The sequence below is a fragment of the Podarcis bocagei genome, assembly GCF_964188305.1.
Source record: "Podarcis bocagei genome assembly, chromosome: 15".
In the NCBI taxonomy this organism is placed as follows: domain Eukaryota; kingdom Metazoa; phylum Chordata; class Lepidosauria; order Squamata; family Lacertidae; genus Podarcis; species Podarcis bocagei.
In genome coordinates this window covers 33,817,335-33,950,156 of record NC_138141.1, presented here as the reverse complement: position 1 = coordinate 33,950,156, position 132,822 = coordinate 33,817,335, and the positions used below count along the sequence as shown (strand labels likewise).

Below are 132,822 nucleotides of genomic sequence, written 5' to 3'. Positions count from 1 at the left end.
ACTACGATTCGTGTGCACACAGCCTTAGTTCAACCCCCAAATTTCCTTTTCTATAAAAAGAGAAAACAAATAAGAGTGGCTGGTGGGGTTCACAGTTGTTGTTGTTGTTTAGTCGTCTTAGTTGTGTTCGACTCTCCGTGACCCCATGAACCAGAGCATGCGTTGGAAACTCTCATTTTCTCCTCAAAGCTTCTCCTTTTTTTATGTCCATGGAGTTTTCTTGGCAAAATACTGGAGTGGTTTGCCAGTTCCTTCTCCAGGCGGATCACATTTAGTCTAAACTCTCGGCTATGACCTGTCCATCTTGGGTGGCTCTGCACGGCATAGCTCATAGCTTCTCTGAGTTATTCAAGCCCCTTCGCCATGACAAGGCAGTGATCCATGGGGGACGGGTTCACAGTAGCTGTGAGCTAAACCTGCTTTATTGTGTCGGGGTGCAAACAGGAGTCATGTCAAAGAAGAAAGTCATTGAGAAAGAAGAAACTCTGAGGTTTAAAATCATCATCATCATCATCATCATCTTTCCCACTCGTCAAACTCCCAACCACCACTACTAAGAAGTGGAAATTACCACCCGAAATGGGGCAGCAATAACAGAGCATTCTCAGCAACCATGGACTTGTCTGTTGGGAAACGAGAGCAGAAAACTGGGGAAGGATGGAATGGCATGTTAGAGGAGGGTATGGCTGGCAAGAACTCTTCCATTAGGGTGTGAGGATACACTGCAATGTTTTGTTGGTGATCCCTCTTGTAAGAACTTAAAGGCCAAGTACATCCAGTGCTGGATTTACGTATAAGCTAAACAAGCTATAGCTTAGGGCCCCACTCTCTCTCCCCCCCCCCCAATTCACTATTAATATACTTCTTCTTAATTGTATTTCAGTTCAACAATTACTTTGATAAAATACATATTTTGTTGTATGCAAATGGCTTTAGATACCTTTTAGGACCACAAATTACCATATAGCATATATTCAACACAAAAAAACAGCGACAATTTGTTGCTGACAAAGGACAGCTGGACATATAAAGGGCCCCATGACCTTCAGTAGCTTAGGGCCTCATCAAACCTAGATCCAGCCCTGGGTACATCAGAATGTTCTCAATCGAGCTATTTAAGCTTTGCACCTAGCCATTGCGCCCAGAATCCGTGACACACATCTAAAGATACACAGTTTGAGTTTTTGCAGGAAACTGGCAAGATCTCCGTTTCCAGCTTAAGCCATCTCCGTGTGATTTACAGCCAAGGCATTTCTGTAGGTGTGGCTAATCTTCTTTTGGCATGGCTAGACTAGAATGCCGTGGCTGAGTGCCACGCAAATAAGGCTTGGACCTGGGTTAACGGTGGGTCAATGAGACAGTGGGAAGAATTTGATTTGGGGAAGACTTTCCCAGACATGAAAACAGACAGCTTCTGTGGTTGATGTCTTCAGTTTCCTGTTAGAGTCCCACAGCTGTACAGTGGTACCTCGGGTTAAGAACTTAATTCGTTCTGGAGGTCCGTTCTTAACCTGAAACTGTTCATAACCTGAGGTACCACTTTAGCTAATGGGGCTTCCCGCTGCCACTGCCATGTGGCCGCACGATTTCTGTTCTCATCCTGAAGCAAAGTTCTTAACCCGAGGTACTATTTTTGGGTTAGCGGAGTCTGTAACCTGAAGCGTCTGTAACCTGAAGCGTCTGTAACCCGAGGTACCACTGTAGTCTTCACTCTTTTTAAAAATAAAAAATAGAAGTTTTATTGAAGTTTTCCAAGTAATACAATGAAGTCCATGCAACGCACACAATACTATAAAACTAAAACTTTGCAAAGAAAAGGAAGAAATCTGCAAATCTGTACCATACAATGGACGATTGTTATCAGCCCTCACATTAATATGATATTAGTAGATGCAATCTTAGGTAAAAGAGCGGAACTTGTCCCTGACAACCAGTTATGCTCCCTATAGTTTGGGTGGGGCTAGGGTTAGCCTACCCCACCCCATCGACTACACAAGACCTTTGGCTTTCAGGAAACTGTTGGATAAATCTTAAAAATTGGCCTCCCAGCTGAAACAGTCGCTTTTGATGCAAAGCTTCCGGCAAGCTCTGATTTCTAAATCATCAGCATAAATCACCAGTCCTCAAATTATTTTCTCTTGAATTGTGCCAGAATTGGTTTTGCAAGAGCTATTTCTGGTTTCACCCGGTTCCAGTACTGTTTACGGGCCAAGAGTCGTAATCTCAGCAAGATGGACCACTGGCAAGATATCAGATTGGCCAGATTTGTTGTCCTCACCATATCCTTTGCAGAGTAGCTAGTTAAACGGGTTGTGTCTTGACCTTGATAAATACTTCCCTTTATCATGTCTTGGCTCAAGGTATTTAGGGCTAGATATTGTTACACACTACCCCAAATCTGAGCGGTGAGAGATGCCAGGGGTCCCTAGAGTTTACACGTGGTTCAGTTTCCTTGGAAAGAGGCACAGCAGAGACTGCCGTGTCTTGGGATATATGCTTTATTTACACATATATACAACCTGAGCCTATGATGGAGGAGCTCACAGCATCAACACCCCAGAAGGCCCTGCTTCTCCACTGGTTGCAGCCTTGGATTCTAGCAGAAATCAAGCACATCTCTCTCCCAGCTTCTGCCTACTGCCTCTGAAGAGAGTTCAGAAACTTCAGCTAGTGCAGAATTCAGCAGCCAGGTTGCTCACCAGGGCAAGACGGTTTGAGCATATTACACCAAACCTGGTCCGACCACTGGCTATCAATCAGTTTCTGGGCCCAATTCAAAGTGCTGGTTTTGACCTATAAAGCCTTAAATAGCTCAGGTCCACAATACCTCAAGGAACGCCTCTTTCCATATGAACCTACCCTGAGCATCCTCTGAGGCCTTCTTCCTTCTGTGCTTCCTCCATGAGAGCTCCGGTTGACGGCAACACAAGAACAGGCCTTTTTTGCAGTGGCTCTCCGTTTGTGGAATGCTCTTCCCAGGGAGGTTTGGCTGGCGCCTTCATTATACACCTTTCCTCTTTAACCAGGCCTTTGGCTGATTGGCATCCAATACTCTTTTTAAATGTTTTGGGGGTAAGGTTATTGAGTGGTTTTTTTAAAAAAATTATGATGATGTATTTTGTGTTTTTATATTGTGATTTTATGTTGTAATCGCCCTGAGCCCTGGAGGTATAGGTTGTTGTTGTTGTTTAGTTGTTTAGTCGTGTCCAACTCTTTGTGACCCCATGGACCAGAGCATGCCAGGCGCTCCTGTCTTCCACTGCCTCCCGCAGTTTGGTCAAACTCATGCTGGTAGCTCCGAGAACACTGTCCAACCATCTTGTCCTCTGTCGTCCCCTTCTCCTTGTGCCCTCAATCTTTCCCAACATCAGGGTCTTCTCCAGGGAGTCTTCTCTTCTTATGAGGTGGCCAAAGTATATGAAATAATAATAATAATACAGTGGACACTCGGGTTGTGAACGTGATCAGTGCGGGAGGCACGTTCTCAACCTGCAGCATTCGCAACCCGCCACCCACACGTCTGCGCATGTGCGGGTTGCAATTCGGTGCTTCTGTGCATGCGCAAAGCGTGATTTAGCGCTTCTGCGCAAGTGCCGAAACCCGGAGGTAACTCGTTCCGGTACTTCCTGGTTCGGCGCAGTGCGCAACCCGAAATCGCACAACCTGAAGCATCTGTAACCCGAGGTATGACTGTAATAATAATAATAATGCCCACCCATTTGCCCTCTGGCACAGGGCAACTTCTTTTGCTACACTAATGATGGTACTTAGGTGGTAACTCTGGCCATTATCACACAGAGAAACTTGCCTAACTAGTTCAACAATTGAATCCTCCATCAGACATTTCTGGGTCCAGAACCCCAGCAATTAGAAGGGACTCAGACATCATGTAGACTGACACCCTGGCCAAGCTCACAACGATATCTTCTGCACCAGGGACAAGGACATCATCCCTGGTGGTCTTCCTCCATCCCTGATATGTAAAGTCTGCCCAGTCCTTTGTATAAGAACCACACAACCGTTGTCTCCTGTCGAGCTTCTGGAATGCTGAAGAGAGGAAATGATTAAATAGTTCATCTCTTGAAATTAACCAGCTGCGATGTACATACTGGAAATGCCTCCCTCTCAAATCCCATTAAATTGCCCATCCGGAGGGGTTTTTGTATTCAATAATGATCTTCTGCTGGAATATCGCTGTCATCTTCATCACGGACCATTTAATTTCTTTAGATGATTTGACAAGTAGTCCCTGACCTTTAGGTGACAGTGGCTCTGGGGCATTTGACCTTTCAGGAAAGAGCTAGTTGGTATGTTCATAATGAGGTCATGCGTCCCATAGGTTCTGACTGTACTTCCAGTAGCCTGGGCACCCACAAACACCCCTCTGCCTCCTCAGTCCAGAAGAGAAGGTATTTGGCACCCTCTGTTGATCTCTTTGGTCGCTAGTGCAAGCATACAGTCCAAACGTCCTTACAGAATAAAATAGAGTAGAATCACAGAGTTGGAAGGGACCCTGTGGATCATCTAGTCCAACCCCCTGAAATGCAGGAATATGCAGCTGTCTCTTACGGGGATCGAACCTGCAACCTTGGCATTATCAGCACCGCGCTCCAACCAACTGAGCTGTCCAGCTGATACCAGGGGCAGTTTGGGCCTGTTCATGCACATGTTCATTTCAACTCTGGCTCCGGCCTGGTGGAACGCTCTGCCTCATGAGACCAGGGCCCTGCAGGATCTGATTTCTTTCCGCAGGGCCTGTAAGACAGAGTTGTTCCGCCTGGCTTTTGGCTTGGAATTAACTTTATCCCCTCCCCCTCTTTCTTTTTTTCCTTTTTCCTTTTTCCTTCTGTGGTGGAACTCCTACTTGGGGACTTCCCTGGCTTTTTTTCTGGCCCATGTAGGACCAGGCTGGATAGTTAGCCTTGGTGAAGACTTGATGTTTTCATCCCCAAAAAAGTTTTTGTGTTTCTGCTGAAATGAGGCTGCATTTTAATGTTGTATTTTAATCTTCTTTTTTACATTGTATTTCAAGCAATTGTTTTATATCTGGTGTTAGCCGCCCTGAGCCTGGTCTTGGCTGGGGAGGACGGGGTATAAATAAATTATTATTATTATTATTATTATTATTATTATTATTATTATTATTATTATTATTATCTCTTTGCTGGAATAGCACAATTTCGCCTAATGAAAGTTCCTGGCAATGTGTTTTAGGAATGTCCCTCCTGTAAACTGACGGAGATGCACCCTTTTGCAGTGCCGTCCTCCAACACACCCTATGGAACCACAGTGAGACTTCCTGCCAAGTAGATGTTCACAGGATTGCACCGCACAGTGCGTAAGGACTGGGTGCTTTCAGAATGGGCTTCTCCCTGATGAACCTGCCCAAATGCTGAGATCAATATCAGGGGTTCTGGCTGGTGTTCCTCGGTCGTGGCAGAGCAGGGCAGGTGGGAGTCAGGGACAAGCACTCCCCATGGCTCCATGTCTCTTCCAAAGGAGGTACATACCTGGTCTACCCAAAGGCAGTCCATAGCTGGTCTCCTAGCCTTGATGTCTATGCTCTGGGTACCAGTTGCTGGAAACCTCAGGAGGTCAGAGTGCTCTTGCTCTTGTTGCTTGAGTTTTGCTTGCAGGTTTCCCACAGAATGAGTGACCTCTGTTAACCACAGAAGCAAAGAGATGGGTCTTTTCGCTCTTCCCGCTTCACCTGGCTGGATGCCGCTTCATCTAGGATGAAGAAAAACAGAAAATATGGTACCTCAGGTTAAGAACTTAATTCGTTCTGGAGGTCTGTTCTTAACCTGAAACTGTTCTTAACCTGAAGCACCACTTTAGCTAATGGGGCCTCCTGCTGCCGCTGCACCGCCAGAACATGATTTCTGTTCTCATCCTAAAGCAAAGTTCTTAACCCGAGGTACTATTTCTGGGTTAGCGGAGTCTGTAACCTAAGAGTCTGTAACCTGAAGCGTCTGTAACCTGAGGTACCACTGTACATGAGTTTTGGCTGATGCTGGAGACAGGGAGGCTGGTCTTGCTCAGTGCCGGACCCAATGTCAGGCTGCTGCGGGAACTCTCACGGCCGGTTGCCCAGGAACGTACAAAGACAAGGAATGTTCATACCATCCGCTTTTTATTCAGTATTTACAGAGAGAGGCTATAGAACCCAGCCTCTTGGGTAATGGTGTTGTCTCGAGAGAATCTCCACTCCTGTCTCTCCCATTTCCTCATTCGTCATCTTCGCCACCTCCTCTACATGTGCTGATAAGTGCCCTCTGCCTTTGAGCTCTTTGTTCTCCTACTTTCAAGGCTTGCCAGGTTCTGGGAGAGGGGGATCTGGAATGCTTTCTAAAGACATTGTGTCCATCAGCTGTCATCTTCCCCTCCACTGCCTCCTCTTCCTCTTCCTCCTCTCCCATTATTTCCCAACTTTCCCCTTCATCTGCTTCTGAGCAACACCTGTTGTAATTCTGAACTGTCTTCCTCTTCTCTGGAAGGGTCAGGTTTGGGAGGCGGTCTCCACCATTTGTCTTCTGCGCAGTCCCTGACACCCAAGAGCTGTGCGCCTGGGGCTTCCCTGGAACACAATGGAACACAAAATCTATCAGAATGGTGATGATTCGAGCCCCTTCCATCCTATGCTCAAGTTGTAAATATGTGTCAGTGAAACCATCGATCCTAAGGGCACCACAGTCTCCACCAACCTTCATTCTCAGGAAACCAAAGCCCTGATAAGCACAGGCCCTCTTAGAATCTCTTGTTGTTCAGGATGCAAAAATAGGAGCATTATTATTAGTTTGGGTGTTTTTAAAGAAGTAAATGTTTTAACCCAAAGAGCATGCTTGCTCTCAATTTTTAAATCAGTAGGGACAGGTTATTGCAAAGGAAGTGAATGTAGAAGATCGCAAGAAGGGGAGAATCTTTAACCTTTTTTTGTTTTAGCAACACAGGAGGGATCAGCGCAGATCAGTTGATGTGTGATTGGGGATGTTTCAGGTATGCAAGTGTCCCTGTTTTCCCCTGTAAAATGTTGGGGGGATGTGCAGGAACACAGAGCGCCAGCTCTCAGAGACCGGAGCTGTGAGGTGCCCCTAAATGGATGTGTCCCACAGAGAGCCCAGATCCGAAGCTTTTAAAGGTATGTGCATTATTGATTTTGCAAAATGGGAACTTCGTGTTCTGCTGTGAACGCTCTTTACTTATTCATCCAGGTGCCAGTGTCCATCTTGCAACAGCGCCCCCAAGGGGCCCACCATGGGAACACTTCACTTGTAATGTATTTATTAATGACCTTGAACAAAGAGGTGCATGTATGTGGGGTGGAAAAGAGTGTGGTGCCAAGAAATTATAGATGGCATAGAATTTGTTCACCATAATGGAAATTACATAGGAAAGAGCTTTCAGAGAGAGTGAGGATGCTGACATCAGGGCCTCTGCTAAGTAATCTATGATGTTGATTCATCTGATTACTGAACCCCCGGGGCTGGTTCACACATTCGCGTTCCCAATCAGTATCCTCTTCCAGTAGTCCGGTTGCCTCCTGCTTTGATTACTGCAATGCATCCTTTGTGAGACTGCCCTTGAAGACTGTTTAGAATCTTCAGCTAGTGCAGAAAGTCTGCCTGCAGGGACTTTATTTAAGCCTATCTTAGATCCAAACTAGACATAGAATCACAGAACTGCAGAGCTGAAAGGGACCCCAGGCTCATTTAGTCGTCGTCCCCTCCCCGCAATGCTTTATGTTAATTGCATCATTGCAATCACTAGGTCTAGTTTTAAATTTTGGAAGAGCAGCTGTAAGTCCCTTCTGCCAACCTAGCAGTTCGAAAGCACGTCAAAGTGCAAGTAGATAAATAGGTACCGCTCTGGCGGGAAGGTAAACGGCGTTTCCGTGCGCTGCTCTGCTTCACCAGAAGCGGCTTAGTCATGCTGGCCACATGACCCGGAAGCTGTACATCGGCTCCCTCGGCCAATAAATCGAGATGAGCAACCCCAGAGCCGGTCACAACTGGACCTAATGGTCAGGGGTCCCTTTACCTTTGCCTTTTAGCTGTAAGTCCGTCTGGGACTGAGAACATGCAGGATGCCAGATTTAACAGTTTCCCTCTAAATGAGTTTCTCTCCATGTGACCCCAGTGTAATAAATGAAGTTATTAGTCCTGGTAGCTACAGGGGACAGGCTGCAGCTCAGGGGAAGAGCAACTGTTTTGCATGCAGAAGATGCCAGATTCAATTCCCAGCATCTCCAGATAGGACTGAGAAATATTCCGTGCCTGAAACCCTGGAGAGCCGCAGCTAGTCAGTGTGGACAACCTTGGGCCAGGTGGACCAATGGTCTGACTCTGTATAAGGCAGCTTCTTGTGTTCCGGTATTTGGGAGGAAAGGGGTGAACCCCACTTAACCAATGGCGCCCTGGTGAAATTCCAGCCTTTGGGGAAATAGCTCACTGGTGTTTTTTCCTCCCCCCCCCCTTTCCTTCTTCAATTTGAAAATTGTTGGATTGGAGAGTGGCTGCTCCCTGGTTTACCGACACTGCCGTGTAATTGTCGAAAATGTTTTGAAATACGTCTCTCAAGAAGAGACGTTTAGTGCCGTAATTAATAGTTTGTCTCTTGGAATCGCCCGGAGAAAAGTAACTAATGCATTTGACAGCAAACATGAATAAGCTTGTAAAAATTTAGGGGGAATTACTGAGCCTGTGCAAACTTGATCAGCACGAGACGAACCTCAGGGAGGGAAGGGCTGCCCACGGAGTCCCAGGAAAAGGTCTTTTCTCCAGCTGGCTTTTCCGACCCTAATCATCCAAGAGGCCTTTGAGAAGCAGAATTGGGGGGTACCCCCCCAATGTGTCTGTAGGGTAGCCTGCGCCACGCAGGTGGGGCCTGCCGCTTCTGAATTGGTGTGTAGGAATGAGTGCATTTTTATTTTTTTTAAAGCACCCCTCTCCCTCCTGTGTTAATGCTATCCTTCCAGGGGCTTTTGCTTCGTTGCTTTTGATGAAATTCTTTGCTTTCAATGCAGTGACAGATCTAGAGGCGGTCGTAGCTCAGTGGCAGAAGGTCTTCTTTGGAAGCAGAAGGTCTCAAGTCCAACTCCCAACATCTCCAGGTGAGGCTGGGAGAGCCCCTCACCTGGGCTTCACAGAATTGGAAGGGACCCCAAGGGTCATCCAGTCCAACCCCCTGCAATGCTCCAGACAGGGAATGTCTCCCGGATATACCATTTGGGATTGAACCTGAGGCCTTCTGCATGCAAGAAGCTCTACCACTGAGCTATGGCCCTTTCCCCCTTCACACTGCAGGGAAGACTGTGAGCCTACAGTCCACATGCTAAGCGTGGATGGACTTCAAGGTGTCTCTTGCTATCTCATTTGATGGCTCTTTATCTTGAAACCTGACTTGGACTGGACAGCCCTTTGGGTTGCCAGACCTCCAGGGCTGACCTGAAGGCTCTAGGATTGCCTGGCTCACCTCAGAATTTCCACCTTGACAAAACTGCCTTAAAAAAATTAAGAGGGCTGTGCATACAGCTTGCAGCCTTCAGCCCAGCAGGAGCTAGCTGTATATTATTGCATAGAACTGCTCTCTCCTCTCCTCTCCCAATTAACCTCCATCTCCAGGTCTTAGTGATGGGAGAGCAGAAGAAGAATCTCCAGGGACCGCCCCTGGGTCTCAGGTTTGGGCCCTGAAATCTCAGAGGCTGGGATGCTCCTGACCTGGCAACCCAACTTCAGAAAGAAGTTCTCCTTTGACACTTCAAATAAAGAGCTGCCCTCTGTAATGTAGGACACATGGCCAACATACTGGAATGTAGACTGTTACACCAATTGCCAGGGCCCAGAATACTTCACTATGCAAACATCCCTTTCACAAAATATGACTTTTTGTGACTTTGAAGTGGAAGCTGCTCTGGGATCCAAACTTGGCTGAAAAGCGAGTTATTAAGCATAGCAAATCAGCCAATAAATAAAATCCACCTTGAGCAATAAGCTGTTGTTCGGTGGCTGTGGAAGACCAACCAGTCCCAGGATGGTTGCAAAATCCTGCCAAGCTGTGATCATTTTTTCCATCGGGCAAATGCCAACGACGTCTCTGTAATTATGCACCAGCAATTAAGCGGAGGCTTACACAAAACACAAGGTGTGAATAGTGAAAGATGAGATCTCCCCCTCCAGTTAACTCTTCTCAGAAGCTATAACCAATTCTCTTTGCTTGCCTTTGATATTTAATTAAGATTGCCCGAGATGCAATCCTGATGCAGAGTCCCAGGCGGGGTGAAAGTGCTCTTGTGTTGCTCTTCCATGGATGGGGTAACACCAAGCATAGCTCTCTTGGTATGCACTGAGGGGAACGCCATTATCACCAAAGACAGCCATCAGGGCTGGAGTTGATGCAGGTCAGTGCGAAAGATGCAGGGCTCTGTTGACAGTGAAGTTAACTCTGTTCAAGGCAATGGAATTCAACACAGCAACACTTCCCTTCAGGTCTTGCCCCTATGGGGCAGTTGCCAGGAAAGAAGGTCACTGCTGTCCACGCTTTCTAAGGCTCCTCCTCTTCCAGATGTTTCCCCAGCAGTCTCAAACTGCATCTGCACACCGCTGGTCTCTCCTCTGCCCTCCTCGTTATTCTCTGGGGACTGGGGGGAGAGGAGCTTGTCTCAGCAGGAGAGGGAGATTCCCTGGGTTCTTCAGCAGCCTTTGGACCCTCCCCTCTGCTTCAGCCTCGGAGTCTGTCCCCGCTCATCCTGCTCACTAAGCCCTGCTGCCCCTTCAGCATCCAGCCCCTCTTCCCAATCTTCTCCCTCTGATCTCTCCTCAGTGTCCCACCACCAATCCCCTGGCTCTGAAACTTCCTCCTCTGGGGGTTCCCCTGCCGGTGCCTCCCACCATTCCTCTTCGTCCAGCCAGTGCCTGAGAAGCATAGACGTGGTTTGGTTCCATGGATCTCTCAAGGGACCGTGGTAGTTAAGATGCAACCTCCACACTCACCCACCTTACCTGATAACTCTGAATATCAATAGTTGGAATATGGGTAGGACTTCCTGTCCTGCTCATGGGCTTCCTGAAAATATCAGGCTAGCCATTGAGAACAGGATGCTTGGCTGTCTAGACCCTTGGTCTGATCCTGCAGGATTCTCCTTAAGTTGGGAGCTGCCCATTAGATTTTGCAAGCACCAACACCTGAACTTTCAGATTCTGATTCAGGGAGGAGAGCAGTCTTTTGCTATCGAAAGCGGACTCTAAAAAAGAGGAGACAAACCCAACTTTTTAAAAATAAATAAACAAAAGTGTAACTTACAAACTACTTCTGGGGGAAAGCCACGAAATAAAACAAAACAAATGTGATGTCCCGTGATGAAAGAAGGTAACCAAACGTTTTGAGTGAAGTCTTCACTCAGAGGGGAAGTCTCTGGGAACAAGAGACCACCTGTGGTTCTGAGGACTCCTGAGGCAGGAATAAGAACAGAAGAAGAGTTTGCTGGATCAGGCCAATGGCCCACCTAGTCCAGCATCCTCGTCTCACAGTGACCAGTCAGATGCCTTGGGAAACCTTGCAAGCAGGACCCAAGTGCAAGACCATTCTCTCCTCCTTTGGTTTCCAAAAACTGGGATTCAGATGCACTGCTGCCTCCAGCTGTGGAGACAGAGCAAAGTCATCAATAGACCTGCATGCATGCATTCTTCATATATGTTTGTGTTTGAGTGTGAGAGTGTGATAATGAATTAACTCCGGATTAGTGCTTGGTAGCCTATTGAGAAACCACCCTAGACAAAATGTACCGTTCATATCCATCGTATCTCCAAGGCTGCAGAGTTATTGGCCCCCTGCCTTCCCCCACGCTCCCACTAACCCTGCAGACATAAATGCCACCTTATCTCATGGCATAGTCTGCAGTGACGCCAGAGAACCTGAAAAAACCTGTCTGGCTCCCGTCGGAGACAGAGAAGTTGGAGCTCATTTGGCCTTGAGTTACCTGCCTGCTAGCGAATGGGCGTTGAGGGAAGTGAGGCTTTAATCATTTTTAAGCACCAGGCAGATCAGCCAACTACCAAACCACAACTCTGGAAAACCTGTTTGCTTCTTGTCAAGTTCCTCATCTCCACCCCCTCGCTGTATTCCCTTCCCGGCCCTCCTCCTTTTCATACGGCCTTCCCCTCGCCCCCTCCCCTTGGCCCCCGGCCCAGCCTTCACATCCTATCGTTGCACCCTGCAAACTGGCACTAGGAAGAGGAGACGCTGCTTTATTCCAAATCAAAGCATCGATCTAGTTCAAGGTTGTCTATGCTGAATGCCAACAGAACTCCAGGCATCCGGGCAGGAGCCGCGACTGAGCTGCAGTTGCCAGAGTGGTTTAATAATCAATCCCTCTCTGCAAGGAACTCTGGGAATTGTAGCTCTCTGAGGGGAACAGGGGTCTCCTCACACAACTCTCAGGACCCATAGCAAACCACAGCTCCCAGAATTCTTTGCAGGAAGGCATGGCTGCTTAAAGTGGTATCACAGTGCTTTCAGTGTACGGTGTGAATGAGGCCCTAGTCCAGGGTTTCGCAAATAAATAAATAAAAGTTTACTGGGTTTCCCAAACTTTGGTCTCCAGCTGTTTTTGGACTACAACTACCATCATCCCTAGCAGGAGTGCCAACTTGGCCCCACAACTGTGGGTGCCCTGGCACCAAAATGTGTGAGTGCCTGGACCCTTCATGGGGAATTTTGTGGGTACTCAGGCACCCAGGTCCCCAGGGAGTGGGCACCTATGACCCCTAGCTAGCAGGACCAGTGGTCAGGGATGATGGGAACTGAAATCCAAAAGCAGCTGGACTCCAGCTGTTTTTAGACTACAACTCCCATCATCCCTAGCTAGCAGGATCAATGGTCAGGGATGGTGGGAATTGCCGTTCCAAAACTGCTGCAGACCCAAGTTTGGGAAACCTTGCCTTGTGAGAAGCAGGATGTTGGAGTGGACGGGCCATTGGCTTGATCCGGCAGGGTTCGTCCGACCCCCTTACGGATTGCATTCATTATCGATTTACGCCCGCTGTCTGCCAACATCTCCACCAACTCCCCTCTGAGCATTGGACCAAAACGTCGCTGAGAATGATTTGCGCTTATCCAAACATCCACTCATCAAAGGGTTTTACAAGGCTCTGCTTGGGCAGCTGCCCTGTTTTTCCATGCGGGTAACGCCTGGAAAAGACTCTGCAGGAACGGCACAATTCTTGAATAGCTCCCCTTGTTCTTCCCAAGCCTCCGGAGCGTCACGGCAAGTTGAAAGTGATGGCAGCATCATAAAATATGTACAGCAGCAACTGTAAAACCAACGATGGTGTAACCTTGTTGAGAGGGCCTGCCTTTTCCAGGTTCTTGTGTGCACATGTGCCTGAAAGGATTTTTCTGCCGTGCTCAGGAGAATAGTACATTTTTCTTTCTTTGTTTGCATGTTTTAAAAAGTTGGAATCTAATCTGGCAGCCGACTAAATCAGAAATCCTGCACCTACAGCATCCTTGGCAAATGGCCACTCAAGACTCTTCCTCCAGCAAAAGCAGAGTCCAACACTACCTGAGGCAGCCTCTTCTGCTATCGCACATCTCTTCCCATTGTGAAGTTCCTCCTGAGGCTTCGCTGAAATCTTCTCCCATGCAAATTCCACCCACTGGCTCTAGTCTTGGAGCCTTCTGAAGCCACAGAGAGCAATTCTGCTCCATTGTCTGGGTGACATCCCTTCAGTTATTTCAAGGCCATTTTTGCACCTCGCCTTAATTTAAGCAAAACGGATGAATCCTCAGGGTTGCCAGGCCAACAGCATCCCAGCTCCAGAGTCTTCAGGGCCCAAATTGAAGACATGGGGCGGCCCCTGGAGATTTCATGGAAGCAGGACCTGGAGACGGAGGTTAATTGGGAGAGCGGGTGAAGGAGGGCAGACTCCCACCCAGAGTTTCTCGGCTATAATTTGCAGCCAGCTCCTGGGAGGCTGAAGCTTGCAAGCTGCATGCACAGTCTTCTTAATATTTTTATATTCTCATTATTGTTGTTGTTGTTACTTCAGGTCAGACTTGGAGGTCTGGCAACCCTACACTTCTGGCCTAGCTGCACTGTCATATCTACCAAGTGCCCCGGGGGAAAACAAGACATCGGGTGCGAGATTGCAGCAGCCATTTTCTGTGCCGCAATCTCAAACTGTGCTCTCAGTCTTGTGCAAAAACCTGTGTTTTGGGGGGCACAGCACAAGATCTTGCTCCAAAAAATAGCTTTTTTTCAGGGCAAAGGCAAGATGTGGGTCTTGTGACTCGCCCGGGAGCAAATCCCAGAGAGAATTCGGGGGGGGGGGGGAGGCATGACTGTTTAAAGTAAGGTTGCCATATTTCAAAAAGTGACAATCAGGACACAAAGTTTTGCTTTTACCTGCAAAATCTCTCTCCCATTTTTTACTTATTTTTTTAGGGAAATCACCTCAAAAACAAAACTTCTGATATGGGCTGCCATATGCCTGGGTTTTCCTGGACATTCTGACCTCTTTCTGAAACTTTTGCCCGGATGTCATTTTCAACGGCCAAATCCTGGCACTGTCAGCAAAAATCCAGACACGTGGCAACCCTAGTTTAATGTGGAACCATGGTGCTTTAAATAGAGATCTTAAAACTCAAACACCATGGCCAGCCTATCAGGTGCAAGCAATTGAGCAACACTAGCTTGAAGAGTTCCCCTGCTCCAAAGAATGAACCGCTGCCTCCCCCTGGTGGTGGAAGACTGAATTGCACCAAGGGATCGAATGGCATCAGCTTTCGCCATGGAGTTACCGTATTTTTCGCACTATAGGACACACTTTTTCCCCTCCAAAAATGAAGGGGAAATGTGTGTGCGTCCTATGGTGCGAATGCAGGCTTTTGCTGAAGCCTGGAGAGCGAGAGGGGTCCGTGCGCACCGACCCCTCTCACTCTCCAGGCTTCAGGAAGCTATCCCAAGTCTTGCAAGCCCGGCGGGATGTCCCGCGGGCTCGCAAGGCTTGCGGGCAGCAGCCTGCACCCAAAAGCTGGGGACAGCGGGGAGGTGCAGAGCCGCCACCCCGCTATTCCCCGACCTGATCTGGAGGCTGGCGGGGGGAGAAGCAAGCCTGCTTCTCCCCCCCCAGCCCCACAAGCTCGGGGGATAGGGGGATGGCGAAGCGCCGCCATCCCGCTATTCCCCGACCTGATCTGGAGGTTGTGGGGATGGTGGGGGGGAGAAGCAGGCTTGCTTCTCCCACCCCCAGCCTCCAGATCAGGTCGTGGAATAGCGGGATGGCGGAGCGCTGCCATCCCGCTATTCCCCGACCTGATCTGGAGGTTGTGGGGATGGTGGGGGGGGGGAGAAGCAGGCTTGCTTCTCCCACCCCCAGCCTCCAGATCAGGTCGGGGAATAGCGGGATGGCGGCGCTTCGCCATCCCCCTATCCCCCGAGCTTTTGGGGCTGGGGGGGGGAGAAGCAGGCTTGCTTCTCCCCCCGCCAGCCTCCAGATCAGGTCGTGGAATAGCGGGATGGCAGAGCGCTGCCATCCCGCGATTCCCCGACCTGATCTGGAGGTTGTGGGGCTGGTGGGGGGGAGAAGCAGGCTTGCTTCTCCCACCCCCAGCCTCCAGATCAGGTCGTGGAATAGCGGGATGGCAGAGCGCTGCCATCCCGCGATTCCCCGACCTGATCTGGAGGTTGTGGGGATGGTGGGGGGGGGGAGAAGCAGGCTTGCTTCCTATTCTCAGCATCCTATTCTCACAGCGCCCGCAGGAAACTCTTGAGCAGGATCCAAGAGCATCTCTCCCTTCCTGTAGTTTCCAGCGACTGGTACTCAAAGTGTTGCCGCCTCCAACTGTGGAGGCAGCCATCATGGCTAGCAGCCATCAAAAGCCTTCTCCTCCTCCATGACTTTGTCTAATCCCCTTTTGAAGTCATCTAGGTTGGTGGCCTCCTGTGGGAGCAAGTTCCACGGTTTAGCTGTGTGCTACGGAGCAAATGAAATTAGGAGCAACAGCTCTTCCAGCTGGCTTCCATGCGAGATGCTTCCCTCTCCCTCCCGCCCTGCCGCCAGTGCCCCCACCCACCCACCCCAAAAAAAGTTCCTTGAAACCCAGGTCCTAGTCAAGGAAACAGGAGCCACGTCAAGTATTTTGGCACTCGCTGAGCAACACACCTATATTACCAGCTAATTATCTGATCAATCATTAGAGCTGTCAGATCTGTCTGAGATAAGAATGGCTGCCTGCCAAGGTACTGAATCCAGGACGACTGTTTGATGTTATCGTGCTACAATTAGGCTACAAGCACAGCTTCGTGATGGAGGCCAAGAGAAAGACGTTTAACGAAACGGGGGGGGGGGCTTCCTGGGCCCAGAAGCAGCCAGGATTGGTCAGATCAGCAGGAATCAAACACTCCACCTCTTTACCAAGGACAGTTCCTATTCTTATACACCACCCCAGTCTCTTAGTGGGGAGAGATCTCAGGGGTTCCAAGCGCTTAGCCAGGTTTGTTTTCCTTGGAATGATGATCAGCAGAGACTGTGGTGTCTTTAGTACGTATGGTTTGATTTACGCATATATGGAGCCTGAGCATAAGATGAAGGGGCTCACAGCATCAGCACCCCAACAGACCTTGCTTCTCCATTAGTCACAGCTTTGGATCCAGCACAGAGCAGGCAGGTCTCTGTGTCTCCAGCTCCCAGCCTGTTTCTAGCTCACTCTCTTACAAACACACTATCATAGGGTGCCAACTCCTAGGGGCCCCAGGTCACTTTGGGGGCCCCAATTTTATTTTTTGAGGGGACTGGGCTCCCCCCCCCAAATGGATGGGTGTTGCTACCTTCCTTTCTTTTCCACATTTGGACTTCATTTCCCAGCGGGCCCTGTAAAGGAACTTGAAAAATGGTTGCTGGGATTGGACAAAAACCTCTGGCATCATTTCTTACCACCCTTGCAATTGGAACTATAAGGGGTATGTGAGACCCCCGGGTATACAGTGGTACCTCGGGTTAGACACTTCAGGTTACAGATGCTTCAGGTTACAGACTCCACTAACCCAGAAATAGTACCTCGGGTTAAGAAATTTACTTCAGGATGAGAACAGAAATTGTGTGGTGGCAGTGGGAGGCCCCATTAGCTAAATTAGTACCTCAGGTAAAGAACAGTTTCACGTTACGAACAGACCTCCAGAACGAATTAAGTTCTTAATCCGAGATACCACTCTACATAAATTCAATAAACAACAACAACATGTGTGCACAGGGATATCATCAGAGTGGGCAGAAGAAATCCCGGCACCAAAATGTTCCAAACCAAAAGAGGAAATTGAGATTTGCATTCTCTGGCTACTTCTGCAACGTGTGTGTGTGTGTATGTTGGTTGCAAAGTCCATTGGCCACACGTGCTTTCAACAGCAAGAGAAGCTCCAATTGTCAGTCCCAGCTGCAAGCGCCTCTCAACTAAATCCCTCCCAAACTAGCAACTGCAACTACAGAAGGTGCACTGTAATTGGAGTGGGAGAAGGGGAGGGACATTGTCTAGAGCAGTGTTTCCCAACCTTTTTTGGGCAAAGGCACACTTGTTTGATGAAAAAAATCTCGCGGCACACCACCATTACAGCCCCGTGACGTCAGCGCTCAGCGTCACGCCGGGAGGGACGCACGAAAGTGAAAGTTTTCAATTTTTTCCCCTCCCCCTTGCCGGGGAACCTCCAAGCTTTGGGGGTGGGGGGGGAGGAGGCAGCAAAGCGAGGGACTGAGGGACGGCGGCAGCTGAGGCGGCGGCGGCTGTTGTGGTGGTGGCGGCGATAGCGGGCGGAGGAGGGGGCGGCGGCGGGGCCGAGGTGGCCGGCGGCGGCGGGGGAGGCGGCGGCGGGTGGAGCAGGAGGGCGGCTGAGGCCGGTGAGGGAGTAGGGTTGCCCGGGGCTTGAGGAGCCGTCGCCGGGAGTTGCTGCAGCTGTTGTTGCTGCTGCTGCCCGGACATGCCGGCCTCCTCCTCGTCCGCTGTCTCGCGCTCCTCCCTTTTGCACGTGCTGCCCCGCCGCCGCCCCATTGGCTGGGTCCTGTCAGCTGATCCTGTGTTATTTCCTGTGTGTGTGTGTGAGGGGAGAATGGAGAGAGAAACCTCGGCACCACCACCGCGGAGCCGCCCCCGGCTCGACGCGGATCCTCGCCGCCGCCGCCTCTCGCCGCCCGCCTCGCCCGCCTCCCTCCCACGGCACACCAGCCAACCTCTCACGGCACACTAGTGTGCCGCGGAACACCGGTTGGGAAACACTGGTCTAGAGCTTTGTCATTTACAGTGGTACCTTGGCTCTCGAACGTAATCCATTCCAGAAGTCCGTTCCGAAACGTTCGAAAACCAAGGCACGGCTTCTGATTGGCACAAGTGCCCTGGAAACAATAGCCGACAGCAGCATCAGTCATTCGGCTTCTCAAAAACATTTGAAAACTGGAACACTTACTTCCAGGTTTTCGCCGTTCGGGAGCCAATTTGTTCATCAACTAAGCCGTTTGAGAACCAAGGTTCCACTGTACTTTCAAGTTTCTTTTCTGCCATCCCTTCTCCCTCCCATATCACTATCCTTTTCTGCCCCCACCCCCAATATTTTCTTCAGGTTGGTGCCTCTGCTCAGTATTGTTTTCGCACCTAATTGCTACAGGTGAGAGGGATGGAGGAAAGACCCAACCATTAGTGTCTCCAGTTTCTAACCTCCAGTGAAGGAGAGCCCACCACTTTCCGTGAGAGTCCCTTCCACTGTCAAACAGCTGTTGCGGCCATATAGTTCTTCCCAAAGTTTAGTCCGAATCTCCTCTCTTGCCATTTGGGCCCAACACACTGGAGCAATAGAAAACAAACTTGCTCCATCTTCCACATGACAATGCTTTAAGACAATTGAAGGTAGCCATTTGCACCGCTCCTCTGTTCAGAGCAGAGGGGAGGGAATTGGACAAATTCATGAAGGGCATCACCAGCTATTAGTCACAATGGCTTTCTTCTGCTTCCAGTTTCAGAGAACTTTAACCAGCAGTTGCAGAGAATCACAAGTCGGAAGAGTTGCACTCAGATCCTCTGGAGGGCTGTTTTTAATGATGAATACAAACTACATACCCCACAAGTGTCCCAGAAAACATGGGACATCCTGTTTTTTCTCATGAGAGAATGGCGGCCATTTTGGACACCATGATCTCACTTATTTCGGGGCCTCGATCTTGTGCGGGGCACCAAAATAGATGTTTTGAGGTGCCGTCCTTGAAAAAATGCTTTTTTGAGGGAGAATTGCACGAGATCATAGAGTCCAGAATGGCTGTCATGATTTTGCTCAAGAAACATGGGGCAATGGCGTCTCAGATTATGTCCCGGATTTTGCCGTTGATGTCTTGGAGGGTTTGAAACTGCAAATCTTGATAGGCCTATATTCTTCTATCCAAACTTTTTCTGTAACTGCTATACTATATAATATTTTTTTTAAGTGTCTTTATTTCCATCAGTTAAATGATGGAGCATGCAGAGACCAAGGGTGGGTGGGTGTGCATTGGGATAGATTTAAACCTGTGCATTATATTTATTTATTGTTCCTCACAGACACACACCATTAGAAGTTAGATAAGAGAGAAAAAGAGAAGATTATCTGAGCCCTTGAGGGCTTATATTGGGGTGTATGAAAAAGAAGAAAGCTAAAGAAACTGTTATTTTCCCGCTGAATAAAAATGCCAGGTGTAACATTTCACTAATTACGGCACTGGTTTTTTACAGCAGGGATCTTAAAAGCTTTTTTTTTATTTTTCCAGAAAGAGAAGAGGGGGGAAATCAAAGGGGAAAGATTGACAAAAACACAGAGGAGAAGGTATAAAACAAGATTTATATCTACATAATTTCCTGTAATTGCTGATAGAAGATGTTAATATTCCTTTTGATGCTCTGTACTTAACGCCTGGGGTCTTTGGCGTAACTGCCAGGAATGGCAAGGAGTCAATGGGGATTAAATCAGAGGTTCCTTGGCACAGTAGCCAAAAACACACACCAAAAAAACTTTAAAAACTTTAGGAATTGGTTGGGGGAGGAGTAAGAGGTGTTTAACTCAAAGTCAGATTATGTCGTCATGCCCTACTTCCTCCCATCACCAGAAAAACTACAGAAGCATATTGAGTAAGACAAGAATCACATTCTGAATAAGAACATAAGAAGAATTGCTGGATCAAGCCAATGGCCCATATAGTCCTGTATCCTGTTCTTACAGTGACCAGTCCGGTGCCTCTAGGAAACCTGAGCTTTTCCCCAAAGTTTCCACATTGCATCCCCACTTCTGTCTTGGAGCGCTACCTTCACATATCCAACACGCTGCAGCCTGGCCTGATCCAACAAGCCGCTACGGGTTGCGCTCTTTTCATGTTGTGAATGGGCCTCCGGAACAGATCCCGTTCACAACCAGAGGTACCACTGTACTGCTACACACTGCCCCAGTCTCCAAGGGAAGACCCCAGGGGTTCCAGGCACTTACCCAGGGTTTAGTTTCCTTGGGATGAAGGTCTGTGGAGACTGTGGTATATGAAGGATATATGGCTTCATTTACACAAATCTACAACCTGAGCATAGGATGGAGGGGCTCACAGCATCAACACCCCAACAGATCTTGCTTCTCCACTAGTCACAGTTTTGGATCCAGCACAGAGCAAGCAGGTCTCTGTGTCTCCAGCTCCCAGGCTGCTTCCAGCTCAGCTTGCTAGCACACCACAGGCCATTGCTCTTCTTTCTAGCAGCTAGGTGTGAGGGTGGAGGAGAGGCCCGCCCATGAGCACAGAGGGCACCCTCACTTTGTTGCAACCTGGCTCGTTCTTTTGGGGTGCTGATGAGGACACTTAAGTGGCCAGCTCAGGTCGTCGCTGTGCAAAGAAAGTCCTCTGACCTGTTCAGCAACCTCCTCCTTTCTTAGATTCTAGCCCTCACTGGGTACCAGACCCTAAGAGTTAGAAGCAACTCAGGGCAGCATCCAGACTGACCCACAACGATATTATAGCAGCATGAAATCACAGCACGAAGCAAACAAGCCCTCCGGGGAGCAGGGCTGTGCTGATGACTAAGCGGCGAACGCCTTCCACACAAATTGACAGCCATACAATAAAACCCAACCACAATGAACACGCTATATGCTTAGAATGATTAAGTATAAATTACGCACCGAAGCTTCCAAAATGAATCAGTGGAGAGAGAGAGATGGAGACCTGCATGTGGTTAGAGATGGGGAAGAAATTCAGCTCACTTTGCTTTCAATGGTGAACTCCTGCACTTTCAACAACAACAACAACAACAACAACAACCATTTATTATTTATACCCCGCCCATCTGGCTGGGTTTCCCCAGCCACTCTGGGCGGCTCCCAATCGAATATTAAAAACACAATACAGCATTAAACAATAGAATTGAAACAGAGCCCACCTTTGAAATCCAGACTTTCTTGAATTTTGCAATGCAGTTCTACAGCTGAGTAATGTGCACACTAATGATATAAGGTGAGCACAGCGATATTGGTGAAAACAACATGCTAAATGCCATTATATCAAGGGAAACTGCCTTGCAAAAATTGCTTTGCGTCTGGCAAAATTGCATCTAAACGTATGTATTCACACCAAAATGATGAAGGAAGACTTTAAGAAAATAATAATACAACTGCATCTTATGCGGTGGTTCGGTTCCAAGAGCTCCACATATACTCAAAAATGTGTATACTCAAACCCTTGGAACTGCCCTCCCAACAAGCAACCTGGGACTTCTGGAGCATGGAGAGAGCTTTGCTTCCCAAGTATGGCAGAGAGCTTAAAAGCTCTTTTTTGGAAGGTTTATCCATTCCCCTCACAGAGCTACAATTCCAGAGAGGTTCAACAAACAATCCCTCTTTCCCATCGAACTCTGGCAATTGTAGCTCTGCTTGGGAGATATAGGGGTATCTTAAGAATTCTCAGCACCCTTAAGAAATGTATTCCTGTTGCGTTTTATGATTTTCCTGATACTGTAAGTGAGCCGGAACTGGTCTGTGACCATAATAACAAAATTCAATTCAATTCAAACACCCCAGGATTCTTTGGGGGAAGCAGTTAAAAATGTTTAAAGGGGCACAGCGCTGCTTAAAATGTATGGTTCAGATGTGGTCCAGATCTTTTCCAGGCATTTTTCGGTGACATGGTGTTTCTATGGTGAAACTTTCACCGACTTGCAGTGACACACAAATATTTAAAGTGTGCCATTATATGAAAGACCTTTCCATTCTTTCTATTCCCGAGTCAAATATTCCATGCTAAAACATTCGCACCCACAACACGAGGAGGGTGGCAAGGCAAAATGTTCAGGCTTTTAACTCCTTTCATAATTAAGGGCCATTTTAAATCCCCAGTGTTTTTAGTAATGGCTTATTTTAGGCGTGTTGTGCCAATGAATGATTGTGGGGATATATTATTCACCGAGCCCATGTCTAGTAAGAAATATTTTGACGGGTTAATGACTTTTGGTGGGGAGACATTTGCGCTTTTATTAACTTTGGATACGATACCCCAAGGATACAAAGCGGCCAATTTTGTAGTTAAAAGTGTTTGGGTTTCTTTTCTTAATGACAATTTAATTGAAGTCACAATGCATTAAATACAATTGTGTTCATCCAGGTGCAGAAAGGAAGCAGGGGGGTCTAGTTAGATGAACAGATACGTGCAACCAGAGCCAGTGGCAGATTTGTGGCCTGTGGCCTGCAGAGTCATATATATCTCCAAATATATGGTAGAACTAAATGTATAAGAATGTGTCACTGATTAACATGGGCTATAAGTTGTTGTTGTTGTTAGGTTTACTTCTGTATCAACATATTCCTTCTCTCCATGGCCTTGGTGCTAGCAGTTGTGGACCCTGACTTCATTGTACTAAGCCAGGCATAGGCAAACTCGGCCCTCCAGATGTTTTGGGACTACAGCTCCCATCATCCCTGACCACTGGTCCTGTTAGCTAGGGATGATGGGAGATGTAGTCCCAAAACATCTGGAGGGCTGAGTTTGCCTATGCCTGTACTAAGCATTGGTCGGGGCATATTCCTGCCCCCTTGTGACTCAACACTAGTCTCCTACTCCTGTGAAATCTGGTGGATAAGTTTGAATCCTTTTTAGTGAATACTTACCTGGGACCCTTTCCTATGTCTTCTAGTTGGGCAAAAGGGAAGTGCAAAAAAAACCACCCAACTTCTCATACCAAGTGGTCCGCAATAGTACTTCTTTCAGATTTCTTTTTCTTTTAAGATTCGAAGTTACATTTTAACACTCAACAGTTATCATCCTTACTCTACAATACTGACAACTTCCTGCTCAACCATCCTCAATGTTTTTATGATCACGATTACATACAATTGCATCTTCAAAGCCCATCATACCCAACTTCATCCTCATTAACGGGTTTCTTGAGATGTGCTGCTATTTTTTCTTGAACTTCAAACCCCGCTGTGGACTTCACTTATCGGAAATTATTTCTTAAATAGATTCGAAAAAGTTTCCAGTCCTCCTCAAAAGTTTCTAAATTTGTGTCTCTTATCAGCAGCATCAGTTTTGCCATCTCTACATATTCCGTTACTTTCACTGCCCCATTCTTGCTTTGAGAGTATTATTTCCTCCTTCCGCTTCTGTGCATAAATATTCCTTGCCATTGTGGTTCCACACATACAGTTAAAGCTTTCTTTGGAATTTAACTGTCCAATATCCCCAGCAGCAAGACTTATGGCTTCTTGGGGGGAAAGGGCTGCAACAGTACTTTGACACAGAACCTGCGGGCCAAAATTTGCTGCCCCCCCCAGTCCCCAGCTCTCATGCTGCCTCCCAAAGCGAGCACTGGGCTTTGGGAAGGAACCACGAGTCTTTGGCAGGGTCCTAGAGCCCTCCCATCTCCTTCCCAAAGCTGGGAAAGAGAAAACTAGGCTTTGGGGTGGAGGATGTAGGACTCTCATGTCAGAGCCCTCATGCCTCCTTCCCAAAGCCCAGCACCTCTCCTACCTGGGTTTGAGAAGGCAGCAGGGGGGCAGGGCATCAAATGTTGCCAAGGGCTGCCAAAATGGCCTTGAGGGCCATGTGTTGGACTACGCTGCCCCAGATCCCCAGAAACCTGTTGCTAAGACACCTCTTATACTGAATAACCCATAGTCAAGATGATTTGGAAGGTGTCTATCAGGGCTGGGTGATATCTGGTTTTCAACTTTGTGATACATCATCAGCTAAACATCGCAATATACTGATATATCACAGTGTCTGAATTAAGGATGGAGCTATGTAGAGGCATTGGCTGGCTTCACGGTTTTTCCCGCATTGTGATTTTTGCATAGCACACACACACATTGTGTTGTTTAGTTGTTTAGTCGTGTCCAAGTCTTCGTGACCCCGTGGACCAGAGCATGCCAGGCACTCCTGTCTTCCACTGCCTCCCGCATTTTGGTTAAAACACACACATTATGATTTGCAATATATTGCCATGTCAAAAATTATGAAACCATTATCATGATATGGACTTGAAACTGGCTTTGGATGATATATCGCTCAGCCCCAACACAAACCATGATTCGCGATATACTGCCAAATCAAAAACTACTACACTGATATCATGAAATGGACTTCAAACCGGTTTTGGTTGTTATATTGATATATCGACCAGCCCTAGTGTCTATATGAACATGCGTCCCTGAATCGCTGCCTCTTCAAATTACTAACAGTGTTATATATAGGTTTGTGTTTCATGCTATTGCTTGAGTGATAATAATTGCTTAATATGTGAAAAACTTGAGAAAACATTTCCTTTCCTTTTACAGTCGTTTTTAATTGTCATTTTCAAGAACCACCATGAAAAACGTATGAGAAGAGTGTCACTTTGCAGAAGATTAACTACAGAAACACCAGAAGCCACTCCTGATTTAGGTTCCCTGCTTAATACCAGAGTGTGAAATAATTGTTTCTTTCCTCTGTCCTTTAGGCAGTAGCTGCAGTTAAAGGAGCAAAGTCAATGTAATTAGAAGGCGTTGCCGTTTGGATTGAGTTGGAGCCTGCCTGGGTGGGGAGAAAGCAGCCCTGTTAAATCCAGGCACATCCATTGTTCCTGGAGATTACATCTAATGCTTCCTGTTACCACCCATCTTGAAGAAATTAGCAGGTGGGCAAGTTCGGTATTGTAGGATGAGCGGCTGCGGTGCACTTTGCCTGCTTCTCCAAGTGTGCGACACATGCCGAAAAATGGTTGCTTGCAGGAATGTGTTGTAAAGGAAGACATACCTATTGTTTCAGCAACTGATACAAATTTGGACAAAAAATATTGAATCACACCAAAGGCAATTTGTGGGTTTCTGCTTGAGGGCAAGAAGGTGGATTTTGATAAGACTGTCACAATTTCTCCCAGGAGAGGGCAGTTCTCAAGCCAGGACCTTGTAGGCAAGTGGTCTGCAAGTATGTGAATTGCCTGTTCTGAACAGGGTTGCATTCAATCTGAAGGAATTAAGTAACCGGGAGGGGTTCCTGGGACTATCTTTGTCATATGAGGCCCAAGTGACCCCCTCTGTGGCTCAGAGTGCCCAGTACCAACTTTGGTTGGTACAAAAATTACACCCTTTCCTGGATAGGATTAGCTTAGCTAGTGTGCTTTTTTTCTTCAGTTATTTTTATACCTTTCATAAAGCTGACATTGCATGGAAATCCCAATGGAAAACTGTAGAGAATCTCTCTCCAGAGAGGTGGGCAGCTGGAATCTGAGAAGCCGAGGGAGCCAGCATACAGCTTCCGGGTCATGTGGCCAGCATGACTAAGCCACTTCTGGTGAACCAGAGCAGCGTACGGAAACGCTGTTTACCTTCCCGCTTTATCCCTTCCCTATTTATCTACTTGCACTTTGGCACGCTTTCGAACTGCTAGGTTGGCAGGAGAAGGGACCGAGCAATGGGAGCTCACCCCGTCGTGGGGATTCGAACCGCCGACCTTCTGATCGGCAAGTCCTAGGCTCTGTGGTTTAACCCACAGCGCCACCAGCGTCCCTTTTTGCTCTCTTATATCAATGCTATCATCCCTCCCACCCCCAATCACTCAACCCCTTACAGAGAGGTTCCATAAGAAGGCCAGTCTGGTGCAATGGTTAGGGTGTCAGGCTAGGACCTGAGAGACAAGGGTTCAAATCCCCACTTGGCCATAAAGCTCACTGGGAACAACTGTCATGGACTGGCTGGATGCAGAGGAGAGGTGGGAGGCGCCAGCTGGGGAACCCCAAAGGGAACCCCAGGGGAAGAAAGCTCAGAGCCAGGGGCATGGGATGATGATGAGCGGTCAGAAGGAGAAGATGGAGAAGACTGGGAGGAGGAGGTGTCTGAAGCTGAAGAGGCAACAGGGTTTAGTGAGCAGGAAGAGTCTGTGGCAGAGAGCAGTCCAGACTCAGAGGCAGCAGTAGAGAGGGGCCAAGAGGCAGAGGAGAGGCAGGCTGCTGAGGAAGCCAGCTCCCCTTCCCTCTGGTCTCCCAGAACAAGCAGAGAAGTGAAAAGAGCAGAGGAGAGATTGGTTGCAAGCAGATGGCAGTCTCTGGTTGCTGGGGGGGGGGGGCTGAAGAGAAGTTAGGCAACTCTGGGAAGGCAGGAACTTTCAGTCCCCACAACTGCTTCATTAGAGCAAGACCTACTGAGAAGAATTGCTGTGATCACTAGGCCTGTGCTGTTTTGGTTTCTTTGAATAAGGAGTTAACTTCAACAAACACTGTTTGTTTATTACTGATCTACACCTGACTCTGACTCCTGACAGCGACCCTGGGCCACTCACTGTTTCTCAGCCTAACCTACCCCACAAGGTTTTTGTGCAGATTAAATGAGGAGGGGGGAGAGCAGCATATGACATCTTGAGCTTTTTGGGGAAGAAAGGTGGGGTAGAAATGCAAGGCAATAAAATAAATAAGACAACTAGACGTTGTGAACTAAATGTCTTTCAAATATTTACTCTCCGCAATTCCAGAATACAAATGTTGTGATGTATTTGCACACTTTGCTTTGAGTAATTAACAACTGTTGTACTCCGGGTCTGTATTTGTTTTTCTCATACTTACCTAAAACAAAAAAATACATTTGCAAAAAGAGAAGCAAGCAGAAGGTACCAGCAGTGCATAACAGAGAAAGCTGTGGTTCCTGGTGCAAGAATTGCAACCGAACGCCAAACACAACCCATTTGGGCTTATGAAAAGCTGAGGGGCTGTGGAGTCTGCTGTAGTTCAAGTGGGCTTGTTAGTGCCATCTAGTGGTTTCCGGTTTTTGGTTTCTGACAGCACAAAGCTGAAAATTCCCAAAGTTCAGGGAGCTTCAATGGTATCTGCCGGGGTCTGTGCTTTTCTTTCCTTGGAAAAATGTCCATTGGCATGAGAGCCAGGCCTTCTAGAGCAGGGGTCAGCAAGCTTTTTCAGCTGTGGGCCGGTCCACCGTCCCTCAGACCATGTGGTGGGCCAGACTATATTTTGGAAAAAAAATATGAACGAATTCCTATGCCCCACAAATAACCCAGAGATGCATTTTAAATAAAAGCACACATTTTGCTCATGTAAAAACACCAAACAAATGAAATACCATGAAAATCCCTGAAACGAGAAGTAAGCGACTAGAAATATTATCTTATAAAATTAAACTAAATAACAAAAATCAAAAAGTTTAAGGGAAAAAATGAGAAAAACTTAGAACTGAACAAAGCCTTAAAGGGATGCCGGCTACAAACCTTGTTTCACTGAACTATTCAGTTTCCTCAGCAGGAAATAGAGAAATCATAAACCTTAAATGACCATTCTACTCATGTATAAACATGCTGATTCACAGACCATCCGCAGGCCAGATTGAGAAGGCGATTGGGCCGCATCCGTCCCCCAGGCCTTAGTTTGCCTACTCCTGTTCTAGACTCCCAGGTGGAAAGAGACAGAAGAAGAGTTTGGATTTGATATCCCGCCTTTCACTCCCCTTCAGGAGTCTCAAAGCGGCTCACAATCTCCTTTCCCTTCCTCCCCCACAACAAACACTCTGTGAGGTGAGTGGGGCTGAGGGACTTCAAAGAAGTGTGACTGGCCCAAGGTCACCCAGCAGCTGCATGTGGAGGAGCAGAGACGCGAACCCGGTTCCCCAGATTACGAGACTACCGCTCTTAACCACTACACCACACTGGCTATCTTGATGATCATTGCTATCTTGATGATCAGAGCAGTGAGGAGCATAAAAGGGCAGTTTGGGCCAACTCACACACACCCGTGCAAAAAAGTGAACGACACCATTAGAGTCAGAGCATCTCAAACCTCTTAACAGCAACGCTGGATGTGGCCATGACTCTGCTGGAGAAGGAACGGCATTAAGAACCTCCCTGCTTTTCCTCCAAGCTTCTGGGATCACAACCAGTTCTCCACAAGCCCTGCGAAGCTTGCGGCTGCCATGATGTGCTTTGCTTTTCAAAACAATTACAGGCCGAGGAAAGCAAATGAGATCAGAGCGGTGTTGTCAAAAGGCATCGAGGCAGAGGACATCTCCAAGGGGACTGAGCTTGACAGTGACTTTTTCTTCCCTCCCTTATCATCGGCTTCTGAGACATTAGCGCTCTCCCTGTTCCCATTGCCCTGGCTGAGGATGAATCAAGTGTTGTCAGTGTCAGATCTCTTTGTTGAAAAAGGGAATTAAAAGGGAGGGAAGAGGGCAAGATTGGAGGGGTTGCAGGAGAATGGGGGAACACTGGTTTGGAAAACCATTTTTGGCTCCAAGATCTGCCAGGCTAAGTTCTCCTTATTCGTGGAAATATCTTCTTCCCATCTACTGAATGTCACAAGTGTCAACCATGTCTTTTTTTCTGTCTTCTTTTGGCAATGTTCTCCCCTATCCCTTGATAGGTCCTGTAATACCCCCAGATAGACCAGATTCAACATGGAACATGTGGGGAACTCTACCTGGGAAGTGGTGTTAATCTCATACAATGGGTCCATTGCCAACTATACTGATGTCCAATTCAGTCAACTCAGGTTTTCATGGCACTCACTAGACTGGGAGGGGGGAAACCTCCCGACTGCAGGCCCATCTTGTCCCCCAAGTTTGGCCCACGAGGCCATTTCCCCCAAGCCATGACTCTCTGTCAATCAGCTGACACCATTGTGATGTCAGCTGATGGGTGGGGCTGAATCACTTGTCAAATTTGGCACACGGGGCGAATCCTGCTAAGGGTTAGATGATCCTTGGGTTCCTTTCCAATACTACAGTTCCATGCCTTCCAACGTTTCTCCAGTAAAAATAGGGACACCCTATTCCATAATAATAATAATAATAATAATAATAATAATAATAATAATAATAATAATTCTAGTATTTATACCCTGCCCATTTGATTGAGCTGCCTGAGCCACTCTGGGCGGCTAGCAACATATATAAAAACATAATAAAACATTAAACATTTTAAAACTTCCCTATATTCCTCTTTTGTCCAACCAGTCCATGACAAGGGGGAATGTTCTGGGTTCAACCTCCAGTATCTGCAAGCTGGGCTTGGAACGCTCCTTGACTGCAACCCTGGAGAGCAACTGCAATACTAAGCTTGATGGACAATGTCCGGGATCAGTATTTATTTACTACGGTATTTCATAAAATTCATATGCCTTAATAGAGCAAGTCCTAAAATTTCAATACCTAGGAGTAATTTTTCAATACAATTTGGGGTGGAAAGCACAAATTCAACACCTCCTTAACAAGGCCAAAACTCTGTCATATGCGCTCCTCCGATTTTTCTTTTCGGATGGAGCTTTGCATGTTCCCTCGGCCCTAAAGGTGTTCAAGGCAAAAGTGGTACCCGTGCTTGCTTATGCTGCCCCGCTCTGGGCTGTGATGACAGACCTTGCTCCTCTTGAGACTCTGCAAAACCAATTCCTACGTCGGCTCCTAATGCTCCCCCTGTGCGTAAGCAACGCAGCCATGCGACTAGAATTGAAGATCGCATCCTTAGAATCTTGCCTGTGGAAGCAAGTCTTCAATTATTGGTTATCATTGTGGCATAGATTACCAGACCATTACCTTGTCCAATGCTTATGGCGAGATGAATTCTCCAGCCTTTGGACTAGTAGAATTCATGCCAAACTCCTGAGCTATGGAATCTCTCCCTTAGATTCCCTAAAACTAGATCAAATCACTGCTCAAAGACTGATCCGCCAAAGACTGGATGACATCGATTTACAGCGAAATTATATGCTGGGGGAAGGTGTTTGTTCGCCCCAGAACATTGGTATCACTTTAACTTACCGCGTTCCATCATACCTCTCCTCCCTTTCGACTGTTGCCCATAGGCTGGCCTTCACCAAAGCGAGGTTTAACGTTTTTCCCTCCAATGTCCTGAGACATAGATTCTCAAAGGGCCAAGCCTCCGCCATGTGCGAATGTGATAAGGAGACGCCAGAGTCGCTTCAGCACATTATGTTCACTTGCCCCTTATTCAAGGTGCCACGGGCAAATTTGTTGGGATCAATCATTCAGAAACTAGAGGGTACCCCACCAAAATTCCACCTTGCCCAAATCTTGCAGGATAAGGATACCCATACGACCCTGAAAGTGGCTAGGTTCCTGGTCGCTGTCCTTACCCAAAAGCGTTGCCAAGGAGCACCGCAAGCTAATTAAGGCGTAGTATGCCATTCCATCTTATAGTATTTTATTGTTATAGTAGTGTTTTAGCGGCTGTTTTTTCCTACGTGCACAAGCTGATATTTATGTCTTGTTTTTATCTGTTTGGGCCTATGGCCGTAATAAACTATTATTATTATTATTATTATTATTATTATTATTATTATTATTATTATTATTTCATATGCCTCTTGATCATAACAAACCCCAAAGCAGTATAGTGCTTCCTGGTTTGATGCAGTAGGACTCTGTGCTAAGAAACCCCCATACCGTATTTTTCACTCTATAAGACACACTTTTTCCCTCCTAAAAAGTAAGGGGAAATGTGTGTGCATCTTATGGAGCAAATGCAGGCTGCACAGCTATCCCAGAAGCCAGAACAGAGAGAGGGATCACTGCGCAGCGATCCCTCTCGCTGTTCTAGCTTCTGGCTTAGCCGCGCGAAGCCTCTTCAGGACAGGGGGAGCCTTCATCCCGCTGCCCTGAAGAGGCTTCATGCGGCTATCCCAGAAGCCAGAACAGCAAGAGGGATCGCTGCGCAGCGAAAGCAGTGATCCCTCTTGCTGTTCTGGCTTCTGGGATTCAGAATATTTTTTTTCTTGTTTTCCTCCTCCAAAAACTGGATGCGTCTTATGGTCTGGTGCGTCTTATAGAGCGAAAAATACGGTATATTTTATGGTGCGACTTTTGGCCAAAAAGCCAGACTTAATAGAGAAATAAAGGACAGGAGGCTCCACTTTTCGCTTACAGTATGTTTTATTTCTCAGTGCATTAAATAAGAAAGTTTTGGTATCTATGGGTTCTTTAATAGTGTCTCCAATAGTACAAAACATTTCATACGCAGTAATGAAACCCATAGCAAATTGGGAGGGTGGGAGAAGATACAATTAACAGCTGGCAGGTCTGAACAGTAATGATGCACGATCTGTAGGCAAAAGCTTTCCAGGTTTCAAAACTGCCCTGCCCACATCAGATTTCCACATCTCAGACCCAAAGCGAGGTCTGCAAGAAGCTGCAACACGAAATTTTGAAAGCAGGCTGCTTTGCGATGGAGAGACCCAAGCTGGCTTTAGTGTCTGCCTGAAACCGGAGATCACTGCTCTAACCGGAGCTGCCTAACCGGAGATCACTGCTCTGATAAACCAATGGAGCTCATGAAACAGGGCGAAAGCTCAATGAACCTTGGGAGCTGAACACCAGCTTGACCACACGGCCAGTTGCAAAGGCAAGGAGTTTACAACAAGACGAGATATTTGCGAACATTTAAAACCACACAGAGATCCGGCCTAAACCGTCTTGCATAGCTCAAAACAGCTCAGAACAAGCTTTGCGGAAATTAATAGCACCCTTCCCGCACGTTTGATTCCACAGCAAACGGCAGGTTTTGTGGACATCCCTGTAAACACTAAAGCAGAAGGGGCAGGTGGCTGCCCCCCCCCTCAAAAAGGATATTGCAGAGATGGAAACATTTGCAAAAATGTTGAGCAAAACGACCAAGGAGCTGGAACAACTCCCCGATATGAGGAAAGCTCGCCATATTTATGACTTTTAGTTTAGGGGGAAAGAGGAGTATGAAATGAGGTTATAGAGATGTTTTTTTAAAAATATACATGGTGTGGAGAGGTATTAGTGCAGTGAAGTGTTTAGTTCATTGAACATGGGAGAGCTGGGTTCAAATTTCCACTCATCCATGTAGCTCACCTAGGACCAGTCACTGCCTCTCAGCCCCAACTATCTTACAGTGGGTGGGGATAATATGAGAGGGAGAACTTGAGCTCCTGGAGAACCAGCAAGGATCTAAATGCAACAAATGTAAGTCTTAGGACAGGCATAAACATAAAGAATGGTATTGACACCCACAAGAGATGAGATGGCAGCCATCTTGGACGGCTTTAAAAGAGGATTAAACCCTTAAAATGGCTTTTCTTATCTTCTTCTTGCACGCTGGGAGCGTACTTGCAGAGGCAAAGAGGAGTGTAGGAATCCCCAGTTATTACTTCTCTCCGACAAAGTGGCATGAGATGGGGGAGGATTTCTGATTTATAGCAGACATCAGGCTTTTTAACCCCTGGCCTGGGACTTATCTTACGGGTTGGAATGCGGCTTTGAGTTCTCAGCTCAAAGAAAGGACCCGAATGTTTAAAATAACTGCATTACTAACAGGGGTAGTCAGTCTTTTAAAAGGGTGTGTGTAAACTCTGGCAGAACCAGTTCCTTATTGGCCTTGCATCCTGAGAGAATGCACTTAGGATCACAGAATTGTAACCTTGGGAGAGTCCCAGAGGGTCAGCCTCTCCAACTGCCTGCAATCACTTTCATTGGTTTGGACTAGTAAATACTGTTGGTTGATAAGCCTAGCTGAAACCGATGAACCAGAATTCCCCTGGTAGGCTCTTTTCACTAGTGCATGCGTTTGCAGGTGCGCTTTCTCCCAATAGATGCGTTTATTTATTTTTTGTAAACACTGGTGGATGAGAGAACTGCCCTGCAGAGTATGGATAAGTGTGGGTTTTGTAGGACGGCTGTGTTTCACTTCTCATACTGTGCGACATCGATAAATTCTGTGTGCAATTCCCCCCCCCCCATCCTGAGTGGAGAGAGAAAGAACTGTGCAAGAAGGAATAGAGCAGTCTGCTTGGTGTGCATGAATTCTCTGGGACTGCACCCTTGCTCATATGTGAAATGAGGAATCTGGGACTCCAGTCACCACCACTGCTCTCCTGGAAAAGCTGAAATGTCTCCTTCCTTTGTTTCTTCATATACTTACATGGCTGTGTTTCATTTTTTCCCCTTTCGAGTTTGCAGGAAGCTTGTTGGGCTGTCTTTCAAACAAACTTTCTGCTAGATCTGTGATTTGTTCTGAAGACTTTCAGGTCTGTCTTGTACTAGTTCCCCGATCAAACGTTTTGGTACCTAATGAAAAACCCACCTAAAATTAAATTGGTACAACAGCCACATCCAGCATGAATTCACAGAATCACAGCTAAATATTCCAGAATGCAGGCGGATTCCACTGCAGACACAAAAGGGTACCTCGGCAAGCAGGGGTCGATGCAAAAGCTTCCATGAAGGTGGAAAATTTGGGCAGCTCTTGCATCAAGAGCACCTTCTAAGAAGTGTCTTTATCACACGTGGCCTTTGGGGTTTCTGGGCATGACTGTGGTCATCTGAGATGGACACTGACACAGGGGCAGAGATAGGGCAATGTAGTAACTGTGAAGTATACATTTTAAAGATCAAATAGAGTTCAAGGAATGCCTTCCTATTCCGACGGGTTGATCCATCCTCCTGTCCTGCAGGGACCTCTGTGCCTAAATCTCTGGAAGATCTTCAGCCCTCGCTGTTGGACCTATCAATAAAAGGGCTCATTACAGTGGGACGCCTCCCAGATGCGAAAAAATACACATATTGCAATTTTGTCTGACATCGGCCCCTGCACAATTTTATTTCAAAAGAGGAAACTTTCATCCTTCAGATGAAGCAAGTTTGTTTCGTTCAGCCTGGACACCGAAATCCACCTCTGAGGGCCTTCTGGCAGTTCCCTCCCTGCGAAAAGTAAGGTTACAGGGAACCAGGCATAGGGCCTTCTTGGTGGTGGCACCCGCCCTGTAGAAATATTTGACTTTTTGTATATGCTGGAAGCTGCCCAGAGTGGTTGGGGCAACCCAGTCAGATGGGTGGATGTCATTTGAAGCAAAATGGTGATGAAAGCTGTACTGATCCAACCAGTGCAAAGAAAGCCTTCTGTGCAAAGCAGACCCACAAAATCAAGTACCCTGGAGGAAAAGGGTTTGAATAAACAGAAACTTTAAACTAGCAGGGCCCACCCTGATCTAGCAGCAGATCTCCAGGGATCCAGGACAGAGTCCTTCCCAGCCCTCACTGGAGCTGCTGGGGTTTGAGCCTGGGATGTTCTGCATGCATGACCAACTTGTCCCCTTGATTTCAGTGGGGTCAAGGCATGGCCAGCTGAAGCTCAATGAGCACATGACGCAACTCAGCTCCCTTATAACCTGGCAGTGGAGACGTTGCAGTCTTTCCCAGTGGCGCCACTGAGGATCAAACCTGCAGCCAGTGGCGCCCCTGAGGATCGAACACTGCGGCCTTCTGCAAGGCAAATCAGACGCTCAGCCCCTGAGCTACGAGCCCTTCCCCAGCACAGCCTCTGCATGCAATTTGTCACTGTGGTTAGACACAATGGATCGGGGCCCTTACTGGTGTCCTATTTCCTTCGGCTCCTTTTCCCTTTGCTCTCGCTGCCGTCCAAAAGCGAGGACAGAATCTGGTTGGAGTGATGCCGCTTGGTTTTCACGTTTGCACGGAGAGGGGCGCCCAGGATCACGTCTTGTCCCGAGCCTGGTTCAACGGAAGACAAAGAATCTGAAAACAAAGGAAAGCCAGGGAGAGGCAGTCAGGCCTGGGGGCCAGATGTGGCCCTCAGGATCTCTCAATGCAGCCCTTGGGATTCTCCTCGGGGCCACCCCACTCACTGGTCCCAACCTAACCCTTCCACAGGCGCTAATGCCTGGCTGGAATGCATCTCTGAACTGTGGCAATGCCTCAATGGAGAGAGATGTAATGTGGCAGGAATTGAGAGAAAGAAACCTCTTTTGCACAGTTTCAGAAGCTTACTGTACTGAAGGTAAGCATCATAGCCTTTGCATATCATCCACTTTTGCTTCTAGCCCTGCCCACCCTCTGCATGCAGTTTTTCCCACCCTCCAGCAAGGGAATTATTATTATTATTTATCATTACTATTTATTAATTACATTTCTAGACTGCCCTTCACCCAATGATTGAAAACGTGTTTGTATTTATTTATATCCCTTCTTTTTTCCTGGCCTGGGACTCAAAGCAGCTTACGCAAATTAAAACAAGGCAGAAAGCTAAAAACTTATCAAAGATCATGCTTTAAAAAGTGATTAATCTGTAACAGGATTAAAACAATAGAAAAACAAATCTATTAAAATACAGATAACAAAAACAGCACAGCACTCTTGAAAGCCCTTTCCTTAAAAAAACAGTCTACTCCCAAAGCCTGTCGGAATAAAACAGTCTTCACTTGTCGGTGGAAGAATAAGGAGGGAGCCTGTCTGGCGTCTCTAGGGAGGGAGTTGCAGAGTCTGGGAGCAGCCACCGAGAAGTCTTGCTTTCCGTGATCTGTGAGCTACTAGGAGAGCCTTTTCTGATGGAAGAGCTACATCAATATTATTCAATCAAAGGAGCCTCTCCTCTCTCCCCATAAGGCAAAGCTGAGCAGAACATTTCCCCATCACTCACCATGGATTCCAATCATATGCTCTAAAATTAACACCCTCTCTGCTAAAATCTTCAGGGCCTCCCGAAGCTGCTGGACACCTTCGCCCTACAAAGGAGAGGAGGTCTGGGTTGATGGAGGCAAAGCACTGGTTCATGCATTCAAGGGACACCCGTTCCTTAGGGAAATTGCAACCACCCTGCTTAGGCTTCTTCCTTCCTTACTAAAACAGCCAACTTGTATCTGGACTGTACCACTGCAGACGGGGGGGGGGGGGGCATGACATGGTAGAGCATATATAGATTGTTGATAATCTATATATCCATGCACACTAGGGAGAAGGGAAGGCTGTCTTCGGTATAGGTCTCTAGAGTATGTCCTTAGGACTCCCGCCTGCACAACTCTCAGTTAACAATGGTTAATTAACAGCTAGCAGCTTGAAACCTGGCATTGCATGGAAATTGCAGTTTTGAAAGGTTGTGTGTGTCATCTTGACTCAAAATGGCACTCAAATGTGTCCAAGCATAGGTGAAAACCTATTCACCCATGGTTCAAAATTTGGTCATGATATCTTAGGTAAAGATAAAGGTAAAGGGACCCCTGACCATTAGGTCCAGTTGTGGCCGACTCTGGGGTTGCGGCGCTCATCTCGCTTTATTGGCCAAGGGAGCCGGCGTACAGCTTCCGGGTCATGTGGCCAGCATGACTAAGCCCCTTCTGGAGAACCAGAGCAGCGCATGGAAACGCCGTTTACCTTCCCGCTGGAGAGGTACCTATTGCACTTGCACTTTGACGTGCTTTCAAACTGCGAGGTTGGCAGGAGAAGGGACAGAGCAACGGGAGCTCACCCCGTCGCAGGGATTCGAACCGCTGACCTTCTGATCAGCAAGTCCTAGGCTCTGTGATTTAACTCACAGCGCCACCCGCGTCCCCCTGATATCTTAAGAAGCATCCAAATGCATAGAGAACAAGCGACTTTTCAAAATATACAGCAGATTATTGGGTGGTTGTTGTTTTTTAGCATTGCCATTTTCAGAGAGTTAGTGTTGCCTGGCCATTCTAGATTCTTATGTTTTCGGCCATTAAAATGTATCTCTTCTGGGATCTACTTTAGCTGCAAGGCACCTCACAGGACTTTGCATACACAATACATAAAGGACCACAAGGCAAATCCTACGATATTAAGGAGCCTTCGCCAACGTGGTGCCCTCTGGAGGTCAGCTCCCATTGGCGAGAGCCAGCAACAGCGCAGCTGCGCAGCCTGATGGAAGTTGTAGTCCACAACCTCTGGAGAGCATCAGGCTGACGAAGGCAGATCTTAAATACCTACTTGCAAGGGAAAGGGGGAGAGTGTAGCAACAATAAAGAACTGGTTGTGCTCTTACATCTGCGCCTTTGTCTCCTTCGTCACCTTTTTTACCGGGTTCCCCCTAAAAAAGCAAAGAACACCGGGAAAGAATGAGGAACAGAAGCAGAAGAAGAATCCCAGTCGCTAACTAGGGGGTGTTTCAAACAAACTGTTTACTGAACACTGAGCCTGATTTGTTTGCAAGGGGAACTGATGGTGTTAGCTGTTTGGGTGAGTTTTTGCTTTGATTTGTTGGTGGGGAGGCTAGCAAGAGTTATCCCGCACTCCCAAACCGGCTTTTATTGCAAGTGGATCCAACTGGGAGATAGTGATAGTTTACATGCGTTGCCACAAGGGAACTCCTTGACTTTCATAGAACTTCCTTTGAAGCAAATGGTTGTGGGTGGCAGATTTTGCACAGGGATAGCTGATACTAGCATGCTCCCCCAGGAGGCAGTGCTGACCACCAACTTGGATGGACTGGACAAATTCTGAGGTGGAGGGTGGGGGATAAGGCTATCTGTGGCTATTAGCCATGATGGCTCTGCTCTGCCTCCATGGTTAGAAGATATTAGAAATATGCTGGAGATATAACGAGGTAGAGGGTACGTTTTATCATACGTGGTGGACTTGTAAAAGGGTAAAAGAGTATTAGGAAATGATACATAATGAATTGAAAAAAATGTTTAGAAGTACATTTCCATAAAAACAACAAACCAGAATCGTTGGGGATAATTCAGAGGGAAATTGCCAGGTGTCAAAAAAGACTATTTTTGTATGCTACTACTATGGCCCGTGTTTCGCTAGCTCAAAAATGGAATATGAGCGAAGTCCTAACCAAAGAAGAACGGCAACTTCAACTAATGGAATAAGCTCAACTTACAGATTTAACATATAGAATAAGAGAAGAAGAAGAATATAGCGTTTAAAGAAGACTCGGAAATGTTTACTGGTTATATGGGTGAAAATTGTGTGCATTTAAAAATGCTGGTAGCATTAAGATAAATTCAACAGTGTAAATAAGTTTTGATGGTGTAACAATGGATTACTGAATGGCTTAGTTCGTTTAAATTATGTGCGATCAAAGAAGGACTCGATGGGCCACTGGTCTGATCCAGCAGGGATCTTCTTAGGTTCTTATCATCCCTGATCATTGGTCATGCTGGCCGGGGCTGATGGGAGAGACAACTGGGGGGCCCAAAGTTCCCCATCCCTGGTTTCCTTGCAGTTGCCAAGCAAGGCCACCCAAATACATGAATGAAGGAGGAACCAGGTGATTTGCCATGCATGGACGTGAAGGTGAACTCACCCTTTCTCCTCGATCTCCTTTGGAGCCTTTTGTTCCGGGCTGTCCAGGAGAACCAGGCATGCCCTGCAGGGAAGAAAGAGAAGGGAGTAGCCACCGAGTGTAGGAATGCTTTGCTCCCATACAATATCTTGTGCAGTGGAACAAGACCTTGATCTGGGAGCGGTTAGAACTTCAGAAAAAGCAGTCCTCTCTTGAAAGGTATCTTCTGTTTATTAGGCAAACCTGCCCCACACCTGATGTCGCATGGGATAGCAACGAGGGGCAGGTGGGCGTGGTTCAGCCTGGTGGGCCAAAGGAGGGGAAAGAACCATGGGCTGGAGGTTCCCAACCCCTGAGATAAGACCTTGGGCCTTTGGGAATGTGAGTGGGGTTGAGGCAGGAGAAATAAGGCGGTTAGAAGATTGCCACCGTTTTCATCTGAGAGAGAGCTGGTTTGCCTACCTGCAGCCCAGGTGCGCCAATAGGTCCCAGGGCCCCTTTGGGACCTGAAGATCCAGGTGGCCCTAGTTGGGGGGAGAAAATAGATCATCAGCTGAGAATATTAGGAGCTAATCTGGATTATCAGCACAAGAAAGTATAGGATATGGCCTTACTTGAACAACTGGCATTCGGATTAAGAATCCTTAGAGGCCAAAGCAAAAAAGATAAATTCTATTTTGGTATGGCATGACTCTCCTTTTGTTCTTAAAAGACATTGGGTTATAGCCAATGCTAGTCGTATTCAGAGCAGACCCACTGAAATCGATGGGTACAACTATCCTAGGTCTATTAATCTCAGTGAATGAAATCTACTCTGAATGGAACATACAGTGGTATCTCGAGTTACAAACACCTCGGGTTACAAACACTTCAGGTTACAGACTCCGCTAACCCAGAAGTAATAATAATAATAATATTTTTTTATTTATACCCTGCCCTTCCTGGTTCAAAAAACCGGGCTCAGGGTGGCTAACAACAAATTTAAAACACTTAATTGATGCAACAAAAAACAGCATAACAGTATAAAATGTGAATAACAATAAATTCAGAATTCCAAAATCAATTTAGGGGGAAAATTCATCCAATAAACATTAGATGATCACCAGGGCTAGCTGGCTAAATTAGTCCTATCTGGGCCAGCGAGGAGACCAGGGGAGAATTAACTGTGGGATCCCAGAGCGGGTAATCTTCATAAAAAGGGGAGGTGGAGGAAAGGAAGGGGAATAAAAGATCAGTAGTACCTTGGGTTAAGAATTTTACCTCAGGATGAGAACAGAAATCATGCGGTGGCAGCAGGAGGCCCCATTAGCTAAAGTGGTACCTCAGGTTAAGAAAGGTTTCAGGTTAAGAACAGACCTCCGGAACGAATTAAGTTCTTAACCCGAGGTACCACTGTAGTTGGATAGAACCCAAAGCGCTCTAAGTAGAGGAGAATAGCCAATGGCCTATCTAGCCCAGCATGCTGTTCTCACAGTGACCAGCTGTGAAGTCAGAACATAGCCATCATGACTAGTAGCCATTGAAGAAAGCCGGCTTCCTGGATACTTCCTGGATAATACTTTACACATGGACAGCAACACCCAGCTAACCCTCTCGCATTCATCTCTGGAGATCTGCACAACCCACCAATTCTATTTTATTTTTGCTTTGGCCTTTGACCTTTGACCTTTCCCAGCTCCAGAATCGGAAGTTTGCAACTCTGGGCGAGAAATTCTCTCCGTGTGTCTTTTTTTTTTTCTAACAAGGAAGCGTTTTATTTTTTTAAAGAGCGTCTTCCTGGCATGGAGCTGAAGTGCTTGGCAGAATGAGAACACTCATTTGAACATATCTACTTGTTATGCGGCATTGTTAAGGAGATGTCTCCTAATGGCTTTATCCCACTTAGGGAGTGTGTGGGTGGGGGGATTATAATTTCTTCCAGACGCCGACTATTAATTACACTTGCAGTTCGTCGGGGAGAGGGGGGGGGGACGGATGAGGACTCCTTCCAAACTCAGCTTTTAATTGTTTCGGATGAAACCCCCACAAGCATCAGGCACCCACCAGGGCAATTGAATCAGCCTCCATAATTAATGCAGCCCTCATATATCAAAGTCAGGGATGAAATGAAATGAAGTCTAAATGGATGAATGTGGTAATAAGAACGGTGGGGGGGGGGACTGGGGGCCCTCTTGCGCTCTTGACGGGAGGTCATTTCTGAGTGCCTCTCATGTAAAACCACTTAACACTTTTTCCTTCTTTAAATCAACATTTTTTTAAAAAAAATGGAAGTGCAGGCTCAAGTCTAATAGCTGGGATTCTTCGTAGAATTGTAGAGTTGGAAGGAATCCCACGGAGTAATCTAGTCCATGCTCCTGCAAAGCAGGAATCTCAGCTAAAGAATCCATGGGAGTGCCTGGTTTCGTGGTTCCGGCGGCTGTCCCTGTTGCTTCCCACTTCCTGAGCCCACCTCTTTCAACCAGATCTATTTACCTGGAAGTCCAACGGGCCCAGGTGCGCCACGAGGCCCAGGCAAACCAGCCAGGATGGTGTCAATCACGGTGGATGCCAGCTGTGGCTCCCCATCTGCGTTAGAGAGAATCAAGGAGAGGAAACTGCTGTAATTGAGGAGCGCAGGAATTTGGTGAATGTTTCCCATCGTTTGGTGACATCGTAGTGATTTGGGGCTCGTCCCCGCTTCCATTTGCCCCGTGGAGGGGTTCCAGCAGTTTCCGCCATGTCTCGTTCCTTTCCCAGGAAAAACCTGGCCTTTAGCGATAAATCGGAACAAACAGCATTCTGCGGGAAAACCCCTGAATTGCCATTTGTTCCAACTGAGCGCTAAATAGAGGCTTCCCTCCTGGGGAAAGCAGCGGAACAAGAGGTAAACCCTTTGTTAGCTGCCTTGAGTCAGTGAAAAATTATTACAGTGGTACCTTGGTTCTCAAATGACTTGGTACTCAAACAACGTGAAACCCAAACACAGCAAACCCGGAAGTGTTCCGGTTTATGAACTTTTTTCAGAAGCCGAACGTGGTCCGTTTAGAGTGTTACGCTTCCAATTTGAGTGCCATACTTCCGTTTTGAGTGTTATGCTGAGGTCTGTCTGTTTTTGCTATTTATTTGGCGTTTTTGTTTTTGCGGCTCCTTTTGTTTTGTTTTTGTGACTGTGTGGAACCCAGTTCAGCTACTGATTGATCGATCGTGTGACTGCAGTACATTGTTTATTGCTTTCATTTTATGAATCAATGGTCTCGTTAGATAGTAAAACCAATGTTAAATTGCTGTTTTAGGGGTTGCTTTTTAAAGTCTGGAAGAGATTAATTCATTTTGCATTACTTTCTGTGGGAAAGCATGCCTTGGTTTTGGAATACTTTGGTTTTGGAACGGCCTTCCAGAATGGATTAAGTTTGAGAACCAAGTTATCACTGTACAGAAGGCTAATAATAATACTAGCTGGAAAGTAATATACAAAATCAGGTCTGTTAAAACAAAGATAGATTAAAAACAGTACAGCACTATTTAAAAGTGGGACCTAATCTTACTGCTTCAGTAATGTATGGATGCTTCCCCACCCTTATTCTTGAAGGTCCATCAATTGGATCCATGTGAGGCTAAGAGATCATAGTTCCTTCTTGCTCCAGAATGGAGCCTGCTTTCCTTACCACGGATGGCTGAAAAAGTGACAGGCAATTGCTGACAGCAGGAAGCGCTGGTGCATTGAAAGCATGGTGGAAAGTCACAATCAGGCACACCCACACCCAAAAATACCCCAAACAGGTCTGTTCTTCCCATAATTGTTTTGGGAGTGTGTGTCGTCCGTAAGCAGGGCTCTACTTCCCTCTGCTGTTGGCAGTTTGGAATCCCATGTTATCGGTTTTTGGGTGTGCTGTATTATGCAAAGGAATCTTTTATGCATTAGGTCTCCACAGCTTGAAGAACCGGCGTTTCCAGCCAGCCTCAAGGGAAGGGAACTTGCGCAAAAGCCAATAAACAAAACTACCCAAGCTCCGATGTTTGCAAGAGCAAGGCCAGCTTTGATACAAGGCAGTATAGATCCCTGCAGGATCTGAACCAAGGACCATCTAGGCCAGTGTTTCCTGAATTCGGGTCTCCTGCTGTTTTGGACTAAAACTCCCATTATCTAGCAAGGCCAGTGGTCAGGGATGATGGGAATTGTAATCCAAAAACAGCTGGAGACCCACGTTTGGGAAACCCTGATCTAGTCCATCCTGTTCCCCAAAGTGGCCAAACAGATACCGTATTTTTCGCTCTATAGGATGCGCCCGACCATAGGACGCACCTTGTTTTAGAGGGGGAGAACAAGGAAAAAATATCTCCCCCTCTCTGCTCAGCGCCCCTTCAGCGAAGAGGCAGGAGAAACGGAGCCCCTTCCATTTCTCCTCCCGCTTGGCTGAAGGGGCGCTGCGCACCTCTCCCTCTCTGCTGAAGCCAGGAGAGTCTTGCTCTCCCGGCTTCAGCAAAAGGAACTCGAAGCCTCCGGAGTGCAGCGGGACTTCCAGGCGGCTATCCCTGAAGCCAGGAGAGCGAGAGGGGTCGGTGCGCTCTCCAGGCTTCAGCGAAAGCAAAGCGCAGCCTCCGGAGCGCAGAGGGAGAGTTCCCTCTGCGCTTCGGAGGCTTCGCGTTGCTATCGCTGAAGCCAAGGAGCCTGCATTCGCTCCATAGGACGCACACACATTTCCCCTTAGTTTTTGGAGGGGGAAAAGTGTGTCCTATAGAGCGAAAAATACAGTACTTATTGTGAAGCGCATGAGCAGGACTTGAGGACAACAGCATTTCTCCACATTGCTGGTGTTCCAGCAAGTAGAATTCAAAGATACCTCATCTCAAAGATATCTCATCCACGACTGGAGGCAGCAACGATTCTGACTACCACAGGAAGGAAGAAGACTCTTGTGTTCGAATCCTGCTTGAGGGTTTGCCATGGGGTCATCTGCTTGGCCACTGTGAGAACAGGATGCAGGACTGGTCATTGGCCATTGGCCTGATCCAGTAAGCTCTTAAGTTCTTATGAGAGCAAGCTATGTAGAGGCTGCTTGGTGTGTCACATTGCTTTATATATTTATTCTAAAAATGCACATTCCTGAATTCTCAAAACAAAACCCAAGGCAGCTAGCAAGCCCAAACATCACACACTATTGAACTATATTGCTATCCCCGTGCCAAGTCCCAATCATATTGTCACCAAACACCAAGCTAAGAATTAGTGCCTGAGCGTGCTTTCCCCCTCTCCACAACTCCCAGGGTTGTGCCTCTTAGATTTGTGAGCCTGAGAACAGGAGACCTCGCAGGGTCTTCTCACCGATCGTTGTAAACCACTCTGGGAACCTTTCGGGGATGATCAGTTCCAGCCAGCATGACCAGTGGCCAAGCACGTTGTCCTAAAACATCTGGATGCAGCCAGATTGGTCAAGGATGGAGAAATATGTCAGACTTTTCCCTTCACGTTTGGTTTAAGAAGGCCTTAAAGGTAAAGGTACCCTTGACCATTAGGTCCAGTCACGGACGACTCTGGGGTTGCTTGCTCATCTCGCTCTATAGGCCGAGGGAGCCGGCATTTGTCCACAGACAGCTTCTAGGTCATGTGGCCAGCATGACCAAGCCACTTCTGGCGAACCAGAGCAGTGCACGGAAATGCCATTTACCTTCCTGCCGGAGCGGTACCTATTTATCTACTTGCACTTTGACATACTTTCGAACTGCTAGGTTGGCAGGAGCAGGGACCGAGCAATGGGAGCTCACCCTGTCATGGGGATTTGAACCGCCAACCTTCTGATTGACAAGTCCTAGGCTCTGTGTTTTAACCCACAGCACCACCTGCGTCCCTAAGAAGGCATATCACTATTTCAGAAAAGTTTGCGAATATCACTATTTCAGAAAAGTTTACATATCACTATTTCAGAAAAGTTTGCGAATGTATTTCCTAGCGATACAAAAAAATGGCATGAGCAGATTTTTATTCTGAAAGCGTGGCCTAGAGAAAAAGGTTTGAGGCCACTGAGTGAAGCAGATGATTGGCTCTTCTTTGAAATGGAAGGAGACCTACTTTCTTTCTCAGCGTTGGGCTGCAGCGAGTACAGAACTCCTTGCTGGAAGGTTAACGGGAAACCAGGGGATGCTGGGGGTCCTGGGGGTCCCGGAGGGCCAGGAATGCCGGTTTCACCTGGATATCCCCTGGGTCCTGGAGGTCCAAGCAGCCCTGCGAACCAGAACAAAGAGAAGTCAGGGATTACCCAGGCATTTGGAGAATGCTAGCATTGCATGCACTTGAGATAGCAAGGTCCTGTTCCGGGTGCCAAGGCGTCACCCTGGAACATGAGGAGCACTGATTGAGAGCCTCTCCCCCAGCACTAAAGCCTGGCTGGACATGCGCTGCTGTTCCATCGCCAAGTCACAGCCGCGCCACAGCTGGAACATCAAGCACCATGTGTTTACATGCAAGTTCCAGATGTTCCAGGAGGCAGTCATGGTGGATCAAGGAGCAAGAGATCCTCAGTGTGTCAGCTTTGAGCCTCGGACGGGAGTCCGAGTTGAGCTGGAGACCAGGAACAGTGACTATGAAGCCAGGAGTCAAGACCAGCCAGCAAGCAGAGAGCCACACCATAAATTTAAAGTGCATCCAACACACATTGAAAGCACATGGTTTCTACCAAAGAGTCCTGGGAAGCTATCGTTCTTGGGAATGGTGGTTGTTGTTGTTGATTTCTACCCCACCCATCTGACTGTCTTGCCCCAGCCACTCTTGGGCGGCTTCCAACAAAATATACAAAGACACAACAGAGCATTGCACATTAAACACTTCCCTAAATAGGGCTGCCTTCAGGTGTCTTCTAAAAGTTGTGTGGTTCTTTATCTCCTTGACATTTGATGGGAGCGCATTCCACAGTGTGGACACCACTACCAAAAAGGCCCTCTTCTTGGTTCCCTACAACTTCTTGCTGTGAGGAAACTGCCAGACGGCATCAGAGCAGGACCTCAGTGTCTGGGCTGAACGATGGGGGTGGAGACACACCTTCAGGTATCCAGGGCCAAGGCTGGTTAGGGCTTTAAAAGTCAGCACCTGTCAGGGGCTGGGCAGGAATGTTGGAGACCGCCTCCTGATCCTGACCCTTTCAGGGAGGAGGAAGAGGAACACAGTATAGACTTATAACAGTGGTTTGAGGGAGGTCAAAGCTCAGGGGCAGATGAGGGGGAAAGTTGGGAAATAATGGGAGAGGAGGAGAACCAGAGCAGCAGCTGGCTGACATGTTGTCACTAGAAAGCATCTCAGGCCCACCACCTCCCAGAATCTGGTGAGCATTAAAAGTAGGAGAGCAAAGAGCTTGAAGACAGAAGGCACTTAGCGGCACCCGTAACGGAGGTGATGATGATGACGAATGAGGAAGCGGGGGAAAAGGGGATGGAGATTCACTCGAGACAACGCCATTATCCAAGAGGCTGGGTTCTATAGCCTCTCTCTGTAAAGTTTGAAATAAAAAAGGACCGCAAGAAACTTTTCCTTGTCTTTATACTTTCCTGGACAACCAGCCGGGGGCCGCTGACAGCATCCTGACAGCACCAACACTTTGAATTGTGCTCGGAAATGTACTGGGAGCCAATGTAGATCTTTCAGGACTGGTGTGATATGGTCCCGACAGCCGCTCCCAGTCACCAGTGTGACAGTTGTGTTCTGGATTAGTTGTAGTTTCAGAGTCACCTTCAAGGGTAGCTCCACATAGAGCGCATTGCAGTAGTCCAAGCGGGAGATAACCAGGGCGTGTACCACTCTGGTGAAACAGTGCACAAGCAGGTAGGGTCTCAGCTGGTGTACCAGATGGAGCTGGTAGACAGCCACCTGTGGGTCTGTGAGAGGGAAACTACATCCCTGTCTGGAGATGCTGGAGGGTTGAACCCAGGATATTCTGTTTGCAGGGAAGACACTCTACTACTGAGCTGCGGCCAGACTCACCTGGTGGTCCAGACGGGCCCCTCTCACCAGTCTCTCCCTTTTCACCTTTCGGGCCTTGCGGTCCTGGTTTCCCAGCTGGCCCCGGTAATCCTGAAAACATTGAGGGCACAAACAAGTTTGGCAGAAAAGACAAGAAGCTGCACTCCTTTGAAGAGAAGATGTATGTGTGAAGCTGAAAGCAAATATGTAACATGGAAGAAAGCACCTTGAGCAACAGGAGAATGCAATTCACTCAGGTCAAGCCAAGCGGTGGGCTTGGGTGGAGAGATGAGCCAGTAGGATTCAAAATGAAAGCACACACAAACACACACTGGCAGACTCTGCAAGAAAATGCCTTCTGGATGAATGACTGAAAATGTCATCAAACACCATCCAGAATGGGAAGAGGCTCTCTCCTGTCTCTGGAGAAGGAAGGTGGTCTCCAGTGCTAGTCATACTAGGGATTCAGCTACACAGCTGCAAGCAGAACGTTTTAAGTGTGTTTTAAGTGCATTATACAAACGTAACACCAGATGGTGCTGATGAGCTAATGGCAAATTCCATATGCAGTGATACCTTGGTTTGCATACGTCTTGGTTTGCATACATTCTGGATTACAAACACGTCAAACCCGGAAGTGCATGTCCCAGTTTGCAACCTTTTTTGGGATTGCAACCCATTTTTTTTGGATTACGAACGATTTTTTTGGGGGGAGGCCCCATTGGCGAAAGCGAGCCTTGGGTTACAACCTGTTTTGGTTTACAAACGGACCTCCGGAACAGATTATGGTTGCAAACCAAGGTACCACTGTACTACATATTTCACAACTTTTTTAAAAAAAACATTTTCACAGTGTTTTTTCTATCTGTTTAGATTCAGCCGTGGGCTGTTTGTTGCCTTTGTAACTTCCTGGTCCGCTACTACGGTAAACAATATACTGGACTCAATGGCTCTCTGTTGATTTATCAGAGCTTTCCCTGTGGTCTAACTTGGGTGACAACCCCATGGGGAAAATGTTAACCAACTAAATTAATTTATTGAACTAAGAGCAGCTATTGCAAACCAGCCGGGTATAAATGCTGCAAGTTAATAAATGAAATAAATGAAATAAGGTGGGATGGAACGGACTTGGGCTGCAAGTAAACAAATAAAATTACAGATAATCGCATGCAAAAGCGACACAGGTCAGCTGCAGTCTGACCGGCTCCTCCTTCGCACAGCCTGATGGGCAGGGAAAGGATTCTCTGCAGTTGGCTCACCGATGGGTCCTGTTGCTTTCCTCAGGATGGTCCCTGGATTGGCCAGGGGAATGGCATCTGGCACCAAGTCGTCGTACCACGTGGGGACTGTCGTCTTTGCCATCGGCAGGTCGTTTTCCGACGGCGGAGCCTGCTCTGCAGCCTCGAGCAGAAGGATCTGGATTCAAGTCACAACAATCAACCGGAGCCCCAAACAGCTTGAGAGACCAGTTTAACCTTGAGGTCATCTTACCTTGCAGCCTCGAGCAGAAGGATCTGGATTCAAGTCACAACAATCAACCGGAGCCCCAAACAGCTTGAGAGACCAGTTTAACCTTGAGGTCATCTTACCTTGCAAATGCCCGCTCCAAACAATTTGACCTGCAGAACTGGGACTGTTAAAGGGGCCACATGATACTCGTTCAGCCAAACCCCTCAGCTCCTCACAGCAGCCCTATCACTACTTTATTCAAACCCCTGCTGTTGTTTAAAACCACCATTTAAAAACCCGCCTTCTCTTTTTGCTCCCGACTTCAGAAGCGCCAACTTCTGAAAAAGATTGCAGGGGCCCAACGCAACGTCCTGACATCATCATCATATACTTATACCCCACCCATCTGGCCTCGCCTCCCCAGCCACTCTGGGCGGCTCCCCACAGAATATAAAAAATACGATAAAACATCAAACATTAAAAACTTCCCTAAACAGGGCTGCCTTCAGATGTCTTCTAAAAGTCAGATAGTGGTTTATTTCCTTGACATCTGATGGGAGGGTGTTCCACAGGGCGGGTGCCACCACTGAGAAGGTCCTCTGCCTGGTTCCCTGTAACCTCACTGTGAGGGAACTACCAGAAGGCCCTCTGAGATGGACCTCAGTGTCCGGGCAGAACATTGTGGGTGGAGACGCTCCTTCACGACATTGCGAGGAGCCCGGCATGGACCCAAACACAGCGGTAGCATGGCCCCACAGGCCAGCGGTCTCCACTCTCCAACTCCCCCTGCCTCGCAAGTGAAAGATGGGGGAAGTCACCGTTGGCCAGTGGTGGCTGCAGCAGCAGGAGCCGCCAGCCACCGAAGCCAAGCCACTTTCGGCTCCGTGTTCGCCCTCTTCCACCCTCTGAATAATGGAGAAGGTGGCCCCCTCATAAAAAAAATTGGAAGGCCCCAAATTGCCTTGGCCTTAGGAGTTGTTGCCTATGCATGTCTTCATGCAAATCAAGGACTGTGATGAGCCAATCCTCCAATAAGGGCTGCGTGATGATGGCCTTACATTTGTATGTATATAGGACATGGGTGGCGCTGTGGGTAAAAGCCTCAGTGCCTAGGACTTGCCGATCGAAAGGTCGGCGGTTCGAATCCCCGCGGCGGGGTGCACTCCCATTGCTCAGTCCCAGCGCCTGCCAACCTAGCAGTTCGAAAGCACCCCTGGGTGCAAGTAGATAAATAGGGACCGCTTACTGGCGGGAAGGTAAACGGTGTTTCTGTGTGCTGCGCTGGCTCGCCAGATGCAGCTTTGTCACGCTGGCCACGTGACCCGGAAGTGTCTCCGGACAGCGCTGGCCCCCGGCCTCTTAAGTGAGATGGGCGCACACCCCTAGAGTCGGACACGACTGGCCCGTACGGGCAGGGGTACCTTTACCTTTACCTTTAGGAAGAAAAAAATTCATTTTTTCCATTTTGGAAAAGCGGAACCGCGTTATAGGAAACTACAGCCATGCAGAAATGATGCGGGTCGTTCTATCAATCCCATGCGGAATCAATCGTATCTATGATTTGTGTCATGTTATTTTGTGACGTTCCGATCATCCTGGTCTGCTTCTTCCACTGGACTGGGGGACACCAGCTCAGGTCAAATACTGGAAGGTTTGAGACAGAGTGCCTGGAAGCTGGGATTTATAGCAGACATTTAAGCCGCACTCTGGAAGGTTTTTGTTAAAAGATGTGGGTGGGTTTCACAATAACAGGCTAGAGAATGTGGTCATGCGAGGAATCTAGTCATTAAATGGGGCCTCAAAGAGTGTGTGTGGATCAGGGCTGTCCTCACAGCCAGATGAAGGACACTCGTGGCCTGAATGCAAAGCCACAGAGAAGGGTGGATCAGGTGCAGAGGAGCTCGGGGGGCATCTTGTCCAAAAACAGAGGAGATGCATCACCAAAAGGAAGAGGTGAAAGAGGCTCCAGGTTTGCATGTGCTAATTTGTAGGTAGATCACTGCAGATGGTGACAGCAGCCACAAAATTAAAAGACGCCTGCTTCTTGGGAGAAAAGCAGTGATAAACCTAGACAGCATCTTAAAAAGCAGAGACATCACCTTGCCAACAAAGGTCCGTATAGTTAAAGATATGGTTTTCCCAGTAGTGATGTATGGAAATGAGTGCTGGACCATAAAGAAGGCTGATCGCCAAAGAATTGAATTATGGTGCTGGAGGAGACTCTTGAGAGTCCCATGGACTGCAGGAAGATCAAACCTATCCATTCTGAAGGAAATCAGCCCTGAGTGCTCACTGGAAGGACAGATCCTGAAGCTGAGACTCCAATACTTTGGCTACCTCATGAGAAGAGAAGACTCCCTGGAAAAGACCCTGATGTTGGGAGAGATTGAGGGCACAAGGAGAAGGGGACGACAGAGGACGAGATGGTTGGACAGTGTTCTCGAAGCTACCAGCATGAGTTTGACCAAACTGTGGGAGGCAGTGTAAGACAGGAGTGCCTGGTGTGCTCTGGTCCAGGGGGTCACGAAGAGTCGGACATGACTAAACGACTAAACAACAACAAATTTGTAGGTATGGGTGCAAATTTAGAAAAAAATACTAGAACTGTCTATCTCACTAAACACAGAATCTTCAAATATCTTAGCTCACTCTGCCCAACAAGGTGATTCTGGGGATCCCACAAGCAGGACCCGAGTCCAGTAGCCTTTGCCTCCTCGTGTTCCCCAGAAACTGGGCTTCTGTGTGGACATTGTAAAGCAGGGATGGGGAGAGCCTGCAGCCCTCCAGATGATGATGGACTCCCCCAACACCCATCAGCCTCACCTGACATAGTCACCGGGGAGGGAGGATGGAAGTTGTAGTCCAATAACATCTGGAAAGCTACCAGGTTTGGGGGAAGCTGGTCTAAAAAATAGGAAGCCCACCCTACAAGACTGAACAGAATCTAGCTGGCTGTATGGAGCAAGATTTGAATGTTTAGCCTGCAAAAGAGGAGACTAAGAGGAGTTATGATAGCCAGCTTCAGATATCTACAGAGCTGTCACATGGAAGAGAGAGCAAGCTTGTTTTATCCTTCAGAGGGGAGGACATGAACCAGTGGCTTCAAGTGAGAAGAAAGGAGATTCCAACTAAACGTTAGGAAGAACTTTCTGACAACAAGAGCTGTTCGATAATGGAATGGAGTCCCTTGGAAGGTGGTGGACTCTCCTTCACTGGAGATTTCTAATCAGGGGTTGGGTGGCCATTCTTGGGCTGTGACTCCATCATTGCAGGGGGTTGGACTAGATGACCTCTGGGATCACTTCCAATTCTAAGATTCTAGGATTCTAGGTCATAAGAGCCCTTAGACTATCCAACTCTTCCTTGAGAAGCTTATTGTTTTAAACTGTTTCAAATATAGTGTAATATTGTATTTTAATATTAATGTGTTTTAATTGTTGTAGTCCACCCTGGGACCTTGGGGTGAAGGATAGGTAACAGATAGTAAAAGTAATAAGAATAAGAATAATACTTTACCTTGGCTTCAAGGGTGTTCAGCCTCTCGGTCATATCTGTGAGTCTCGTGCAATTCATACATTCTAAAAGGGGGGACAGGGGAAACACAGTTAAAAACAAATCAACAACATTTGGAAATATTTGCCACTATTTTCATTTTCATGTATGTATTAACATTTATTAACAAAATAAAAAAAAAATCCTTCCAGTAGCACCTTAGAGACCAACTAAGTTTGTTATTGGTATGAGCTTTCGTGTGCATGCACACTTCTTCAGATAAGCTCATACCAATAACAAACTTAGTTGGTCTCTAAGGTGCTACTGGAAGGAATTTTTTTTATTTTGTTTTGACTACGGCAGACCAACACGGCTACCTACCTGTAACTTTAACATTTATTGTTTGCTTCTGCCCAAGCGTTTAGCCAAAAAAGACTTTCTGAGTGGCAGATTCTAAGAAGTTATTTGTATTTGGCACAACTAAATGTCAAGAAATACCCTCTTTCCTAGGTTGAATATGAAAATAAATAAGCGGTTGGCTTCAAGATGCCATTCCCTTTCCCTCAGGGGGAATCGTAAGGGGGTGGGGGGTGGGGAAACATGGCTGCCTCCAGTGTTTACATGGGGCTGCCATGTTTCTTCTCTATACAGTTCCCCCTGACAGCAACAGAATGTCATTAAGGCTACATTTGCACCATAAATTTAAAGCACTATGACACAACTTTAAACAGTCATGACTTCCCCCAAAGAATTCTGGGAGCTGGAGTTTGTTAAGGATGCTGAGAGTTGTTAGGGGGTTGGTTGTCAAATCACAATGAGAGTTGCAAAGAACCACCTGTGTATCTGGGGACTGTAAGCCATAATTTTTCAGCAGGTATTGGTTAAGAAGAAAGTCATTTTTGGGGGGGAAACATCTCCACTCCCAGTCCCCATCATTCAATGAACTAGTTTATTAGATCAACTATAGATTAATGAAATCTCCTCTAGGGACAAATATTTATATTAAGAAGCAAAAATACGCGAAAAGATCCTTCATGGTGTGTATTGATCTCCAAACCAAGGAACGTCGTTTTCTTTCATTACAGATTAGTCGCAAGATTCTCAGCAGTTTTAGCAAATAACGCTTTTCAAACACATTTGCAGCAAACAGGCAAGAAAGCTAATTTTTCTGACCTTCTGTAAAATTGGATCATTTATTAATAAGTTGGGGCACAGATCTCTCTCTCAGATTGATCTATTGATTGATCTATTGATTTATTATAAATAAATAAATACCCAAGAGCATAGCTTGGAAATGTGGAGCAGAATTCTCTTAGCAACATTTGTTGCTCGTGGCCATTCTTGTAAATTGCAGGACCGACTGAGACAGCCTGCCGCCCTCCAGGTTCAATAATGGGCATCCAAAATGATTATGGGACTCTCTTATGAGGAAAGCTTGCTGTGATGGGGACTTTTTCATTCATAAAAAGGCCAGTAAGAGGTGACATGAGAGAAGTCTATAAAAGGATGCATGGCATGGAAAAAGTAGGTGGATAAAGTTTGTCTCCCTCTTTCAAAACACTAGAATTCGTGGACACGTCTAATGTAACTGAATGTTGGGAGATTCAGGACATAATTAAAACTATTGAACTCACTCCTCAAGAGGCAGTGATGGTCACCAACTTGGATGGCTTTAAAAGAGGATTGAACAAACCAGAGTCCTTCTTGTTGAGGATAATCCAGACTGAAATTCCCAGGTGTCCAAAAAAGTTATTTATGTATGCTGCTACTGTGGTCTGTGTTTTGTTAGCCCAAAAATGGAAAACGAGCAAGGTCCCAAGCAAAGAAGAATGGCAACTTAAGTTGACAGAGTATGTGCAACTTGCAGACTTAACATATAGAATAAGAGAACAGGAAGAACATACGTTTAGAGAAGACTGGAAAACGTTTATTGAAAATATGGGAAATAACTGTGTACAACAGAGAATGCTCGCAGTGTATTGTTCGACAGTGTAAATAGGTTTTGACGGATGTAATAACGGAATACTGAACGGTATGGCTTTTGTAAAATACGCAGGGATTTATGATATGTAAAATGAACCATGGAACGAGAAGAAGGGAAGTCAACGATATCTTAAGGATGTAAAAATGAGTACTTTAAATTGTAAAACAGAAAATTAAATAAAAAAATTATATGAAGAAAAAAGAGGATTGGGTAAATTTATGGAGAATTCATGATTGCACCTGTAGAAGAAAAGGCATCTATTTGTAAAAAAGTTTAGCAAATTTAACCATTTTCAGAAGGGGAGGGGGGCAAAATTGGGCCAAACCTGCTAGTGAAGCTGGTGGCACTTGCTAGCAAACAGGCCAGGGCAGCGGGAGAGAAAACCATTTCCTCCCAGAAGTCCCCTAGGAATGTAATAGGAATGTACTTCTGTATCATCTTGGGATTCCCCCAGGTATGCAACAACTTCTCATCTTTCTGGTGACGGCCCCACTTTTGTTTCCAAGCTGACACCAATTTTGCTATTCGAGGGAATTCTAGTTGGGATCTGGATGCTCCTCGGACACGTGAGCAGGGATGCTAGAGGGGTTTTATTTCTGTGAATCCCAATGCCAACTTCTCTGATCTGCAGCTCCTGGGCTCACGCATGGATCATAGAATCATGGAATTGTAGAATTGGAAGGGACCCCAAGAGTCATTTAGTTCAAGCCAATGAAATGCAGGAATCTTTTGCGCAACATGGGGCTCAAATTCACAAGCCTGAGATTAAGCGTCTCATGCTCTTAGCGACTGATAATCCTTCCGTTTTCACACTTCTCCAAATTTAGCAGTGCAGTTCTCTACCTAAGAATCATACTGGATATAACTGTGTGCTTTTAGGACATTTTTGATATGCAATTAAATTTGCCTTCAAACATGAATTTTCATGCAAAATTTGTTTTAAAAAAATCATTTGCAGACAAGTACAGAAACAGGATGGAACGAAATTATGCATGAACACAAATAAATACTGACTGCACAAAGTTTCATCCATCCATCTCTTCCTTCAAGTATCAGAAGACAGAGACATACAACAGGAAGGGCCACTGCTTGTGGACTCACACATTTTATGAAATCAGCCACTTGGACCAAGGCAATAGCAATGATGCTATATATCAAGCCACTAGATGGCAGCATTGGTAAAGCTATGGCCACAGTGTAGACCATCCTTCTCCAGCCTATGCTAGCTTGAGGCTGATGGGAATTGTAGTGCAAAGGAGCAGGGTGGGGTGGGGTGGGGGGAGGACAACAGGTTGGAGGAGAATCTACCAGAGAAGAAAAAGAGGACGGGGTTAAGGTGAGCCTCCTACGGCAGGTTCTTCAGCAGCAATATTTTAAATGGCAGCAACAAATTGTTCTCTCTCATTAATGCCAAAACTCATAGACATTCAATGAAGAGGAATGGAGGAAGGTTCAGCAAACCTAGAACAAAGAATTCCTTCTGGGCAGGGCATGGTTAATCTACGGAACTCCCTCCCACAGGATTGTCACGGTTGCTTGAGCATGCTGGTCAGTAATCACACTGTTCGAAGTTGAACTCTTTACAGTCATACCTCGGGTTACAGCCGCTTCAGGTTGTGTTTTTTTGGGTTACGCACCTGCCGAAACCCAGAAGTACCGGAACGGGTTACTTCTGGGTTTTGGCGCCCGGGCATGCACAGAAGCGCTAAATCGCGCTTTGCACATGCACAGAAGTGCCGAATCGCAATCCATGCGTGCGCAGACGCGGGTTGTGAATGCTGTGGGTTGCGAACGTGCATCCCGCACGGATCACGTTCGCAACCCGAGCGTCGACTGAGTGTCAGGCCTAATGAGCGGAGCAGCTCGTTTCCAGTGGTCTCACTCCACGAAAATCAGTTGCCAAGACTGAAAGTCCCCTCCTCTCCAGGGCTTTCCCCTAGCAATCAGTCATGTAAAGCAGGAACAGGAGAACCCGCCCAACCCCCCGGACCACTTGAAAATTGTTTGGTGTCTTGGGAGACCACTTAGTGATTTCTCTGAATGCTGCAGCCATCATAACACACTGTGCAAGGGGCTGTATGATATCAAGATGTGTTTTTACACCAAGTTTCCTTTTGTTGTAGTGTTTTATCGAGGCGTGTTCCATGCCCACCAGGACTTCAGTGGAAGGAAAATGTGAATGAAGTGTAAGGCAAACTTCAAAGCAGCACCTTCTCTGACTGCAAACTGAAGAAATGTGGGGCAATGGAGGGTTTCTAAGGCACTGGTTTCACTCTGGAAAGTCAGGTAATTCCATACGCCAAAAAAACAACCACATGTTTAAAAACAGTTCTTCCAAAATTCTCTTCCTTGCAAATTTCAGAAAGGTTCTGAGAGACTCCCTGCAAGCAGAAAACCAGATCTTCAGAGAGACAGCTTCTAATCCAGTCATTTGACTGGTTTTCTACTTGTAGGGATTTTAAAAAACGAAAGGAGGTATTCCTATGTGCCATCGATTCAGCTGCTTCATTCTTATATCTGTGTCATGCTTTCTTAACAGCCTTTGCCAAAACCCCAACAGCATCCCTCAAGGAGCTCATCTAGCAACTAGAGGATCTATCACTTACGGTTTCTTTCTGCCTACTCATTCCTTGGTGACGGATATCATTGATGCCATTTCCACATGGGACCCCAGAGGCCTGATTTTGCAGGAGGCCCGGCTGCTCAAGCTTACCATTTCAAGATAAATACAGCGGTGTAGCAGGAACACCCCCACCCCAATCATTCAGTTTGTACAAACTTCACACACTCACACTCACACACTACATATGCCACACTTCTGTTATAAATTCATAGAAAAATCAACCATACATCGGATTTGCACTATTCCATTTTTATTTTACTCCATATGACAAGGACTATCAAAGGGGGGTGGCTTGGTTCTGGTCAGCCATAATCCCTTCACCATCCCAGCACATCCACAGGAGCCCTGCCCAGTTGCTATGCCAACCCTGATGGTCCTAGACAGAAGACCATCAAGATCACAAAGAACTTGCATATGGGAGTGGATTCAGCATGGACTGAAACAAAGGACAATGATCAGATCTTCCCTCTGGGGGCAGGAAACTGCCAACTCCCCTTTGTCTCCTGGAAGTGACTCATGGGGAGGGGGAAAGGAGGAACCAGCCAGGTGACAGGACACTCAGGTTACCACCACAACTCCTCCCTCAACCCCTCCTTTCTGTAATGTATGCATGATGTTTCTGGGGGTGGGCTTGACCTAGAGGATGGGAATTTCAAAAGTTTTTTAAGGTCTTGCACACCATCTTTCTGGGTCTTTCCTCTCTCCTGCAAGTGAGGGGAGCACCCTGTTGCAACAGTTCAATAAAGGCCAAGCCTACGGGCTGCTGTTTTGCTCCAAGTTATCCTGGTTGGTGTCTTTGTTTTTGTCCAAGGGAGCCCTCGGATTTTTTCCTGTAACAGCGGTACCTTGGTTCTCAAACTTAATTCGTTCCAGAAGTCCGTTCCAAAACCAAAGTGTTCCAAAACCAAGGCGTGCTTTCCCATACAAAGTAATGCAAAATGGATTAATCTGTTCCAGACTTTTAAAAACAACCCCTAAAACAGAAATTTAACATGAATTTTACTATCTAACGAGACCACTGATCCATAAAACGAAAGCAATAATCAATGTACTGTACTATAAAATAAATAAGACAGTATTGTAGATGATAAAAATTAAAAAATATTTTTTTTTCCGCAGTCACATAATCAATCTATCCATAGCTGAACTGGATTCCACACAGTCACAAAAACAAATGAACCGAAAACGCCTCAAAAGCAAAAACGCAAAATAAATAGCAAAAACAAAAGCGCCAAACCAAGTCCGTTCCGGAAGTCCGCTTGACTTCCGAAATGTTTGAAAATCAAGGCTCAGCTTCCGATTGGTGCAGGCACCCCAGAAACAATAGCCGACAGCCGCATCGGACGTTCGGCTTCCGAAGAACATTCAAAAACCGGAACACTTACTTCTGGGTTTTTGGCGTTTGAGAACCAAGGCATTTGAGATCCAAGGTACCACTGTATCTTCTTTGTGGAGGCAGGTCTGTCCCAAGGAGCCCAGGCCTTGAACCTCCACTTTCCTTCAGCACCGCATCCCATCTGCAGCTGTGGGACTCCTCTGGAGTAAATGGCATGTGTGCACACCACAGCTGGACTTCAGTTTCTTCCAAGCCTGCTTTATCCCCTTTCCCCGCTTTTCTTTTTTCAAGGGTGGCAAAAGGCAGGCATCCAAACTTCCCTCTCCCCAGATGTGCCTTGCTGCCATCACAAAAGCCCCTCTTGTTGTGCGCTTTTAGGTAGCTCATCTGCCAAGCAGATGTGCGGCTCCCAGAGCTCCCAAGGCTTTCCCTTACAACAAATCTGCAGATGTTAATCGAGGTACAAAGCTGCTTCCTAAGCAACCTTTTACCTCCTCTGGAAATCCCCGGAGGTTCCTGATTAGCCTTCGCAGGAGACCTGAAATCTATTTTCAAATCTGAGCTCAGATTCTTCTCGTTTTTCTTTCTTTTCTTAGTGTGTGCACACCGAAGCAATTTCCAGCTCCGTGCATTTACCAGCTTGGGAAAAGCAAGTGTTTCACAGTCCAGAGGGAAGAGGGACAGAATGCTACGGCTTTGGTATTATGGGTTGGCAGTGTTATGAGAATTTAAGGCAGGGGTCAGCAAACTTTTGCAGCAGGGGGCCGGTCCACTGTCCCTCAGACCTTATGGGGGGCCGGACTATATTTTGGAAAAAAAAAATGAACGAATTCCTATGCCCCACAAATAACCCAGAGATGCATTTTAAATAAAAGGACACATTCTACTCATGTAAAAACACACTGATTCCTGGACTGTCCATGGGCCGGATTTAGAAGGTGATTGGGCCAAAGACGGCCCACAGGCCTTAGTTTGCCTACCCATGATTTAAGGTCTCAAATATATAAATTAAATGTTCATGAATTTACAAGGCAAACACATACATAGGTATGTAAACCACATGTCTGAAATAGTACAGGAGAACAAGCCAGAAGTCATTTTGACTCTCCCAGTGGCCTTCAAATATTCCTCTGCAGTTTGGATGGAAATGGGAAAACCCTCCCCATTGTCTCTGTGCTCACAAATCCTGCTTAAGGGAACATTTAAGATATTAATAGGGTGAGCCTGTGACCTGGATTCAGGAATTAAGTATTTATCATCACAAAAAATGACCAGGGTGCCCAGGTAAAAGCAGTCAATGACCATTAACAGGTTTCCTGCCAGACAGGATTCTGATGTAGACCAATGCCTGTGATGTATTTCTGCTGGGGACCACCTCTTTCTGTGATGTATGTATGATGTATTGAGGGGGGGGGTCTTGGGCTACAGGGTGGCAATTTCAAAAGTCTATATAAGGGCTTGCACACCGTTGTTCTGGGTTCCTCCTCCCTCCTGCATGTGATGAGTGAGGACCCTGTTAGGTAAAGGTAAAGGGTAAAGGGACCCCTGACCATTAGGTCCAGTCGTGGCTGACTCTGGGGTTGCGGCGCTCACCTCACTTTATTGGCCGAGGGAGCTGGCGTACAGTTTCCGGGTCATATGGCCAGCATGACTAAGCCGCTTCTGGCGAACCATAGCAGCGCACGGAAACACCGTTTACCTTCCCGCCAGAGCGGTACCTATTTATCTACTTGCACCTTGATGTGCTTTCGAACTGCTAGGTTGGCAGGAGCAGGGACCGAGCAACAGGAGCTCACCCCATCGCGGGGATTCGAACCACTGACCTTCTGATTGGCAAATCCTAGGCTCTGTGGTTTAACCCACAGTGCCACCCGCGTCCTAATAAAGATTAGACTTACTAGCTGTGTTGCTTCTCAATATTCTCTGGTTGGCCTCTGTTATTTTCTCCTACCGATAGGGAACCAACTTATATACGGGCTCTTGGATACCCCATAAAGCAGGCTTCCTCAACCTTGGCCCTCCAGATGTTTGAGACTACAATTCCCATCATCCCTGACCACTGGTCCTGCTAGCTAGGGATCATGGGAGTCATAGGCCAAAAACATCTGGTGGGCTGAGGTTGAAGAAGGCTGCTAAGGGGAAAAGAGCAGATTTTGCAACAGAGTCCCTTTCAATTCTTGGGGTCCTGGAGTTAGATTCTAAGGGAGGAGGAAGAGGCTGCTGATCCAGCCAAACATGTTTCTTTGTGAGACAATGACGTTAGCTGGTGGGTCTTTCCTAACGTACAGTGGTACAGTGGTACCTTGGGTTACACACACTTCAGGTTACATACGCTTCAGGTTACAGACTCCGCTAACCCAGAAATAGGGCTTCAGGTTAAGAACTTTGCTTCAGGATGAGAACAGAAATCCTGCTCCAGCGGCACGGCAGCAGCAGGAGGCCCCATTAGCTAAAGTGGTGCTTGATCATCTTGGTTGCCTTCCTCTGCAGGAGGAGCTTTCTTGCAGGAAAACTGGTCCCAAGTTGTTAAACTGGTCCCAGGTTACAATGGTACCTCGGGTTACAGACGCTTCAGGTTACAGACTCCGCTAACCCAGAAATAGTACCTTGGGTTAAGAACTTTGCTTCAGGATGAGAACAGAAATTGTGCTCTAGCGGCGTGGCAGCAGCAGGAGGCCCCATTAGCTAAAGTGGTGCTTTAGGTTAAGAACAGTTTCAGGTTAAGAACGGACCTCCGGAACGAATTAAGTACTTAACCCGAGGTACCACTGTATTTTAATTGTGATGACTTGTTCTGAAATATACACCTCTGCCATTGGCTCCCCCCTTTTTTTTAACATTGACATTTTTACTTTTCTCATGTGGCCCCTGTAAGCCTGCCTGGAAGGGAACGTGGCCCCCGAGCTGAAAAAGAGCAGCAGAGAGTTCTTACTCTTCCCATCGGGGACTGTGCTGTAATGTAAGCAATGCGTATTCCGCAGATTCCTGTAAAAAAACCAAAAAACCCTCTCCGTCCAGCTTCCTATGGCTCAGAGAAAACTACGCTTGGCAAGGAATCTAGAAAGCTGGTTGGAAAGAAGGACTTATGTTTTATACGTTTCAATAAATATTTCCTTTTTTAAAAAAAGAAAAAGAAAGAGCCCTGGATTATGAGAGAATCCTGTAGGGCGAGTGCCAAAGTAGAAATATGTTTTTACATGGAAACAGAGGTTCCACCTGCTTGGGACGAGGACTTTTTAAATCCTTGATTTATATGACTTTCTGGGCCAAATACAATATATTTAGAGGCAGACAATTAATGCAGGTTGATCTAATTTAACCTGAAGGATTCATGCAGAGCTGCTTCCAGGGAGTGTATCTCGGGGGCGGGGAAGGATAGCAATATTTATCCGTTTATTTTTCTATCTGTCCATGTTGCTCAGGGGTAACATATTGGGCGTTATCCCCATTTTAACCTCGCAAACGACCCCGCTATTCCCTTCAAGGAATTCAAGGTGGGGTACATGGCTCTGTTCCTATATCCGCTCACAGCTGCCCTGTTAGGCAGGCAGTTTATTTATTTATTTCGCGACTGCATTTATAGCCATCTTCCCCCTGGCTAAGAAGCTCAAGGTGGGGTGCACAATTCTCCCTCTCCTTGTTTAATCCACACAACAACCCCCAGAACTTCCAAAGGTCCCTACTTTCTGGATTTACAGAAGCCGTCCTAGTTTCTGATTTGATCCCAGAATGTCCCTCTTTCCCTTAGGACGTCCTTATTTTAATCGGAGAATCCCCAAGCCAAGTTTTGGAATACCTCTGAAGGCAGTCCTGTATAGGAAAGTTTTTTTTTTAATGTTAAATGGTTTATTATGTTTTTATATACAGTGGTACCTCGGGTTAAGTACTTAGTTCGCTCTGGAGGTCCGTTCTTAACCTGAAACTGTTCTTAACCTGAAGCACCACTTTAGCTAATGGGGCCTCCTGCTGCCGCTGTGCCACTGGAGCACGATTTCTGTGCTCATCCTGAAAAAAAGTTCTTAACCTGAGGTACTATTTCTGGGTTAGCGGAGTCTGTAACCTTAAGCATATGTAACCTGAAGTGTATGTAACCCGAGGTACCACTGTATGTTGGAAGCTGCCAAGATTGGCCAGGGCAATCCAGTCAGATTGGCGAGGTATTTATTTATTTTTTATTTATTTGTTTGTTTGTTTATAAGGACGTCCCTATTTTAATTGGAGAAATGTTAGAGGGGATGCAATCCTGTGAGGTGGGTTAGGGTTGGGAGTTTGTAGCTGGCCCAGTCTCACCCAGTAAGTTTTGTGGCAGAACAAAGTATTAGCCCAATGCTCCATCCACTAAAACTCTTCACCACAGTGGTTAATAGAGGTTCCCACTCATTACAGTGGTACCTCAGGTTACAGATGCTTCAGGTTACATATGCTTCAGGTTACAGACTCCACTAACCCAGAAATAGTACCTCAGGTTAAGAACTTTACCTCAGGATGAGAACAGAAATTGCGCGGCGGCAGCGGGAGGCCCCATTAGCTAAAGTGGTACCTCAGGTTAACAACAGTTTCAGGTTAAGAACAGACCTCCAAAATGAATTAAGTTCTTAACCCGAGGTACCACTGTATAAGGCCTGAATTTATGACACAACAGTCTGTGCCCTCTTGCTTGTGTCTTGCTCCAAGGAGCTCAAGGTGGCGGACATAGTTCTCCCCTTCTTCATATAACCCCCAGAACAGCCACCTTGTGAGTTTGGGCTGAGAGGCAGTGATGGGCCTCCAAGATCACCCAGTGAGCCTCATGGCTGAGTGCAGGATTTGAACCCTGGTCTCCTAGGTCCTAGCCCAAAACAATAACCACTGTACCACACTGGCAGCCAGAGCACCTTCAGAGTATAAATCCTTCCATTCTGGACAATGATTTGTCGAGAGATTACCCAAACATCCTGTTCCAATTTCACAACAGCTTTGTTTACTAAATCTATGGGACAATCAGCTGAAAGGTTTCAGCTCTCGGCAACTCTTGACGGGGACGGTGGTGGCTGCCAGAACCTCAAAATTGCCCCAAAATGGAAAACCTTACAGAACTTGAAACTTTCACTTTTTTTAAAAAAAATGTGGAGTTTAGCATTGGCTGGGGGGGGGGGACAGACAACAACTCGTAAATTACGTGTTGCCAAAAGCTTGGAACACCCTGAAAAAGTATACACTTTTTTGGTAGGGTTTTGTTTTATATACAACAAATGCAGACTCACAGGACTCCCTCAGTACAGCACAACATGACATTTGGCATTCCTCGTGGTCTTAAGTTCTCCACCAACCTAATATTAAGGTTTTTTTCTGGATACACTGCACTGCTTTTTTTTACCTCCCTTATTTTTATTGCATCAATTTGTTTGATTCACTGCAATGAAATATATATATATATATATATTAAAAAACCCAAACCCTTCCCCAGCATAGATGCAGATTCCCAAGCCCAATTTCACATTTGCAACCCCTTGCTTGAGTCTGGAGGCATTTTCAAAACAAAACCAACAACCCCAAAACAAATGCAAATAAATAAAATGAAAATTCAGTTCTATGTGAAGCCATATAGGTTGCATCTTCAGGTCAATGAGAGGTTGGCTCCATTGGGTTCCTGCTGAGGCCCCTGGTTTGGCCAAACCTTGCTGCCTGCTCGCCTTTCTGCAGCCTCTCCTATTCCTCCTTGTTGCGGTTGCCTGTTCAACCTGCCCTCTCTGCTAGAAGCCCCTAGCAATTGGCTCCTATGTTGGGAACAAACCTGAACTTTTTTTGCACCCCATGGATTATCCCGTCTATTGCTGGAAACAGAATACTAGGCTAGAGATTCAGTTTGATCTGGCCAAGCAGTTCTTATTGGGCTCCTCTGGCTACTAAGCACACAGAGGCATAGCTGTCAACTTTTCCCTTTTTTTAAGGGAAATTCCCTTATTCTTAATAGGATTCCTCGCAAGAAAAGGGAAAAGTTTACAGCTACGCACAGAGGTGAGATGCAATGCTAGCACAAGTGGGTTTTTTAATTTAAAAAACCAAACCAAACCAGAATATCGCCTTCATTGGGAGTTGCCTTATAATCTTCACTCAGGCAACTTATCTCTCTTTTTGCTTCTGTGCTGCTGCCAGTTCGGATCCTGATGTCAGCCTGCATCACTCCTAGCAGGCTAACAAGCTTGCAAGAGGCAGCTAGATAAGCCTTAGCCAAATGCTTGAGAAAAGATGCACAAAGATAGGAATCAAATGCCAGCCGCTAAAATGCAGAGGGATGCTGCCTAATCTAATCTCCCATTGCCAAACGCCTCTTCTTAAATAACGCGGCTAAATCTAAGCATCTCTGCGAAATAAAACGTTGTCTGCTCGCTTCTTTGTCCGAAAGACTGATGGGCTCGTTCCACAAACTGTTGTGCCTATGATGCTTTCCTAGCTAATGCAGATCCACAGCATCAGATGTCTATCTGCTTCTGATAAAATATTAGCTGCTCGCTATCGCCCTCCAATCTTACAGGAAGCCATGTTCGAGAAGACGTATTGTCTGCGTTCCGAGGTTGTCGTTGTTTTATTGAAACCATATGAGCGCAGAGTCTCAGGTCCTGGCCTGCAGCCAAAACACATCAGCAGAAAATTACGAGAGTGTAAAATGGTGAACTGGATTAAAGAAATAAAGGAGGTGGGTGTTACCTTTAAATAGGAGCCCAGAAATCTGCTTTACGCCATCAGATCATTGGTGCTTCTAGCTGGGTATTGTCTACACCAGACATAGGCAAACTCGGCCCTCCAGATGTTTTGGGACTACAACTCCCATGATCCCTAGCTAACAGGACCTGTGGCCAGGGATGATGGGATTTGTAGGCCGAAAACTTCTGGAGGGCCGAGTTTGCCTATGCCGGGTCTACACACTGACTGGCATTGGCTCTCCAAGGTTTCAGGCATTCTCAGCACCATCTGGGGATGCCAGGAATTGAACTCAGGGCTTTTTACACACAAGCCAGATGCTCTACCATGGCCCTTCCCCAGTAGAATTTCAATCAACAGGTGGATTAAAATAAAAACTGGGATAGCTGGGATAGCCCATTCAGTAGAGCATGAGATTCTTAATCTCAGGGTTGTGGGTTCAATCCCACTTAGGGCAAAAGATTCCTGCATTGCAGAGGATGACCCTCAGTGTCCCTTCCAACTCTACAGTTTTATGATTCTATGAAAATATTTCTACCTTACCACCCAACCAAAGACTGGCCCAAAGATGTGCTCATGGAAACTCAGATTGTCTCACAAGAGCATCCTAGAGTCGGGCTTGTCCCCAGCAAACAAGCTCTTTCCGTGCCAGGTAACCCCAAGCAGACGTGGCACAAAACACCTTTTAAGTTCTCTTGCACCATTTGAATTGGCCTCCCTTCAAGGCGGGTGGCGCTGCAGGTTAAACCACAGAGCCTAGGACTTGCCGATCAGAAGATTGGCGGTTCGAATCCCTGCGACGGGGTGAGCTCCCGTTGCTCGGCCCCTGCTCTTACCAACCTAGCAGTTCAAAAGCATGTCAAAGTGCAAGTAGATAGATAGGTACCACTCCGGCGGGAAGGTAAATGGCGTTTCCGTGCGCTGCTCTGGTATACCAGAAGCGGCTTAGTCATGCTGGCCACATGACCCGGAAGCTGTACGCCGGCTCCCTCGGCCAATAAAGCGAGATGAGCACCACAACCCCAGAGTCGGCCACAAATGGACCTAATGGTCAGGGGTCCCTTTAGCTTTACCCTTCAACAGCATGCAGCCAAAACTGCAGAAGTTAAATGTGCATAAGATGTGATCGCCCCGTGCTTTTCATTATTGTTGTTGTTAAAAGCGTGTGTTTAAGATTGTAGGTTAAATTCTGTCATTATTAAGCACAAAGGAAGCTGCCTTTTCTAAATACAGTGGTACCTCGGGTTAAGTACTTAATTTGTTCCGGAGGTCCGTACTTAACCTGAAACTGCTCTTAACCTAAAGCACCACATTAGCTAATGGGGCCTCCTGCTGCCGCCGCACCACCGGAGCACAATTTTTGTTCTCATCCTGAAGCAAAGTTCTTAACCTGAAGCACTATTCCTGGGTTAGCGGAGTCTGTAACCTGAAGCATATGTAACCCGAGGCACCACTGTAAGCCAGTGGTCCTCAGCATTGCCTACAATGAATGGCCGTGGCTTCCCCGGGCTTCAGGTAAAGAATTTCACCCAGCCCTATGTGGAAACATCAGGGATTTAATCTAGGACTGTCTACATCAGGCTTCCTCAACCTCGGCCCTCCAGATGCTTTGAGACTACAATTCCCATCACCCCTGACCACTGGTCCTGCTAGCTAGGGATCATGGGAGTTGTAGGCCAAAAACATCTGGAGGGCCGAGGTTGAGGAAGCCTGGTCTACATACAAATCAGCTTATCTGCCCACTGAGCCACACTGTACAACAGGCAGTGAGCTGGACGCAGAATACAGTACTGTATCTGCAAAAGCAGAGCCCTTAGGTTTCACATTGTCCCCAGGGAAAAGTAGCCGAGATTGCTTTCTAAAAATAAAACAAAAGACTGTCTTCCACAGCACAACCCACCGTTTGTTTTAAACTTTTACGGATGCCCGAGTCCCCCACTTCCCTTCCCAGGGCCTATAATCTTTTTTACGGGCAAGCTGGAATTACCGAAGTGCTTTGCACTTAACTATGTCATCCCGGGAGGAGCTGGTGGCTCTCGGCTCAAAGTACACACAGCCCCATTCTCTGAGGATGTGCCTGCCCTTTGCAACAAGAAAGGAAAAGGAAAGGATGGAAGTGCACTCAGGAGGATCGCGCCGCAGACTTGGGAGCGGAGGGGCTGCCTTGACGTTGAGTGACTAAGATAAATTACAACCTTTGTGTTATTGCTCAGCCTTCAAACAGGAAACTCCAAAGTCGGTGAACCCTAGGAAAGAACAACACACGCAAGATGTGCTCTGTAATTTGCTCTGGATGCTACCCGCTCCCAAATCCCACTCCCCTCTCCCATTGTTTTTGGAAGGACAACTGCATTTCCGCCCACGTTCAACCCTTCTCTCCAACACAGAGCCCGGCACTCTAATCACAGAATCACAATGTAGGATGGGACCCCCAATGGTCATCTAGTCCAACCCCCTGCGATGATGGACTCACAGCCAAAGAATCCCTGGCATACCTAGGTTATACGTGCTTCTCAAATCCAGCTTGGTGAAAAATGCTCGAGGTGATTCTTCATGAGTCCTGGCATCAGAGGGAGGGGCAGCGGTTGGGCACAGTGAGGAGGTTGAGATCACAGAAGGCAAGTTAAGTCGGCCGAGATTTCAACGTTTAGAAGACATCTGAAGGCAGCCCTGTTTAGGGAAGTTTTTAATGACTGATATTTTAATGTATTTTTAATCTTTTGTTGGAAGCTGCCCAGAGTGGCTGGGGGAACCCAACCAGATTGGCGGGATATAAATAAATTATTATTATTATTATTATTCAAAGCCTCCTTATTAGTTATGTGGATGATCCCAGCCAACCAGGGACGACAGGTGAATGCTAGATAGCCAATCAATAAAGGCAAATTTTGTCAAGAGAGAAATAGAGAAAGAGAGGAAGGAAGGAAGGAAGGAAGGAAGGAAGGAAGGAAGGAAGGAAGGAAGGAAGGAAGGAAGGGGGGAAATGCAAATAGACTAGCAAATGCTTCTGGAAAGCAAACAATCGTTGAAAACCTTGGGGCGGATTTTAGACACGGCTGAAAATGTTCCGAGTGAACAGCAGGTGATTTTGTCTCAGTCGTGATCAGAACAGTGTATCAAATGATAACTGAAGATTAATAGAATGAAACAAGAACCACCAGCCAAGTGGAGTAACATATGTGAAGTTAATCTCCTTTCTCCCTCCCACTGCCCCCCTCCCACCCGCAATGGCGGCATGTGAAAGGGGGTCCCATCTTTCTCCTCTTGCAAAATTCCCCAGAATTCCCACTGGCTAACTCTGGGAGGATGGCAATCCCTTAAGCGGAGCTAAAACGGTTACACATTTTCCTTCGACTGAACTTCCAGATCTCAGCTGTGGCATCAGAGCCATCCCCAGGAACAGTTTTCAACAGGATACTGTTTTAACTCAAACAAGTTGCCCAGAAATGATTTTCCCTGCTGGTGTCTTTGCTTGTCAAGAGCAAAATAAACTTACTGCATTTGTTGTTTTGCTAGAACACAAAGAGGTGCATCTTTAGCATTCGCTGACAGATGAAGATGCCAAACGCACCTTTGCAAGGAGGGAGTTCCACAACTTAGGAGCTTTTAAGGAGGGTGGAACAACCAAGAGCCTCCCCCAGCATATCTTAGCACCCAAGAGGGCCTGTAGGAAAGGAGGCAGTCTTCCAGGTATTTGGGCCCAAATCGCTTAAGACTTTAAACATTAACGTGAGCAACTTGGAACAGGCCTGGAAACAAACTGGCAGCCTGTGGGTGCAAGATCTCTGCTCTCTATGCCTATAATCCTTGTTTCTTCATGTGTCAGTCGCTGGGAGGGCAAACAGCCTGTCATGACCCCAGAGTCTAGCAGCAACCAAGATTCAGCATGAGAGACAGCAGAATCCCCAGCTATAAATCCAGATCAAGTTCAGGGGCTGAATATACAACAAATTGAAGAAAATGTTCCATTTAACATTTGTTTAAAAACCTGAAGCATTTTTATTAGGGATTGTAGGGAAAGATATGCCAAAAAAGCTGAAAAACATCTTCATGTATGCAACAACGGCCGCAAGAGTTTTAATAGCACAAGGATGGAAGACTGAAGAAACCCCAACTAAAGAATCATGGCAAGAAAAGTTGATGGACTATGCAGAACTGGTAAAACTGAAATATAAGCTACAGGACAAGGATAACTGTGACTTTAAAGATGAATGGGAACCCTTTACAAAGTACCATATTTGAAGACGCAACAAAGCGAACTGGACTCCTTGGCTGGCTTTGAAGAAACATTCACAAACTTTTTATTGATAATGATCAGCTAAATAGTGTGAGGATCTATACAACTGTGTAACATGCAGAAAACAGCATTTTTAAAGAAATCAAAGACTGGAACTGAGGGAAGTCGGGGGTGGGGGTGGGTGGGTTGATTCTATGGAGGGAGAGAGGAAAAATGGGGGGGATAAGGATGATATGTTTCTGGATAATATGCTTCGTTTTAATTTTGAATAAAAAAATTATTTAAAAAAAAGAATAACAGCACACACACACACACACACACACACACACACACACAGTTCAGGGGCTGAATTTGGGAGGTCCCTGAGCTTGAGGCTGACATGGGCCCATAGAGCAATCTCCTATACTGCCAGGCCTGTAGGGGCAGAGCCGGGATCAGCTTTATCTGTTTGGTTGTTGACACTCTCAAATAACTTTGATAGGTCAGTGAGACAGGGCTCACCTTCGCTGAAGCCATGCTGACTCAGTGTCAGCAAGGCTTGTTCTTCCCTAACACACACCTTCCTGTAAGCCTGGGGAACCCAATGCCTTCCAAGGCACCCGGTGGTACAGGGAGCATACCAGGCTATGGGACAGAGGAAGGAGTGCCTGTCTTCAGGCCACAGGGTTGGCCTTTTAGGTCTCTAAAGTTATCCACAAGAGGGCAGAGCCTGGGAAAGGCAATCTGCAAGCAGAGACTTTCCAAAGGCTCGGTTGGCTCTCTGCCTTCATTAGAGCAAGTTGCTCACTTGGAGCTCTCCATGGTGCTGACCACTACTAGCACCCTGGATCCCCATGGGAGCCAGAATCAGATCTGAACACAACACAGCCAGTGGTAACCCCAGGCGCTAATCCTGCTCAGAGTAGACCCACCAAAATCAATGAAGCTAAGTTAGTCATGTCCATCAATTCCAATAGGTCTACTCTGAGTAGGACTAGAGTTGAATGTTACCCTTTGCTTTGAAACAGACGCCCAAATGGTGCCCCAACAAACGTCTCAGGAATCTTTTCGTGTGACACAATGTTGAGGTTTTATAACAATCAAGCACTATATGAATGTTGTGAAATAATAAAAAAATAAAATATATTCTTGCTCCTACCTACCACTGACACCTGTCAGAAGGAGGTCACTTCACCCTGCCATAGCAGGCTCAATATTCTTTAAGTGTTTAAATCTACTGGGTATGGCTCATTTAAAAACTGTTTGCTTTTCCAGCCAAATATAGAGGAGTTAAAAATAGGGGGGAGCACAATCTGCTACATATTATTTGAACACCACTTCAGATATCATAGCCAAATTTTGCATTAAGGTTTTCATCTGTGATTCGACAGATGCCATCTTGATTCAGACTGATTTTTTTCAAAACTGCACTGGTTTCAACTGAATTTCTCATGGTACTTCCTGAGATCAAGGAGTCCCATCCCCCCCCCCCCAAAGTTTGGAAACAATTGAATACCATTTTGGATCAAGATTGTGGATTGAACCTTTCACAACTGCACTGGTTTTAACCACTACTTTCAAAACTGATTTTGTTTTGTTTTGTTTCTTAGAATACCCAAGCAAAGCCAGGCAGCAATGAAAAACTGAACAGCTGTTTAAAATCCAGGGCATCGTTATGCACCTTCAAGTCAATGTTTGGCATCCCCAATGAATGGGTGGTGCAAAACGTCAGCCAGTTAATGCAACTTGCTCCTCATTCCCCACTTCTGACACCATGTAAAGTTTCTGGGTCCAGTAACAGGTACCAAGAATGAGGAATAGTTTATTCAGAGGAGGCTCTAAGGCCCTCTGCTAAAACTCAAAACTAAAAGCCTAAGGAACTGCCCAGGTCATGTGACTCAGGGTATAACACTAAAGGAATATCAGTAAATTACAGACTTGGTCTTTACAGATGGTGCCCTCTGTTTTTTAAAAAATATGAATCATTTTCCATTTCAAAATCTGGGAACACACACACACACACACTCCAATTGTTTTCTCACCCACCGGACCTCAAACACACAAAAGCACACTCTAGCCAGCAACTGCAAGGAATAATATTTGCCTGGTGTATCGGATTTCCAGCTGACAAACATATAGCCATGGAAGAGGAAGTAAAGATTTAATTCCCTTTTTATGCTCCCCACCGTAGAACATTATTTTAAGCAGATGTTTATGACTTGGGCCATGAACTAGACCTTATGAACCATCTGGGTGTATCTGTTTTGTCTCAGTGAATGCCCCCCCCACTGGACTCATGTTGTATTCCAACACATTTGAAGTAGAAGGTATGTATAACAATGGAACAATAACCATTCGACCTCTCATCCACTGTAAGATGTCCCGTGTTTTAGGAATAGACAGATCAGGTCAGAGCCAGTGTGGTTTAGAGGTCAGAGTGTCAAACTACGACCTGGGAAACCAAGGTTCAAATCCTCAGTCAGCCACAAAACTCATTGGGTGACCTTAGGGGGCCTGTCACTGCCTCTCAGCCTTTGTTGTTGTTGTTGTTTAGTCGTTTAGTCGTGCCCGACTCTTCGTGACCCCATGGACCAGAACACGCCAGGCACTTCTGTCCTCCACTGCTTCCTGCAGTTTAGTCAAACTCATGCTGGTAGCTTCAAGAACACTCTCCAACCATCTCATCCTCTGTCGTCCCCTTCTCCTTGTGCCCTCCATCTTTCCCAACATCAGGGTCTTTTCCAGGGAGTCTTCTCTTCTCATGAGGTGGCCAAAGTATTGGAGCCTCAGCTTCAGGATCTGTCCTTCCAGTGAGCACTCAGGGCTGATTTCCTTAAGAATGGATAGGTTTGATCTTCATGCAGTCCATGGGATTCTCAAGAGTCTCCTCCAGCACCATAATTCAAAAGCATCAGTTCTTCGGCGATCAGCCTTCTTTATGGTCCAGCTCTCACTTCCATACATCACTACTGTGAGAACCATAGCTTTAACTATATGGACCTTTGTTGGCAAAGTTATATCTCTGCTTTTTAAGATGTTGTCTAGGTTTGTCATTGCTTTCCTCCCAAGAAGCAGGCGTCTTTTAATTTCGTGGCTGCTGTCACCATCTGCGGTGATCATGGAGCCCAAGAAAATAAAATCTCTCCCTGCCTCCATTTCTTCCCCTTCTATTTGCCAGGAGGGCCTCTCAGCCTAACCTACCTCAAAGGGTTGTTGTGAGGATTAGGGAGAGAACCACTAACGTCACCTTGAGCTCCTTGTAGGAAAAGGTGGTCTATTAATGGTATGAATGAATGAATGAATATTTCTGATCTGTGTCTTTCCAAAGTGCCATTCTGCCTCGTTTCCACATAAATCTGGGACGATGCATTTTTATCACAAAGCACCCTCCCAAAACTCTAACCACTACACTCTGCTGGCTGTCTCAAACCCCTATTTCCCCATCCCTCTCCTTCACTGCTGTGAATCCTCTGCTGTACTTCCACTTCTTCCAATCCCGTTTCCCAATTCCATCCCCTAACTAAAAATACTTCCCCCCCCCATTATACCTGTGGATTCCTGCGGGATGCATTCAGTGCATTCTAAGAGTAGGTGTACAATGGCCTCAAGCACACTTCAAAAATACATTTTCTTGTCGTTGAGTACGGATAAATTTCTTCACCTCTGGGAAGAGGAAGTGGGAGGCAGAGGTGGCCCTTTGCAGGATGCAGGCAAACAGAATTCTGCTCGCAGGCTGTAAGCAAGACTGTGCATGCTCCCATCCTGATACTGAGCACCCCTGATAGCATGTTCAAGGCGTAACCATTCTACATATTTCAAGGAATCCAGCTAGACAGCCATCTCTCATGACAGCAGATACAGTGGTACCTCGGGTTACATACGCTTCAGGTTACAGACTCCGCTAACCCAGAAATGGTGCTTCAGGTTAAGAACTTTGCTTCAGGATGACAACAGAAATTGTGCTCCAGCGGCACGGCAGCAGCAGCAGGCCCCATTAGCTAAAGTGGTGCTTCAGGTTAAGAACAGTTTCAGGTTAAGTATGGACCTCCAGAACGAATTACCGTATTTTTTGCTCTATAAGACTCACTTTTTCCCTCCTAAAAAGAGGGAATGTGTGTGCGTCTTATGGAGCGAATGCAGACTGCGCAGCTATCCCAGAAGCCAGAACAGCAAGAGGGATTGCTGCTTTTGCTGCACAGCAATCCCTCTTGTTGTTCTGGCTTCTGAGATTCAGAATATTTTTTTTCTTGTTTTCCTCCTCCAAAAACTAGGTGTGTCTTATGGTCTGGTGCGTCTTATAGAGCGAAAAATACGGTATGTACTTAACCCGAGGTACCACTGTATATGTTTCTCAAAGTCATGAGAAATGCGGCAAAACCCAAGAATCCATGGGTGTCAGCCGAGATGTTTTTGGACTTATGTCATGGTTGGCGGGTGTGCTGGGTGATGACCAAATGTTGAGGGCAGCAAAGCCGGGAGGGGCCGTTATGGCTAAGGTTACCTGCGGTTACTGTGGAAATCTTGACCAAGTTTCCATTGTGGATGCAGACAACCTTGTGGGACTGCGGATAGAGATGGGAAAGCCTGTCCATTTCAGTCTCTCTCAGAGAGGAGCAAGCAAAATGATCGAGGGAATGGCACAACTTCCCTCTGAGGAAAAGTTGCAGCTTTTGTGGAGTTTTTCAGCTTAGAGAAACGGCGCGTGAGAGACAATGTGATAGAAACTGATAACATTAAGCTTGGCGTGGAGAGAGAAAGGGTTTTCTCCCTCTCTCGTGATGCTAGAATTTGTGGCCACCCGACGAAGCTGAATGTTGGAAGATTCCGGATAAAGGAGCTTCTTCACACGGTGCATGTTGGAAGATTCCGGATCATAGAATCACAGAATCATAGAGTTGGAATAGACCACAAGGGCCATCGAGTCCAACCCCCTGCCAAGCAGGAAACACCATCAGAGCACTCCTGACATATGGTTGTCAAGCCTCTGCTTAAAGACCTCCAAAGTAAGAGACTCCACCACACTCCTTGGCAGCAAATTCCACAGTCGAACAGCTCTTACTGTCAGGAAGTTCTTCCTAATGTTTAGGTGGAATCTTCTTTCTTGTAGTTTGGATCCATTGCTCCGTGTCCGCTTCTCTGGAGCAGCAGAAAACAACCTTTCTCCCTCCTCTATGTGACATCCTTTTATATATTTGAACATGGCTATCATATCACCCCTTAACCTCCTCTTCTCCAGGCTAAACATGCCCAGCTCCCTTAGCCGTTCCTCATAAGGCATCGTTTCCAGGCCTTTGACCATTTTGGTTGCCCTCCTCTGGACACGTTCCAGTTTGTCAGTGTCCTTCTTGAACTGTGGTGCCCAGAACTGGACACAGTACTCCAGGTGAGGTCTGACCAGAGCAGAATACAGTGGCACTATTACTTCCCTTGATCTAGATGCTATACTCCTATTGATGCAGCCCAGAATTGCATTGGCTATTTTAGCTGCCGCGTCACACTGTTGGCTCATGTCAAGTTTGTGGTCAACCAAGACTCCTAGATCCTTTTCACATGTACTGCTCTCAAGCCAGGTGTCACCCATCTTGTATTTGTGCCTCTCATTTTTTTTGCCCAAGTGCAATACTTTACATTTCTCCCTGTTAAAGTTCATCTTGTTTGTTTTGGCCCAGTTCTCTAATCTGTCAAGGTCATTTTGAAGTGTGATCCTGTCCTCTGGGGTGTTAGCCACCCCTCCCAGTTTGGTGTCATCTGCAAATTTGATCAGGATGCCCTTGAGTCCATCATCCAAGTCGTTGATAAAGATGTTGAATAAGACCAGGCCCAAGACAGAACCCTGTGGCACCCCACTAGTCACTCTTCTCCAGGATGAAGAGGAACCATTGATGAGCACCCTTTGGGTTCGGTCAGTCAGCCAGTTACAAATCCACTGAGTGGTAGCATAGTCAAGACCGCATTTTACCAGCTTCTTTACAAGAATATCATGGGGCACCTTGTCAAATGCCTTGCTGAAATCAAGGATAAAGGAGCCTCTTCACACAGTGCATGTTGGAAGATTCCAGATAAAGAAGCTTCTTCACACAGTAAACTGTGGAACTCACTGCCACAGGAGGCTGTGATGGGAACCAATATGATGCTAGTAGAACTTGTGCCCATCCAATGAAGCTGAATGTTGGAAGATTCCGGATAAAGGAGCTTCTTCACACAGTGCATAGTTAAAACTATGGGCACCAACGTGGAGGGGAGAGGGCTCCTTGTGGTCGAATCCTGCTTGTGGGTTTCCCTCAGGCATCTGTTTGGCCAGTGTGAGAACAGGATGCTGGGCAAGATAGGCCTTTGGCCTGATCCTGCAGGCTCTTATTGTGTTATTATGCTCTTAAAAGATGTAGGATTGTACCACCAGGTTCTGAGGCATAGTCATCTAAGGCTCCCTTCTAGGTTTAGAGATGGAGTTCGTTCTCTTGGCTAATCGGGCATCTCTTGGCCCACCCAGGACTTTAATGAACTTGTTCCTTTGCTATCTGCAAGGGGCTGGAAAGAAGCAAAGGAGTCGATCGACCCCCAGGCAGGCCATAAAAAATATGTAGTGAATTGATTTTGGCATGGTGGTTCCCATGGTGCGCTGGCTTGGAGCAGAGCCTCCCCTACATTCAACGCACCAAATCTCGACACACACGGAATGCCAACAAACATTTCCAAGTCTGACCGCCGAACAAGGAAACATAACATGGAAATTACAGAAGAGCAAATTCTAAACAGACCTCTGGGAGCTCGCTCCAGTTTCCATCCCAAAAGCAATACATGTGAGAAGCACTTAGTAGCATATTATCCCAACGCAAAGAGCTTGATTCAGCAAATTGTTGTAATGATGGCAATGGTTTCTGGGGGTCATCGGAGAGGGAATTAGATGCTATTTTGAAACCAATGGCTTCTTTTCTTTAAAAAAAAAAGAGTTAAAAAATAAATGGTTCTTTTCTCTTTTTTTGGTCAGGTGCCTCTTCTCCTCATTTGATTATTCAGTGTAACTGCATCTTAGAATCATAGAGTCATAGAGTTGGAAGCACAGCTGTCAACTTTTGCCTTTTTTAAGGGAAATTCCCTTATTCCAAATAGGATTCCTCGCAAGAAAAGAGGAAAGTTGACAGCTATGGTTGGAAGGGACCTCAAGGGTCATCTAGTCAAACCCCCTGCAATGCAGGGATATTTGCACTTCTTCACATGCAATTTTCCAACGTGTGTGCACATTAGGAGGAAGTGTATAGAAAAACGCATTTGTTCACGAAAATAATGTACATCAATGCACAACACTGAGGAAACTTGCTTGCAAAAATGTGTCTATCAGGCAACACTGCATGCAAAAAGAAGAGAAATGGAGACTAAAATGCTGGTGAATTTTCTCCATGGACCTTAAAAAAGCAAAACAAAACTGCAAACTGATACGGAATTGTGGCTCGAGACTGGAAAAACGAGAAACCCAAATTGACAGATTTGTCTATCCCCAGGTGCAGATGTATCCTTGCACACAGCTGGGATGGCCATTCGAAAGTGACGTCCCTTCCCGAAGCAACTGGGATTGGAAAGTTATGGCTTCTTCCTTCTGAACCAGACAGAGGTCAAAGATTCCTCTCAAACACGCTGAGTCAACATCAAGCGTGAACCTGGGGTTGATATACTGTCCAGACATCTGGGGTGATCTGCCGTCCGCATTCTCTTGTCTTGAAAGCATTAAGGAAAGGGGGAAACAGCAAGACCATAACCCTCCTCCCTGGTCCAACTTGCACAAAGTCTGCATTCATTTCAGACACCTGGATCCAGGGCTCTGCATTCTGGAGACACGTCAAGAGCGCTCCAGAGGGGGGGTGGGGGGGGAGCAAGGGGATGGGAGGGAACCAGCAGGAAGAGGCAGCTGGATATTCTCTAAGTGCATTCAGTCTTTCGCTCCAGGATTTTGTGAAGCAGGGCCTGCCCAAGATATTTTGCCGCCTGAGGCGAAAGAGAAGACCCTTATTCCATGCTCTGAAGCTGACCGGACTAGTCACAATGCACATTTTTTGTTTTGCTTGCAAAGAGCTACATATGCTCCTCTGGGTGTGATTCTTCTCCCCCGAATGCAATTAGGCTGACGTTTGCTTGGACTGTTTCATAGGAGCCAACTTCCAGGGGCCGAGGAGTCTTCAGGACCCCCCCCCAATAAAATATTTGAGGGACCCCCACAAAGATGATAGGTATTACCATTCAAATGGTGTGCATGCCCCATGCCATGTGATCGATTATGGTGGTCGGGGCTTACCTGGCTAACTTTGGGGGACTCTGGCCCCCTCAAAATTTTATTGGGGGGCCAGAAGGGACCTCAGGCCCTAGGAGTTACCTCCTATGCAGGGGACACAGCCATGGCTTACTCTTTGCAACATAACACACAGTTCTCTCTCCTCAGCATTCTGGTTCATCTTGACTTCTCTGCATATAACACCATGCCAAACGGCAGAGAAACCACTTTTCATTTACCCAAAGCAGAGAGAATCAGATCCAGATGAGAGCATGAACACAGGCCAGCCAGGCTTCCATAAGTCCCACACTCCTTCCAGCATATCCCAATAAAAGAGCTTTGATTTAGGGAGGAGGTAAGGCCCTCCAAACTGCCGGATCCAGCATTCGTCTCCTTTCTGTAAAATATTGTTTGCTGAGGTCCGTCACAGCAGAGAGCTGAAAAGCCAACCCCATTAAATCAAGACTGCTAAAGGCCGTGAGATGTAAACCTCAAAGTGGACAGAAGAAACAGACACTGGTGGAAAAGAGTTAATTTGAAGCATAGTGAGGAATGGTCATGGTTCTAGGTCTAGTTGGTTGACATTCATTAACCCATGGGAGGGATTCCCCAACAATGGCGCAAAAATAAGGTACCTGAAGATTTATGGGAAGGAGCTACTGCTCAGTGGCAGAGTTCATGGTGAGAATCACAGAATTGTAGAGTTGGAAGGGACCCCGAGGGTCATCTATTTTTTATTTTTTCCCCCAATTTTTTTTTCAAAATTTATTCAAAAACACATAGAAGTACACAATAAAAAACAGTTAACAGAATAGAAAAAAGAAGAAGAAAAAACACCAAAAAAGAAAACAGAAAAAAGATTAGTATTTTCATATCTTATACTTCATTCACTAGTTTCCTGACCTCCTCACACCTCCCTTTTTGTATTCCAGTTCAGATATTTAGTTCAGCAAGTCCTTACCCTCTATCATTCAACCTTACTCAACATCTTAACCTATAATAAATATATATTTTCCACCATTGTCATCCATATTTACATATTCTTATTAATCTTTTAACTAATACCACTTGTTTTCAATCTAACATCCCTTTAACATTCATTAATTTTACAATATTTCTGTAGGTAGTCTTTAAATTTTTTCCATTCTTCTTCCACCGCCTCTTCTCCCTGGTCTCGGATTCTGCCAGTCATTTCTGCCAATTCCATGTACTCTATCACCTTCATCTGCCATTCTTCCAGAGTGGGTAGATCTTGTGTCTTCCAGAGGGTCATCTAATCCAACCACCTCCAATGCAGGCATCTCAACCAAAGCATCAATGTCAGGTGCTTAAAAACCTCCAAGGAAGGAGAGTCCACCACCTCCCAAGGGAGGCTGTTCCACTGTTAGGACTGCAATACCTCAGTGACAGCCTCTCCCCACATGAACTGACCCGGACCCTGCAATCATCATGTGAGGCCCTTCTTCATGTGACTCCTCCATGAGAACAGGCCTTTTCTGTGGTGGCTCCCCGCTTGTAGAATGCTCTCCCCAGGGAGACTTGCCTGGTGCCTTTGCTGCACATCTTTAGGCACCAGGCAAAAACATTCCTCTTCTCCCAGGCTTTTGGCTAATTAACTCACCTATGGGCCTGTGGCCAGGGGGTTGTTCTTGTTTGTTATTAGGTGTGTATTTTTGTGCTTTTACATTGTAAACCTTCCTGCGATCTTTAGATGAAGGGCGCTCTCGAAATTTAAAAAAGAATCACAATAAATAATAAAGCACGCAGGCAAGATTTGAGGACAGGAGCCCTCTCCCCTCCTGTGGTTTCCGGCAACTGTGGAGGCAGGGTAAAACCCCTGGCAAATTGGGGAGTGGGTGGAACGGCTAGTCCACCACATCAGATAGTTTGAGAAACACTGGGTGCAGCCAATAATGAGTCAGGTAGACTAATGGACTAACTCAGGCCATTTTCCTATGTCCCTGGGTTCAATTGCATTGCTTTGAGGGTGCTGGAAAAAGTTATACATTTGTGTTATTAAGAGCATGCCTGTTCTCTGGCTAGTGGCCAGAATGCCTTCTTCCACCTCTTTAAACAAAACAACAACAATGAAAGCTCTGAACCATTAGTGAAAGAGTAACCTCACACACACACAAACTCGCCCCACACATCATTTTCTAATGTGGTTTTCAGCTTTTAGGTTTCCTTGTTATGCATAGCAGGATTTGGAATTTAGGGGTGGGGGTGTTAAAAATATCCCATGCCAAGAACATGTGCTTGCAATATGTTTGCAACGTTTCAACAGCAAAAATAAAAATACAAACAGGCCGAAAAAGGACATGAGATCCATGGGTGCCCTCAGCCAGCGTGCTTGACCCACCTCAAGCATGAAGCATGGAGGAAGCATTATGTCAAATGGTACCTGGGCCAAAAGCTCCATGTGCAACCACTTTGGTGAATGATGCCCATAAAAGAGCAAGAAATGTCACACGAAAATGTCTCGTCACCTTTCTCCTTTACTGCTCTCAAGAACCACGACCCCTCACTCTAAGACACAGCTACTGCATAAAATTCTCAGCTTTCTTTCTTTTTACAGTGGTACCTCAGGTTAAGTACTAAATTCGTTCCAGAGGTCCGTTCTTAACCTGAAACTGTTCTTAACCTGAAGCACCACTTTAGCTAATGGGGCCTGCCACTGCTGTCGTGCGATTTCTGCTCCCATCCTGAGGTAAAGTTCTTAACTTGAAGCACTATTTCTGGGTTAGTGGAGTCTGTAACCTGAAGCGTATGTAACCTGAAGCGTGCGTAACCTGAGGTACCACTGTATAGTCAGTTGATCAACCATACCTGTTTTATAGTTTTATAGTCAGTTGATCAGTCATACCTGTTTAAGTTGTCCAATTACCGGTACATCTGCATATGTTGGCAATTCAGCAATGCTACTTAACCCGGGGGGCAGGGGAGAATACTTGACACATGCAGATGTCGCTGCAGGCAATACCTTGGTTCTCGAACACAATCCGTTCCGGAACTCCATTTGACTTCCAAAAATGTTCAAAAACCAAAGCGCGGCTTCTGATTGGCTGCAGAAGCTTCCTGCACTCAATGGGAAGCCACAGAAGCCGTGTTGGACATCGAGTTCCAAAGAACGTTCGAAAACCAGAACACTTACTTCCAGGTTTTCGGCATTCGGGAGCCAAAACATATGAGTACCAAGGCGTTCAAGAACCAAGCTACAACAGTACTTCCAATGATGTGACCCTTTGTGGGGGTGAAGGGGGAACATCTCTTCTAAGACAGGAACTTCTAAGAAGGTGCAGATCATTTATGGTCTTGTAATTCTTTTTTTAAGCATTTTTTAATCGATTTTCAGATAAGTTAGCAAAGGATTTAAAAAGCAGAAAAGAAAGGGAAACCTCAGAAATTGAGAAAAATTATCAAAGATAATAGATCAAATGGACATCTGAAACACATCAAACTTTTTCACAGTTTGTGTAAAAGCTTATTAGTAGAGAAGTTAGCATTAATATCAGGGGAGATAGCAGGTGCCCCCCTCCAAAAAAAAAGGTGAGAAAATGTTTCTGGAAGGGCAAGTCTTTGAGAAATTTTGGCTCAGTTATATATCTTCCTATATGCATAAAAACGCAGGTCTGTCATCACGCAGTCCGCATTTGAACGTTTGTAGCGCTACATCACAATCCTGGATTTTAATGATGTCAGAAAGCAGCTCTTAACAACAGCAAAGATTTGAATGAAGCAGGGATGAGCTGTACAGATATTGGGGGGGTTGAGAAACTGTGAGGATATGAGGGGCTTGACAGAGCTGGGAGAGGATGAGGGGTTGGGTGAGTTGTAAAGGGCTGGCAAGATAGGGGAAGGGGTGGGAGGAGGTGGGAGGAGGTGGGGTTGGCCAGCTGTGCAAGCAGGGGTGGCAGCCCCTAATATATATAATCAGATTTATTGAAAATAATTCCTCATTAAAAACCTAACCAACGAATGAACTGAACACTGCAGCCCCAGTTCTGTGGGTGGATCTGAGTAGCTCAGCAACACATGTCAAAGCTCTGGACCTGTTCACCTCGAGAAGAACAGGTTCACTGTCTACCCACCCAAAGCTATGGAGTGTCAGGAGCATGGAACAAAACGCCCTTTCCTCACACCTCTCCCACATCAGCAGAGCCATGGAACAGATACAACTTTGCTGATGTTTTTATTATTCTGGTTTGGCGATAAATTCATGAGCTGCCAGAGAGGATCAGAAGGGGAAACACCCCATGAATCAGCCAGGGTGTAGCTGAAGGGGAAGTGGGCTCCCTTCCTTGGCCACCGAGTTGACACAGGATCAGCATCTTGTTTCCAATAATCTCTGGCCAAGCTGACACTTCAGATTGCACAAGAGTGCCTTTGTCCTTCCAGGTGCGGGAAGCGGGGGTGGGGGAACAGTTCCCAAGCAAAGGACACGAAGGCCGGTTGTTTGCAGGTGAGTTAGGATGGAGCCACATAGAATCGCCACGGTCACAGGGTACCTGGAAGGTGATCTGCCCACTCTAGGTTCTGCGGTACAGGATGTGATCAATGGTGTAGTGTCTCAGAGCGGCAGCCCATTGAAGACCCATTAATATTTCTGCAGCAGGATCTCAAAGGGCTTCCTGTCTCCAGAGTCCTGGAGTTGTTCCATGAGCATGAAAAAAGAAGCATCACTGTCAACTCTATAGGACTGAGGTGTCTCCAGCCCCCACAATGTCTGTTGGGATGGGGCTGAACCACCCAATCTTGAGGGGGCAGAGGAGGCCAAACACAGAGCCAGATGGTCAGCCTCCTTCAACCAGTGCTCTTCTCACGATGGAGTGACCAGGACCTTCTGGAGCAGCCTTTCTCAACCTGTGGGTCCCCAGATGTTGTTGTTGTTTAGTCGTTTAGTCGTGTCTGACTCTTCGTGACCCCATGGACCAGGGCACGCCAGGCACTCCTGTCTTCCACTGCCTCCCGCAGTTTGGTCAAACTCATGCTGGTAGCTTCGAGAACACTGTCCAACCATCTCGTCCTCTGTCGTCCCCTTCTCCTTGTGCCCTCCATCTTTCCCAACGTCAGGGTCTTTTCCAAGGAGTCTTCTCTTCTCATGAGGTGGCCAAAGTATTGGAGCCTCAGCTTCAGGATCTGTCCTTCCAGTGAGTGCTCAGGCCTCATTTCCTTCAGAATGGAGAGGTTTGATCTTCTTGCAGTCCGTGGGACTCTCAAGAGCCTAGTTGTAGGATGAGTAAATTCCCTGTTTGTATCCAAGTGAAATATGTCCCTGCCCACCATTTTATTTGCCATTTGACGGAGGGCAAATCGCCCTGTCCTGCAAACTGAGGATCACCCTGACATATTTCCACAGCTGCTGCTGCGTTTCTGATATCACAGGGAGCCAAGAGAGTTGCTTTGGAAGCGAGGAAGGGGGGGTCACAATTCCATGTGTCCCGAGTCACGCAGCAGTTGCTATGGCACTGCAAGTATTTTTCTGTTTTCCTATGACTATTTAATCTACCGTTAGTAACGATGATTAAACCACACATTGAATTACTCCCAGGGAGGGCTTAAATTACCAAAGAGGCTTTCTGGAGAACTTAACGAAGCTTTACACTATAAAAAGGCTAGAGAAAGAAAGAGAGAGAGAGAGAGAGAGAGAGAGAGAGAGAGAGAGAGAGAGAGAGCACGCGCAGAATTTGCATTTTAAGGAACAGGCCTGTTGCCCATTCTGAATGCAATTCTAGGCTTCAAATACCTGAAGGGCTGCAAAAATGGAAGAGGGAGCAAGCTTGCTTTCTGCTGCTCCAGCGGGGAGGACTCAAACCAATGGATTCAAACTATTAAAATAGGAGATTCTGGCTAAACATCGGGAAGAACTTTCTGACAGGAAGAGCTGTTCAACAGCAGAACGGACTCCCTCAGGAGGTGGTGGACTCTCCTTCTGTGGAGGTTTCCAAGCAGAGGTTGGATGGTGTAAGGAGGTCCAGGGCTGCTCAGACCACAACTGCCCCCCTTGGCCTCACTGATGTGGTCCAAAGGAAAGCAGAGCAAGACGTTTGGCACCAGCTTGGCTGAAGAAGTTGCCGGAAGGAGGCATACAAGACACCTTCCAACCGTCTTAGGGACTCTACTCCGGATTTGTACAGTCCTACCTCGGGTTGCAGATGATTCAGGTTACAGACGCTTCAGGTTACAGACTCTGCTAACCCAGAAATAGTACCTCAGCTTAAGAACTTTGCTTCAGGATGAGAACAGAAATCGTGTGGCGGCAGCAGGAGGCCCCATTAGTTAAAGTGGTACCTCAGGTTTAGAACAGTTTCAGGTTAAGAACGGACCTCTGGAACAAATTAAGTTCTTAACCCGAGGTAACACTGTATAGAGTTTACTCCTTAGCCTTTTCTTCTCTTGAAGATATCCTGCAAGGCAGCAGAGGTTTAGGATTAGAGTTTTCCTTCTCCTGTATTGTTGTACTGGATTTGATTTGATTGGATTGCATTGCATTATTTATAAATTAATTCTATTAACTGTTAACTACTTCCTTGGCCTGTTTTTCTGCTGCTGTGTAATATGACAAAGACTAGAATACTTGGAACCATCAAGACTATTAGTTTCCGCAAGTGGGGAGCAGTTGCCTATTTGCTGTTGTCTTTTAAATTTTAAAGGGCTGAATTAAGTTACTGTAAAGCAAGTGTAAAGGGACGCGGGTGGCGCTGTGGGTTAAACCACAGAGCCTAGGGCTTGCCAATCAGAAGGTCGGCGGTTCGAATCCCCGCTACCAGGTGAGCTCCCGTTGCTGGGTCCCTGCTCCTGCCCACCTAGCAGTTTGAAAGCACGTCAAAGTGCAAGTAGATAAATAGGAACCGCTCCGGCGGGAAGGTAAACGGCGTTTCCGTGCACTGCTCTGGTTCGCCAGAAGCGGCTTAGTCATGCTGGCCACATGACCCGGAAGCTGTACGCCGGCTCCCTTGGCCAATAAAGCGAGAGGAGCGCCACAATGACTGGACCTAATGGTCAGGGTTCCCTTTACCTTTACCTAAAGCAAGCGTACCTGTTGCTTTTACTGAACAAGCGCATTCCTCTGTGTGAACAGGTTTCCTTACTCAGTACAGAAAATAAAAATAAAAATAAATATTTTGAAATTAAAAAAAGACATGCAGTTCCATAGTTTGGGTGCTGCTGCACTAAGAGGTGGTTGTTGTAGCTGCACAAAAGCAGAACAGGCTTTATTGCTGTAACAGAAGCACAGAGGTCCTGTAGAAAGACATTGTTGTGCTCAATATCTAACAAGCCATCCATTTTAATCAAAAAGGAAGGATAGCAATTGCCAGCTACCTTTCACTTTCTGCCCCCGCCAACCTATTTTTACCACCGCGCAGTCAAATGGAAATAAAGGGTATTATTCGGATTTCACTCTCCATTGCGTTTTGGCACCAGCACCAGCTGCCAATAGGTTACATACCAAAAAGCTAAACATTAATGTTTAAGCCAATTAACTCAACCCCATCACAAGGTGCCTGGGCATATAGACAGTCATAGGGTCCATGAGCACAGCTAATGATGTCTGATGGAAGAGCAAAGCCAGTGGGGAAGTTATAGCTTGCTGGATAGAGAATGTGCCCCACATGCAAAAAAAAAAAAAAAAAAAGGTCCCAGGCTCAATCCTCAGCATCTCCAGTTGGATTGCAGCCTGAGAGACCTTGGAGAGCAAATGCTGATCAGAGGCAAAGGCATGAGACCATCACCTTGCTTTTCCCAATACTATGGCTGGCCCTGTGGCCACAGACTGTCTCGCCAGAGTGGTGCATGCTCTGGTTATCTCTCGCTTGGATTACTGCAATGCGTTCTACGTGGGGCCGGTGACCCGGAAAGTACAACTAATCCAGAATGCAGCAGATAGACTGGTGATTTGGAGTGGCCACTGAGATCATATAACACCAGTCCTGAAAGACCTATATTGGCTCCCAGTATGTTTCCAGGCACAATTCAAAGTGTTGGTTCTAACATTTAAAGCCCGGTATACCTGAAGAAGCTTCTCCACCCCTATCGTTCTGCCTGGACACTGAGGTCCAGCTCCAAGGGCTTTCTGGGGGTTTCCTCACTGCAAGAAGTAAGGTTACAGGGAACCAGGGAGAGGGCCTTCTCGGTAGTGGCGCCCACCCTGTGGAATGCCCTCCCATCAGATGTCAAGGAAATAAACCACTATCTGACTTTTAGAAGACATCTGAAGGCAGCCCTGTTTAGGGAAGTTTTTAATGTTTGACGGGCGGGGTCCAAATTATTATTATTATTATTATTATTATTATTATTATTATTATTTGGAAGGCACCACATAATAATAATATGTGGGGAATTCTGGCAAGGGACTGGAGGAACTGCCCATTGACAACTCTGGGGAGGAGCCCAATGGGCTGGAATAGGCTGTGTCGGGGCACTGGGGAAGGAGGGTGTTACAGGAGAGGAGTCAAATCTCAAGGTGGGTCCCAGTGGCACAGAATCCCAGCACACTCCTCCAGATCCTCCTCGTGTCACCCAGAGGTGCTGCACCCACCTTCCCACCTCTTTTTTTGTGTCAGCTTCACCTCCAATCTTGGTACTCCCTACCAGAGCCCGCCCCAGCCCATCCTCTCAAATTCACAGTGAAAGAATCCTTGACAGATGGCCTTGACAGGGAGCCAGTGTGGTGTAGTGGTTAAGAGCGGTAGGCTCGTAATCTGGGGAACCGGGTTCTTGTCCCCGCTCCTCCACATGCAGCTGCTGGATGACCTTGGGCCAGTCACACTTCTTTGAAGTCTCTCAGCCCCACTCACCTCACAGAGTGTTTGTTGTGGGGGAGAAAGGGAAAGGAGATTGTGAGTCGCTTTGAGACTCCTTAAAAAGGTAAAGGGACCCCTGACCATTAGGTCCAGTCGTGGCCGACTCTGGGGTTGCGGCGCTCATCTCGCTTTATTGGCCGAGGGAGCCGGTGTACAGCTTCCGGGTCATGTGGCCAGCATGACTAAGCCGCTTCTGGCGAACCAGAGCAGCGCACGGAAACGCCGTTTACCTTCCCACCGGAGCGGTACCTATTTATCTACTTGCACTTTGACGTGCTTTCAAACTGCTAGGTTGGCAGGAGCAGGGGCCGAGCAACAGGAGCTCACCCGTTTGTGGGGATTCGAACGGCTGACCTTCTGATCGGCAACTCCTAGGCTCTGTGGTTTAACCCACAGCACCACCCGCATCCCTTTTGAGACTCCTTAGGGTAGTGATAAAGCGGGATATCAAATCCAAATTCCTCCTCCTCCTCTTCTTCTTCTTCTCCTTCTTCTTCCAAAAACCTCCAAGTCTTCTGAGGCAGCCTGTTCCATCATCAAACAGCTGCTAACCAGTGTGGTGAGAGAGCCAGTGTGGTGTAGTGGTTAAGAGCGGTAGTCATGTAATCTGGGTAACCAGGTTCGCGTCTCCGCTCCTCCACATGCAGCTGCTGGGTGACCTTGGGCCAGTCACACTTCTGTGAAGTCTCTCAGCCCCACTCACCTCACAGAGTGTTTGTTGTGGGGGAGGAAGGGAAAGGAGATTGTTAGCCGCTTTGAGACTCCTGAAGGGGAGTGAAAGGCGGGATATCAAATCCAAACTCTTCTTCTTCTTCTTCTAACCACCTGAAAGTTCTTCCTAAGGTTCAGTTGTAATCTCCTTTATTGTCATTTGAATTTGCTCAGGTGGTTACAGCATGGAGCTGATAAGGCCAAGGCTTGATCCCTGTATGGGTGCATAGCTCCTGCATGGTAGATGATCCATGGGCTCCCTTCTGACTCTATGATTCTATCAATCCATTGGTCCAGGTTCTGCAATCTGGAGCAGCTGAGAAGCTTCCTTGCTCCATCTTCCATGCAGCAGCCCTTCAGGTATTTGAAGCTGGCTCTCATTCCACCTCTCATTCTTCTCTTCTCTAGGTTGAACATACCCAGCTCCCTCAACTGTTCCTTAGAAAGCTTGGTTTCCAGACCCTTGATCATTTTGGCTGTCCCCAAACATATTTTTATTTTATTGTCAGAAACAACCAAGCACCACCTGCCCAATAAGTCAAGGTAAACAGAAACCACAATCAATTCCTCACGAAACAATAAACATGACATTAAACCACCCTGTGATCTAATTATGCTACTCAGCCTCCCATTTTATACACAGGCTCCCCTCCGGAAAAGGAAACATTTCCATTTCTACAGAAGAACTGGTGCCAGAGCCTTTAACCGAGGTTGTGCGTACACTGTTTATCTTTTGACATGACACCTTCAATTCAATTAAGCTCAGAGATTAACTCACTTCTAAACTATTAAGCCAAGTAACAAACTGGTGCCAGGGCAATGTGTCACACCGGTCTCCTAGTTCTGAGTCTTTAAATCCTTTTAATTACCGAGCACAGTTTTGCACACTCAATGGCAGATGATGGGAAACAATTTTGGCATGCGTGGCAAAGGTCTTCTGTCTGAGGTTCAAACTATACATTACACAGAACGGTGTGATTCATTCTTCTGTTTGCTTTCTAGCTATATTACTTACACACACACACAGGCAGGCAGCATCTGAGTAAATGAGCAGGCACAGGCCAGCAGGGCTGGGTGAAGGGGTAGCTCTGCCATTCTAACCAACAAACCCCCATCACCACCTGCCTTGCACATAGGAAGTCTGGATTGCATCTTAAAATTATTTCTGAGGGGCCATCAAAGCGCACTGCTAGCCAGTGTAAGCAGTACTGAACTAGGTAGGCCAACTGTATGACATTTTGTGAGGCAGTTTCCTATGTTCCTATGTCTTCTTACCTTAACATGAGGTTGCTAGGGTTTCCCCTCATGTTTTTAATTTTTTTTTAAAATGCTACATCTTAAAGGGGGGGGAAGATAGCTGCTCCTGATCTGAACTGTGGGGGGTGTTTTTACATTGCACCCCCAATCCCCATAAAATGATGGAGAAAGCATAGGCAGTGTGTGTGTGTGTGTGTGTGTGTGTGTGTGTGTGTGTGTGTGTATGTTTAGGAAAGTGGTTTGTCTGTCCATCTGTTCTCTATGCATTCGGATGACTCTTGGGATATCATCGCCTAATTTGGCATGACAGTGCCTGAGATGGAAGAACAAGGCTTTCTTTTATGTTTGCAGACCAACGGACGTCATTTGGAATCAAGATGGCGGACCAAAGCATTCAGAACTGTACTGATTTTAATACTGCACTTGTTTCTTAGATTTCCCAAGCAACGCCAGACACCCTTTTCTCTCTCACATATACAGACACATATGTCTTCATAGTTAACTTAGCAACGAAAAGTCTCTGTGGCTTCTTTAGTTGGCAAATTCTCCAAAACGCTGGCCAGATGAACACGCACTGATTGAGCAGAAGCCTTTTATGTCAGGGATATAGCGCCGTTATCTGCCTCAACTAAAAAAAACAACCCAACAACTCAAAAACCCTGTATATCCTTCTTTCAGACAGGGCCTGTTCGCCAGAGACATCTGAACACAAGGAAAAAATAAATATAACATTATGTCAAACCTAATAATTCACTAGTCTGGGTTTATCCAGCCTAACTGAGTCAGCAGTTTATTTGATTAGGGCTATTCCCAGATGTCTAACATCATAGTAACCGTTAGCAACCAGTTCACGAACTCCATTGAGAGATCAAATGTAAAAAGTTTTTCGGGTTGTCGGCTGAAGTTGCGACTTTAAAGAGGAGGAACAGAGGGAGTGGGTGGGGTTGAGGCTTTAAACTCTTATTAACAAATAAAAAGCCGCAAAATGGGGTGGAGGGGGTTGCTTAACACCCAACCCTGTTTTCCCATCAGTTCTTTTCTTCCTGCCTGCCCCTCGGTACTCCCCAATGGCTTGAACCCACACCCAGCAGGTGGAGAAGGAAGAGTAACAGCGTGAGGTAAATTAAGTCGCATTATGCAGCTCCCTTCAAGATGAAAAGGCAGGGGAAGCAAAAGGAATAAAGGTTGTACAAATCGGGAGGAAGAGGCGAGACGGCTATAAATCTGTCAGATGTTTCTAGAACAGAATCGATAAACTGTTGGGCCCCTTTACATGATACATTTATATTTTTTCTTTAAAACGGGGAGAGGGAGGTAGACAGTGTAGTACCTTCCAGATGTTGTCGAACTATTTATTTATTAAATTCACATCCTACCTTGTTTCTCCAAGGAGTTCAAGATGGGCATACATCATGAGTAAGCAAACTAAGACCCGGGGGCCGGATCCAGCCCAATTGCCTTCAAATCTGGCCTGTGGACGGTCCGGGAATCAGCGTGTTTTTACATGAGTAGAATGTGTCCTTTTATTTAAAATGCATCTCTGGGTTATTTGTGGGCCTGCCTGGTGTTTTTACATGAGTAGAATGTGTGCTTTTATTTAAAATGCATCTCTGGGTTATTTGTGGAGCATAGGAATTCGTTCATTCTCCCCCCCCCTTTCAAAATATAGTCCGGCCCCCCACATGTTCTGAGGGACAGTGGACCAGCCCCCTGCTGAAAAAGTTTGCTGACCCCTGGCATACATGGTTGTCCCTATCCTCACTGACTTCCCACCACAACCCTGTGAGGTAGGTTAAACTGAGAAGCAGCAACTGGCCCAGGGTCACACAAAGTGAGCTTCATGGCTTGGTGGGGATGCGAACCCCGGTCTCCCAAGTTCTAGTCCAACACTCTAACCACTACACCACACTGGCTGTCTCCCTCCATGCGTGGCAGCCATCATGGGCAATGGTCAGGACCGATGACAGAATGGCAGGCAGGCAGGCAGGCAGGCAGGCAGGCGAGCAAGCAGCGCGGGTGGCAGGAAGCCCAGGCAAGATGTTTAATGATGGAAAGGAGGTGCTATAGAAAGCAGTTTGTCAAAGTGCTCTCCAAAGCTCCTCCCAACCTCCTTTAAAAGGGGAACAAGCTTGGAGACAACTGTGAAAGGATAGGCAAGGGCATGGGGCAGCTGTAAAGGGTGGGGAGGGTCTGGTCAGATGTAAAGAGAGGAGCAGTTAGCTAGGTGTGAAGAACGGGGAGCCACCAAAGAAGTTGTCAGGTAGGCAGGTTTGGTGCATGGAGTGAATGTGGGGTGTAATCCACTGGGAGCAGTCAAATACAACATTCCTTGTTTTCCTAGAGTGGACATGCAAGGGAATGTTTGATTCCAGCCAGTCGAAACTTCCTGTTCCTCCTGGTCTGGAACATCCTTCCTTGCATGTGACTAGTAGGTGGGCATGACCTTTCCAGACCTGGTAAAAGGACAAGGCATGCTGCCACTCTTCTCTTCTCCATCTCCTATTTGTCCTGCAAACTTCCTGGAATGAACTGCTGGTTGCCAGCCAAGCGGTCCCTCAGGTCATCTCCCTTATAGGGTAAACCTGTTAGTAGAGGTTTGTAACTTTAAGCCTAAAAGCCTGCCTTCAGGGATCACACTGCACTCTGCTTGATTGTGAGTAAACTTTCTTTTTATTACTTATGACTAAGACTGTGGTGTCTTTATTCTTTTAGTGGGGATTCAAGGGGTCTTACCAGGAAAATATTAGAACACATTTCAATCTGGACAAGCCAGGTTGAATTGCGTATTGTATTAAGAAACTCACACGAGTTTGCAACTAATTTTCTGCTGTGTAAAGGGGAATGCACTCTGCTAAGTAAAGGAACTTGCTAGTGCAAGTTAGGAAGGATATGAATAAACAATATATCCTCTCCTGCCACCCTGAACATTCCCACAGTGAACAGGGGTGGCAGCCCCTAGTACAGTGGTACCTCGGGTTACATACGCTTCAGGTTACAGACTCCGCTAACCCAGAAATAGTACCTCAGGTTAAGAACTTTGCTTCAGGATGAGAACAGAAATCGTGCGGCGGCGGTGCAACGGCAGCAGGAGGCCCCATTAGCTGGGGTGGTGCTTCAGGTTAAGAACAGTTTCAGGTTAAGAACAGACCTCCAGAACGAATTAAGTACTTAACCTGAGGTACCACTGTACTGCTGTTTGTAAGACGTGACATGAAGGTTGGCAACATTGACCCTTCCCATGTGGGAATCCCTTACAGACGACCGCAGTGCCTGGAGACAAGACAGTCAATCTGTGCATTCACAGCAGTGACCGGAGGAGAAATGACTGCTGGAAGAAGCACAACAGGACACCTTCATCTGCTCAGCTGCAGCAAAACATGTCTCTCCCAATTCGGTCACTGCAGGCGCTGCAACCATCCAACAGGTTGACCTCAACCCCAAAGGCACACTCCTCCATTGTCTCCCAAGACGGATGGATGCCAATGGCATCCCTAGATGGCATACCTGTTCCTTCAGAGGAGTCCAACACAGTCCAGATATGTTATAATTGCTGTTATTACAAGTGTTCAGGTGGATGTCCTTAATGGGCTAGACCCAGAGAAACTAGCAGGTATTTCCAGATTTATTTGACATCTCTTGAAATCGGGATACACCACTGAACTAGGTGTGGGCTGTCTAAGCTATTGGTGATATGTGCTGTTGATTCAGGAAACATCATCTGACTCTCAGTTATGAAACGAAGTGTTGAAGCAACAGTGCTGGTTAAATGCCAGGTACAAATTCATAATTCTCCTCTTATGCATCTAACTTTGGGGTGCCTTATGTCCTCTGCCACAACTGGGGATGGGCAGAATTGGATTCGGTTTGCATTTGAAGGGAACTCTAAAAACCTGCGGTTTCCAAAAACATAGGAAAACCGAATCACAGCCATCCTTTAAAGATTATAGTCTGAATTCTGTGGTACATTTCTCCAACCGAACAATGTTTGCAGAAATGCATATATTAGGGGAAAGCTTGCATATAAATTAATACATTAGAGAAAATAACATACACAATTGTGTTATGTTAGGAGATACTGCTTGAGGAAAGTATGTACATTCCTCAAAACTGCATACAAAAATGTGTTTATTAGGATAAATTCAATGCTGGAGAATTTCCATGAGGATTTTTTTAATGCAAAATGGTTGCAGAAATGTGGAGACCTGAATTTAAGACTGGAAAAAGGAGAAATGGAGAGGATTAAATTGACCAATCCTTCCATCCCCACCCTCCATCTGACTTCATTTCCCCAACTTTGGCAACCTCCCCCAACATAATGCCCAGTCCATTTGGGCATTATGGACTACAATGCCCATCATCCACTGCTTGCATAGCCGTGGATGATGGGAGTTGTAGTCCAGAACATATGGGGGGTACAATGTTGTGGAAGGCTGTCCTAGAAGCAGAATCAATATTGGGGGGGGTGAAGTTGGAGGGAGTTGAATATACAGAATTCTTGTCCGTAACAGCAATGCAGTTGTTTTAGATTAACGTATAAATAGACATTAGTGTAATACATCTGTTGTTAATCCACCTCTTGGTGGAAGAAGGATGCCAACACTTCATTTATTAGACCCGTCGATCCTATAACATCCTTCCCTGTGTTCCTTTTGTCTTTTTCTCAGAGAGTATAATAGGTTCCAGGATGTCTTTTATTTCACTATATAGACCGTGTTTCCTCCTGTCGAACAAGAGCAAGACATAATGGATTCCAGGATGTAATTTATGCGGGTTTTTTGGAATCGGACACTATCCCATTAATTCTGAAACTTTCTGACAGTGAGCTGATTCTCTTGCGCTACCCTTACTTGTTAGCTGTTAAGCACCAGGGAGGTTGCGAGGGGAAAATTAGGAGAGGGGGAAGCAATCAAGTCTAAGATTGTAGTCCAAGGCATTTTGCCTGCCTGTCACCCATTTCAGTCTTCCTGGGAAAGGATGGTTAGGAAAACCACTTCCCCTCTTAAGCAGCAAAATCTTAATAAGGCCCCATCTGCACTATAGATTTAAAGCACACCACGTTAAGCAATCGTGGCTTCTCCTAATCCTGGGAACTATGATTTGTAAAGGGTGCTGAGAGTTGTTGGGAGACCCCTATTTCCCTCACTGAGCCATGATGGCTATGCTCTGCTGCCACTGTCAGAGGCAGTACATCTCTGAATGCCAGTTTCTAGGAACCGTAAGTGTCAATCAGATAAAGAAAGTTAGAAAGCAAAATGTGGAGGCAAAATTCTAAAGCTTAATAGGCAGCTATGATGGGAAACAGGATGCTAGGGTGATGGACCTTTGCTCAGACTTAGGAACCATCTGCATTATACATTTAAAGCAGTGTCATGCCCCTTTAACCAGTCATGGCGTCCCTCAAAGAATCCTGGAACATGTAAGTGCTGAGAATTGGTAGGAAATCCATTCCCCTCACAAAGCTATAATTCTCAGAGTTTCCTGGGAAGAGAAATTGGTTGTTAAACCACTCTGGGAATTTTAGAATTTTAGTTTTTAGAAAGCAGACCTCATAGAGAGTGTATATTGATATATAAAACTCAAATTAAATCTCAGTGTGAGTGAGTCTACACATCTTTAGTACACATAAATGCAAATGTGTGTGCATGAACACAAGGTACACAGCTTGCCAATTTTGTGTGTGTTTACTGTATATATTGCAGCTGTTGAGACATATTTTGCATTGAAATGAAATGTTAGAGTGGGCAAGTCAACATATATTTAGTGTGAAAATGCAGGTACTTGAACCCTAAGGTGCCACAACTGCTGATCTATCATCTATCTATCTATCTATCTATTATCTATCTACCAACACTTCAGCTGGGGAGATTTTATATATATATATATATATATATATATATATATATATATATATATATATATAAATATATATATATACACACACACACACACTATATATATATATATATATATATATATATATATATATATATATATATAAACTATATATATATATATATATATATATATATATATATATATATATATATATATATCAGTTGGTAACCTATTTCAGGGCAGCCATGCTTTTCTAAAATACTGTCATTCACATGTCCAAAGAGGTTGCCACAGAGATAAATGGGTGGGCCTTTTCCTACCTTACCTGGCTGGCTGAAGGAGGGAGACCAACAGGCCAAGAAGGGGTGAGTATTGCTGGATGCTAGAAGCTGGAGACACAGAGACATGGCTTGCTCTGTGCTGGAACCAAGAGATGTGGTTTACGGCTTCCCTGGAAACCCAATGGGGAAGCAAGATCTGTTGGGGTGTTAATGCTGTGAGCACCTCTATCTTATACTGAGGTTGTATATATGGGTAAACAAAACCATGTATCATAACGACACCATAGTCTCCATTTTTTTTTATTCCAAGGAAACCAAACGCTGCGAAAGTGCAGGAGATTGGGGTGCCCTTCTGGCGTCTAAACTGATAGGCTACAGGGCAAAACTTGTAGCTTTCCCATCCTGGAGAAGTGCCTCAACTCTTTTCAATTCAGTTGCCTCATTCTGTGCCTTCTCCCAGCAACTTTTGGGAATGGGACATACACAGCAAACTGGCAGAATCCCCTGTACAGAGCATTCCAAGGCAAATAGTCCATCTGTACACCCCAAGTGCCCTTCAGACTCTCTGACAGAGTTAACGAATCAGGCTTTAGAACAGGGGTCAACAAACTTTTTCTGCAGGGGGCCGGTCCATTGTCCCTCAGACCTTGTGGGGGGCCGGACTATATTTTGGGGGGGATCCCCCCAACTTTCCTCTCCCTTCTCCACAGCACAGGGCGAGCCCCAGGGGCTGCTTACCTGTGCCTTGAGAGCAGCAGGGGCTGGTGGCAGCGGCGGGACGATGAGTGGCATGAAAGGGCAGGCTCCATAGAGGGGCTGCTTAAAATGGCGCTCAGCCAACTGTGGCTCAACAAAGCCCAGCCCCCTTCCTCCTCTAGTCAGGGCAGGGAGAAGCCAGGAGGAGGGAGGGAGGAGGCGCCGACGCAGTGTATGTGAGGGAGGGAGAGGGGGGAAATGGCGCAGCCAAAACCATCAGAATCCCCACGCCAATCCACGCAGCGATTTTCGGACTGTCCACGGGCCGGATCCAGAAGGCAATTGGGCTGGATCCGGGCCCTGGGCCTTAGTTTGCCGACCCATGCTTTAAAAACAACCAGCGCTTATTTTGCACCTGGAAACAGAAGCATTAGTCCCTAAAGCAAAAAAGCTCTAAAAATAAAAATAAAAAACACAGAGGGAAAAGGTGTTAAATTCCTTCTTGGGGGCCACTGGTCCACCCTGCAGTGCAATCTCCTTCCCACTCTCCTTTCCTCAGAGTTCTCCTAGAAAGATACTAGCAGATAGCTAAAAATGTGATGTAGGAAACTGCAGGATGAACTGTGGTGGTAGAACTGACTAGGTCCCTTTTGCAGCGAGCGCATTTAAGATGGTAATAATAATAATTGTAATAGTAATAATACCCAATTACGAGTGCCAATAAAAGCTGGGGAGGCTGCAAGGGTGCTGTTGTTGCTTGGGGATCTAAATTGTTTAGGGCAATGTTTCTCAAGGTGGAAGGTACCATGCTGGGGGGGGGGGGGCAGCAGGGAGACACCGGATCTGAAAATGAAGATCAGGCTTTGGAAAGCTGGTATCACTGGATCGAGTTCACAGATTTTGTTGAAATAATTAAACTAAAGAGCTGTAACTGGATTTCGAATAAATGTGCAATTGTTATCATTTGGATTTTATTGTGTTGTTATCTTCCTTAGTGGATTATGCAGCGGGTGATGCTTTTTATAGGGTGGGGGGGCACTGGGGGTGAGTTTATGAAACCAAAGGGGCAGTGCCCCCCCCAAAAGGGAAGTGCTGGTAGAGGACTGTCTTCTGAAGCAAAGTGACAGGGAACCAGGCAGAGGGCCTTCTTGGTAGTGGCGCCCACCCTGTGGAACGCCCTCCCACCAGATGTCAAAGAGATAAACAACTACCTGACATTTAGAAGACATCTGAAGGCAGCCCTGTTTAGGGAAGTTTTTAATGGTGACATTAAAATTTATTTTTAATCTTTGTTGGAAGCCGCCCAGAGTGGCTGGGGAGACCCAGCCAGATGGGCGGGGTACAAATAAATTATTATTATTATTATTATTATTATTATTATTATTATTATTATTATTATTATTATTATTCTTCGCAGGTGGCGCTGTGGGTTAAACCACAGTGCCTAGGACTTGCTGATCGAAAGGCCGGTGGTTCGAATCCACGCGCAACGGGGTGAGCTCCCATCGTTCGGTCCCAGCTCCTGCCCACCTAGCAGTTTGAAAGCACCCCTAAGTGCAAGTAGATAAATAGGGACCGCTTTCTAGCGGGAAGGTAAACGGCGTTTCCGTGTGCTGCGCTGGTGCTGGCTCACCAGATGCAGCTTTGTCACGCTTGCCACATAACCCGGAAGTGTCTTCGGACAGCGCCGGCTCCTGGCCTCTTGAGCGAGATGAGCGCGCAACCCTAGAGTCGGTCACGACTGGCCCTGACGGGCAGGGGTACCTTTTACATTATTATTATTATTATTATTATTATTATTATTATTATTATTATTATTATTATTATTATTATTTGGCCACTTCCTTCCGGCTTATAAAAGATTCAGCCTACCTTCATATACACAGTTGTCTCATGCCCCCACCCCAAAACTCTGTACTGACAGGAAATGAGACAGGGTTCTTTCGGCAGGGAGGAGGGGAAAAACAGAGGAAGAACTCTCCAATTTCACAAAGTCAACCCTCATTGACAAACCCAGAGGCAGCTGAGAATTCTCCCAGTCCAAAGGCACGGTACGGCGTTCGAGAGACGACACACAAGAGAAACACAAAAATATCTCGTTAACTTTTTTTTTTTACAATTCTAACCACTGAACAAGCTACTCCCCCCCCCCTTCTCTCTCAATAATTTATACCTGAATGGCTCGTCTAGACATGACATCATTTTAAGGTATGCCTGGTGTTCTGTGGTCCGTTTACAATAACCAGGATGTATAATTGCCTTCGTTCAGGTCAGCAAAAGGGGCGATTAGTGGGCTGGGAAGCGGAGGGGGGCAGTGGCGGTGGTGGAGGAGCAGAGGAGGAATATCACAAAGGCCTTTCTCTCCGCAGCTGTTCTGGAGAGCGGTTTTTATAGCCTGTTGTTTTCTGCCAAGGAGACGGAGCCCTAACAATGCTCTCGAATCCACACTGAACCGCTATCCCTTGCAGGGAGGCAAAAGGGAGAGTGCGGGAGAACGACACATACCGCAGATAATCTCCGATTCACAAATGGTTTCGGCGTGAACAGTTCCTATTAAAGCCACGAAGGGAAACCAGCTGTGGATGGCGGCCAGGATCTACTCGCATGGGTGAAGGCTGAAAGGCAAGACCCTTGATTCCTTTGCAAAACAGATCGTGGAGCTGCTGCGGGACTTGAGCAAAAGGCTTCCTCTATTAAATGGACAACCCTCTTATAAAGGACAACTGCTATAAAAGTTCAATCATATCTTGTGCGTGGGCTCGGTTCCAAGGATTCCACATACAGTCGTACCTTGGTTTTTGAACAGCCTTGTTCTCGAAAGTTTGGGCTCCCGAACGATTGAAACCCGGAAGTGACCGTTCCGGTTTCTGAATGTTCTTTTGGAAGCCAAACACCCGGCAGGGCTTCCGCAGCTTCCGACAGACTGCAGGACCTTCCTGCAGCCAATCAGAAGCTGCGCTTTGGTTTCCGAACATTTTGGAAGTCGAACGGACTTCCGGAACAGATTTTGTTCGACTTCCAAGGTGCGACATTATACGCAAAAATGCATTTGCTCAGTGCTATTTTTCTAGAAAAAGAGGTGCCGGAACTCACCTTGAACGCCTCCCTTGTTCTCTTTTAATTGCAATGACGCCCACCTGAGAGGTGCCGGAACTGAGTTCCAGCGAGTTCTGGCTGGGGGAAAAAACCTTACATATACTCAAACCCTTGGAGTCACCTCTCCACAAACATCTCAAGGCTTCTGGAGGCGGCATGCAGAGATTTTCTTGCCACCTCCCCACCATCAGCAAGGGAAATACTACTACTACTACTACTACTACTACTACTACTACTACTAATAATAATAATAATTTATTATTTATACCTCACCCATCTGGCTGGGCTTCCCCAGCCACTCTGGGCTGCTTCCAATCAAATATTAAAATACAGTAATGCATCAAACATTAAAAGCTTCCCTAAACAGGGCTGCCTTCAAATGTCTTAAAGACTTTTTCTGCTGTGCTTTCCCAGCACAAAAAAAATCTTTTGAACTCTTTGCCTTGCTTGCATTTAACTTACAGGATTTCAACCAGTGGCCTCCAAACTCATATGGTTGAAATCGTGCAAGCTAAATGCATGTACGATGCACCCATACTGTATCTAATTTGTGCCCACTGCTACCTTTGAAGGATTTCAAACTTTTAAAAAATTGAGTCGTACCAGCTGATAGCCTTCCAGGTTCAGCTCCTAACCTCAGAGGGTTTGGAGAAGTTAAATCTCGGGCGCAAACTACGTGCTACAGGAAACATGTGTACATGTGTGAGATGTGCATGCATGATTATGCAGGCCATTTTTATTTTGAAGGAAAAACAGCTGGCCAGGCTCTCTATCGGCCTTCCAATCAAGAGCAGGGTCCAGCGTTGGGTTTCCTGCCAAAAAATCACCCCCTGCTGCCCCCAAAGGCGCAGTAGAAAGCATATTTAGGGGTCAAATAGCAGTTGGGAGGTGGGCAGGAAATCAGGGGCCCACACAGCTGCATTTCATTCAAAATAAGAGTAGTTAGGTGGCTTTTAAAGTGTGTGGGGGGGTTAATATAATGTACTGCTTGCTCCTCAACCTATGATGGGAGCAAGGACACGTTTTCTTTAGTAGAGCACATGACTGTAAGCCAGAGGTGGGAAGATCTGTAGCCCTCCTCCAGATGTTGACGGACTCCAAATCCCATCGGCTCCAGCCAGCATGGCCAATGGTTTCCTGTCCCTGTAAGCTAATCCCGAGAAACCTGCAGTTAACCTGTGGAGTTTAATCTTCCCTTTCAGCCCTTCCTCAGCAGGCCAACCAGATGATTTTAAGATCATGTAGCTGCTGGATGATGCAGGTAAGTATATCAGCCGTAGGATAGCGTCATCTGTGTTTGCTGCAGAAAAGGTAGGATAAGCCTTTCTGGGCTGTGCTAAAAGTTAAGAGTAGCTTGAATGTTTTAAATTCTGTTTCTTTGAATTCACTTAAGGGACGTGGGTGGCGCTGTGGGTTAAATCACAGAGCCTAGGACTTGCTGATCAGAAGGTCGGTGGTTCGAATCCCCGCGACGGGGTGAGCTCCCGTTGCTCGGTCCCTGCTCCTGCCAACCTAGCAGTTTGAAAGCACATCAAAGGGCAAGTAGATAAATAGGTACCGCCCCGGCGGGAAGGTAAACAGCGTTTCTGTGCGCTGCTCTGGTTCGCCAGAAGCGGCTTAGTCATGCTGGCCACGTGACCCAGAAGCTGTATGCCAGCTCTCTTGGCCAATAAAGCAAGATGAGCACCGCAACCCCAGAGTCAGCCACGACTGGACCTAATGGTCAGGGGTCCCTTTACCTTTACCTTTTTATTCCCAACTTATTGGTTTGATGATCCTTTTGCTCCCCCCCCCTTGTTTGTTTGTTTGTTTACACATTAGTGTTTTACACTTATATCGTAATGCCCTTCAGCCATCATCATCATCATTTATTTATACCCCGCCATCTGGCTGGGTTTCCCCAGCCACTCTGGGCAGATCCCAACAGAAAATTAAAAACACGCTAAAACATCAAACATTAAAAACTTCCCTAAACAGGGCTGCCTTCAGGTGTCTTCTAAATGTCAGATAGTTGTTAGATGATAGATCTTGAACAAGGCCTGTATAATTTGTGACACTGTTTGCCTTTTTAAACATATACACCTAAGGTGTCTTACTCCCCGCCCCCAATTCTTCCAGTTGCACCTTGTAAGCTTTCCAGTGGCACATTTTGATATTTGAATACCTGAAAGTCCACCTCCTTCCTTCCCTACAGACTCTTTCAGGTGCTGAAATTGGCAGAGGGGGCCCTCTTGGTAGTTCCTCTGCCCTCAGAGGCTGTTGGGGGGAACACAGGACAGGGCCTTCACTGTGGTTGCCCCTAAGTTGTGCAGCTCCTTCCCTACAGAGGTGTGCCTGGCGCCTTCATTGCACAGCTTCCAGAAAATGCTGAAGACTCACCCCTTTACAGTGGTGCCTCGCAAGACGAAATTAATTCGTTCTGCGAGTTTTTTCGTCTTGCGAATTTTTCGTCTTGCGAAGCACGGTCAGGTCGCAACTGCACCTCTTCAAGCGGTTTTAAGAAAAAGGAAACAAACTTGCAAGACGTTTTCGTCTTGCGAAGCAAGCCCATAGGGAAATTCGTCTTGCGAAGCAACTCAAAAAACGAAAAACTCTTTCGTCTTGCGAGTTTTTCGTCTTCTGAGGCATTTGTCTTGCGAGGTACCACTGTACCTCCGTTTCTGGCACATGCAGTGCAAATCTATAGGAACCATCTTATTTTGATAATTTTAAGTTGTTTTAAGCTGCTTTTCACGTTGTGCTTTAATGTTGTAACACACCCTGGGACCTTAGGATAGGAAACAAACAAACAAACAAACACTTCCTACTGCCACTAACTTACAAAAACAAATACTTCCTACTGCGACTAACTTATAAATCCATACCATACATTTAAAACAGATGGTTCCCCTCGCCCCAATAATCCTGTGTACTGTAGTTTTCAAAGGGTGCTGAGATTTGTAGTTTCGTGTGGGATAAATTACATTGTCCAGTATTCTTTTGTGGGGAGGATAGCATTCTGCTTTAAATGTATAATGTGCATATAACAAAAGTAAATTTAGCCAGGAGTAGGGACACCTTAATAAACCTATGAGATGCTGCCATTTCTTAAGATTTCACCCCCATAAAACGCTGCTTCTTTTTTTGAGCTTGAGATATACAGCGTATTTCTCTTCTTCCTACAGTCCCTGCCCCACCCCCACGCCAATCTCTTGGTAGTCCCAAGCAGAGAGCAATTGTGTGCTTTTGGCTAAAAACACAGCATTTGAGAAACCAGATCTTGCTCCAATATAAAGGGAAAACTCCTGGATCATTTTTGGAAGTTGTACAGACAAAGGAAGCCCATCTCTTGGGGAGCTGGATTACCAAATGCATTCAGGGCCTCTTGCAGAAATAAATCTGGTGTTGTTCAGCTCAGTCTTCCCAAGCGGACTGCTCTTTGTGAGTTTGAGGAAGGGAGGGGGAATGCCAGGGGGTAGCCTGGAGATGTAAATGGTTTTATTTAAGAGCAAAACGCAGAGAATGGTCCACTTGATAGACGATGCCATTAAGAACCAGTAAAAGGAAACATTAAAAGAAATTATGGTAAAGCTATAGGAGATTTTCAAAGTGGCTTTTTCAGATGTATTGCTTTCTTTAAGGTACAGGCATTTTCTTTGCCTCAAAATCAAACGGGTTCTTCAGGTTTTTTGAAACATCGCAAAACCTGCAAGGCCTGTTTGACCAGCAATGATCCAAGTCCATTTCAAACTAATGAAACAAACCAACACCAACAGCCTACCTCAGTATAAAGCAGCTACCTCTGTTCCTATGTTCCTCACTATGATGTGATGGATTGAGCTTCTATTCAAAACCGCCATTCTTTTTCTAAATTTGCATTAACACATTAAAATATGGAAATCACGTGCAAATCTGTGTCTTCGACACAAAGGGTTGATAGTTGTTTTCATTGTTTATTATCAATTTTATTTTTTGTTGTTTATAATGAGGTAAACTGCCCTGGGACTTTTGGTGAAAACCAGGTCATATATACACTAAACAAGATAAATAAAGATAAGTGGCCACCCTAACTTTAGCACCGCTACACCTGAGAAAACTCCCTCCCCTTCCAATTGTACACAGAAGTACTGAATTTTTGAAGGCGCTCTGAGAACCTTTTTGCCTAAATGGTGGGATTTAAATGCCTTAAAGAAACAAACAAATGGGGAACAAGGGGGGAAAATGAGGTAAACCTCCTGGGAATTCCTGCCAAATGCACATTCTCAGCTTGTCATTACTGACGTTCAACAAATGAAAAAGAAAGGAAATGAATGTGAGAATCGGCATGGTCAGCAAGGGGTTACTTGATCCCAGACCAGAACCAGCTCCCTTTCCCATATAGCTTGCACCCTTTGACTTGTATCTCTTTGTGTGTGTTTTTAAAGAAGGCTTTCTAAAAAGAAACAAGAGCTGAAAAATTCAGAGAGAAGGCCTAGTTCATTTCAGGAGCCAGGAGTGGTGTTGGTGGGGAACCAAACAAACTACAATTCCCAGAATGCTTTGGGAGAAGCCACGGCAGTTGAAGCTGTTTTGTGTAACCAAGGAAGCAGACAAATCCTTAACAGCAGAGAGCCGGGGAGAGAGGAAAATGAACCAGACACAAAGTATGCTGATAGACGGCCTCACTAGGACCAAGCATGTTGCCAACGCCGCTCTCATCAGAATAGTGGACGGCAACATCCTGGCAACGACTCCGGGCTTCAACATCCAAAGCCAAGCCCTGGTCTTCCTCCAAGCTTTTTTTAAGGAGCTGCTCCAAGTCAGAAGAGACGGGCTTTACTTCAAAGACCGGTATTACAAGTGTGTCCGAGCCGACGACCACTCCATCTACCTCAAAGGGAAAGACAACGGGGTGATACTGGCCAAAACGGGGACCTTCATCGTGGTCGGCACTTACGCCCAAGGCATGTACCCCAGCGTGTGTGTGGAAGCTGTGGAGAAGCTAGCGGACTACTTCAGAGCAAAGGGAAACTGAAAAGGCTGTGGAGATGGAGCCATTTTACTCGGAGACCCAGCGCAGCCCAGCCCAGCAAGAGAACGGATCGCCATCGGCAAGAGAGAGCAGCTGATGCAAGGACCACAAATCCTTTTCACAAGCATCCTACTTGTGGGGTTGGAGGGGAGAAAAATTAAATGCACGCGAAGTAAAACCTTGGTGCTTGATTGATATACGTGTATCATTTCAGGTTCTGCCTGGCCTGAAGCCTTGATTGGTTGAGGCTGGCTGCAATTCCTGGCTGGGGATGTTGTGGCCCTCTCTGCCTGGCCCTCAGGACTTTCCACGCTCCAGGCCATGCCTTCCCTCCAGGACACAACCACCAGTAGCCCTGCTCCTGACCCTATCTCAAGTGTCTGACAGGCAGCCCTGTTCAGGGAAGTTTTTAATGTGTGATATTTTAGTGTATTTTTGGTTTCTGTGGAAGCCACCCAGAGTGGCTGGGGAAACCCAGCCAGATGGGAGGGGTACAAATAATATATTAGTAGTAGTAGTAGTAGTAGTAGTAGTATCATCATCATCAGGATAGTGGTTCTTGCTTTCCTGGGTGGAGGGGTGTAGACAGTGTTAGAAATTCCCCAGGTGCCAGGCACATTTTGTGACTGGCGTGAGTCCAGTTGTGACCACATGGAGTTCTCTGAATGTCAGGTTAGTGACTGACATCTGGATAGCCTCCAGCTTTCTTAAGCAGGTAAGCAAAAGAGCTTCTTTACTGTATTTATATCCCACCATTTTCTCCTAGGAGTACATCATTCACTCCTTGGTTAAATCCTACAATGACCCTGTGAGGGAGGTTAGGAGGCTGTGAGTGATTCCAAGGTCATCCAGTGAGCTTCCTGACTGAGTGGGGATTTGAAACCTGATCTCCCAGGTCCTAGTCCGGCACTCTAACCACTACACCACACTTCCTAGAGTCCTTCTGCTATGGGGCAGCTCTATAAATTCAGTAGGTAAATAAATATGGGGAAAGCAAAATGTTACTTGGAGAAGGATCTGGACTGTTTCCCTTGAAGCCTGAATGTGATTTATTCTGGGTTGTTTAATTTGATGTTTTAATGTGTTGTAAACCGCTTTGAGATTTTCCCCACTTTAAAATATAAAGAGGTACAGAAATGAAAATCATCATCATCAATTTCATCGGGTGTGGGGGAATGGCACCTAGACATTCCACTGTGGCAACCGTAACCCAGGTTTAAGGTACCATTTGGTGATTAGCTTATATATCCGAGTTTCTGACACTGGCGTGGGCACAGAAATTTGGGGTAGACTGGAAGGTGTACTACAGAACAAAGGTAAGAGTCATCATATCCATTGCTCCACCAATGTTAATCTCTGGGCCCACCCACTTTTGACTCTGAGCATGCCCACCACTGGCATGTGAACCCCAAAAGATTCCCCATGTGGGAATGTGGCCCTCGGGCCTAAATATTTAACCCCCCCCTCTGTTCTAGAACATTCTGCATAAGAGATTGCTGCAATGGCGAGGTATATATAATTTAATTCAGTTCTCCTTTAAAAGCAAACTGATTAATTTATACTTACTGTTATTTATTATTTTTACAATTTCTATACCGCTTATATTTTTTAAAAAACCAAAACTCTAAGCGGATTACAAAGCAGATCAAAACATCAAAATAAAAAGTAATAATGATGGAAGTCGTCAATGATGATGATGGGCTTGGTGCTTCTGGTAACAATGACTGGGACATATCTGTCGTTTTTTAAGGGTTCTATCTTATGTCATAAATTGGTCATCTAGCGATCCTCTCTCTGGAAAAGAAACATTTCACCGCTTCTCCTTCCTTGTACCCATATGGCTTATTTCTCCAAAATGTACACCTGTGCATGTGTATGGTGTTAAAAAAAAGAGATAGATGAAATTCAGAACTTATCGGAAGTTAGGGGAAACACAACTCAGTCAGCTGGATTCAATCAGCTGGGAGGCGCGATGCTTTGATGGGTCCAGGAGCCCACCTGTCACCCCTGGCACTAACAGTTCCCCTACAAAAAAAATTCATTGCATGCCACTGCCTGCAACCCTAGAAAGCTGCTGCCAGCCAGTGTTAACAATACTGAGATGGAAAGCTCAGTGGTCTGCCTTGGTCTAAGGATGATTCCTATGTGTCTAAATCAGAATGCATTACACAACCATAAGGACACGAGACACTTTTTTTTAACAATGTGAGTCGTAGGAACAGAGCTTCTACACTGCCACAGAATCACAGCATGCAAACTGCCCTTCCCGTTATCAGGCAGGCGGAGGGGGTAATTTTGTTTCCCGGATTTGCACCGTTCCATTTGAAGAAAAGAAAACTTGGGTCTGAAGACGGGAGAAGAGAGAGATGACGTCTGATATTAGCAAAAGTAAAACAAGGTTGTCATTTTCTGGCTGCCCTCAAATTGGCGCCAAGTTTCCCGGGTTGGTGGGGGACACACATTTGCCTCCCAGGAGAGGGTCCCTGGGCTTTGAACTTCGAAGCGTATGAGAGGAGGGGAAAGAGGCTAGTTGGAGGTGCCAGCATCATCTTGGATTGAAATCAATCAGACTGATGCATGACTGCAATAACTAGCCCACATCACCTCTGCACTGCCCCTTTCCATATGGTCTTTATATCAGGATTCCGCAGGCTGGGTGGCTCATTTCCTGCTGCAGCTAAAAAAATCCCCCTCGCTCCAAAAAGAGAGAAAGAAAACAAAGCAAAGCGAGACTGATCGTCCAGCAGAACTGTTTGACTAAAGTCCCTCCAAAGCTGAAGCAACAGCCCCGATTAAGTTCTTTGTTATCTTATCAACTTAGCTAGATGCAGAGAGAAGCCCAAACAAGGCAGGAATTAACTTAAGACTCACTCCAAATGTCAGGGAATCTGACATGTTCCATCACTTGGGGTTTACCTGAGACTTCTTTGGGCCCAGGGAGACATAGGAATAAAACCAGAAAGCACGGGAGGCCTCAGCACAGAAGCATACCCTCCAACATTTCTCCAATGAAAACAGGGACAACGGATTTTATTAGTTATTAGTATTAGTACTAGTACTAGTACTAGTACTAGTACTAGTACTAGTACTAGTATTAGTATTAGTATTAGTATTAGTATTAGTACAGTGGACGCTCGGGTTGTGAATGTGATCCGTGCAGGATGCATGTTCGCAACCTGAAGTGTTTGCAACCCGCAGCGGCACGTCTACGCATTTGGGGGTTGCGATTCAGCGCTTCTGCGCATGTGCAGAGCGCAATTTAGCGCTTCTGCACATGTGCGACCGCCGAAACCCGGAACTAACCTGTTCCGGTACTTCCGGCTTTTGGCGGGTCCGTAACCTGAAAAAACGCAACCTGAAGCATCTGTAACCTGAGGTATGACTGTATTAGTATTAGTATCATCCTGCCCATCTGACTGGGTTGCCCCAGTCATTCTGGCCTACTTCCAACATATATAAAAACATAACAAAACATTACACATTAAAAAAACTTCCCTGTACAGGCCTGCCTTGAGATGTCTTCTAAAGGTTGTAGAGTTACTTACATCCTTGGCTCAGGGGTCACATTACTACATACCCTTCAACATTTCTTCGATGGAAATAGGGATGTTCTAAGGACATTCCAGGATCAAATCAGAAACAGGTATGGCTTCTTTAATTCTGGGACTGTCCCCAGAAAATAGGAACACTTGGAAGTTTGCAGTAGCCAGACCCAAATTAGTGATTTAATCACTGCTTGGGGCCTGCACAAGACATTCTGCTACCTGGGATGAAGATGGTGTCTCCACCAGAGAGTGGCTGCACTGGCAACTGAATCTTGCAGCAACCCTGGCGATGGTATAGAGCCCTCTGCTGCAACTGAGAGTTGCAGCCCAGCTTAGGGAGTTCAGGGGCAACCCTGGATGTTGGACCATATCAGGTGAGCAAGAGGCATCGTCAGAGTTCAAGGACACATTCCAGCCAAGGGAGGTGTGAAGCAGGGCTGGTGAGGGTGGCCTGGGAAATGGCCTTCTCTGTGGCAGCCCCTCAGTTGTGAAACTCCCATGCCACCTTCCTTATACAGCTTCTGGCAAATTCTGAAGAAGCGCCTCTTCGCCTTACCCTTTCAACACTTGAGGTGTGTATTTTTAGGACTCACCCTATTTCTCTAATTGAAAGACGCTTTAAACTGTTTTTAATATTTTGTTGCATGGTTGTGCTTTAATGTCGTAACCTGCCCTGGGACCCAATAATAAATCATAAATAATTCCACTCAGAACAAATCAGAAGCATGCCATCTCGCGCAGGGAAGCCTGCGGTTCGGATGCGAGGATCCCAAACGGTGCTCCCCGGGGAGAACAAACTGTCTCCAAATTCCCCACGTAAACACAGCCGTGGTGCATATCAAATGACAGGCAGCCCGTGAAGAAGGCAAGCCGTTTTCTTCCAAAAGATAAAATCTAAAAGCGAAGATTTAAAGCCCGCAATATTGCACAGCGGAGTTTAGCTAGCTGCCAGCAAGACTTCCTCGCAGGCTGGAGACCTTCCTCGTCGGCTGCCTGGTTAAGAGTTAAAATTCCTCAGATAATTCTAATTTAAACAATCTGTAGCCATCAGCACTAAGGAGGTGCCCGCCAGCTGGTGATGGTTAAGTGGTTCCTTTTTTTTCTCTCTTCCAGAAACCTGAACCTATTAGCAAAGGGTCATGACGTTCTGTTATACTCCGTAGCAAGTTTCAACAATGGTTGAAACCCTCTCGTAGAATGCAAGAGTCTTCCAGGGATGGGGAGAGAGAGAGAGAAGATTTCATTTCAAGAGAAGGTTGGGAAAGGAACTCCCACAGATCTGTATTTCCAACTTTGAACAGTGCAACTGGAAGGTCCTGCAAACTCGGGGTATGGGGGAACGGGAAGGAAGCTCCACACACTTTCATTCACAGACGCTTACCTTCCTCGCAGTTCCTTCCCGTGAAGCCAGGACAGCATCGCCATTCCAGGGCAGTCAGTGTTCTATAGGAGATCTTGTACATGGGTCTGATGAGAGTCCTGTAACTAACACAAGCAAGAGGTCACGCAGACTGCTCTGCCCCAAACCTGCCAACCTTGCAAATATCAAAAGCTGCACGTTTGCAAGTAAGCTCAGGTATGCTTTAATGCAAGGCTGACACAGCGCAAAACACAAAACACTCAACCCCACTTCCCACTGGTCCTAGGCCTAGGAAGCATGGGTCCATGCAGTTTCCTACTTGTCCTGCTCCTTTCCCAGGGAAAATCCACCCTTTAGTGCTAAATAAGAGCACAAGCCAGGCTTTAATACTTTAATACTCTTAATTTACCCTGAACATTTAGGGGACTAGTCTAGTCCACTGACTGCACACCACTGCTGTTCATTCTGACAGACTGTGTGCTAAAAAACAGTTTCCCCCCAAGGGGAAAGTGGAAGTTTGGGACAAGAGGAAGTGTGGATGAACTCTAACAAGGGTACGGACTCCCAGGCAAACGAGTACAGGTGCAGCCTCACTGCAGTTTCATGAGAACATAAGACCCTCCTACTGTACAAGGCCATGCTTTCTCCTTCTTCCATGTGACAGCCCTTTAGATATTTGAAGATGGCTATCCTATCGCCTCTCAGTCTTCTCTCCTCCAAGCTAAACCTGCCTAATTCCCTCAACTGTCAACACACACAAATGGGCTCCAAAGCACCCCAGATGAGCCTGTCAACTTTCTGCTGGCACAACCGAGAAAGGAGACTTGCAAGTTGGATCTCAGTCTACAAGGCAATTGTGCGCTCAGATGGCTTCTTTGCAAAACTGATATGCATTGCAGGGCAAATGCTTTAAACACACAGGAGGAAGACATTTCCTGTGTAGTCCATTTGGGTCCCAGGATGCTATAAGCCGTATCTCTACCCCTCCCCACTCCCCCCCCCAAAAAAATATTGTCCTGACCAGCTTCCGGTCTTGAAAGTGTCCTTGTTTCTGAAGAATCAGCCTTTGGTGCCAAATGTGTAATCTGATGTTCTGCATTCGGAATCGTTGCATGCTTGAAATCCCCTTAAAACAAACAAACAACTCTCCCCGCCCCCAAAAGTGAAGTTCAAACATTCCAGCTGTGACTATTTATCAGTGACAGTTTCGATTTCTTGGTCCCTGGTGATTCCTTGCCCTTACCTTTGCCTTGTTAAAATGCCTTGTTAAAATCAGGGTGAGTTGCTAGATGCTAACCTACAGGTATCTGGTTAGCCTCTATGAGAACTGGAAAATGGATTTTAGCTGTGATTCCTGAATTGCAAAGGGTTGTACTAGATGACCCTTTGGGTCTCTTCCAATTCTATGATTCTGCTTTGTAACACGTTGGGAGGGCAGACAGAAAAGTACACTGCCCCCCCCCCCACAGAAAAAGATGAAATCATAATCTGATCCAAGCTTGCACATACCATCCTCAACAACCACCTTGGCACACCTTAGTAGAAGCTGGAGGCTGATCCTGACACTAGCTTGCCTAATACCCTCTTAAAGCCATCTAAACCCGCCATCCCCGCATTGTGTGGCCAGTGAAATTCGCAGAGTTAATTATCTGTTGCCTGAAAAAGCACTTCCTTCTGTCAGTCCAGTCAACCGACTGCCAAACAGTTCCACTGGGTGAAACAGAGTTTATCCTTTCTCCTTCCCTTTAAGTCGTCTTCTGTTTCACGACCAAAAAGCCCCAAGTGTTTCATCCTCCCTTTATCGGAAAGATGGATCAGTTCCTTAAATAAATAAATAAATAAATAAATAAATAAATAAATAAATAAATAAATAAATAAATAAATAAATCATAGAATCATGAGGGTTTGAAGCGGCCTCAAAGGTTATCTAGCCTAAGCCCGCCCACTTCCGATACAGCCTGTTCAAGATCGTGCACCGTCCGTAAAAGCTCTTCCAAATGCCCAACTGAAATGCCCTTCCTTGCAATTTGGGCTCTGGCGCATCAGAAAGCAAATTTGCTCCATCGTCTATTTGACAGCCCTTCAGGATATTTAAAGGTGGCCGTTGCGTGGCCTCTTGATCATTTCCCCTGCTTGGCTCATTGTGTTTGCCCTGTCTGCACCTTCTCCTTTTTAACTCTGTGTCATTCTTTCCTTGCCTGCTGCCTCCAGATGCTTTGGGTTCCTACTCCCACCATCCCTGAATCTCAGTCTTTAGCTGCGATCCCTGCATTGCAGGGCATTAAGACTAGATGACTATCATATCTCAACAGGGATGCAATTCCACAGGACAGGGGCAGCCACCCTGAAGGCCCTGCTCTGAGCTCCTGCAGAGAGGGCTTCTGAGATCTTTGCAGGAGAAACTCTCCCACAGACTGCAGTGATCTGTTGGGTGTACAAGGCAGTCTGTAAATTACGTGGGTCCTTCTCTGTGATGGCGAGCAGCCTGCCTCTACAACCCTGAGAAGAAAACCCAGCATTCCAACCAAGCCAGGAGAAGTTATTCAGACAGCGGTTACCTCACTAAGTTGGCACAAGGTCCCGGCCACCGGCAGCTTTGATAAACCCTCTGGATCACAGTCTCTGAGCCATTCTGCACCTGGCAGGAAACAGTCCGGGTGACCGTGTGTTGACACCAGTGCCTGCGGAGAGGAACAGAAGGCAAACTCGATGTTATTAAGGCCAAATCACTGACTGCTGCAAATCAAGAAGGTGGGACAACGAGCACAGAACAGAGTGGGACTAAATATTATTAAAAATTCCAGTACTGGCTGGTCCACTAGGGTGGCTGCTGGGACAGAGCCCTCCCAAGGAGTCCAGCACAGAGACCATAGCTAAGCCACAGCCATCACCGCACTGCCAGAACGCATGGATCCTGAAATAGTCTGGGCCCCTTTAAGAGCAGAGGCTCCACCCATTAGGGAGGAGCTAGATGCTCAAAGGAAGCTGGAGGTCCAATTTAAGGCTCTGCCTAAGTTTGCTGGTTGTTAGATCGACATTCAAGCCTGCCTTGTCTCACTGCCAATGTGGGCTCCCCTTGGGGCTGTCCAAGGTGCTACCTTACCATGCTTCTCACTGCAAGAAGTGAAGTTATGGGGAAGGAAGCAGAGGGCATTGTCTGGGGTGTGTGTGTGTGTGTGTGTGTGTGTGCGCGCGCGCAATGCTTTTTATGAGTTTCATTAGATATTACAAGTATTCCATTCATCTTCAAAACAACACAAGGTACACAAAATACAAAAAAAAAAAAGATTATGAAGAAACACCCACAGTTAATGAAAATGTTCAACACTATATGTCTCCAGGATCTTACATCATAATTAGATGTAAGGGCTGCCCTTGAAGCTGTCCCAGAAACTCCAGCGGGTGCAGAATGCTGCAGCGAGGCTCCTCACAGGGTCTCTGCCATGGGAGCATATTCACCCAGTGCTTTTCAAGCTGCACTGGCTCCCGGTGGAGTACAGGGTCAGATTTAAGGTGCTGGTTTTAACCTTTAAAGCCCTTCACGGCCTAGGACCCTCATACCTACGGGAGCACCTCTCCCAGTATGCCCCATGGAGAGCCTCAAGGTCCATAAATAGCAACACCCTAGTGGTCCCGGGCCCTAAGGAAGTTAGATTAGCTTCAACCAGAGCCAGGGCCTTTTCAACACTGGCTCCGGCCTGGTGGAACGCTCTGCCTCATGAGACCAGGGCCCTACAGGATCTGATTTCTTTCCGCAGGGCCTGTAAGACAGAGTTGTTCCACCTCGCCTTTGGTTTGGAGCCAATTTGATTCCCTCCCCCTCTTTCTTTTTCCTTTTTCCTTTCTCCTCCTGTGATGAGGCTGCATTTTAATATTTTATTGTTTCAATATTTTAATGTTGTATTTTAATCTTGTTTTTAAGTTGTATTCATTCAATTTGTTTTTATTATTGCTTTTTGGCCGCCCTGAGCCCGGCCTTGGCTGGGGAGGGCAGAGTATAAATAAAATTTATTACTATTATTATTACTTTTTAAAGGTGACTTCCGTCTACCTCACTGCGGGTCTTTTTTTTCCTTTTTCCAAGCAGAGGGCCTTCTCAGTAGTGGCACCCACCCTGTGGAATGCCTTCCCATCAAAGAGATAAACTATACAACCTTCTGTAGACATCTGAAGGCAGCCCTGTATCAGGAAGTTTTTTATGTATGATGTTTTGCTGTGTTCTGTTGGAAGCCACTCAGAGTGGCTGGGGCAACCCAGTCAGATGGGTCGGGTACAAATAATAAAATTATTATTGTTGTTGCTGTTGTTGTTATTAAAGGTGTCACATGTTCTCATCCTGAAGGCCCCCTCAACAATCTGGCTGCCACATTCTGCACCAGCTGGAGTTTCTGAACCAGGTCAAAGGGCAGCCCCACAAAGACTGCATTTGGGAAACAAGCTTGTTTCAGCTCTCCCTGGAGATAGGATGAGCATCCAAATAAATATAATGTTGGCCAGCCCTTCTTCAGATGCTAGAGAATGCGCAGGGCTACTGGGAGGAAACCACAGAACCGATGTCTAGCACTACCTCTACTGAGCTATCTTTTTTGTGCCAATGAACCTGGAGGAAAGGAAACAAGGTGGAACGTCATCTAAGCAGAATTAAACTCCATGAAAAGATTTACCGCTGGAGGGGACGGCACTCAAGCATTGTTTACATTGCCCAACGCACTTCAAAGCCTGCCTCCCAGGATAAAGGATTTCCTAGCAATAAAGCAAGCCACCTAATTAAAAAGCTCTTCTCAGTCTGTCAGATGCACCCTCTAATCTTGATGGGAGTAACATGGCTTTGACCAGACAGAGCTGTAATTTTAAGACTAAGAGAGAGCCTTTTTTTTTTTTTAACAACAACAACTTTCAAGTGAATAATGGAGTCGGCTGAATTTTCACAAAGCACATGGAAGAAGCATCCTTTATATTAGATTTTTGTGTGCCCCAGTTGTTCCTGTGTGATTCTGAGAGTCCTATCTAGGCACACTTGCAAACCTGGAGGCTTTTGGTCAGACTTGGAGTTCAGGCAACCCTAATCAATGTCCAGGAATCCAAGGAGCCATGGATATGGAAGTTCCCATGACTCTCAGGGTCTGTGCATGATACCATGGTTCCCTACCTACCTATGGCCTGATTTTTGCATCCTGGTAAGTAAGCGGGAAAGAGCAGGATTTCACAGTGGAGTCTCAACGTGCAGCCCATCCAATTTTGGACCTGTATTGTTTTTCAGTATCTGGAGTATGCTTGGCATACCTTCTGGGGGTTCTTTAAACCAGACAGCCTTACAGATAGAAAACCCCTTCACAGAGAGAACTTGTCCTTTGCATAGTAGGACATACGACCACACAACTCACAGTCGTACTATCAGGAGCTGTGTAGACTTAACGCATTATAAGCAAGTATTCTTCATGCGTTTGTGATTCTGGCATGGCATGCACAAAAAAAGAACAACAGGGAGACTGTCACTGGGTAGAGAAAATGAGACTGTTTAATTCAGCTAAGAGCTACTCTTTGTTGTATTGGATATTGAAGAGTTCAAAAAGGTTGAGGATATTGAAGAGTTCAAAAAGGTTGAAAAAAGAGCAGCTCAAATGATAAAGGGAATGGAGTGCAGGTGTCTGCGACTTCTTAGTTTAGAGAAAAGATGAGAAAGAGATGACATGATAGAAGTTTATAAAATTATGTATGGCATGGAGAAAGCGGATAGAGAAAACGTTTCTCCCTCTCTCATAACACTAGGACTTGTGGCCACCCAAAGAAGTCAGAATATTCAGGACAGGTGAAAAATAGGGACTTCTTCATGCAGCACATAGTTAGACTATGGAACTCCCTCCCACAGGAGACAGGGATGACCACCAACTTGGATGGTTTTAAAAGCCAGTTTAGACAGATTCACAGAGGATAAGGCTACTGGCAGCTCTTAGCCCTGACTGCTATGCTCTAACCTCCACAGTTGGAGGCAATAATGCTTCTGAATACCAGCAGCTGGAAACCACGGGAGGCCAGAGAGTGCTCTCTAGCTTGAATCCTGCTTGCATGTTTCCCACAGGCATCTGTGAGAACAGGATGGCGGACGATATGGACCACTGGCCTGACCTAGCAGGCTCTTCTTATGTTCTTATAGTGGACTTTGGGTCAAGGTGATGCAGCTGTACATCTGAATAACCCCACTTACAGCCCATCCAAAAGATACCTAGTTGTAAGGGAAGGGAGAAGGGTTCAAGTTCTCAGTGGCAGCTAGCTTTCTATATGCAAGGAATCTTTTTTTTCTGAAGTGGGAGGAATGGTGCAGTTCACAACCACATGAGCTACACAGCCTGAAGTGGTACAGGCAAGATACTGGTTGACGTCTGTGAGTTGGGGGGCGGGAATTCGCCTTTCTTTTAAACCAATATCTTAAAACAGCCCCACTGATGTGCAAAAGCGTTCCAAAGCCCTAAGACGAAACGGTAATGAAAAGACCTCCATCTTAGGTTTTAGAGATTATAGATGCCCCCCACCCCCGTCAACTCTATTACATACAGATGTACTGGTGCAAGAAAGTGAGGAACGCAGCTGGCCCGAGCCCAGGATAGCAACAGATACGCTGAGCAAAATGTAACAGCTCAGATTTCAACTCCCCAAGTGCACAAGCCTGCTGTGTCTTTCAAAACTATGTCCATCAGCAACTGATTTAACAAAAGCTTTACAAAAAAATGCCTTACAGAGTTCACTCTCTGCTCAGTGTTTATATTTATGGACTGGGCTACTTCAGTATAAGTGGGAGGGCTGCCAGGGTTTTTTTGGGGGGGTCTCAGTACTGTGCCCCCCTTGGGGGTTCTCTGCTTCACCTGGGCCACTGCAGGAGCAGGGGAAGGAATTCGGTCCAGTTCACATTTAAAGGCAAATCTGCCTAATTCACTTTTCCAGAAACAATTCCCAAACCAAAGCATAGCCAAAATTCACCCCTTTCCTAAATTTTACAGTGCAGTTCTCCGATCAAGCAATGTGCACTGAAATGCTTACACTAGGGTAAAGCGTTATTACAATTAAATGCATTGTTATTGCTGTTTTTACTGTTAAATCATGTAGTAAACCACTGTTAGAGAGCATTTGTGTGATAAGCAGACATATGAGCCACTTCCTACAAAAGGTAAAGTCTCATAGCAATTCAGAACAAGAGTGAAATACTGTTATGGGGATGGTGGGAGGTTGTCTGGATGATATCTTGTGTCCCTTCCAAACCTGTGACCCTGTAACAGGGGACGGGATCTACAAGAGGAAGCTGGTGAACCGGTCAGACCAATTCCTTTGTTAAGTAATGGCCTTAGCTGGCCAGTTAAAGGTATGGAGTGATGGGAATGGGAGATAGCATACCACAAGCAGGGGGCCACCACCGAAAAGGCCTGTTCTCATATTGCCACCCTCCAGACCTCCCGTGGAGGGGGCACACAGAGATTCTGGGCCTCAGTTGCAGAGTGTGTTGGGTCCATAATTGGGTCTGGAAACGGTACAATGAGAATAGGTCTGTTCCATCAAGCAGATGGAGAGATGGGGATGCAGGACCACTCCATCCAAGCAAGGTAAAGATCCTTGAAATAAATGGAAAGATAAATAATATCAGGATCTGTTGCTCAAAGAAGCACAGTTCTGTGACTCTGCATGGCTGGAATGGATCTCAGAGCTGTGGGCTGCCTTTAAAGCTTTTGTTATCAGCTGAAACAACTGCACCGAATTATCTCCTTGTTTTCCTAAGGAGGAAAGGTCTCTGTGCGATATTTAATGGAGATCAGCTCTGAGGGCACAGAAAATAGTGGGAGTGTTTTGATAAGGAGAGGGTCTCTCCCCCCCCCCACAACCACACCCAAGCTTCTCCATAGTGTTTCATTCCAGAGAGATCTCATTTCTCTTCAAGAGGGGAGAGGAATTTCAATAAAAACTCAAAGGTCATTGCTTCTGAGAGGGGAAAGCGGGCTGGCTGAATTCAACAAAGACGTTTTGAACTTTTGCTTTAAAAATACAGGGTGGGGGCAGTGGGAATATGGAACTAGTGGTGGGATCACAGATTGTGCAGCTCACCAGGCTTGCACTACACCCAGCTTAATATCCTTGGTCCTTTAAGTGCAAGAATGTTAAGTACAGCAGTCTTTTTGCCCTTTCTTAGATTGTGGCAGTAGTTGGGTATGCAGATAGATAGGAGGATACAGATTGGTGTAAAAGATGACAGCTCTTGCAGTGATATTGCACTTGAACTATCTTGCTGGACGAAAAATCTGTGCAAATCACACACACCCCAGCAGTGGTTCTCAGTGAGTGGTACCGCCTCCTGGGAATGGTGGGATTACCTAGGGGGCGCTGGAGGTATAAATGACTATCAGACTTTGAAAAACTGGCGGTGCTTTTTTTGTCTAGGGGTACTCCCATTTTCCTACTCATATTGAAATACTGCCGCCAGAAGAAGAAGAAGAAGAAGAAGAAGAAGAAGAAGAAGAAGAAGAAGAAGAAGAGGAGTTTGGATTTGATATCCCACTTTATCACTACCCTAAGGAGTCTCAAAGCGGCTAACAATCTCCTTTCCCTTCCTCCAACAAACACTCTGAGGTGAGTGAGGCTGAGAGACTTCAGAGAAGTGTGACTGGCCCAAGGTCACCCAGCAGCTGCATGTGGAGGAGCGGAGACGCGAACCCGGTTCACCAGATTACGAGTCCACCTCTCTTAACCACTACACCACACTGGCCAAAATGAGGTTCACAAAACGTTTAGGGGTATGTGTGCCCCTGTGTCTCCCCAGAAAAAAAGCACTGAAAACTGGTATCACCGGATCACATTCATCGTTTTTGTTGAATTAATTCAACCAAATTGAATGGGACTTTATATAAATGTGCAATTAATTGTTCCTGTTCTGAATTTTATTACTATCTTCCTTAAAATGGGTGGTGCAAATTGTTTCCTGGATAATGCTTTTCATAGGGTAGGGTAGAGGGCATTGGAGATGAGTTTATGGAACCAAGGGAGCAGTGGCCCAGAAAAGTTTGGGGACCACTACTTTAATTAAACAAACAAACCATCTAAGCCTGTGGCTATTGCTATCCTGCTGAAACAACCAAGAGAGCCCTTGATTTTTTAAAAATCCCTGGTCACAAGGCATGGCTATGCTCCCCTTCACACTCGCTGCAAGGTAACAAAGAGGAATAAGGCCGAAAGGAAAAGCGTGCCACACACTAGCACAACACACTGACACGCACCCACAAACACACATACAGACAGGCATCGTAGGAAGAAGAACCCTTGCCAAAAAGCAGCGGTTCTTGCCAAAGTGAGGAGGGAGGGATGGCAGGCCCCACAATTGTTTCTCGCAATATCCAAGACACACCAGGGAACGCAGCACTTGTGCTAAAAGCAAGTGTTTTATTTCAGACATCGAGTGCTAGTGAAGGTGTGCGTGAGTGTATGGGAGAAGTTACAGCCTCTCAGAAAGACCCTAGAGCTGGAGAAAGGTAATAATAATAAAGAAAAGATCTTAGAGCTGGGAAAAGGGGCAGAAGGGGACAATAAAAAATATCAGGTGGGCAAGGGGAGTGGATAGCTGTTTTAGTTTAGGAAGAAAAATCAGCCAAATTTGTTTAGTCCAAAATAATAATAATCAGGCATTGTGGGGAAGGGGGATATTTTCGCCCTCCCTTTCAAAACACTAGGCCAGTGTTTCCCAACCTTTTTTGGGCAAAGGCACACTTGTTTGATGAAAAAAATCTCGAGGCACACCACCATTACAGCCCCGTGACGTCAGCGCGCAGCGTCGCGCCGGGAGGGACGCACGAAATGTAAGTTTCAATTTTTTCCCTCCCCCTTGCCGGGGAAACTCCAAGCTTTGGGGGTGGGGGGGGAGGCAGCAAAGCGAGGCAGGAAGGAGAGCGCGGCTTGGCTGGGTGAGCTTTGGCAGGGGCAGGGAATGAGAGCCGTGAGGCGGGCGCTGCGGACGGAGGCGCTGCCCGCCGAGCTCGCAGGCAGCCAGGCAGGCAGACGGCGAGAGCCCCGCGCTGGGCGGCCTCTCCTCGCCGCCGCCACCCCGCCTCTCGCCGCCCGACTCACCCGCCTCCCTCCAGGCAACATCTCGCGGCACACCAGGCAACATCTCGCGGCATACTAGTGTGCCGCGGAACAGTGGTTGGGAAACACTGCACTAGGCCAGCCATAGCCAGGGTGGATGCCCCCAGATGTTGCTGAATTGGAGGCAGCAAAGCTTTTGAATACCAGTTGCTGGAAACCTCAGGAGCTTGAATGATGCTTATGGGTTTCCTCCAGGCATTTGGTTGGCTAATGTGAGAACAGGATGCTGGACTAGGTGGGCCATTGGCCTGATCCAGCAGGCTCTTCTTATGTTCTTATGCATTCCAACTCCCATCATGCTTGAACGCTGGTCATGTTGGGAGAGGCTGGCAGGAGCTGGGAGACCAACAACATCTGGCGGGGGGGGTACAATATTGCCTATCTGTCTCCAAGAACTTGGGATCATGCACTTAAACCCATTAGAAATAGATTTAAGAGAGGCAAGGAAAAAACTAGGGGGGGGGTTTACTACCCAGACTAGATGTGGTGTAGTGGTTAGAGTGTCTGACTCAGAGTGGGGAGCCCAGTTTGAAATCCTTGCCAGCCATGAAGCACGCCCTGTGACGTTGGAGCCAGTCACAATTTATCAGATGGAAATACCTCGCAGGGTTGTTGCAATTCCCAGGCGGTCTCCCACCCAAGTACTAACCAAACCTGAGTCTGCTTAGCTTCCAAGATCAGACAACAGCGGGAGCATTCAGAATAGTATGGCCGTAGACAGCTGTGGCGAGCATGAAATAGGGCCGGAGAGGAAAGCCATTCAGAAATAATTCTGCCTCCAGTCCAACACTGGAGAAAGACTGTCACCATTGTGGCTAATAGTAGCCATTGGGAAACCGTGCCCTCCATAAATTTGCCCAATCTTCTTTCAAAGCCATCCAAACTGGTGGCCATCGCCGCTTCCTGTGGGAGGGAGTTCCATAGTTTATGCACTTTCTTTTATCTGTCCTGAATCTTCCAACATTCAGCTTCATGAGATGTCCACGTGTTCTTAGTATTACGAGAAAGAAAAAGTTTTATCTGCCCACTTCCTCCGTGCCATGCATAAATGCATAAGCTTCTATCATATCACTTCTTACTCACTAAGCTAAAAAGCCCCCAATTCTGCAACTTTTCCTCCAGGGGGAGTGGCAATTGACAGTTTTGGTTGCCCTTTTTTGAAACTTTTTCCAATTCTTCAATACCCTTTTTGAGGTGAGTTCATTTTTGGGAAGGTGGGACGGAAATCAAACAAGCAGATAATACTGGCTTTCAAAGAGGATTTGACGTGTTCATGGGAGAGGACAGATCTATCAAGCCAGCACCAGTGGTGAAATGAAACCTCCATAGTCGGAGGCACTGTACCTCTGAATACCGTTTGCTGCATAGCAACAGCAGGGGAGCACCAAAATCATTCCCCAGGTTTCTTGTGGAGGGAAACCTCTTTCCCATTCCCTGCAGTCCTGACAAAAATCAAGGTCTCCTAGCAGCTGTTTATGGTTGTAAAAGAAAAAAAGAGGAGATACAGCACTTTCTGAAGGAGACTGTGATTTTACCAAGAATGGACTGCAAAACATAAGAGATGCTTGGATCAAATACGATGAGACTTTTTGTTAAAGTGCTATTTTATATTCCTGGTTCTATATTTGGTGAAGACCCTGCCATCTGGCTCTGATGCCTGCTTAGCTGGGAGTAAACACCACCAAACTCTAAGCAAGGACTTCTAAGCAGGAATGTATAGGATTCCACAGTGATTTCTGTTTCTCAGGACATTTTATACAGAACCAGGAAACAGCATTCCTTCACAGTGCCCAGGAGTTCCCAACTCCTAAAGCTGGACGGATTCAGAAGCCAAGTTCGCTTGTATGCTGCCCTTCCGATAATTTGCTTTTTGGCTCAGCCCGAGCAACTGATCCATTTAACTTGGCTCACGGTCCGGTTGAAAGTGTGTTTCCATGCAGCTCTTTTTTGTAAAAAAAATAATAAATGAATCCCAGGGTGTCGCGGGGAAGGTGCTGTATTTCTTCAAACAGTTGCTCCCTTCGCTTTTTCTTCTTGGCCTGGCTTACTCAAATGCTGTCCAGCCCACATTTCTGCACTATGTAATAAATGCATTTTTTAAAGAAAAAGAAAGAAAGGTTTGCTCGGAGCTTACGGGCAATCAAGAGCAGCTTATCTCTGTAAATGTGAAGTGAGAGGCACTGGCTTGTGTAAAAGCAAGTTCCCATCCTGTATTTCTTCATGCTGCTGAGTTATGAGGTGATTTGGTTCACAAGTTCATGGCATCTCTGAGGTTAAGCGCTTGGGTTAAAACCGCATCTGCCTATTCTGTTCTGCTTCTCCCATCTACTGAGTCCCGCTCAGGACAAACTTCTTAAAACAAAAACTCCCAGTTAACAGAATAAAAGGCCTACACCTGGGGTGCCATTGGGGGGGAGGAGCTAAAGACCCCCCCCCCCACAAAATTCAAGGAGAGAGCCAGGCCTCCTCCATATTCCGCGGCCTGCGGCAGGCCTCCCCACGGCTGTGCCAGGCCTTGCCGGGCCTACCCGTAGCTGTGGCAGGCCCTGCCAGACCTCCTCCTAATGCATGACATCAAATGTGTGTGCTGTGCGCATGACATCACACGCGCAGGCTGCCCACTCCCCAAAAAAGTTGGACAGAACCCGGTGACTGTAGCCCAAATCTTATGCTCTCCTTAAGCCTCAGCTACACATTAGTCTACCTTGAACAGCGTTTGTAAAAATGGAAACAAAGCTGTACTTGAAACGAGTTCTGGACACTCAAAAGCATTATCTAAAGGCTATGTTTTCACCATCTTTGGCCACGGCTGTATTACTAATGGGGCATTTAATACTGAATGCATTGTTTGTTTGGTGCATTTACATCTCACATTTCCTCCAAGAAGCTTAAAGCAATGTACATGGTTCTCCCCCTTCCCATTTTGTCATCGCAACAACCCTATGAGGTGTTGTATGCTGGGATGAGAGACAGCGGCGGGTCCAAGGTGACCAAGTGAGCTGCATAATTTAAGGGGAACTTGAGTCCTGGTTTCTCAGGTCTTAGTCCAACACCTCAACCATTACACCACACTGGATCTCTTTTTTTTTTAATATACTTTACTTTTAATTTACTGTAATTTACTTTTAATAGAGAATGTTGTGTGTCTGCAGTTAGGGTTGCCAAACCAGCAGGGCTGAGCTGAAATATCCAGCATCGCCTGGCCCCCTCCAGGTGGCAGGGGGGGCTTGACTCTCCAGGTGAGCAAGAATGCCTTTAATTAATTCACTTTTTAATGAAGAAGACTATATGTGCAGCTTGCAAGCTTCAGCCCAGCAGGAGCTGGCTGCAGATTTTTGCATAGGCTCCTTAGCAGGTCTGCTTTCCTCTGCTCCCTCCTCCCAATTAACCCCCATCTCCAAGGCTCAGTGGTGGGAGGGGAAGAATCCCAGGGGCCACCCCTGTGGCATCAATAGGGCTCATCCCTAAATCTCAGGTTTTGGGCCTGAAATCTGAGGGTCTGGTATGTTCCTGACCTGGCAACCCCAGAGGCAGAAACACTTCTTGCTGGAAACCATGGGAAAGTAGAGGGCTCTCCCACTTGTGGGTTGGCCATTTGGAGAACAGGACACTGGGTTAAAATGGGCCTGATCCAGCAGGGCTCATCTTCCATACCCTCCAACATTTCTCTGATGAAAATAGGGGCATCCTAAGGAAAAGCAGGACATTCCGGGATCAATTCAGAAACTGGGGCGGCTTCTGTAAATCCAGGACTGTCCCCTGAAAATAGGGATACTTGGAGGGTTTGCATTTTGTAGTGTTTTCCTATTATGTTAATGACTTGAGAGGGATGCAGGAAAATCAGCAGAGATTGGCAGAACCCCGACACGACAAATTCCCAGGATAAAGCCGCCCAGGAGGCCCAGCCACTGCTTCCCATCAGGTCCGCGCAGCCACTGCGCCCGTTCAGACAGAGCCGCCCCCCAAAGCGGCAGCTCCTAATGTTTCCCTCGCTGCCCCCGCCCCGACCTCCCTCTCCATCTCCTGACATGCTCAGCTTGACCCACTAACTCAAGCCAACTGTGGAAAGGTCAAATGCAAAGACTGACTCCCAGAAGGGAGAAACCACATCAAGGAACTGGAAAGGAAAGGAGGGAAGGCGGGGGGGGGGGAGAGAGAGAGAAAAGAAAAGAAACAGCAGGTCTCTCCCCCAGGCCCACCACCCCGCAAGCCTTCAAGTCTGGCAGGCGCAGATGGGGGGAGAAGGAAACGAGGCGAGCTTTACGTTTATTTATTCTGGAGCCAGACCTGAACAGGAGCCAAGCCGTCCCGTGCCAGCATATAATAAGAGCTCTGAATTGGGTAGGTGGGTCTCTCACACACAGACACACGCTAACTTTTTGTCAAAAAGTATCATGTTTCTAGACCTTTTGGTTATGAGATTTCTGGCAGGGACCATTTTCCCCCTGGAATAGTCAAGTGGTTTTCTTCCTTTTTTATTTTTAGGAGAGTTCTTAGGAAAAACCCCTATTCTCCTCATAGGGTTACAATTCCCAGAATTCCCTGTGAAGAGGGATTGACTGCTTAAACCTCTCCAGGAATGATAGCTTTGGGAGAGGAATAGGGGATCTCCGCGCAACTCTCAGCACCCTCGACAAACGACAGCTCCCAGAATTCTTTGGGGGAAGCCATGACTGTTTAAAGTGGGTGGAAGAGTGATGTAAATGTGTGGTTCTGATGTGGACAATGGCACAAAATCCTTGGCATGCGCTCGCCAGCTTCTCCCTTCCCTCCAGTGATACAAGCCACATTTGCATTTAAAGATGGAAGATTTGTACATTTGTACAATCAGTTTGTACTTTCGATTCTTGTCTTTTCCTCCCAAAGCGGGTCAGCCTTAGGACTGATTTCTACGAGGCTTCCTCAGCTCCAGGTCATTGACAAACTTAGGCTGGTTCATTTAGGCTGGGGAACTTAGAACTCTTTGGAAGCAAGGTATGAGGTCCAGATTCACAGCTGTTCTGCGAAATGTTGATAATGCTTGTTCTGGAAATTAGAGGTGCTCCCTCTACTGGAAGAAATGATATTCGAGGCTTGTGACTTCCACTACAGCAACGTCCACATTTTCCACCTTGGAGAAACTCTTTCCAGCTCACATTCAGGCCGATGACAAAACCCCGCACCCTCGAATGCACCTCACGAAGGCCCATCAGTATTGAAAACTGCTCACCCTCCAGCAGATGGCTATAAGCCACCATTTTAAAATTCCCATAATGCCTTGGGACAATGGCACACTGGGAAACATAGAAAGAAATATTTGAGTGAGTGACTGAGTAATCAATCATATATAATTGTGGAGTTGGAAGGGACCCAAATGTGTGAGTAGTATATAAATTTATATAATTATATTACTTACAAATACAGTATATAAATTACAGTCTTCGTCAATATGTTGCCCTTCAGCTGTTTTGGACTACAACTCCCATCAGTCCCAAAATACCTAGAGGCCACCAGGTTGGCAATGGTTGCCCTAACAGATTGAAAGTTACTTATCTAAAGCAAAGAACCTGTGTGCAGAACTGTTATCAGCGGGTCTGGCTGATTGATTCCCTGTGTTTTAAATCAGAAGCTGCCCCCATCCATGGCACTAATAGGCCAGGAACAATGGCATTACTAACCTCCTCAGTCCCTCCTAGCTGAGAGTTTTAAAGGTTTTTTTTACATTTTTATTCTCCTTTAAAAAGGGGGGGGCGACACAAATGTATTTAATATCAATTTATATTTTTTATTTTTTATTAAGTTAATGACACTGTGCATTAGGGCATGTTATTTTAGTGGGTGAAATTTCATTTTTGCACATTTCTTTGGTGAGGGGTCTTAATAATTTGTTTTTTGGGTGTGAGGATTTCAAATTTGCTATTTTTTTTTGTGAATGGACAACAGTTAGCTTGGGAGAACATTTAGCTTGGTAAGTCTACATTTCATGAAGATGCACATAAACTGCTTTTGGAAAACCAAAGAATTTTACCTTCTGAAAATGTCAGGTAATGCTAAATAATAATAATAAACAATAAAAATAATATAAATATATAACTGCAAGTACTTGGCAATCATTTTTAATGATCTCTATGTAATTTTACAGATGTTTTACTTACCAAGGAAAACTATAACCAAAATATCTTTTGAATTCCCAAGTCATGTTACAACTTCTTAGCACCCCTCATTTTTGGAAGCTGCAAGCTCAAAAACTCAACATACCTTACTGTGTGTATCAACTTTTATTGGTCTGTTACCTTAATCATAAAATCATAGAATCATAGATTTGGAATGGACCCCAATGGTCATCTAGTCCAACCCCCTGCAATGCAGGAATCACAGCTAAAGAATTCCTGACAGATGATCATCCAACAACCTCTGCTTAAAAACCTACAATGAAGGAGAACCCACCACCTTCCGAGGGAGTCTGTTCTGCCATTAGGAGCCATTGAGAGCCAGTGTGGTGTAGTGGTTAAGAGCGGTAGTCTCGTAATCTGGGGAACCGGGTTTGCGTCTCCGCTCCTCCACATGCAGCTGCTGGGTGACCTTGGACTAGTCACACTTCTCTGAAGTCTCTCAGCCCCACTCACCTCACAGAGTGTTTGTTGTGGGGGAGGAAGGGAAAGGAGAATGTTAGCCGCTTTGAGACTCCTTCAGGTAGTGATAAAGCAGGATATCAAATCCAAACTCTTCTTCTTCTCTTCTTCTTAGCATCAGAAAATTCTTCATAATGTTTAGTCAGAATATCCTTGTAACCTGAATTCAGTGGTTCAGGCATATTTGTTAAAAAGCTGAACAATTTTGTGGTCTTCCTTTAAAAAGCTCAACAACTTTTGGGGTGTCCTGGTTTTTACTTTTTGATATTTGGCAACCCTATCTCGTATAACCTATCAGTCTTTTTTTCCCCAGGCTAAACATACCTGGCTCCCTCAACCATCCTTCATAAGGTGTCATGGAGCGGCTGGATGCAGAGGAGGGGGGAACCCCCATGGGAACTGGTGGTGGGACAACAATGAGTGGTCAGAGGGAGAAGAGGGAGCAGAGTGGGGGGGGAGGTGTCAGAAAGCCAAGCATAGCCTGTGGCCAAGAGTTTCCTCACCCATTTTAGGAACTTGGAAGGAGAAACTTGCCTGCAGAACACAGTGACCTACTGGGTTATACAGTATAAGGCACTTGGCTGGCAGTTTTTGATGTTGCTTGGAAGTCAAAAGATACTGATACAGTATTTGTAAATGGATAATGTAATTATTAGTTTTTCTGCCTGCTGCCACCACCCTGAACAACCAGTTATATCCAAATAAAAAATATAACCCTCATCTTCAACCTCAGAAACCACCATGCCAAATTTGGGGATGGTCTATTCAGAGGTGTCCAAGCCAGCACAATTTGGTGCCCCATCTTGATTCAAAATGGCCTCCAATGGTTTCCAAATATAGGGCAAGAATCACATCCATTGTGCCAAATTGGGCAACCATACCTTCAGAGGTGTCCAAATCAGTGCAGTTTGAAATGGTTCAGTAAGCCATTTTGATTCAGAATGGCCCCCATTGGTAACCAAACATGGATGAAAACCAGTTCCTCCAACTCGGGAAACGCCACACCAAAATAGCTGGGTTTCCCCAGCCATTCTGGGCGGCTCCCAACAGAATATTAAAAACACGATAAAACATCAAATATTAAAAACTTCCCTAAACAGGGCTGCCTTCAGATGTCTTCTAAAAGTCAGATAGTTGTTTATTTCCTTGACATCTGAGGAGAGGGCATTCCACAGGGCGGGCGCCACTACCGAGAAGGCCTTCTGCCTGGTTCCCTGTAACCTCATTTCTCACAGTGAGGGAACCACCAGAAGGTTCTTGGAGCTGGACCTCCAGTGTCTGGGCTGAATGATGGGGGTGGAGACGCGCCTTCAGGTATACTGGGCCGAGACAATGCACAGACAAAGCATATGCCTGCAACCAGCAAGATTCCATCCTGCTCAGTTTGACTGCGAACATGTGTTATGCTGCTGGGAACAGGCATGCACAGCCAAAGTACAGTGTAGTGTTGTTTGAAAGTCCTCTTGGCACCTGACCAAGAATAATCTGGGACTGTCTTGATCCCACTTGGTCAGAGCCCGGATCCACTTGACCCGTTTTGGGAATCAGGCTTTGGCCTGAATCCAGCGCACAATCCTATTCATTTGCTGCCAAATCTGCTTAAAATCAAAATGGTGTTTGACGGTATCCTAGCCTAGCCCACAACCTGCTCCTCTGTCTCAGGAACTGTCATGCCAAACTGAGTGGCAATATCTTCAGAGATGTCCCAATCGGCACAGGATGGAACATATTAATCTAACATGGCACCCAATGATTTCCAAACATAGGACAAAACCCACTCCTCTGTATATCCATCTTCAGAGACCTCCTGAGCAGCACAATTTGGAATGGTACGGTCCGCCATCTTGATTCAAAACGGTGCCCAATGAAATCCAAAGTTAAGACGAAAACTGGCTCCCCCATCTAGAGCACTGTTGGGCCAAGTTTGGGGGTGGTATTTCAAGAGGCCTTGGAATGCACAGAGAGCTGATGAGCAGACAGACCACTTTCCAAAATGGGGATAGGGATGGGGGAGAAACTTGACTCGTCTCACATTTCAAGGAGAATCTATCTAATCTGCCATTTCCAAAAGGTTATGCGAACCAAAACCCAGCCATCCTCCAAAATTCATGCTTCTCCAGTCAAACATGCATATACCATGAAACAGTGTGCACAAAAATACTGTACAGTGGTACCTCGGGTTAAGTACTTAATTCGTTCCAGAGGTCCGTTCTTAACCTGAAACTGTTCTTAACCTGAAGCAGCACTTTAGCTAATGGGGCCTCCCGCTGCCGCCGCGCCTCCGGAGCACGATTTCTGTTCTCATCCTGAAGCAAGGTTCTTAACCCGAGGTAATATTTCTGGGTTAGCAGAGTCTGTAACCTGAAGTATATGGAACCCGAGGTACCACTGTACATGCATTTGTGTAAATAACTTTATAAAATCCATTGGATTCCTGCATTGCAGGGGGTTGGACTAGATGTCGCTTGAGGTCGCTTCCAACTCTACAATGCTATGATTCTGTGATTATATAAGGGGAAATTGTTCTGCGAAAAAACTCACATTTTAGGCAAAATTGTATCAAAAAATGTGCGTATTGGGAGAAATTAACACCAACACACTGACGAATTCTTTATGAGGACTTCAAAAAAATAATAATCACAGACTGATGCAGAAATGGAAAGGACTTGAATTTAGGACTGGAAAACAGAGAAAGGCACCCATCCCTAATAAATAATGACCAGACTCTTAAAACATGGCTTCATTCACACTTTTTACAGCACAAAAAATAACTCCACCTCTACTGCTCTCAGCCAATCGAAGGTCACCTGCTCCTATAAAAACCCCGCCCATTCTCCTTTGTCACTCCCTGTGCCTGGAACTCCCCACTATTTCCTCCAGGAATTGAAATGAATGAGTGGAGGGGGTCAAATGATCATGGAGGTAAGACCGGGGCGCCTTTGCGCTTGACAAAGATGGATACTGGTGGTGGTTCAATACAGAGACTCACAAAGCAACAGCAGCAGCATCCCCATCCCGGATTGAGCAGTTTAGGAGCAAAGCCTTCTTTATGATCTATTTGAATTGAGGATAAGACTCACAACACAACCCCCTTCAGGTTTATTGAGAGACAGTGTGGTATAGTGGTTAGAGTGCCAGCCAGACTAAGAACCCTGGGAGAGGAGAATTCATATCCTGCTTTTTCTCAAAGTAAGAAAGCTCACTGGGTGAACTTAGGCCAATCAGTGCCTCTCAGTCCAGTCTACCTCAAAGGGTTGTTGCAAGAATTAAAATGGAGAGAACCGCTGGATAATTACGTAACAACAACAATACAGCTCAGTTTATCTACTGCAGGCTTGTCCAACTGACTATATACATGGGTTTTTTTCTGCAAAAGTTTTTATTCTAATGGTTTTGCTAGTTTTCAAAACAACACCACCCCCAGGCTGTCTCCTCATCACCAAAAGAAAAGCCACCATGAAAGTTAATGCAATCTTATATATATAGTATATGTCTGCTCAGAGGTAAGTCGCACTTCAATGGAGTTCTGGAGCTTACTCCTCGGTAAACTAGAATAGCAGCCTCCCATCCCCAGCAGTGCTCCTGAACTTCGCCTTTCCTCGCTCCTACAGACCACCCTGGGATTTGCTGGGAAGGGAAGCTTGAGTCACTCACCGGCGATTGGCAAAGCCATTGCCCGACGGCCCTCCGGAACTCGGCTCCGGGTAGTTGTGCTGCAAGGCCGACGCTGGGAACTGGTAGAGGAATCCCGTCCCGAGGGTACATCCCCAAAAGGAGAAGCAGAAGCAGCACCAAAAGAACGCCAGCGGCATTTTGGGAAGGGCCGCTCGGCTTGGAGAAGCGCTTTGGACGGCTGCAACCTGGGCGCGCAAAAGTGGCGAGGGGGTCTCCCAAAACCGAGCCACTCAGAGGCGCATCGTCCCCAGGCTGCGGAGGGCCCCGCGCGGGAACTGGGCTGAGAGAGAAAGAGACCAGAGACAGGAGAGGGATTTGCCGTCGGGGGCTCTTGGTTGTTTGGGGGAGCAGCCGGAGAAGAGACGGAGGCTTCCCAGTGGCCAAAGCGCGAGCTCCGTGCGCCCTGGGCGCACAAGCAGCCTGCGGGTGCGTTTTCAAGCCAGAGCGAGGTTGCTTCGCAGCGGCTCTCTCCGAAAGGGGCGGGAGGTGGGGACGTGAGTGGGGGGGCTTCGGATTAACCCTTCAAGGGCGTCGTCGTCGCGGCTGCTCCAGCAGCAGCTGTCTTGGAACAAGCCAGGAGTGGCGAGGCGGCACAGCAGCTCCGGGAAACTTTAGAATGAACCTTGCCTGAAGGCGCAAGTCAAGTCTCTTGCTCCTTTTGGGGGAGGGTGGCCTTTCCCCCTCTCGCCTGTATGTAAATGCTGTTCTTCTGCCACTCAGTAACCTCAAAGTAGCTGACAGTCAATCATTAATAATAAAGTGCAAAACAGATCCGTTAATATAGTGCCTTGAAAATTGCACATATTTTGAGATGTCCACAAGGAGCAGAACCTCTAAGTGCTTTTTATATGATTTGGCATTTGTTGATTACATATACAGTGGAAGCATCATTTTCATCACATGCCTGGCAAATCTGGAAGTACACCTGATTATCAAATAACACACACATTCCTTGTTGATGTGTAGAAAACTTTTATTCTCGCTTTTCTCCTTTCACAACTTGGACTTTGTTACTTAACCCATATGGAACTGTACTTTGCTTGTGTCTTTTGGGGTTTTGTTTTTCGTATTTTAATTTTCATCTGTTGCTACAATTGTTCTCTCTGTTTTATGTGCCTTATAAAACGGAATACAAAATTTTTACAAAAAGCAATAAAGTTACGTTGCAGGGGGTTGGACTAGATGGCCTTCAGGGTCCCTTCCAACTTTAGAATTCTATGATTCTATGACTAACTTCCATAATAAAACAGCAACAAAAATTTAGAAGAAAAGAATCGAAGCAGGGGTTCATTAAGCAATACATCTAAAAGCAAGGAGCCTTGTGGCACCTTAAAGCAGAGCTTTCCAAACTTTTCCTGTTGGTAACACACTTTTTAGACCGGCATTGTTTCTCAATGCAGTAATTCAGTTTTACTAGCAAACTATAAGTTAAACTAACCCCTTTCCAGCCCTGGGTGGAGCGCAGGCAGCATTCACGTGACACACACACTGCAGCCGACACACTGACATGTCGCGACACACAGTTTGGAAAGCTCTGCCTTCAAGACTAACAAATTCCTGATGGCCTTCCTTCAAGGGCCGGCCCACCCATGAAGCAGGGTGAAGCAGACACCTCAGGTGGTGGAAGCCCCCGAGATGGCCCTCCCACCCACACCACTAGCAGAGAAGCGACATTGGCACCCACTTTCTGCAAGATCTCACGAGATTTCATGGCGTGCATGAGAACTTGTGAGATTTCAGTGACATCTCGTTGAGATCTCACCAAAAGTTGGCATCAATGCCAGTGCTGCTTCTCCACCAATGGTGGAGGTGGCACAGCAGGCAGTGCCTGTGGAGGCAGGTGGCACATCAGGGATGCTGGTGGAGGGTGGAAGTGCTGGTGATGGAGATGGTAGGGAGGGTGACATGGCAGGGCATGGCAGCACTTCCCATTTCATCTCACATGGCAGAACAGGAATTGCCACCACTGGTGACGGCAAAAGCTTTCATGGACTCCAGTCCACGTTTTCACAGGCATGTCGTGAAATTTTTGTTTGGCAGGTACAGAAGGGAGTAAAATATAAGGTCAGTGGTCCCATTGACCATTGTGGGGTTGAGTCCACAAAAACTTATAAATGTGATTGTCTTAAAGGTGCTTGCCACTTTTGGTGACAGAATTCTGGACAGCACAGAGAAGACTGGAGCAAGTAACTGGTGAACTCCTGGATTCTCACGCTTTTGAGATAACCTCACTAAAGCTTTCTCCTAGTAACGTACCAGAACTTATAGATGTAACAGACACATAGACCTCTGTTTCTAATTAATAAGGAGATTCATTATACCTCTGATATAAGCTCTGACATGAATTTGGTGATAATTGTTTTCTCATTTCACTAAATCTCGGTGCTGACAGAAATCAAAGCTCTGCTTCATGTATTCCACTGACATCCTCTGAAGGAGAATGTAAATTGTAACACACCCATTTATCAGGGGTGTTAATGGAATATAAAAGAGATAAAGGGGCAGGAAGAGTAGTATAGGTGAAAGGAAAATGTAAGCATAGTCATCTAGACATCAGTTGAACTCAGATGATACAGTTCTTCCTGGAACGGTATTGTTTCAAAATACTGGGGAGGTCATCAACTCAAATGTTCATCTTGCCAGATCTTAAGAAAATTATTGTAGGTACCATTCCCAAGTGAAGTCATTTCCAGGCCAACAGAAAGTAGCTGTTTTTATGACCGACCAGTAGAAAGAAGCCAGCATTGCTCTGGAATTCTAAGAATTCCAAAAGTTGGAATATTTAGGTCTATCATCTTAATTCAAAATGGCTACATAAGATATCTAAACATACATTGAAACCCACTCTTTGATCTTGGAAACCATCACACCAAATTGGGTGACGAGGTCTTCAGAGGTATCCAAATCAGTTTAGAATTGTTTGGTCTGCCATCTTGATTCAAAATGGTGTCCAATGGCATCCAGACAAAAAATGGATCCTCTGTCTTTGGAACTTTCATACCAAATTTGGTGATGATATCTCTAGAGCAGGGATGTCCAACATGTCAATTACTGGTCGATCGTGGGGCGTCGCTCAACAACTTTGGGTCTTCTTCCCCCCAAAAAGCTCAACAACTTTGGTCAATACAATGGGTATATCACTGCCAGTTTTGTTTTTTTTAGTGGGAGTAGATTGCAGTCTCTTGGAAGTTGGACATCCCTACTCTAGAGGCATCTGAATGCATTGAGAACAGGTGAGTGAAAAACTTTCCATGATATACAGTAGATTGACATAGATATGTATTACTCATGTCATAACGAATCTTCTAGAATAAAGGGACATTTCACTAAAGAGCAATCACCAGAGGCAAGCAATTTAAAAAATATGCTATTCAGTGTCCCCAAAGAGTTATATTTTGGAAGTTTGTGGGGAATGTAGATTTCGACCACGCTTTTCAGCTCACAAAAATGCATTGCAGTTCTGATCTGATTTATTTGTAGAGAATGTTTGCGATATACGTCAAACTCCAAGCCAGAGGACTTGTCTGCATTATGAATATGTACCTTGATGGGGAGTCTGTGGCCCACCAGATGTTTGTTGGGAGTCCAAGAACCATCAGCCAGCATGACCAAAAGATGAAGGGAGACGGAGTCCAACAACATCCGAAAGGTCATTGGTTCTCCAGCTGTGAATTTATTCTTCAAACATGGATCTGTTTATCACTGAGACAACACCTTCCATTCATAATAGGAACATATTGGTAGACTTGCCAGGGGAAATTTAAACCTTACAGAAATACATTTTTTAAAAAAATAATTCAGAAAGAAATTCCTAAGTGAGGGACAAAACGAATCTACTACATGGCTACAACAACCCTGCAAAGTAGCTTAGGCTGCCCCCCCCCAGTTCACCCAGTGAGCTTCAGGGCCAAGTCCTAGTCCAATACAGTGGTACTTTGGTTTACAACCATAATCTGTTCCGCAGGTCCGGTTGTAAACCAAAACAGGTTGTAACCCAAGGCGTGCTTTCACCAGTGGGGACTCTCCCCCCCAAAATTGGTTGTAATCCAAAAAAAATGGGTTGTAATCCAAAAAAAGGGACACACTCTTCCGGGTTTGACGTGGTTGTAATCCAAAACGGTTGTAATCCAAAACAGTTGCAAACCAAGGTACAGTGGTACCTCTAGATGCGAACGGGATCCGTTCCGGAGCCCCGTTCACATCTAGAAGCAAACGCCTGTGCTTGCGCAGGTCATGTTTCGGCGCTTCTGTGCATGCGCGTGACGTCAGTTTGAGCGTCTGCGCATGCGTAAGCAGCGAAACCCGGAAGTAATGCGCTCCGTTACTTCCGGGTTGCTGCGGAGTGCAACTCGAACGCGCTCATCTCGAAGCACATTCAAGCCGAGGTATGACTGTACCACTGTACTTTAACCATTAGGCCACACTTCACCACACAGGTTGCTATTCATCCCCTGGGAGGAGTGTACTGATCCCTGTGGCACGTCTAACTCCTCCACCTCCAAAGAAAGAAGAGAAAAGATAAAGGTTTGGGGAAAGTGATTTGGACCAGGAAAATGGCAAGGCACAGCCTCCCCAACCTGCTTCCCTCCAGATGATTTGGAGCATGGTCTTCACGAGGCCCGGCCATGGGAGTTGTAGTGTGAAACATCTGGAAGGCAATAGGCCAGTGGTTCCCAAAGTGGGTGGTACTGTCCCTTGGGGGGGCGGGATTACCTAAGGAGACGCTAAGAGGCAGGGGGCAGCAGTGAGGCGTTGGAGGTATAAATGACTATCAGACTTTGGAAAGCTGTTATCACTGGATCAACAGCCTCAGCTGGCAGAGCACTAGACTCTTAATCTCAAGGCTGTAGGTTCAAGCCCCATGTCGGGCAAAGATTCCTGCATTGCAGGGTTTGGACTAAATGACCCTAATTTGACGATTCCAAGTTCAGCAGTTGTGTTGAATTAAACCAAATGTGCAATTAATTGCTACTATTTTGAATTTCATTGTGTTTTTCTCTTCCTTAGTGGGCCATGCAAATCACTATTCCAAATAATGTAGGTGGCACTGGGGATAAGTTTATGGAACCAAGGGAGTCGTGGTCTCCCAAAAAAATTAGGAACCGCTGCACTAGGGAACTAGTTTTTGAAAAGCTGTTGCTCTGTTTTGAGATCCAGGCAGAGCTCTCCGGCTCTGCACCTCTTTTGGCCTGAAGACATACACAGGTCAATGGAGCATCTTCCAGGGTGTTTGGGGAGAGAAGAGAAAAGCACAAGGTTTTCTGCTAGAAGGAGCAAAAGAAAAAAGGCATTCCCTTCTGGAGATGTGTCATGTAATGGCCTACATTAGCAGTAATAAATAGGCTG

At 46.3% G+C, this 132,822-nt stretch overlaps 2 protein-coding genes and 1 long non-coding RNA gene across 5 annotated transcripts; 1 reads left to right on the top strand and 2 right to left on the bottom strand.

The window, feature by feature from the left end:
• Nucleotides 1-28,271: 28,271 nt before the first annotated feature.
• On the bottom strand, nt 28,272-29,061 carry LOC308574446. Its single transcript, XR_014002503.1, has 2 exons — nt 28,922-29,061; nt 28,272-28,641 (listed from the first exon to the last, which is right to left on the bottom strand). It is a non-coding gene; the product is annotated as an uncharacterized lncRNA (long non-coding RNA).
• A 2,691-nt stretch (nt 29,062-31,752) lies between these two features.
• COL26A1 (collagen type XXVI alpha 1 chain) lies at nt 31,753-128,006 on the bottom strand. 3 transcript variants are annotated; one of them, XM_081173104.1, is made up of 14 exons: nt 127,456-128,006; nt 109,633-109,755; nt 107,096-107,199; nt 51,424-51,485; nt 47,718-47,874; nt 46,480-46,569; nt 44,578-44,730; nt 41,004-41,096; nt 38,994-39,055; nt 38,553-38,615; nt 37,281-37,325; nt 35,919-36,003; nt 34,853-34,993; nt 31,753-33,986 (listed from the first exon to the last, which is right to left on the bottom strand). In XM_081173104.1, the coding sequence occupies exons 1-13, from the start codon at nt 127,611-127,613 to the stop codon at nt 34,860-34,862; spliced, it is 1,329 nt and encodes a 442-aa protein (XP_081029230.1). In that variant the 5' UTR covers nt 127,614-128,006; the 3' UTR covers nt 31,753-33,986; nt 34,853-34,859. The 3 variants fall into 3 exon arrangements, with proteins under 3 accessions (XP_081029230.1, XP_081029228.1, XP_081029229.1); XM_081173102.1 differs by having other exon boundaries at nt 34,853-35,017; nt 127,456-128,005; XM_081173103.1 differs by having other exon boundaries at nt 34,853-35,017; nt 107,096-107,193; nt 127,456-128,003.
• Nucleotides 101,558-102,347, top strand: PFN4 (profilin family member 4). Its single transcript, XM_081173240.1, has one exon. The coding sequence runs from the start codon at nt 101,693-101,695 to the stop codon at nt 102,170-102,172; it is 480 nt and encodes a 159-aa protein (XP_081029366.1). The 5' UTR covers nt 101,558-101,692; the 3' UTR covers nt 102,173-102,347.
• Nucleotides 128,007-132,822: the final 4,816 nt, after the last annotated feature.

Bases quoted from the DNA above. Each gene is read 5' to 3' on its own strand.
- PFN4 (XM_081173240.1), top strand. From the start codon at position 101,693: ATGCTTTGGGAGAAGCCACGGCAGTTGAAGCTGTTTTGTGTAACCAAG.
- COL26A1 (XM_081173102.1), bottom strand. From the start codon at position 127,613: ATGCCGCTGGCGTTCTTTTGGTGCTGCTTCTGCTTCTCCTTTTGGGGA. The intron at 47,875-51,423 runs GTAAAGTATTAT...ACTTGAATCCAG, and splicing joins TGAACACCCTTGAAGCCAAG to ATCCTTCTGCTCGAGGCTGC. The intron at 44,731-46,479 runs GTGAGTCTGGCC...TCTGGTTCGCAG, and splicing joins GGGCCCGTCTGGACCACCAG to GGCTGCTTGGACCTCCAGGA.